Source organism: Gymnogyps californianus, chromosome 10 (genome assembly GCF_018139145.2).
Source record: "Gymnogyps californianus isolate 813 chromosome 10, ASM1813914v2, whole genome shotgun sequence".
Classification (NCBI taxonomy): domain Eukaryota; kingdom Metazoa; phylum Chordata; class Aves; order Accipitriformes; family Cathartidae; genus Gymnogyps; species Gymnogyps californianus.
This window is the reverse complement of record NC_059480.1, coordinates 7,775,894-7,920,072: the sequence shown is the minus strand read 5'-3', so window position 1 is coordinate 7,920,072 and position 144,179 is coordinate 7,775,894. Positions and strand designations below refer to the sequence as shown.

Sequence of the window (144,179 nt, the reverse complement as noted above, 5' to 3'; positions counted from 1 at the left end):
CTTACCCAGTTTTAAGTAATCAGAAAAGGGGTGAAAGTCTCACCAGGTCATTCTAAAGTTCTCAGTAACTGACACTGCTAAGCATAAAAGGCCAGCCCCAGTAAAAGCATGACAGAGAAATATTCAGAAAAGAATTAACAGGAATAAACAATAAGACATCCATCTATCTCTGCCATTTTATTTTGTATAAAATCCTAAACTAGGTCCAACAGATAGTGCTAGCTTCCTCTCTTTGAGAAAAGAAATAGATAATAAGGGTTTGGAGTGTTTGAGTTCATGCTGCTTTTTCCCCCCATCACTTAACTCTGAAGTTCAGCACTGTATTGACTTGTAATTGTGTCAGTGTACCCCTTACAAATCCTTCTCAGTCAACAGATTGGATAAAAACTGAGTGAGGACCTGGGACCATTATTAACCTTGCCAGGACCTTTAATCTTTCATGACCATAGAGGTTTGCATAACTAGTGAAGATGTATAGATTATTAATCAGAGTGCCTCTACCATCTTCCCCCCCATCAGATCAGCAAGGACAACTACTCAGCATTGATTTTTTTCTAATCTATTTCAGCTATTCTGACACTTTTCAGAAGTCACAGAAGGTGTGACAACACCAGTCTTTTTTTAAGTTGGAAAGAAGTCTTAGAGTTTATTAAAATAAAATTTCTATACTTTCTACTTAGAATTTAACTTAGTATTAAGAACTGTGCCAAAACAAATCACCTTCACTAACATATCTCATGTGTGACCTCTACAGCACTTCCATAATTCAAGTCATGCATCTCCCTGGAGCACAATTTGTTCACCATGCTTATTCTGAACCAAGACCATACATTTGTTGATTGCCAGCTTCAGTTCCTAGGTGAAATGATCAAAGCCTATTTAACATCCTGACAGTGAGCAAAGTTTAATAAAATAGCATGGAGTTTCATTTGTGCTTCTTTTTTACACAGATTCTTTTGAAGACTATTAGTACAGGAAAATTAAAATAGACTAAAATATCATCTCACTCCATAGAAAATAAAGCCCAGAAAGCTTCACAGAGTCCTCAGTAGAGACATTGAACAGCTTATTCTGTCTCCTAGTAGTGCATATATGGATGTGTGTACTCATGCACAAGTGAAGAGGAAGCAGTTCTGTTTCACAAAGCTCTTAGCAGACCATACAGATACTAAGTACATGTAATAGGGATAACCAGAATTTTTAGGAATGTATTTTGAAAACCATTTTCTTAGAATTCTTATAGTAGGGTTTGAATTTATTGCTGTTTTAATAGTCACACCCCAAAGTTTGCTTTAAAAATGCAACAACCTTTACAGCTCTGCTGCCTACCAGAACAATACCTGCACGAAATAGGCCTTTATGAATGATCACTGTCGTATGTTCATGTTTTTCGTGATATTGATTCGTTTCAGCAATCAGATAGGATGGCTTCAGAACTCAGAAAAGATCATTTACTCTGGCAAAACAACGCTCATGAATTATAAAGAGAAATAAATGTGCATTGATTGCAAATCTTAATGTATTATGGATGCATTGTGTTACAATGAATTTGCTCCATGTTGAGTTAATACAGTAACATTCTCCCTTTGGAGATCAAATAGTAAGAATGAGTTACATCCTGCACCTACCATGCAGTGGAAGATAATGAAGCCAGCCAGTAGTCACTCACCAGCATATATCCCTTGTCCTTGCTGTTTTATACTGTCACATAGGACATGCTGCATGACAGCAGTCCAAGAAGAGTCTACCCTCCTTCCTTCCTCCAGTAGTGAACTGTTACAACATCAGTTAAAAAAAAATAATAATTAAAAAAAAAAAATCACTATAAGTAAGGAGAGTCTTTGGCTATAGATTCACACACACTTTAAAGGCAGCACTGCCCTCACGAAAAGCAGTCTTACTTGACAGCTGCTTCTTCCTGTCCTTCACCACCCCATTTCTCATCCCAGCAAAAGCACTTGTACAGCACCATGGCAAAATAAGACTGGGTAACAGATGCAGAATAAAAACTGACCAATCAAAAATAGCACTTAATTTTAACCCAGACTAGTTTCCACTAGTAAATTCCAGCTAAGAGCGCATATGAAATGACAGCCTTAGTCTCCTCCTAGCCAAAACATATAAAGAAGACATCGACAGTTCTTACAAACATTTCTCATGAGCTAAGGCTTTCTAAGGGAAGCAAGTAGACAAGGAACAGAGAAAAAACTATGCTGATTCTCACTGTTCATTAGAGTGGTCCCAGTCCCCTGTACTGAATTTAAGTAATCTCCCTAAAGCTGTACAGAAGAGATCACTTCCAGCTCTACGCTCTGAGGATGCTGCATCTCATGACGTGGGGAGTTTACACTGTCTAATTTAAGGTAACTGATTTCAGTGCCAGAATTAAGAGCTTAACCCCCCCAAGCTGTTCATGAAGCCTCCAAAGTTATTTCAGGAAACACGAATACATGAGTATACAATGAGCTCTGGAGATTGTGTACCTATATAGAATAGGTAAACTCCCAACTCAGGCCCCAAAGTGAGAGTTACAAGGAATATGCACACACATCCATCCAAGCTAACATGCACAGAACAGAGACAATATATGGTCTGAAAAACCACCCTGGACAATCCCAGAAGAAAAGCCAGCTTCTCTAGAGGGCGATTCAAAGCTCTATTAGGAGATTTGCCCTGCCGCACTGGTGTCACTTAGAAGTTTCCTTCAAGCCTTTCCATATAAGCCATTGCTGTCTTTCTCCTTTCCTTAATTGCTCTGTAAAGTTCTCCCGGCAAGGGTCTTCTCACTGTAATGTTTACCAGCCTAGTTGTGAATGCCTTTGTCTTTTGAGCCCTTTAATCTTTATATCCCCTCACTCTCTTTCCCTCTTTATAGCACTTTGGAACGTTTATTAATACCCTAAATGCACTTGGTTCTGCTGTTTGCTTGCCCAATCTCCCATCTATCAGCTCACACATTCTTTAATTCAGCTGCACATTCTCTCATCATTCATCAGTCCATTTACACGTTCTTCTATCCGTCCTCACGTTCTCTCTCTCTCTTCTTCTCACTTGCTGTTCTTTCACCCCTCTCATTTTTACAGAGCTCTACTGCCTGTCTCCTGTGGGCTCTGCAATCCTGGCTCTCCCAGAGTATCAAACAGTGTGTCATTGTATACCATCTTGCACTCAAAATTACCATGAAACATTTCACAGCTAATCATACCTGCAAATCCAAGTTTGTTTTATACATTCAGTGGTCCTGATTCTGATTTCATTCACATCACAGTAAATTAAAGCAATGCTAGTGGGAATATACAGGTGTAAAATCAGTTTAAGTAAGATGAAAAAGAGCTCATATTTTCTATCAATAACATCAGTATTAAAGGGCTAAAAAGGAAGCTGGATAAGTCAAACTCCAGCAACTGATCTTTTGAGGAGAATGAAAGACCCTGCAAAATTGGAGGATCGTTGTTTTCTTAGCAGAAGTGTCATAAAGAAACACTCCCTGAGCTCATGTTATTTAGTCCCAGAGACTGTAATACAATGGAATATGTCTTGCTGAGTGCAAAAGACATGAGAAAAACACATTAAAAATTTGTACAAAATCCAGTACAAATACAATTGACTCCACAGAGATCCCTCTCAAGGTTAACACACGAGCACCCTAACTAATGGAACTAACAGGCAGAAACGGTGCTTGTAACAAACACGAGAATCCATGGAAACAATGAAAAAACAGAAGCAACATGGACAACTTCAGTTATCTGCACTGGCCTTGCTCTGTTACCAGTCGGGCAAAGTATGAAAAGGTGAGGCAGATTCTCTCCACCTACAAACACAGATAAGAGCTCTCGAAACTGAGTTGACGGACTAGGCATCCACAAGACCTAAGAGACCAGATGAAGACTTAATGTGGACCTAAGGAATCAGATCTGAAATGGGCTGATCTAATAGTCTTCAGCATAGAGATAGTCACTGAATTCTGTTTGTACCACTAAAATTAACCAGGGACAAGATTATTCCCTGAAAAGGTGCAAAGAAAAGACAGCGTTCTGCGTGCCACCCTCAGACAGAAAGGAGGAAGAAAGATCTTTTGAAGGGGCAGCTAGAGAAGTAGCTGGAGTGCAAGAAAAGGACAGTCATCAGACAATATGGCACAAATGGGACTGATGGCAAATGAAAATTCAAGGAGGAAGAGAATGCAATGTCTACACTCAGAATAACAAGACATAGGAGGAAGACCGAGAGATGAAAAACACAACACAGTCTTAGTCTAAGAAGAATGACCAAGGAACAATGCAAGAGAAAGACATTGAGAAACTATTCGGTTCCAATTCCCAAATGTAGGAAAGAAGAAAATCCCTCAAACTACCAGGAAATAAGAATTTCTCATTAAAAAAACATGGAAAGTGCCACGTGGTCATGGAAAAAAGGAGACAGATCTAGAGGTAACATCAACACTACATAAACACTTATCATCAGGTTAAGAGAAGAGTATGATGAATGGACATTGCAGATCAAACTCCAAACACTGACCATAACATCATGCAGAAGTTGTTTCTTCTTCTGTTTTACTCATGTCAATAGTTTCACTGAATTGAACAGAATTTGGTGAAACAGAAGAGTGAAATTAAAGTGGTTTTTTCGTATAAAGAATAGAAAAAAGAAACCCATCAATACCAGGAAAATTGAATGAGGAAAATCAAGACCACAGACAGACTAAAAGACTGACAGAAAACACTCAAGAAGCCAGCCATTATCACAAAAGAAGAAATAGCATGATTTTGCTTCCACAAATAGCTACCACATCTTGGACAGCTTGAAATGCATTGAAGTGGAACCCAGTGGAGGCCACAGAGAGGAAGAGAGGGCAGTGGAGGTTATTTGAACCCAGGAATATGCATCTTAACTGAGATACAGTCATGCTGAGCAAATGTTTTGGAGGTAATGGAATGCAGATTTAAAGATCATGGAAGAAGTAAGGGGCAAATGAGTTCAAAGAGACCTCATTGACTCTGCCATTCATTCTTGACCTCTGAAATACTTGCAGCTTATGATGAAAGCAGTGACACAGGCTTTGCCATAGCCTTGTTAATTAACTAATTATCTAAGGCCACAATCATAATGAGAGCTACACAAACAGCATTCAGAACGTATTATTCACCAGATCAAGTTACAGTCAAGAAAAACTATTTTTGTGCTTTATTTTCTCCCTTTCAGACTCCTACAGAATTATGATGATGTGTTTATGGCTTAAAAGGACCTTTAGCAAGTTGGTACAAGGCTCAGCTTTCACTGATAATCAGCAGTTCGAATGAGCCCATAATGATGTTTTAGATTCAGTTCTGAGTGGCTCAGTGCCTTTCTCCTCTCCAGAGCATTCATATGGTTTTGATCTTGTTGTCTTCTCCAGAGGAGACTACCAATAGTTTGCAGAGATGGGGGAGAAGGGGTTTAAGAATGTCATTTACATTTCTGGGGGGTAGTTTTCTGGACTGAATGTTTTAGAAGCCTGCACTTGCCTAATGCGGTTCAACATTTGAACAACAGAAATGACCGGGTTTTAAAGTAACTGTAACCACTCAGGAAGGGGAAAAAAAAAAAACAAACAAAATCAAAAAAACCCCAGCAAAACCAAATACCTATGTATCAATGGATACCTCTGTTCAATGTGCATGAGTGTTAAAGAAAGCAAACTTGAGGCTGGCTAAGGGATGGCAGGGATATGAATACTAAAAATGTTGCAAATGGCATGAGTTGCCAGTAACTTTTACTGTGGAATACTCAGTTATGTTCTGATTACGCTATGGAATAAACAGAAATAAAAGTATTCCAAAGACAGTGATAGGCATAACCACAGATATGAACAGGTTTCTAAAGAAAGATCAAAACAACCGGAGCTACCCACATCCATCCCTTCAGTGCAGCTGCTCCCTACCACATTGCCAGGCAAAAGCTGTACAGGGGCCCATGGGGTGTGAATCATTTCTCCATGAGCAACCTACTAGCTCAGAGTCACCACATAGACAGCACAACAGCCGCTTAGCCACGTCCTTGTGGACTTCTGAACGAAAGAGTCACAGCATAGAGCTGGAAAGCTTAAACTCAAACAGGGAGCAAACAAATGCACACTGAAAGAAATAGAGAAATAATTAGTAAACCTTCTGAGAGACCAAGGGGGACTGGTAGAGGTTTTTTGCAGTCCACAAAACAACTGAAATGAATTAAACCAGCATTGAAGGAAGGATCTACCTTCCACCACCATGGCAGAAGTGGGAAAGGGTGGGGAGTGGGGAACATGACTGTTTAACTCCTTTATTTACATCCTGGTTGACTTGGACATTATGAATTTTGTTTATTTAAAAAGTTAAGTATCCTAGCTTATGTTGTAATAGAACTTGTCTGTTGTTAGCTTAAAGCCTTTGTTTTTCTTTGGGAAGAGGAGATTATGAGAGAAGGTCCTGGCATGTTTCTCTCAAAGCTTTTGCCAACTTGGGGTCTTCTCACTTCCCTTTACAACAGTAACAGATGTCTGCAAGCCCACTCCATAAGGTCTATGGCATTTCATTATTTGCACATATTCTATAATTGATGTCTCATTTAAAAAGTTCTTTTGTGCTGTATTTCATGGCAGAGGCTAAAGGGGGGGGAACACTTTCCTAGAATTATGTTTGAAAACCAGTCTCAGATTTCTATTGCTGCATGTGACAGATAGAATAACAGAGATGAAAGGAAGCCATGGAAATTTTGACTAATGAGGAGAACATGAAATGTAGTTAGCCTTTGGAAATACCTTAAAGCAGCAAGTCCATGTTACCCTGTGTTCTCTCCTAGTTACACATACAGTTTTTATATAGGATTTACCACTGCATTACCTAAGCATTTCAAATACATCATTTCCACAGCATTTTTCTGGGGCACATCTCACTTTGTTTGTCCATGCACACCTTGGACATGGAATTGTTCTAGAAACAGAGTTTGGCCAGTGTTTCTGAAGAGAAACCCACAACTATTCCATTGGTTCCCACTGGAACATCATCAGGGTGCTGCAGAGCATTGCTTACAACGCCTCTCTCCAATAGACCCAGGTACTTGCTTTGGTACACATGGCAAGTACAAAGCAATGCTAGAAATAAAACTCCAACAGATTTAATTGGAGGCTGATGTTTTAACCCTCCTTTTTCCTATAATCTTCCTTGACCAATGGCTGAAATCAGGCATTGACAAAAAGAGCTTGAAACGGGTTCCAGGAGACAATTAACAAACTATCACACTGCTATCTCTCTGCATGGCTAAGCAGGCATATCAGCAACACGAATCTATCCAGATCTCAGGCTCTGTTTATCAAACAACTTGTTTGAAGCTACTCAAATCTCCTTGGGAAGAAGGCATGTCAAAAAAAAAAAAAAGCAAGCATGGGTATTTTGAGAGCTGCACCTTCTGTGGATGATCAAAAGAATTTGGTCTCTTACAAGTTGTCAATACAGCATTTTAAAATATATGTTTATGTTATTTAATTCACATATTAGGCTAAAATTGCTGGACTGAGATCCTAAATTTAAACGTGAAGTGGTACACATACTGTTCACTGTACTTCTGATGTCTCATTTTCAGCGATTGTTAACAAACTCATTTTTTGTTCTCTCTGAAAGTCAGACCTCTCAAAAGTGCGAGAACATCTTGGCCAGCCAAAATCCTCCGTTGCTTTCCACACTCTACATCCTACAACATTAATACTAAATTTCACATTTCTCCTCACACAGACCACTGTTTACATAACTATCAGCATGACAAATAAAACACGGAGTAATTTAACAAAGTACGCTTCTGAAAAGAAGGAAAACTTTCATCAGTTTTTCCTCACACTGCTGGTAGAGACTTAATGGAATAGCTAGAATTTTCTCTCCAAGATGGGAACTCCTTCAGGAGAACCAGCAAAAACATGGACTGTTTGAGGGGAACAAGTAGTTTCTCACTCAATTGCTTTACCCTTCTAATTGACTTCCAGAATCTATCTCATAGTGATTGTTCTTCTAGGCTACCAAAAGGTGCATTTCACTTCTGTCACACACTTCTTTCATTTCTGAAAGAGAGCACTGTAGTATGTCCACCCTGTACTGCCACGATCAGACATGAATCTTTCACATCTGGACACCTGTGCTGTGACATCGAATCCTTGCCACACCAGCAGAGAATACAGAGCCAAAATTACACAGAAGTACTAAGCATGCAGACAATGACAGAGGACAGTCACGATGTGGGTATAGTACAACACCAGCTGGTCTCTATGAACATTTTTTTTCATTTGTTCTGTTGTGAAATTTGTATTTTTGTCACTCAACTTCCTTTGCAGACTTGGGGACTGCGTGTCAGTTGTACTGAATTTCCAGCTGCCACAGCTCAACCCAGGGCTGTTGCATGCCAGAGTTTAGAATTAAACATGCAGAATGCAGAGAACAGTTAGAATACATCCCTTATGATGAGAATGAAAACATAAATAAGGAAATTAAAAAGCCCATGTCTAAAATAAAAATAGCAGTCACCACCATAGAGACCGTATGAGCCAAAATGAGAACTACATTTCAGCAAAACTGCACACACTCCTGTAGCCAGACAAGAAAAACCTTCTTTGCTCAGTGGGATATTAAAGTTTATAGCTGTACTTCTTATTTTTAGATAGTTCTTTGAATGCATAGCTTCTGGCTTCCTTAATTTCTTTTGTAAGTAATATGTTTTGATTTTTTTCTTCTTAAAAAAAAAAAAAAAAAAAAAAGAGCTGAACAGCTGTAAATCAGTCCAGGCTCTGGAGGTCTTAAAAAAATGTAACAGTTAAAACTGTAACATTCATAAATACTTTTATTATCCTTTCTAGGCTTGGGGAATGGCTTGACATTCATGTCTCTAACTTGGCACAATAACCAGCATAATTTTGGACATGAGCAAGCTCACTAACACTGTCTCATTTCAGGCTGTTTAAGCAAGTAGAAGAGCCTATGCACACTCCTTATGTGCAGCAAGTGTTGTTAGTGCTATAAAGTGTGTGTGACATAAAGCAGTAAAGGAATCTCATACTCATTTTTCACAGAGAAGAATCACAATTGTTAAAGACTGATTCATGTTGCTGACAGACACATACTACACACCTACACGCAATCTGGTTGCTACTTCCAAAGAGCACAGGCATGCTGGGGAACCTTGCTGAGTGAGTGCTAATGAACCTCTGGAAGAGACATCATCACGGTTCTCATAATGAGTTGGCTGATGATCTTTCAGTTCCACCAACCACAGAAATTAAATAGAGTCCAAGTAAAGGAGCTGTGATCCATATCCAAAGAGCCAAGCAGGGGGCAGAAGGAATGACCAGTTGTCTTAAGACGTAGCATTATAATTGATGGGTCTGTTTTAGCTGTGAATGAAGATCTGAATCATTGTAACACACAGGATTTGCAAGTCGTTCTCAGAAAACTGGTACTAAGCCCCCTTAGGAAATTTCAGTGAATGCAGCCACGCATTGGTTTTCCTCAAACATCATCTTTTCCATTGAACACGTGAAGCATAGGAATGTGTTTGATACCACAGCAAGGTGAGTCTCTCAGCCATGCATTCTATTAAATGTTAAGCTTCAGATGTAAAACAGGCTTACGCCACAAACCCACATCTAGTTCTAATCCTTATTTTAGGTTAGACAATTACCTTTTTATTGCTTCTAAACTAAACATCTCCCTAGTTTTCGATCAAGTTCATTTGGTTCAAATGAATGCTCTGCAGTTGTGGGAAATATCTGAAAGAATTAGTGGTTGTTTTGTAGGAATCTCAGAAGAAACATTCTGCACGTGGTCCTTTGAGACTGTCACACAGCAAAGGCTGGGAAAAAAAAACAACCACAAAAGAAAAGCCCATGAGGAGCTACGTTCATGCTCATACATGATGCAAGGTGTGTTGGCTATTTGAAGACACAGGGAGGGCAAAGATCAGGTCTAGCAAACAGAGCTAGAATTAGCTGGAGAAAAACCCAAACACTACATACAACATTTGGAGAAACAACTGAAACACAATTGCCAAGTACACAATGTAGAAATTAAACACAACACATACACTGCCATCAGCTATCTCTTTAAATTAAAAGAGTTGAAGATCTGAGTCTGGATTTGACTGCAGCTACAATTCATGAGCCAAGTCAGGGCTAGTGCTTTGATTCAGTTCTAATAACACCAATTTAAGTTACTTCTGTGACATCTGAGCACCAAAGAACAGAAGTCTTGAGATTATCTATTCTTATGAAGTGACTCAATCAAGTACAGAAGACTTCCTTGATTTACAACTTATGCAGATTACCCCAAAATTAACATTTACTACTGCAAAAATTAATTGCAAATGCCACTGAGGAGGCATGAAACACGTCTAACTATCCTGAGACTGCTCTTGCAATATAGTATCGATTATATTAAGGCTCCTATGACACAAATGGTGTTAGTACATATAAGACATTCTATAAAAGAATGATATAGAATCAGGAAAAAAACAAATCAGATTATGGTTCCCAGTCTTCGCTGCATTTGCAATTCATGCCAAATATGTTCACTGTCAAGCTGTCATTTTATATTATAAGTTAATTTGCTGGCTATCGATCCTCTGCTTATTCTTCTTGTCATTCTTCAGCTGCCAGGATTTTGGAAGAGCAATAACAACCGAAACTGTAACAAAGAACTTGAAGTCCCAAATAAATTTTGCACACATTCATTCCATAACCCTCAGCTAGACTGACTTCTACAGCCTCATGCAAATTTTCATTAAAGTTGCCATGCATTTGAATAATGAGTCACTGTTCAAAGAGAAAAGAGTAAAAAGGGCATCTTGCTTTCGTGTTGAAGAGGAAGCTAAACTCAAATAAAGGTACTTCACAGCATAGGTGTATATAGTATAGCAGTTGCTATACAGAACACACCTTGTTTCTGAAAAGAAAATCAGACAAGGACAGAAATACGGCCCACAAATCAGGTGTTAGATTTCGGTATGGAATTAACAAAATACACCATATAGGATAGATTGTTACATAAACAGAAAAGGAAAAAGAATTGTGATAGGTACAATTGCCCCCAGTGCATTCAAGCTACATTCTATGCTCATTAACAGGTCTTGTCAGTATGGATATTCCTGAAAGTTAAGTGAAAGAGCCATACATACAGTCTTTCCATCAACCTTTTCAAACACATTATTCTTTCACTAAGATTTACTGTCTTTGCACTTCTCCAAGCTGTTTTTGGCTGAGAGATAGCATGGGAAAAAGTAGACCAAAGTATGTGTAAGCCCTGAGCATGTAAGATCTTTCTGGCCTGCAGTGATGGGACACCCTCTCCTGGAGAAACGGACACACTTTCCCTGCTGCATCAGTTTAAGAGGAAACTAGTGATATTCCTGCGGTCTGGAGCCAAACACTCACAACAACTCTTGATATAATGACAATAACTAGGAACGCTTCGCTTTGATATACACAAGATTCTTCCCAGGACTGGCAAAGACACTGTTAGCTACAGTAGTCTTCAGAAAAATCACTCATTCACATTTAAACAATTAACAGTGTCAGGCTATATTAGAATCACAGTAGAAGAGAAGAATCTCTATATGAAATCGGTCATGAAATGAATTGACTCAAATTCACATCTTCCACAAGAGGGATCCCATTGGTTCACCGACTCCTCATATTTCAAAATATGTCACTTTGAACCTGGCAGCATATCACCCTTCAGGTGGCTAGCTCCTAAAGTTAAAAATTAAAATAGCTCAGACTGAAACACAGGGTCATTTTGTTTGGCCAGAAGTCTGAGTCCTAAACATTTCCTCTTCCACTTCTTTAAGATAACATGGTTTCACATCTTTATGGATTATGGTAATTCTCACTGATGCATTTATATTTGCTTAGAATGTCATCTGCAAAATTTATAAAAGGTAAGGCTGTGAAACTTCTTAAAGGGATGCCTGCAAGAGGCAACCTGAAAATAATAATCAATATGCTACTGCCTGTGGATGAATTGCCTTTTAAAAGAAGGCGAATAGAGCAGGGATTTGTGGTGCCAGTAACCAGGACTAAGTGTGACAGAACATAAGTTCCTGACTGATTGCAGCCTTCGAAAATGAAAGAACTCTACAAGTACAGGGCTCCCAGATGAGCAGCCTGGCCTCCAGCATGGCATATTTCCATTGGCAGCAATATCTTTTATGCTACTGTGGAACAAACACCTAGGGGATTCATTTTTACACCCCGAGGTGGCTGGCTGCTATGCTGTATGCAGAAAGTGGGACAGCTCTCTCAGTGAAGTTTCTGACCTGGACACTGCTGATTTCTATCTTAATGAGATGCAAAAAAGAATGGGAGGAGGAAGACAAGAAGTCACACCTCAGTGTGGTCACTGATGTGAATTCTGAATTTCATTTGTCATTGGTAACACTTCTTTCATTTGGAGAGCTTCTAACCACAGCCTCCTGTGCTATGACAAGTTTTTAATAAAATACAAATGATCAAACTCCAGGTACCTCTCTCAGTTTGCAGCCCAATTTAGAAACAGTCAGCAGAAGAACAGAGCGGTAGCACACTGCTCAGGCTATGTTTCATCAAAGGGGAATTATTCCTCACAGCTTAAGGAGCGTTCAGTCACTGTTTACCTCAACACAGGAATGAATAGCAAGGGTAAGGCATTGCAGCCCCTAGGAAGTCCTTGCAGCCCTTAGAAAGTCTGCAGAGAAAATTTCTAAGATGCATTAAGCACAAAGGTTCCCAGCGCCCAAGGCAAACTGGAAAGTATTCCCTCCCTCAAGTTACTTGAACACTAAATCATTACCTGCAGGCTGAAGCTGTCATTTCACACTGAGTAGCATCTTACAGTGTCAGGAGTTCTACTCAAGTTATTTACTCTCTCCCTCGCCACCCCAACACACAGTGGTTTCTTACACAAGCATTAACAGAATACTGAATTACTTTAAGGAAGAAGTGAAATTTACATTAATATATAATATATGAGTCCTGATTAAATTCAGCTGCTGCCTTCCAGTCACTTCAAACAGTTCTACATTCAATTACAGTTTGGAGTTTATAAAAAAAAATAATAAAGTTCTCAGCATTTCCTTGTGTAAGTGCTAGCCTAAGAATGAGTGGTTTGGTCTATAAGACCAAAGAAGAAGAGCCTTATAGACCATTGGTCTATAACATCAATGTAAGAATGGAGCTTAATGATATGATACTGCTGGTGTAAGAATCAGAGAGGCAAGACACAAATTAAATACAACCACTTCAAAGATGCTCCTGTACTGTAGGCTTTACAGCATCAGACTGGCACTAGGGGAAATAGCTGAGGTTCTGGTGAGGATCAGGCAGACAAGACTTTTTTCTTTCACTGTCTAGTCAAAGCACTTTGTCCAGTTCACTTTGGTAAAACGGTCATCTCCCAGAGTATACACACTGGCATTACGGCAGTGGGATCTAATCTCATCTGGCAGTCTTATGACTAAAAATACAAATACTTATATTAAAAAAGACCATCATAAGCAGGGACTTCAAATTATCGTTCTTATCATCATGCGAGTTGGATTAATCGAGAAGAACCAACAGAGCAAACCACTATCAGTCTAGGGCAACAGGAAATGTTTTGAGTTACACACAAGAATTTAATGCAATCTCTAATGTTTCACACCCAGTATAAAGCCAAAACTCAGGCTACAGATGTTAGAAGTCCTGTGTATTGCTGTGTTAGGAGTAGTGTTCAATTTGTAAATCCCCATCCACAGAACAGTGAACACTTACTTAAAAAGAAAGTAATGCAAATCTCTTAACTATGCTGCACCATAAATTACAAACTTGCTCCTTGAAGAAATATCCTCCAAAAAACCTGTAAAAATCTGGTAAAGCCAAACAGCCTGTCGTGGTTTAACCCCAGTCAGAAGCCAAGCACCACACAGCTGCTCCCTCGCTCCCCATCCCCCTCCCCCTGCTCCCGGTGGGATGGGGAGGAGAATCGGGAAAGAAGGCAGAACTTGTGGGTTGAGATAAGAACAGTTTAATAACCAAAGTAAAATATAAAATTAACAATAATAATAATGAAATATAATAATACTAACACTAATACTACTACTACTAATAGTAATGAAAAGGAATATAACAAAAAAAGGGGGGGGGGGGGAGGAGGAAAAATAAAAAAAAACCAAACCAGTGATGCACAATGCAGTTGCTCACCACCCACTGACCGATGCCCAAGCAGCGATCCGCCCCTCCCGGCCAACTCCCCCCTGTTTATATACTGGGCATGACGTTCCATGGTATGGAATACCCCTTTGGCTAGTTTGGGTCAGCTGCCCCGGCTCTGCTCCCTCCCAGCTTCTTGCACACCTGCTTGCTGGCAGAGCATGGGAGACTGAAAAGTTCTTGGCTTAAGATAAGTGCTACTTAGCAACAACTAAAACCTCAGCGTGTTATCAACAGTATTCTCACACTAAATCCAAAACACCGCACTGTACCAGCTACTAAGAAGAAAATTAACTCTATCTCAGCCGAAACCAGGACACAGCCTTTCAGCAATCCACCATGCAGACCAGCCCTCTTACACCACGACCTACAGAATACCGGGTAATGCCTGCATTTACAAATATACTAACGAGAGATGGCACAGGCTTGACGTCATCCAACTGCAGATTACCTCTTTTTTCACTGCCTTTTCTCAAAATAGAGGATTAACGCCTTTCTATTCAAGATAATTGTGCAATGGGAGCACATTCTTTCAGAGCTCATACACACCTGACCAGCAAACAGAACTCAGCAATCTGTGCTCCTAAATGAGTAGCACAGATTCTCTATGCAATCAATAAGATCTTTTTGCTGATCTACTTTTACAAGGAGAGTTGACCTAACTTCCAGGACACTGGATTGATGTATGCATATACATATACATACGTAGAGTGTATTTATGTTTTAAGTATTAGCAAAATACACAATTAAACATAAAAATTTAGCATCCCCAAAAAGTTAACTCATCAACCAGGTTGACAAGAAGTCTCTCTTCAAGTAGCATCTCATTTCTGCTGTGTATTTTATCCTGAGAAATCCTGAAGGGGCTTTGAAAAACGCAACAAAGCACTTATATACATTATATCATCATTTACCTCTCAGATGAACTCTAGCACCTGTTTGACATTGAGCAGGCATAGCTGCACAGCAGGCTACAGCTTGAAGCAGAACAACTTTTTATATTAAAACTGCAGGTGGAGTTCAGAGCCAACGTAATTACAGGGTCTGGAATGTCATCAGAACACTAATGTTAAAAGTCCTTTCACTACTTCTTGTAAAAGTCTGTAGAACTTGAATTAATAAAAAGGTTTCCCTCTAGCCACTCTTATTTTGAATTGACACTTCTTCACTCAACTGGCAATTTCAGTGGTCAGTAAAATCACAGAGGAATCTTATTCTCAGTTAGAGCTTCCCAACAGACATTGCATGTTGGAATGAGTTCAGGATTTTCCATCGGGGTGCAGGTGAGCCTTTTCAAAGTTTGGTTCACAGCTGTGAAGGGGGCACGCTCATTTGCCTGTACTGTTACCGTCCATCAGGTGGATGGCATGTATCATTTTTTAATGCAAATACCATGCTAACACTTCCAGCAAGATTCATTTGAAATTACTTCTTCTCTTGACACCAAGAAAGCAGACTGCCACCTCAAAAAAAAAATTTGGAACTTACCCACCTGCTCTCCCTACAGACACTCTTCAGAGCAGATCAGCTATCTGAGACTACAGGCACGAACCTGGAAATGCTTAGTTGCACTACCTTTATGGACAAATGTCTATTGATGGAGAACAATGAAGAAAAAAGTAGGTCAGGATTTAAGAAGCCTGGTGTCTGTGCATTTTTATCTCATCTCTGATCAACTTCAGTGTCTTCAGAACACGCTTTAACTTTCCTTACAGATGGGGCAATTGGAGGACCTCTTTCCTCTGCCTGGTCATATATTGTCACAAAATCTGTAGAACTTGGCAACTTCTACATTCCTGTCAAATGTTGTTGAAATCAACTCAGGTTCAAAAGTTAGCAAGGGGAGACCTCTCCCCAAACCAATGCCAAGTGTGATTACAAAAACCTCTCACTTCTGTGTGAAAATGCTACCAATAGACCAGATTCAGTCAAGTACCAGATTAAAGTACCAAAGCTTTATGCTCTTTTCTTCCATACATCCAACAAATAGGTGATTTACGGAGCTGGCCTACCAGGGTGACTGTAGCATACTGGCATTCTGTCAGACTGAGGAAAACTCTTCAATAGAAAGGACAGCTGCTAAAAGTGTTTGGTAAGAGGCACCAAACTCTCCTCTACTGGCAAAAGCAATTTTCTGTTCCTAACATCTCAAGAAGGTAGCGACCAGTATCTTTGCCTAGCTTTGTGCAAATAAACTATACACGTCCCAGTAGTTCTGGTAGGAACTGAATTGATAAATGCTCTAACAGCTTGAAAATTTAGATCAGTATTTATCAGGACAGACTGTAATCTCCTCTTGCAGGGAAGCGTTTTCATTACAAAAACTACTTTCCCTACAGGGAATATTGCTGGAAAAATCACATAAAGAAATTTTGAAAATTCACATTTAGGAGGGCCTGAGGAAAGAAAACAGTACATACAGAGTAAAGTGTGCCATTCAAGCCTGATTCTGACTTGACAGATTTGGGAGCCAGAGATAAAGCTTTTTCCCCCATGTACTTATTTATGATAATCCCCTATAAAAATTTGTATTTATATGCAGACACACAAACAAATGCACATGAACTCACAGGCACCATTTGGATTCTGGAAAAGCCAAACTTTGCAACAAGTTTAAATAAGAAGTTTAAAATAAGAAGTTTAAAAATTTCTAGAAATAGTGGATCAGAGACGCAATAAGCCCTTCTAAATCCTGTGTCTGGAAAAGAAGTCCCCATACACACGCCAATACTTTGAAGTTGCCTGAGCTGTCACTGATTTAACAGAAAAATATTTCAACTTCTTTGGAAAGAGAGAAAATGGGGGGAAAAAAGGAAGTAATGAAAGGTAACAGATTAAGACGATACAGATTTTTCCCTGAGGAGGTTTTTGGCAGGAACCCAGGAAGGAAATCTACATTTGCACACTCCGGTGGGAACTGAGAGAAACCCCAGCCCTGCCAAATTCTGTGGCTTCATTTTCATCATACAGCTAGCTGTACATGACTTGAAGACTTTGAAGAAGTGTACAACTTCCAAATATCCGAAGGCACAAGTAGTTCGCCAGGAGACTACCATGAATACATGCCAGCAGTATTTTATGTGGTGGACGTTAGGAACATATTTCCATAGAATCAAAGAAAAATGAAGGATGAAAGAGACTTGGAAGACACCTATTCATCTCCTAGTTGCAAAAGAAAATCAACAAATGCTCCCAGGGACATGTTTGTATCTCCTGTTCCTAAAGACACTGAAGGCCTATGACTTCAGTCCCCCTCCCACCAGTTCATTCCACCATTCCACTAGGCTTACTCCTGCAATTTTTTTCTTAAATGTCCAACCTCAGTCTTTTTTACTACAATTACTTCTTCTCCTAGCCATAAGGAAGAAGAGATTATTTCCTTCCTTTTCATAGTAACCATATTTGTATTTGATCAAATCCTTCTCACCTTTCAGTCTTCTCTTCTGGAGTCTACCTCACTCTACATTGTTCAACCATATTTTTGAGCTTTCTCATTGTTCTTGAGGTTCTGTGTCCAAAAGTGAACATGCCACTTGAGGTAAGTCCTTCACCAGTGCTGAGAAAGTGGAAGGATTACTCCATGCATTTTGTAGGCCATACTGCTTCTTTAGTATACCATCCTTTTCTCCCTTTGACTCTCCCTCATGCAGTCCACAGACAGTAACATCACTTGACTCTGGTTCTTTCTCTCACACAACTCTCAGGGTCAAGAACGCAGCCCCATTCCCACTCTGCTAAAGACCCCCCCTTCCTCCCAAACTGCCCTTCCTTGTCAATTTTACTCCCAAATATTTGTATTTTGTCTTAATTAGTATCATCTGCAGAGCACTTAGTCTTTAAGTTATCCTTAGAGTTATTTTTAATAAATATAGATGAGAGAAATCTTCAAGGATTACACCAGTTATTTTAACATCATTTCATACTGATAAAATAATACATTTAAACATGCTCAAGATCTTAAAGAGAAAAGAGGAATTGTGACTGTTTCCATGATAAATTGAAAGCTTAAGAGAATGAGCATAAAACTACAGCCATGTTTCATCCTATCTATATTCATTATTTAAAAGCATACAGGACTGAGAAAACATGACCTGGATTCTGTACTGATGAAACAGAATGTCATTTTAAAAAGAAACCAAAGCAACACTACATCTCCTATTCCAGAGCAGTAAGTAAATTGCTCATAGTATATTTTGGAAGTATTCGCAATGAACCATTTATTAATCATCATCTTTCCATCCACAAATTAACCACAATTAAACTTCATATTTTAATTTGAAGTGCAACATCCAGAAGTATTCAAAGGGATTCCATGACATATTTCACTTTTGAGCTTTCATGCAAACTGTTCCCTGCACCTGCTGTTTCCAGTTCTTAATATTTGACATTCTGTAGCTTTCTCATTTAATTCACATGCTATTGATATTTCTGTTCCCTGATCAGACAGGTTCCAAGCCCTCTATACAACTACCAAAATACCTTCATGATGGCCACAGTTGGAGGAATCTATACCTGTATTTATAGGGAAATACACACTTGTACAAAAGCTGATGACTTTCTGTCAAAGTGTGCCAGTACTGGTTTACTCCCTCTACGGATACAGCATAAATACTCTTGGGCAATAAAAAAAAAAAATCATTTGAAGTTGGGATACAACATCAGCACAGGACACAAACTCAACCTGCATCTGGATTTTTTGGGTGAAGCAAAAGGTTGATTGAGGTGGCATCCAAGTTACTTGGAGGAAATACCTTCATACCTTCTGGGCATTTCCTGTTAGGGAGAGGAGATCCTCTCTCTCCAGATAAATCCCTGCTTTGTACATTTCGTCACAATTTATTGCTGCTAAGATTTTGCTCGCACAGTCAATGAGCAAACACAAATACACAGGACTGCAAATACAACTGAAAGGAACAAGCATCTTAGTCCATCTTTCACTGACACAATCACGTTCCACGATTTCTTTAGTCACACCTTAAATGCTAGCAACTTTTTAACGTGCTCTATTAAGACATTATTTCACTACCATTTTCATACCTAAAAATTAAACCCTGGTTGAACTTAGTTTTTTTGCCGATTATGTTTTTTGGCAAAGCTGTGCCAATCTCTGCCGTGGTACCCAAAGTCCTGTGCCAATCTCAGAGCGATGCTCAACGCCCTGGAGGTGAGGTGGGAGCAGACCGCCGGGCACAGCGAGGACTCACAGGTCTGCCCAGGCCCAGCTCCCACTTCGCACTCTCACATTTTGGCGACAACTTTCCACGTTCTCCGTGGCTTCGCCTTTTGGGTGACCATCGTCCTATTATTATATGTCCTTACCAAAACGGTAGCAGGAGGAAGGACTCCATTTTTTCCTCGTGTTTACTTTCTCGACACGTTCTCCACATCAAGTAACCGCCGTCTCCTCGCGGAGGGAGCGCCCGGGCCGTTGGACACGGCGGGGCGGTGGCGGGCCCGCGCCGGCGGCCGTTGGTCACCCGGGCGAGGCGCAGGCCCGGCTGGCGCGGCTGAGGAGGGGGCTGCCGCCTTCCTCCTCGCTCCTCGCCAGCGTCGCCTCAGGACTTTCAAGGCGGCTCCTGCAGGGCCAGAGGCACCGGCCGGGAGAGGTGGTCACAGCCAGCGGCGGGGCCGGGCGGGCGCCGCGAGGGCCCCGCATTCAAACGGCCTCTTCCCGGCCCTGCCCCAGCGGCGCCCGCCATCGCCCCTCACAGCCCTGTCGGTAAGCTGTCCCGTGAGGCAAAAATCCCTCTCCCCTGCCAGCGGAGAGGCACAGGGCAAAGCCTCGCAGCCAAACAGCTCCGGGGCTGCCTTTGCTTGAACGGAAAACTGCAGAAAGCAAAGCCGCAGTTTTAAAGGACAGAAGCAGCCAGCGTATGGTGCCATTACAAGGTCCATAGGTAGCATTTTTCAAGCGCCCACACAAACATCAGAGAATGACAGAAATGGAGAACAGCTACAAATTAAGCAGGAGCAAATAAGCTGGGTTTTAACTGTGTCACCAGCAGAAGCGTGGCAACAGGAACACAGTGACGCAGCTGGTGAAGATGCAGGGCTAGATCCCCAGCACCTGCTGCAAATCACAACTCCAACGGCTACAGCAGAGGGTCAGACCGGCGGCATGGAAAACCGCCTTGCCAAGGAGCTATCAAGGACAGAGGAATGGTGTTTTCCCTCCTGCCACGTGCTTCCAGGATTTGCAGCAATTTTTCCTCCTAGCAGGCTGCTGGCCCAACAGACGTAAGTTAAGGTCTGCATCCTGACAGAGTGCTTTACAAAAATTAAGGATGGCAAGCAGTCAGTCCTTCGTGAAAAGGTAAGATTCAATCAAATCCTGCAGTTTCACATGGATATCAGGACACATGGATACTGCCGTGACAATTAACTCCCGTTCTATGCCAGTCAGAATAAGCACTGTCAAATAGCACAGATGCACAACAAGCCCTTACAGTTAATGAGACCCTGTCTATCTTTATGTGTTTAAGCTGGCTGCCTTCCTCCACTTCAGAGCACGACTGACTGGTTCCAGTCCCCTATTAAAAGCAAAAATATTTTTATCACTCTTCTGCAAGCTGATGCATTTCAGTGTTCTTTCTTACCAAAAACGCAATTACCATATCACAGACTGAAGGAGAAGTTAATAATTAACAGGTAAAACTTTCCATAAACCTACTTAACTGTGGGTTCACATCTAAAGGGTTAGGAACACAGCTGAGAGCACAGTAATTGCTGACAATTGTCATCTTACACCAGCTCTATTACATACTAATGGACATAATTTAAACCCCTATGGAAGAGGTTTAAGCAAAAAGATACCTCTCTGGCACTTGAGATAGGAATACCACCACACTCAAGACATTGTTATTGCCTACTTGACAGCTAGTAATGTCAGTAGCCATTAATTATCCTTCTGATGCCTGAACTATGCATGTATGAATGTAGCAGAAAAGCACTATAGCCTGTTACTTACAAAGGTTTGTTGTTTGAGGTTTTTTAAATGGAAGAGGCACTGAATTGGCCAAAAGCATGTTATAACTAGCATTGGTCAAAGGAGAACATTAAGTATGTGACCAGTTCAAAAAGGAGAATGAAATTAGCAACCAGTCGGCCAATATCAGTTCATCAGAAACTAGGTTCGGTTCCCTCTGTTGTTCACTGCTTTTGGGGCGGACAGACTTTTTTAAGGAAGAAACAGTTTTATCAATATTACAGTCATCCCTCCCATCATCTAAATCTGCAGAATCCCTTTTTAGATCACTCAATTTCTGATGACAAAATTGTTTGGAGCTGCCAAATCCAGTAGCCCCACAGAAGCAAAACTGCTGCAGCTCTGCCTACCCAGGTCCAGCCAGTAGCAAGACAGCACTCAATCTGTCCAGTAGCTGGCCCTGGACCCTTTAATCTTCCAGTTACCTCACACATTCATACATACATGCCAGCACTCACACATACACACTACGGATACCCCTGTAACTGGCCTTAGACATTCGTTCTGCCCTGTAGCTGGTCCTGGATCCTCAGTCTCCTGGCTAGTATACTTAAAACAGCTGCCTGTTTGTACCTGCTCCAGGGAAGATGCATGCAAGAATTTGCAACAGAGGCCACATTTTCTATTTCTGTTACCTATTTTTCTTGTTCTATCTTGTGTGTCTGGTTTTGCAAGGACCTTCAACAGCAACTACTTCAGCTCATAAACTTTTCCTCCCCACATTCTCCAATGACCACTTTTCAATGGCATCTTAAAGACTGACACACAGATGTATTTTTTTTTCCTCTACCATAGACTATTCTTAGAATGAGATTTGGACTGCTTTACATTTCAAATGCCATCACTCTTTTTTAACCCTTCTTTTTTACTTTCAATAGAAGAAAAACTTTTAATGATGATTTTTGCCAGGGGATCCTAAAGGAATAGCTTAAGAATAGTTCTAAATCACTGTTGAAAATGGCTGTCCAGGACTTCCGGAAACAAAGGGCTTAATGGTATTTGTTTTCAGTTTGAAGGAACTTTGCAAAGTTCAGAGCCTGTCATATCTCAACTACTTGAATAACGACATAGTACACACATGTGGCATAGCTCCTTTCATGTGGAAAAGGGGAAGGTACCAAACCACAAGGCAAGCAAACCACCTGAGACCAAACCAGCAAGCTGACAGGGAAATAAATACTCTGCTTTATAATTCCATGTACTATAGGCTTTACTAACTTCAAAAATTGCTCAGCTGGAAAGAGTAGGACTGAATTCAGTACAGAGGATAGCAAAGCTGTAGTTACCTGGAGAATACACCTGTGTTCAGCAATATGAACGACTTGCTTCAAAATAACCATCACATTTGTCATCATCATTCCTACTTCACCCTACAAGGTTTTGAGCATCTTCTATAAATAAACAACCATGCACTTAAACCATGAAGAAGGAGGGCTCTTTTTCAGACTGCAGGATGAAATCCATCTACAACTTACCTGGTTTTAACTCTACTTTTCTACAGTGCTGCAATTTCAGAGCAAAGGCATATTTTTTTCCCAGTTTAATTCACACAAACCTGTTTTTGTACAACAGAAAACCGCCACGAGAGGGCATCCTATTTCTTTCTTTCTTCAAATCTCTCACTCCCAGCATTTTCAAGAGAGAACCTTCTTTCTGTACTACTTTGCACCTGAATATTTTGCATTTAGATACCTTCTCAGCCACTCCCAAATACAAAAATAGAATATGACAGCTCAAAGCAAGCCATTTGGCATTCATAATGTTCAAGGAGCATTTGAAACTACAGCTATTATACCTATCAGAACTGAAACAAATCGGGGGGGGGGAAGACTGCACGTCAGCACTGCACTGAAAAATAAGCTGAATTTTATGAGGAAACATTTCACTCACACTACAAGTACTCAAAATGTTTAAACATCAGTTTCTAAATATTGTGTTTAGCACACAAACAAAACATCCCACTCCTACATCAATTTCAAGGCAACAACAAGATCTCAAACAGCATTCCTTAAAGCAGTAGCTTTTATTTCTGCTCTATCATTTGATTAAACTGTGCAACTGCACAAGTCAATGTTTCCCAGTTGGTAGGTCTAATTCATCAATGCATCGCTACGGAAAGAGTATTCATCAATTCCAGGATAAATAAATTCCCACCAATTCCTCTTTCCATTGTTCAGGTACCTAAATTTATTACTGTAGTCCAAATATAAATCCACTCACAATTGCAAATTCAATCATAAATTAGGTCAAACTTTAAAATCTAATAATTAATCAAGTTTGATAATGCAGTTTGCTTATCATTTTGTCTCCATAGCAAAGTCAGAGGTTTGCGAGAAGGATCTCAGCCCTGCAGCTCTTTCTTTTACCTCTTCCAGTGGCACTAGAGATGTATCAAGTCTTTCATTGCTGCAGATCCTCTAAGTATGTAGCTTAGAAGAGATGAGCATATCTTAATGAACTATGCATATACAGAAGAATAATAAGGGGGTTTTTTGGGTTTGGGGTTTTTTTTTACCTTAGAGATTTGGTAATGCCCAATCCACTGACCCTCAGACACACAGGTAAGCAGGTGCTAGCAACATGGTAATTTAGTTCTTGTTCACCCTGACTGCTACAGGAAAAAAGGAAAATGATTTATGACATTAGCACAAAAATATGAAAAGACAGGAAAAGACACCTTTTGCTGTAACTGATCTGCATCTTCAGCCATCTAAATGATATGAAGAATCTGACCCTTCTGTACCTTTCAAAATTTTGCTCCAGATTTTCCTTAAATTCCCCAATCCAAGTTTCTTACCACTGCCCTGACCATAGTGGAAGGCCATTTTGGCTGAAATGGCTATCATACTCTTTATCATGCCCAGTACAAGAGAGACGGAGCTCCTGGAGAGTCCCCACTGAAGGGCCATGACGATTAAGGGACTGGAGCATCTCTTATATGAGGGTAGGCTGAGAGAACTGGGACTGCTTAGCCCAGAGAAGAGAAGGCTCAGGGGGAATCTCATCAATGCGTATAAATATCTGAAGGAAGGGTGTAAATAAGAGGGATCTTTTCAGTGCTGTCCAGTGACAGGACAAGAGGCAGTGGGCACAAACTGAAACACAGGAGGTTCTACCTGAACATAAAGGAAACTTTTTTTTTTTTTTTTTTTTAAAAAACACCATGAGGGTGACTGAGTACTGGCACAGGTTTGCCAAGGGAGGTTGCGGAGTCTCTGCCCTTGGAGATACTCAAAAGCTGTCTGGACAGCAGAGATACTGCAATTTTATGAAGGTATTAATTCTTGTTGGAGTTCTGGAGAGGTTTCATTAACAGCAAATTATACATATGTTTAAAGTAAGCAAACCGTAAGAATACACCGCAATGATCTGCATTCCCCCTAGAAACAGGAAAAGTTACTTACCTGTTAATTTTCATGTAAACTTGTTTCTTTCTTCAAAGGAAGGACAAAAGCACGGAGGAAGAGCAACAACTAGAAACAGTCAAAATAAGGTAGGTGCCTTTTCACTATACTGCACACACATGGCCCTGATTGTACAAACTGCTATAGACTGGATGCCACAGGAAAAACTGACAAGACATGAACAGTTGTTAAGTGCACCCCTCCTTTCACTTTGTTACATTCTGTTATGGCCACACACCTCTCTTCTTACACATTTCTCTATGCAAAAGCGTTACATTCAGCCTGTGCTCCTCCATTTATATAGTGTATACTTGTTTGTTCTTTCTAAGTCACTCAGCACCACACCGACTTTCTTAAAAACATTATGCTAAGGATCATTCCTTTATTCAGAGGCCATGCAGTAAAGAGTGACAGCAGGGGGAGTGCTTGGCACGAACAATGCTGGAAAGAGCATGAAGTATTCCTACACCCACTTTTCCACCCTCCTTAAACACAACAGAAGTTTACAGGTAACAGTGAAGCAAAGGCTGAGGAAGAGAGAACAGAAATGAGGAATGAAATACCAGTTCCCATACCTCTCTAAGCATAAAGAGAACTCTGGCTAGAGCGTAGCAATACTTCATATTCACCGTTATCACCATGACTAGGGACACCCTTCAACATAGCAGCATTGAGATTAGCCATCCAAAAAGGACAAACATTTGACATCTGGGGCAATCGGAGGAATTGCAGCTACTAATAGAATCCGATCTTTCTGTGTCTGTCTCACTTTCTTCTTGATGTACAACTGTACAGATGAACACATTTTCTGGCACCCAACTTAACTGATTTACCTAGGGGGATTAACCCCAAAGTCTACTTGAGACTTCAAGCAGAATGCTTATTAGTTGACCGGCAATCAAAGGTCCATAAAATCAGTGCATTTTTGCTGCTCTAAAGTTAAGCGAGAAGTTTGGAAAACAGCTGCAATATCCATTAATATCTGGGGTCTCAGTGCTTCTTTGAGCCCAAATGAGAAATTCATCCAAATTCACATCTCCTCCAATTCATGGCTGCATCTGAAAAGCCCTACAACAGACAAAGGGGATCTTTCTGCACAAGGAAATCAAAACAAAACACTTCTATGGTCTGTCTTCAGAAGAAGATGCAAGGCTAGATGCTATTCCTAGGACAGGCTTTTGAAGACACCAAGACTGGCATTTGCAGAAGCTGTTAAGGGTTCAAAGTTTCTAAATAACACACTTGAAACACCAATGATATGCCCATGGTAATGTTTTCTGCACTTCAGCATCATTCCTGCCAATGGTCACCAAACAGCATCAAAGCTCTAACAGATAACACTCTGAAGAGCTATAGCTGCCTTTTGCTGATAGCTCAACAGCTCTTTGGAGTATCTGGTACCTATATTGGACAAATGGTCCAGTTCACATAATTTATACAAAGCGAGCTCAACTTTCAGATTCTCTCTTCCTGTTTGCCCTCCAGCACACAAACATATATGATGACTAACAGAGCTAATCTCTTAGACAGAAAGACAACGTTTCCAGAAGTTATACATTCTAATGTGGTACAAAAGCCCCAAATTTTCTATCATGATTTCTATTTCAGTATTCATGAAATGTTTACCTGGCTCCTTCTCAGACTGGGAACCAGAACACATTAAGTGCAGAAGCTACTAATGCAACAAGCAGCTTCACAACACACACTTATCTCGTTACTGCAAGCAACTAAGGAAGTCAGAATAAACGTAACACACAAGTATACAAAGAGTCCCTAAAATTTTATTTAAAGAAACATGTTCAAATGCAGCATTGAAAACAGAGAGAGTGGAATGCCAATAGTCAGAGAACTTATGCTGAATTGTGTTTTCTTTGATAAACTAGCACCATTGAATCACAAGTCACAGGCTAAATTATTTCTACAGGTGTAAAAAACCTCCACTATTATAAAATTTCTATGAATTCTATTAAAAATTGGTTCTCAATTTACTACTCCTAAAGAGATGAAAGCAGTTTGAAGTACACGTTTTCGTATCTACTCATTACGAGTGATGATCTATCATTCAAGTTACCCATAAAAGGCAGTTTATTCTTAAGTCTAAACATCCTGATCAAGGGCAAAAAAAAGTCTAAAAGAAGTGAGCTTCACAAGTCTTTACAAACTAAACAAGTAAGAAAGATCTACTGTGTTATAAATATGCACAGTACAATATGTACAAGTCTGATCTCAGAAAATAAGAGCTTCCTAGTCCATAAGAGTACTAACTCAACTACAAAATTTTTGTAGTGTTTAGCCAAGCTGTCTCAAGCAGTCACTATATCAAATTCCTAAAACACTGATTTGTTCCATAGCACAGCAGCTTGAACATGTTCACAATGGGAAAAAGCCCAACACTTCACCATAAAACTGATCTCTAATCCTAATTTCCCACTCAGGTTTAGTGGTAATGTTAGCATTTGCTATCTATTTTAATGTCACAAGACCTTTACATATTTCTAGAGTGTGTTTGAACTATTCAAAGTGCTGAAAGTGCGATCAAAGAATAGAGTTTTGTATCCATTTTCCAGTACACCCTTCTCTGGCACTGGCAACAATAGCCAAGTATTTGTAGGTCTGTGAGGTCAAAAAGGCACACGCTCATTTGTACATGCTCAGGTAAGTATGCACAGATACACACATGCTCTTTGCTTTAAAGACCTGCCCCTAAACCTTAAAAGGCTTCTTTTTGAGTAGGGAGCTTCAAGAATTCCTTACAAATGGTTTAATGCAGATGCCTGGAATTCATAAAGACCTTGATACAAACTGCTTAAAATGACTGTGAGATGGTGGTGAAAAAAAAGAATGGTTTTGGTTTTAAACTTATGGTATCCAAGTATTGCTCTGGAATACAGAGAAACAAAGTCTATGCTCTCTCACTCTTTATCAAGCGACATCCAGGTTACAGCAGCCCATGTGATTTATCATTACAGTTAACACAGCATATGTGAACACACCACATACATAGCACTCCCTCAGTATTTGTTCTTCTATTGGAGACCATCTGCAGTCTGAATGAAAACTATTTGAAGAATGTTTCACGCAATATCCTTTCGTACTTACACATCCAAGTACAAGAAATAACAAAACTGAACTGCGCCTCAACCAGAATACAGACTTTCACTGATATGCAAGTTAACATTGCTTTCTTTTCACTTTCCTTCCCTACAGTGGTCTTCTACGACATGCATCATAATAACTAGTGCTGTTAAAAATTAGGAACATATCCCTCTTGACAAAGTTGACAAATTTTTCTAGTGGGCACATCGGCTTGCTGGAACGTTTATAATAATCCTTGCAAAACGAGGTCTGGAATGTGACATCAGCACCATTATACAGGATGCGGATAAAGTGTTCTTTGGGTCTCTTCCCATCCTGCCACAGCTCAAAAACTAATCTGGCAGCAAATCTAGGAAATCTGGCCTCTGTAATGCCCAAGGCACTAAGAACAGGTGACAACGTGACATCATGTGCAGAGTAAAGAACAAATACTTCTTCTTTCTTGCCTTCTGCAATACGCTGCAGCCGATTAACAGTCTGGTTGAGGAGAGGATGAGTAGCCAATAGTGCATACAAGAAATAAAGTTTCTTCTCCTGTCTCTCTCTCTCATCCTCCAACTGATGTCTTTTGATTACTTTGAAGTGTTCCATACCAATGCAGCCAGTTTTGGTACACGGAAAACTGACATTGTGGCAAAAATAGCACAACAGAGAATCTATGGGGTTAGAAGCTCTCAACTGCCTGGTGGGAATGCCTACAATCTTTGCCATATCCACATATATTTTCTCCAAATCACCGTTTTTCACCCGTAAACTGTACTGTCTGCGCTGTTCCTCTTCTAGGTAGTGGTTTCGCATAGGACAGTCGCAGCTTCCAGAGCAAAAAATGGTGCTCCACTGATGCCTCATGTTAATTTTCTTCCAGTCAAAATCTGGCAAAAAAGTGTAGAGCAGTGCCAACGCACTCTGCAGGGTTCGACTTTTTCCTGTTGTCTCCAAGTAGAGCTGTTTTGCTGTCCAGTCACTCAGAAGCAGTTTATGTTTGTTTATATAAATTTCTCGTAATAGTTGTCCATTTCGCAAGTGTTGTACAACCCCTGAAAGAGAATTTTTTAAGAAATTACAACACATGATTAGAATCATCTTAGTTTTGGAGGAAAAAAAAAAATAGAGCTAGCAGTCTTACTGATAAATGAATAATTAGTTAAAAGGTTATGAACTTCAAAACTGAACTTCACCCATGCTTGACTGTTAGGAAAATTGCATGAAATATGAGGTAACTGCTGTTCTTCAGTACCTCTCAGATTCTAGGAGCTAAACTAAGATATGGATAGAAAAAGCTGGTTCCATAAAATCTGTTTAAAACTTCAGTGGTTTAATATTTGTTCTTTGGACTAGAGACACAGACTGAATGAGTCTAACATGACTATAAAAGGAAGACGGTTATGAAGATGGATCCAGACTGCACCTGAGTCAGGTTTTCAGACAGGCAGTGAATGGTGAGCTCCCTGCAAATTTACGGCAGCCAGTAAAACTACCAGCAGTCAGGAAATGAATACACAGAATGTGAACTAGTGTGTAAACTCACAAGACAGAGTGGTGAGGTGTGGCAATCGCATCAAACTTCCTTCTCCATCTTCCTTCAGAAAGTACTCAAACTGCTTGATAATTCTTACACTAATACTCTGCCTTTATCCAACTGGAAAGGAAAAGGGTGTGTATCCTTCTCACATGCCAAAACCTTTACTCCAGAATCCACCTTGCTTGTGTTATCCTGCCACAGCAGCAAAGCAACAGGCAGGAACCCTATATGCACGAGAACATCTATACGACTTGCTACAGGCAATAGGAGTCCCAAATACTCAGTTACAAGCTCTGTGCAATGATGAATCCAGTTTCACACACAACGTGCTGTGTGAGGAAGAGCTCCTTGGTAAGCAGACTAGATTTCTCCTGATGTCACTTTGCAAGACTTGACACTGGCCTAACATAAATATTTCTCCTGATGGGATCCCAAAACATATGAGGATTTGACAGGCAAGGTTTGGACTAAAAAATACAGCAGATTCCTTGAAAAACAGTTGGCAAGAGGAAAATGGAGCTAACTCCCCAAATCTTCAACACTCTTTTCATTCTCTCTAGTGAGTCTCCAAACCCATTGACTACCCAGATCCACTGTGATACGCTCTTTGAGTCATTGCTATTTAAGATAAAAAGAGCAACACAGTTAAAAGCAAGGTGTGGGAATAAAATGGAATGGATCAATGTTAAAATTTGAAAAGACACAGGAGAACAGAGAAGTATTATTAATGTGAATTTTCAAATTAAATTAATGAATGTTGAAGAGAAAAATCCACATGTGACTAACCCTTTTCACAATCACATTTCTACCCAGGTGCAACAGTATGTTTCCACATGTTTGTGGGAAAGCACTTCTGTATTTTCGTTTTGGACGCACTGATATGAATACATGCAGAAAAATAAGTGCAGCAAAGAAACACAGGGACTTCAGTTCATACCAGTTCAGCTGGCTATTCTGGGTGGAGAACACAAACAATTCCAAGAGCTTGGAACAATTCTGTGAAAATCTGTTTCTTACAAATTGGCAACTTGTTTCTATACTTCTGTCATCTTACCTTTTGTTCCCCTCATATTTTCTATCGCCTGCTGACAGCAGTCCCAGATCTTTTCCAAATGGCCCTTTTATCACTGCTCTGATCCAGCACTACCTCCAGTTTCCCTCTCCCATCCCAAACCGCGTCTCCTTCTAATATTCCCAATGCCCCCAGCACCACAATACTCCCAGCTCTCCACATACTTTCTTCTACATAGTCAAATGCCTGACTGCAACACTTCCAGTTACCTCCCATCTCCCCTACCTTTTTGGTACAGATAAACTAAACTATATGTTCACTAGCAGAGTTCGGCAGCCTTTCTCTCAGTGGTAGTATTGATGAGCTCTCAAAACTTCATTCTTTAAAAAAGTTGTTTGGAATTTAATTGCTGATATTTCCACCTTTTGTCCCAATAACTAGCTCAGCAGAACTGACAGATGGCATAAGAAAATAAGCTTCATTTTCCTGTGGTGAAAATATACATAAATAAATACGCCAGAAAGCCCGCTCTTGCAACTTCATTACAAAGCTGGGGGAGGCGGGGAGGAGGAAAAAAGCACCAGATGCATACAGTTTTTCTATTTCCATAACAGGAGCATCAAATGTGTCTGTTACATCTGAATCTCTTGCAGGGGACACAGCAGTGACATCACAGGTAAAAACTGGCAGCTAAGTGTTTTTCAGTTCCAGGGCCATTCTGAATTACAAACCAATCAGTAATCGAGTACCACATCTTCCTCAGGGGGGATTGAGCAATGCCATTTTTCACAAGGGTGACAAAGCAATCTTGTGGTGTGGAGCAACATCAAGGAAAGGTGCTCTGACTTGTTACAAATAAAGTTAAAAGAGATGCCAAGCGTGATCAATCTGTAACAGAATTGGCAAGCATGGTTTCTAGAACTGTTACCACTTTTACGGTAGAGAGTCTAACACTTACATCCCAGCATAACCTAGGCTATGACCAACAGTATAAGCTTCCCATAAAAAAGCATTTATTTCAATATAAAGAAAAACAGAAGATCCCTTTTCATGCAGACTGTATTTAACAGAGCAGAAGAAGAGATAAAGCTGCTATGGAAACTTACCTGTCTGTGTAAGCTCTCCCATTTCACACAAAGAATGACTAGGGTAACGAGGCAGGCTGCTTAGGGAACCATCCATTTGCACTGCAGACCCTTTGGACATATGTTTAATGAAAGCTTCAAGCTGAGGATGAGAAGGTTTCCTAGAGAGGTAAAGCAAAATGTGAAAACTTCTAAAAGCATATGGGAAAACAGCTCAAGAGAGTCAAGTATTCTAAGTATGTCACCTCAGAAATTTCATGCTGTGAGGTTATTTCCCACTGAGACAACATCTGCTCTTATTCAGGACTTTTGCAAGTATGCAAAAGAAATCTAACTACTTACCAACTACCAAAGAGCTATAGGGAAACCAATGTCTTGTCATATTAAACTTATGATACCTTTCAATAAGTAATTTGGAAAGATTTTTTTGGTTTTTCTGAACACAGTCACTAATACTGTTGTGAATTAAAAAAAAAAAAATTCCTTACCAAAAAAATACTCTCTCCAGTTTCTGAAGTACCATTGCACTTTAACACCACAGCCAAAGGCCCTAACAATCTAAAGGGGTTCAAATAACCAGTATTTTAGGTAGATGATCTTGAAGGAATTCTCAAGTTTTGTAATGTATAATGCTGACTACAACCTCAGCCTTTATTTCTAATTACTTCAGGCTTCAAATCAAATAGCACATGCAGCCTCAATTAAGTGCTACCCAGAAAGTAGTATCCTGTGGCCCCATTAAAATTGGAAGTCACTGTTTTGGGTATTGTACTATTCCCCAGGAAGAAAGAGTCCAACAGTGCTGGACACTTAAACAGATAAGATAACCCCACAATGCAAGTAATGAACACAACTGGAAAAGAGATACACGCAAAAAAGTCTAGGTTAACTCACTGAAACAGCATTCAAGTCAGTGAAAGAATGCTTAGGTCTCCTAAATTGGTCTGCAAATTTCAAATACACTATAGACTCAGTTCACTGTTTTATTACTGCACTGAAAACTACATACACAAAAAAGTCCACAAACAATGTAATCAAAAGGGATTTAAACCTTCTTAAAAAAAAAAAAAAAAGAGACCACACTTCTACAATAGAAATACATTACATAAGTAGGGATTTCTTTGTTAAATGTCAATGTTCAACAAATGTCACACAGTCACCTCTCTACTTTTGTGCAGAACTAAATCAGAAACTGTTTGGCAACCCAACTCTGCCCCAGATGGTTCTCATTTTAATAGGACTTTCAGCCTGAATACGGTAAATATTTTTTTTACGTTGCTCACAAAAATATATATATGTAAAAAAGAAGATAAATCTGCTCAGAGAACTTTTACAGAAGTCCGAGTTTTGTGTTTTATTGTTCATATTTACACTTTGCTAGAATGACAAACTGTTTTGATAGAAAAACCTCAGGTCTAAAAAAAAACTTCCAGAGTTGCAGGAACCGCAAGAGGGAGCGATAACACTACTAAAGTATGAATAAGTGTCAGGAATCAAAGTTTTCTAGGACAAAGACATTCATGCTTACATAGAACAGCCAACTGAGAAACTCTCTTAAATGAGAAAGCACCTCTTGCAGAGCTATGCTCACAGCATGCATATACAGGAGGTCTCATAAGAATCAGTGCCTCTGTCAATAGAAAGGTAGCTCATTGTCATATCGTTTTATAAAACTTGAATTTTCTAGTATTTAATTTACCTTGGGGGGGGGGGGGGGGGGGGGGAAATCTTGGAGGAAAATGTTATGATAAATTATGGTACAACTGCCAGTAAGAAAAAATGCAAAATGAGACAAAAAGCAAAATGAGAGAAAAATATCAAAAGAATTTTTTCATTTTTACTTCAAATTGAAAGGAAAACCAGTCAATTTATGACATTCTAAATCCACAGCTTCTTCTGTATATTATAGTTTTAACAATGCAAACAAAGATTAATATCTGAGAAGCAGAGGTACATAAAAGATGCTTTGCTCCTTTCCAAAGCAGTGGAGGCTTCCTGTTGCACTAAGCATACATTAGAAAGCTTAATCCAGCTCCAGACGTGAATTTCAAACAGAACTTTTTGTACATTTCACTATTTTCATAGCCCAGCAGTGCAATCTAAAAAATGGAAGAATTAATTTGAGAAAATTAAATTAAACCCAGTAGCAAATAACTTTTTAAGCTTATTACAGACATAGCAGGCTGAACTACCAATTTTCTAAACTTTGCACTTTAAAAAACTCTGAACATGAATAAACTGCCAATCATAATTTTCCTTAAACCCTGTTTACTTAATTAGCAAGTTCTGCAAATACATGTGCAAGAAAACTAAAAGAACTGCATTATCCGTTCTGCTTCTTTTGCTGCTTTGCTTACAAAAACCTGAATTCTAACAGAATCAAACCTGTACTGATAAAACTGTCAGCAATCACTTGTGGGAAGGAAGAAGGGAAAGAAGAAAGAAAAGTATTTACCAGTGCTTTGCAAAAAGATTTATCTAAAAAATGGCAGGCAAGATAAACTAACATCCAAGATAAAATAATAACATGTATGATAATCGATAAAATTATATTCCAATGTATGAATATAGCTTTTCATATACATATGTAGATGCAAGTTACTTAACTTTGGATCACATTATTTTTAATGTGAGCACAACTTAAGCACATGCTTGCAGAAGTAAATTATGAAATATGACTGTTAGACATATTTCTGAATATAAATTCAAAGCTTACTACTTGCTAAATATATTCCAGGCGAAACAAAAAAATAAAAATCAAACAGTAGAAATAAGAGCCATTCTGCCTGAAGGGGACAGACATCTCAGGCTACAATATACTTTTATCCTGAATGTAATCCTCATGTATGTAACCAAATTCTGAACATACCAGCAATTCTCCTGATTAACCCCATACAACTGAGCAAATAAACCCTTCTTTTTCTCAACAGCAAAATTTATAGCACCACTCAGGCTACTAGCTACAAATGATTCCCGCTCCCCGCCCCAAGATTTCTCTTTTATTTAGAATATGAATCCTCCTGTTGAATTGGCCAATTTACAGATGCCGCAGGAGATGGAGTATCTAGGCAACACAGCTAAGACTGCTGGGACTGTTTGAGCAGGAAGCAAAGAAAATTACTCAGTTGCACAGTAGAAAAGACTGAAATATCCTTAAAATTTTATTTCCATAAAAGTAACCAGAAAATAAAAATGGGCTAAAGAGTTATCCTTCTGTAATTTGCTGGACATTACAATGGTAAGCTACCACATTTGCAAAACGCATTAATACAATAGATATTTCAAATTTTGTCTGAACATGGAATGGCTTTTCACCTAAACACCACTAGTAATAGCCATATTTTTTCCTAATTTTGAACATTTATTTCCCATTTTTAAGGTCTGTTAATTTGCCTTTTAGTGATTTTATCTATAAGAAAACTGAGGGTGCTTCTTTTCCCTCAAATAATGAATTCAGCTTTATCTTCTTGTTATTTGCAAACTAAACACTGGGATAATAGATCCCAGATTTAATAGTGTAGTTTTCATGCACTAGCATTAAAATGGACGAACATTTAGATCCTCATTCAACATTTAAGTATCTTATTTATAAAGGTCTTAAAAAGCTTTAATACCGAAATGTCATCTCTTTATTGCTACACTGTAACCAGCGTACATGGAAAGAAATCATACTGTGCAACTATCTGAACTATATGTGCATTTCTGCCAGCAACTGACCTGACATCCTTCAATAAAAATTTCCTTTCTCCTTGAGGAGTTTAAATACAAAAATGTAGAGGTATTTTTTTTTTTTATGAGAAGCAAACACTAACTTGCTGGTTTGTTCTGAATTAGCTCAGCAAAGTGAGAAATATAGTACCAGAGTGAGCATATGCACATGACACCTCAGAAAATCTGCTGATAGATTTTGGATGGCTTAGCTATAATGGCACAAAATATCGTGTCAGAAACATGCATGAAAACACAGTGATTGCATCTATTATATGTGTGCAAAGGTATGAAATATTAACTCATGCAGCTCAACACTAAGTTCAAACATACTATACAGCAAAGCCTCAAATCTTGCATAGCAGCACAGAAACTTTGTTATAGGACATTTTTGCAGCCCACCCCCATGAGACTAACTGAATTCAAAACTTCAAAGTCAGTATTTCGGAACCGCTATGGGAGACAGTGGGGCTTTCTGCCCCTGCATAAAGTGATGCTCAGGCTGTTTGAGTGCATGGAAGCCTCTTTTGGTAAGAGGTTAGTTCTTTGAGCTAATTGCCTCTGTTTAAAATATAAAATAATAATAAAGAATCACAGCATGAAGACCATTGCTAGACTTGATAGTTAATTCACAGAGCAAGAAGAAAATCATCCCTGCTTCTCAGGGTTACTTGTCTCAGGACCACTCAGGAAAATATTGCTATTGATTTATATTGTCTGCTTGTGAAACATTTTCTTCCCTAGTGATCCTTGGGAGCAGAAACTGTTTTTATTAAAGAATTACAACATAAATAGAAATCAGATCTAGAGCAGAGTTTTGTTCCTCCATTAGACCCAAGCTGCAAATCAGATCCAACAAGGTCAATTTTGGTAAAAATTCCCCACCCTTCAATCCTTACGTTTATTAATTTTAGGACTAATTTTGATCAAAATTAATTCCTCAATAGGAAAAGGCTGAGATTCCTTTAACATTCTTTCCTATCAAAGCTATTGGACCGCTGAACTATTGCCTTATTTCTACTATGTATACTGTAAAATGAAGTACAGTGTAAGCCTTGTTTCTTCAACAAACATGATAGTCAACAAACCACAGCATTTAATCTGTCCTCCGACTCATTAAACTGAATACTCTTTCGAACCACCTACAAGTTTGAGACTACATATCTATAAAAATTGCAAAGTTAATCTAATTAAGATGAAGTACAGAATTTAAGAAACAGATGTGCAAAGACATCATCTTGACAAGACTACATGCATCTACAGTTTATTTAATAATTTACATGTTCATAAAAACTCAAGAGTGGCATAAATAATGTACCTTCACCACCATATAAGATGCTACAGACAAAAAAATATGTCGCTCAAGGTTATGATTAAAAGAGAAACTGCGATAGAAGAAATAATTTAATTATTGAGATCAATTACTAAGAGTCATTTATTTAAAAGCTAAAACTGAATAGTTAATCAAGTAGAAAACTAACAGCAAATTATGGATGCTTCGCAGAATTGAGGAGGGGTAAACTTTTTATTCATCTTACCTCTGTTACTGCACAGTGCTGTCCTCTCACAGCACTACACTCTAGAGTTCTGCAGGAGATCTATATGCCTCAGGAAAGAACTTGTGGAGGTGGACATTGATACAAATGAGATATTGATTTTTTTTTTTTTCCCTTCCCAAATGGCATTTATCTATGCAAATGTCACTTTTGTTAGTAAATGCAGAATTTGCAAAAGCCAAGAGGACCAAACGTCTCACAAGGAGCTGCAGAACCCTCAGCGTGTCACTCAGTAAGTAAACGTGACCATGCCACGCACACAACCAAGCTTCTGACAGATGAACATTACCTTTTTGTAATCGTATAATATCAGATTCTGTCTGCTAACTGTACCAAAAGCAAGCCTCTTTTCTCCTTCCTTAAAATGCAAAAAATGATTTTATAACTTCAAGTAAAAATAACATGTGTTTTCTGTGAAGTTCAAGTAGACAAAAAAAGTGTTAGATCAAAGGGCTATACTGTTTCCCTTTCAGAAGGCAAATGAATGGAAAGAGCCACTAAAAACAACAACAGATTATTGTAGTCTACAAAAGAGCTCCTTAAGACAGCATTAGTACTGTTGGGGCTTATTTATTCATAAAGGTCTTACACCTTTTACATTTTTATAACAAACTCTAGACCCAGTCTACTTCACTGCTCTTCTGAGTCTTTAGAGAAGTCAAAAGAGGCCTCAGGAGACCTTTCTTTGCCTAATTCTGGTCTGGATCATGCTTTGACCTCGCTCCAAGTCAAATCCGCACCTCCTTTAGCTCACAGTATGATACTTGCCTCTCCCACACTTTTCTCTCTCATTTTTCTGGTAGTTTCAAGATGTGCATATTGAACCTAAAATTCAAATATTTGTTACTAAGCTTCTTACGATTAACATCAACACCTCTCAAAATGCCTTAAAGCATATGCTAATTAACCCAGCATACTATCAAATTATAGCAGTCTTCTGAAATCATTTTAGCACCTTCCAAAAAGCACTGCTTCTCTATCTCACATACAAACTCAATGAAGAAACATTGCACTTTTTTTTTTTTTTTTTTACTTTTGACGCTATAAATGTAAGATACAAAGGGAAAAACAAGTGGGAGATTAATTTATTCCCCCCATAAGCAAACACTACAATGAAAGGATTTTCATAACATCATTCAATTAATTTTCTTGAGGAAAAAAGTATACATTATTCAGTTCCCTTTGGAAATTTGCATCCAGAACAATGAAAATAAAATTATAATAACAATAATAATAATAGAGGTTTTAGATGGAAGAAATCTCCAAAGCATTTAATCCATTTGCTTATATTCATTCCACACTTAGATGTCACAATCCATAATTCGCAAAACTGAAGCGTGACCTCAAGGCTATTCTGCATACTCATTAGAAGTCCATGAGGCTGTAGCATAATCTGCTTAATTAATGAATTCCATCAGCTGAATGCCAAGTCAAATAAAGAACAGACTGAATATGAGCAGCATACTTATCTGAAACTAAAGTCCAGAAAGCTGAAACAAGCCAGACTTTCAATCAGACATCTCAACTTAATTATACAGCATCAAGAAACCTTCAGTTCAAAGGTAGCAATTATATACCTTGTAATACTCTCAATATAAATACGTTTACAATCAAGCACCAAATTTACATCACAAAGGAATATAAGCCTGACAGCCAAATGCGGCAAATAGTTTCCTGATGTTGAAGTAATAAATGTTCCATTCAAAACAATGGCAGAAACAGTAACAATTCTAGCTTTATTCAGAAAGATCAGCTTTAACACATCTGGACAGAACGGTACAGAGCCAACTCCTTTAATCCTTCCGCTGCCCTTTCAAAGTCAGCCAGGAGATTCTATTTTACATAAACTTTGTTCTCAAGGAGACAAGGTCTTTTTGGTTCTCCACTCATTTTTAATGGCTGTGAATGGTAGCGGATGTATCATCTATACATTGATGTTCTAATGCTTCATAAATCCGTAACAGCCAAGGGTATCTACACAGCTGGCCTCCTCACATCCTGACACTATGCCCTCTTAACTGCTTGACTTGGTCATTCTGTCGGCAGTGTCAAAAGCTGCACTACTTCCTTGCCTTTTATGGATAGTTTTCCTCACTCCAGGGCCTTCACGTTGTATTCCTTGCCTGAAACTGAAGTGGAAATAGCTATAAAAGCTTCTCTGACAAATACAAAACTAAGGTCTTGTGTGGCACTGTAATATTGAAAAATACAGCTACTCATCCAACATTGTCACTTGCAGTTAACATCTTTGCAATAAAGTTCTCTCACATACACTCTAACATGACAGATATTGAGCAAGATCAGAAGATCAGAGCCTTTAAGAACTCCAAAAGGAATCTGGATCATATTTCTTTACTTAGTATTTCATGCTGAAAATAATCTCAGCCCTTAAAGGCAGGTCATTAAAAATGTTATCATAGCTATTAGCAAATTATTAATTTTTCATCTTGTTAAAGAAATTAATTACCCACTCAACTCTATGGCAGAGATATCTGGAGTTTGGTCTCCTATCTGCAACCTCAGGGCTGCATATCTAATTTCAGAAAGCCAGTCGGCTTGCAGAGGGCACAGAACGCTGTTGGGGTTGGGCACCTCTCAAAGAATTCAAATTTCTCTTGGAGGATGTTAGATAAGACCACTGAATGCCACTTCTTGATGAAACAAGCATTTTGGTGGATGTTGAAGTATGAATAAAGAAAAGCAGCAGCCAACATGATAGCAAAGTTTTTTTTAAAAAAATTGCACTATGTAAAAGGTCCCAGACCACTATCACTAACAAAACTTTTTCAGTATAGTCAGAAAATCGGGTATTTTGGTTTGTATTCATAGACAGGCATTCCAAAAGAGTAGTCTCCTTTCAAAAAAGGAGGATATGGTTTTGCCCAATTTCTGATTTTGATACATGCACCAAGCAGCTAAGAAAGATGTAAGTACATATATACACTCTAAAAACAGTGAAATTAGAAGCTATCTGAATCTTCTGAATTCCAATGCCATGTTAGCTATAAAAAGCAGATTCCTCGAGTCTATTTTTCTTCCTGTTTTACTCTTAAAAATGCATACATACATTTTTGTAAGTATACTTGTCTATATCGTAGACAAAAGTGTATATATGTGGAATATTGTATTTTTCCTCTGTTTAGATCTTCATACAAAATGTAGGCAGATAGATAGGGTAGCCTGAATGTAACTTAGGAGCCCCTAAATCTGTTTCCTATGAACAGGCAGACACAAAGATGGGCTAAAATTGATGATGGTTTCAAACTTTCGTAGGGTTACCCCAACCACCATAACAGCAGCTTGATTCAGCAATAACGGTTACTTTTCACTTACTCACACCAGAATAGCATTACAACACTGACTACAACTGAAGACAGCATCGCAACCTTTGCAAATTTCAGGACACCTACTAATAACAAGGGCAATTTCTTTTATGCTGCCAGATAGCTGAAAAGAAAAGCAATATATTTCAGCTTTCTTCACAGAAAGATCCAATTTGCTGATCATTTTCTGCCAGCCTTTGCGTCCACTATTGTATCTATCTAGTTAGCAAGCCTCTTTAATCAAGCTTCCCATCACCTTTACAAATATGAGATGAAGCTATACTTAATAATTAGTTTCAGGTTTTCTTTCATGTCACTTTAGCATATTTTAGCAACATTCCTACTGTGCACTATTACTACTGTGTTTGGGTTTCAATATACTTGAGCCAGAAACGGACACAGGACCAGATACGAAAATTGGTTCGTTTTTTCAAATGGAACTGCCGTAACTAGCTAATCACAAACCTAGAAGTTTGCCATAATCCATCTTCTCCTTCAGAGAGATTATTTTATTAAAAGCCCACTGAGGAAAAGCTGAAAGGACAGAGTATTTCAGATATAAAAGATAAAATCATAAATGCTGCTGATGACAGGAAGCTACTAAAATTTTTAAGGAACACAGCCCTTGAATCTATCAAAACAAGAAACACGCATTTGATATTTCTAAGTCAGAAATGCACTTCCAGTGTGCCGTTAACACTTTCAGCATGACAGAGTAAAGCCAGTTCTGAATAATTCTACACCAGAAAAGCAAGAACATTACTTCTTTAAAGACAGAGGAGATTCCATGCTATTCTGGAAAAAGGTATTTATGGTATATCTACACTGCTTTGTATACCAGTAGATCAGAAGACCTACTATGCCTCTTCTCCCGAGTAATGGATGCAGGCACACAAAGCAGATGCAGCCCTCAGTCACTGAAATCTCCACACTTGACACTGCTGAGCGGGCAGCAGCAGAAAGGTGCAGATTTGCCCAGAGGTTTTGCTAACACATCTGATAGTTTTTCCTGATATTTTTCTTTTAACTGTAAGTATTCAGTAGGTTCACTGGAAAGTCCTCAGTTGGAAAAAAAAAATAAATAATACCATAGATCCTACTTAAAAGGAGGAAAAAAGCATGTAGTCAAGCAAGCTAGGACAAGGGTTGGTGATTTACGTTATCACTGTTTATTTCTACTGCTCTACACTATAATTCATCTTTATCAATGAGTAAACTCTTAACAAGAAAGAAAGGTTCTTCCACAGGGAAGAGAAGCAATTCAGTTCATATCTACAGCTCAAACTGGTTCAGGTATGAAGACAAGCATCAGCGAGCTACAAAGACATGATGTTAGACAGAAGCACACTATACTGAAACAGAAAGGTAAATGAGGTTTTAATGGCAGTCAGACACAAAAATCGGATGTGTGACAGTTCTAAACAGTCAGTGGTGACTACAGGAAAAGGGTAGTCTTCAAGTAGCAAACAGTGCACTTTCTGTTTAACTTGTATTTTAATAGTTAAATGTACAACTCCCATTTTTTTTCCTGAACTTTGACACAAATCATTAATTTAGGGGAACTCTGATAACCTGTATTTCTGAAAAATGAAAGAAAAAATAATAATCTAAAACACATATATCAATCTTCCTATGGTAGTGATGAACTGAGACCTTTTTGTATTCACACAAAAGTAAACATGCTTAGCTGAAATGGAAGAGATTCTCAAACACTGCACTTAGATTTTGAAAATGTGTAGAAGCTTATCTAAGAGGAATGGTAACCTAAATATTCAATTAAATAGCTTTTGCTTTTTAAAGAAATACCAAGATTTTCTTCTGGTCTGAACTGGTAACAGGTAATAGTTCCTGTTTCAAAGGAAATATTGTACACCACTGATACGGGGCGGGGGGTTAATCCACAACAATACACAAAGATCAGAAGTCACAATGCACTTCAAGCTGCACAAATTGTTTCCTGAAGAGGAATAAAATAATTATCAAGCAAAACACGCACTTAGTAATGATAAAAGCCAAGAATTTTACCTGCTAGGCAGCAACATACAGTCAATGTCAGGTCTTTTTGTCTTGGGAATGGCATATAGCGGATACCTATCGCCATGTCGAATCAACACTTGAACTGACACTAGCTTAAAATAATGAGGTGCATGACCTAAAGTGAAGGGAAAAAAAAAAAGAGGAAAAAAAAACCGTAAAAAGTTAAGTAAATGTTACCTAAATCTTTCCCTTGCACACGTTTTCTTTAAGAAAAAAAAACAGGTATAATTAGCTTGATAGCTTTGGTATTGCAATGAAAGAAAACCCCCATAAGAAATGATAACTTACCATCCCAAGAAAGATTTCACTTTAAATTGCAAGACAACTTATACAAGTGTCATGGTTTAACCCCAGCCAGCAGCTAAGCACCACGCAGATGCTCACCCCTCCCCCCTCCCACTGGGATGAGGAGGAAGATCAAAAACAAGAAGTAAAACTCATGGGTTAAGACAAGAACAGTTTAATAACTAAATAAAATATAATACTAACAATAAGAATAATAAAATATAATAATTGTAATGAAAAGGAACATAAAACCAAAAGAAGAGAGAAATAAAACCCAAGAAAAGACAAGTGATGCACAATGCAATTGCTCACCACCCGCTGACCGATGCCCAAGCAGCGATCTGCCCCTCCCAGCCAACTCCCCCCAGTTTATATACTGGGCATTACGTTCCATGGTATGGCATAGCCCTTTGGCTAGTTCGGGTCAGCTGCCCCGGCTCTGCTCCCTCCCAGCTTCTTGCACACCTGCTTGCTGGCAGAGCATGGGAAACTGAAAAATCCTTGACTTAGGATAAGCACTACTTAGCAACAACTAAAACATCAGCGTGTTATCAACATTATTCTCACACTAAATCCAAAACACCCTTTACCAGCTACTAAGAAGAGAGTTAACTCTATCCCAGCCAAAACCAGGACAAGACTCAGGTTCTTAGCACATTTTCCATAGTACATCTAAAGTCTAACAATCATACAAGACATTATTCAAGCACTGAACTCTGCCAACACGATAAGGTTACACCACTTTTATGATGCCTCTCTTCCAGACCCTTATCATAATGATGGATTTTGCAGCATGCCTGCTTTGGAGCTTTTTGATATACTAGTTTGTAATGTATTTTATATGCATTAGTGGGATATGCTAATGAGGGAATGCATTCCGACTAAATTGCTGCTGCAGCCACTATAGGGTGAAGAACGCAAATGTGCCTTCTAGCTGACTATGTCTAATTGTTTGGCGTTCCAAAATTAATTACTTCTGGTTTTTTTTTCAGAATTCCAAGTCAACTGTTTGCAATGCAGCTCACTTGTAACAAGAATTACAAGTCAGATATTAAATATCTATATCTCTCCCACCCCTTTCAATTTCAGACCTCCAGTTGACCATTGACTGGAAACAGAATCACTTCCAAAAATCAAGACAACAGAGACGATACAAAGGGAAGGAAAGAAGAACAGCACATTTTGAATGATTTAACATAATTCAGCAACCAGCTGGCGTTTGCTGTACCTTCTCCAAGCACCAAAGAACTGACAATGCACAAAGTTATTGTTTCCAATGACAGCACGTAGAAACAAGCAAATAAACTGTCATTTGCATTCACAAAGCTTACCTTCCATGCTGCGTTCAGCAATGGTGGGAATATTGCAGTAAACATGAGCTTCATAAACAGGATCTATTGCAGGAGGCTCAGTCAGCAAATCGGGCATTATTCTCTTTCGGCTCTTAGGATTCAACCCATCTTCCCTGATGGGGTTTACTGGGATTAAATGCACTGAAAGACACAAAACATACACCACATACCTTTAGGAGGGTTTAAGGACGCATAGGACTATGACTTTTTTTTTTTTTTAAAAGTAATTATGCACAAAGACTATCGTTTCCATGAAAGGATGCCACTCTACAGTATAGATCTTTGTTGTGAATTTTTCATGATTTACATAGTCAAGAAGGCAAACCCAGAGAGCCCTTCAGAAAAGTCAATACCTGGCTAAGACTACAGAAATACATGTGGATGTAGAACAACTCTGCCTTTTGCACTCTTCTTGAAGCTGCTTTTTGTCTCTCATGAAGCTCCAAGAGCACGAATAGGAAGAAAAGGGCCATAACAGGCCCAGCTGACTGTCATTATTTTAACTTAAAAATTGAGGTTGAAGGACATCAGCAAAAGACACAGCATAGTTATGATGATGGCACTACGAACCATTGGGAAAACAAAGCAGTCAAGATTGAAGGGGCTGGATTGTCCACCATGTTCCTTACTAACCCCCGCCCTTACATGGCTACCTTGCCAGCCTTAAATAGTCTGGCTTACCTGAAGAAAACACACACAAAATATATTCGTTGAAATGTAAATAGGACTACCACAAAAAATGTTAAATCCAAAGAAATGCAGTTAACACACACAGCAGAGAAATTAACAGAAATACCACCACTAAGTCTTCTGACATATAGAAGCATGCCAAAGCATATCTGAATTTAAGGCCAGAGTTGTACTGACAATGTCTCTTTACCTTGTCTTGATGTGAAAGCACTAGATAATTTATGAGCCTTACAAGACTACACTTGTAATAACAAATGCCCATATTTTTTTTTCTGTTAGTATTTTCCAGTATTTGAACAAGGGCAGATTTAGAGGTGAAAATGAGGAGGAAAAGTGTTTATATTTTTATCCCTATTAGTCTTCTGCGGTGAGAGGAAAAAAAGAAAAAAAGAAAGAAAGAAAAGATGAGAGAACACATTTCAAAGCAGAATTTTACTAGTTCTTCTGGGTCAGTTCCTCAGTCGCATCTTGACTCCCAGTCCTAATTTTACAGGTGAATTTGTTCTGCAATACAGCATTGTGTGGGCAAAGAAAACCATGAAGAAAACAATGAAGACAGCAAACTGAAGTAAAACACTGTGGTGGGCTAACCCTGGCTGGATGCCAGGTGCCCACCAAAGCCACTCTATCACTCCCCTCCTCAGCTGGACAGGGGAGAGAAAATATAACAAAAGGCTCACGGGTTGAGATAAGGACAGGGAGAGATCACTCACCAATTCCCGTCACAGGCAAAACAGACTCGACTTGGGGAAAAAATTAATTTAACTTACTACCAGTCAAATCAGAGTAGGATAATGAGGAATAAAACTAAATCTTAAAAAACACCTTCCCCCCACCCCTCCCTTCTTCACAGGCTCAACTTTACTCCCCATTTTCTCTACCTCCTCCCCCCCGAGCGGCGCAGGGGGACAGGAATGGGGGTTGTGGTCAGTTCATCACACGCTGTTTCTGCCGCTCCTTCCTCCTCAGGGGGAGGACTCCTCACACTCTTCCCCTGCTCCAGCGTGGGGTCCCTCCCACGGGAGACAGTCCTCCATGAACTTCTCCAATGTGAGTCCTTCCCACGGGCTACAGTTCTTCATGAACTGCTCCAGCGTGGGTCCCTTCCACGGGGTGCAGTCCTTCAGGAACAGACTGCTCCAGCGTGGGTCCCCTGCGGGGTCACAAGCCCTGCCAGCAAACCTGCTCCAGCCTGGGCTCCTCTCTCCACAGAGCCACAGGTCCTGCCAGGAGCCTGCTCCAGCATGGGCTTCCCACAGGGTCACAGCGTCCTTCGGCTATTCACCTGCTCTGGCGTGGGGTCCTCCACGGGCTGCAGGTGGATATCTGCTCCACCGTGGACCTCCATGGGCTGCAGGGGGACAGCCTGCCTCACCATGGTCTTCACCACGGGCTGCAGGGGAATCTCTGCTCCGGTGCCTGGAGCACCTCCTCCCCCTCCTTCTTCACTGACCTTGGGGTCTGCAGAGTTCTTTCTCTCACATATTCTCACTCCTCTCTCCAGCTGCAATTGCTGCTGCGCAGTAACTTTTTCCCTTTCTTAAATCTGTTATCCCAGAGGTGCTACCACTGTCGCTGATGGGCTCAGCCTTGGCCAGCAGCGGGTCTGTCTTGGAGCCGGCTGGCATTGGCTGTCAGACACAGGGGAAGCTTCTAGCAGCTTCTCACAGAAGCCACCCCTGTAGCCCCCCCCCGCTACCAAAACCTTGCCACGCAAACCCAATACAAACACATAAAGCTTTTAAGAGTACGCAGCCATTAACATAACACAGACTCTTCATTCTTACACTACAATACACTACACTTTAAATATTTTTATGTGGTTTCTCTTTGCCTGCCAAAACCAGAATTCAAGCATTTTCCATACCCTTGCTAGTGCTGTTGACGTGGCTAAGACCCGCAAAGTGCAGTGACTTTAAACTTTTTCTTAAACTGTTTCAGATTTTGCATATGACTTCCCACAGGACTGTGCTTGGCGAGAATATTAAACTGCAATTTTGACTTTGGCCACTGAAACTGCAGAGCTCAGCTGCCATTCCAGCATTTATTTATTAGATTCATTTTTTAGCTTCTTCCATGCTAAGACTCACATTATTGTGAGACATTGCAAACCACTGACCAAGAAACTCTAGCAGTAACACAGAGCCTTGGCAATATCTATCAGAGGTTGATAACTGGCTTGAAGGGGGCTTGCAGCAAATTTGTATTTGGGCTATAAATCCCAAACCTAAGAATGTGTTAGAACAGTTGCTGGACTCTGTAAATAAACAGCATTACAACACAGTAGTTGCCTAAAGAGTATAAATGGGAAATTACAGCAGTTATGTTACATTGATCAAGTTTCCTAGCCAGAATAGGTTAGGAGCAACAACTCCCAGCTTTCTGTTAACAGTCTTCTCTAGAGCAACCCACAACATTGCTACTGCTCACTTAATGTCACAAAAACATACAGAGTTGGCCTAAGTACTCACAGAGGTAATGTAACTCAATTCAGCTTTGACCCATGAGTGTTCCAGAAGACAAGGGAAACCATACCCCAGTAGCAACAGCTACGACCTCCAGTGCTAAAACTTGGTTGGGAGATTTAAAAGCAAAATAGGGAACCTAATTTTTTATCTAAGGCAGTTTTAACTACAAAAAACTGAACAGACTACATTTTTGCACTGAGACTATTAACTACAGCAGTCAACACATGCATACATTATCTTATTAAGATCAAGTGCCTATGATTCATGGGGCCAAATATTTTGTTTGCAGATAGCAAGTCTCATTTCTAATCAAACCAGTTGAATAAATACTTTAACACTGCTAGATAAATTTAAGAATAAGGAAAAGCACTAAATCTTAAAGAGAAGAATCTACTCTATTTAAAATTTTAAAAATGAAATGGAATATTAAAAATACCACCTACAGGATTATCAGATTACATGTCTGAAGTTTAAAAAGCCACTGACAGAACACCCTTAAAGGAGACTCTTAAGTCAACACAGCAGTTACGAGTGCAACATAAGACTATTTTGTGGACTGGAAATGGACTCAGAGATTAGGAATAACAACAGTTCATGTCATTAATTTTTAAAAAAAGTTTACTAAAAACTATCCTATTCTAAATGCTGCTGCTAACTACATTTATTAATTACTTAGTAATAGCTGGTAAATATTGCCCTTACTGTATAGCAAATGAGCTTGGCCTATACCAAGGAAGAAGGGCGGACACAGCATTTCCCCACTAAACTACTACCACCCTGTCCACACCCAAGCATCTCAGATAGGGACTGGGCTAAAGGAGCTTCTAACTTTGAACCCACCTGGGGCATAACCATGTTGTCCAGATGTCTGCACATATTTGAACAGCCTGATCGAGCAAAAAATGTCCCTGTTCATGGCAGGGGAATTGGACTAGATGATCTTTAAAAGGTCCCTTTCAATACAAACCATTCTATGATTCAACTTAAATGTTTCAAATTGTTTCTAGGTTTGACAAAGAAAATTATCAAGAAGGTCAAAAAACTCCAGTCACCTAAATAGGCGCTGTCATAACAAGTAGTATTTACTTTTAGCACACTTGAAATAACACATATTGGGGAAAAAAAAATAATAAGAAAATCAACCAAACTACCTATGCAAATACCTGGGTCTTCTATTTAACTATGTTAAATAGATAAAGAAAAAAATCATACGATCTGGGCACCAGTCTAGGCAGTCTACTGGAAATTTCCACCAAATGCATACACATAAAAATAGCAATAGTATTTCAGAATGAGGGGGAAAACAAGACGAAGGAGAGATGAATTCCAGTTGGAAAGCTGCCTTCTCTTTGCTCAGCCATATCAGCACAGGGAACCTGAAGAGCCCACCCAGCAAGGCTGGTCCTCCTCTCCCCTTGTTAAAGCTCCTCACAAGCTGTAACTAACCTGCAGTTTCAGTGCTTTGGGATGAGGACCCCAAGTAACGCAGCCCCTCTTTGTACTTCTGCCTGGTCCAAACAATGACAGAGGTATTTTCCATACCGACAGCTAAAGTCTCAGTTCTCTCTCAACTGTTTTCTCATCTTCTGCCACTCCCTGGACATTGTTAGTGCCTCATGTATTTATTTTTTCTCCTTTCTCCCTCCCTTTTCATTTCAAGTACTTGGGCTTCATGCTCCCTTGCTGTCTTCATTTATCCTGCTTCCTAGCTGTCAAGTCCTTTTTTGCACGCCTCATCCTCTCCAGCTCCCTACTGCATGCAAGGCTCAATTTGTTCCTCCATTTTGGTACTCCTTATACCACATAGAGCAGTTACTTAAAGCTCTTTAAAGAGCTGACTGTCTCTCAGTATCCAAGTATTTCATTACTGAAAGTCCTCCTCTGCAGTGTCAATCCCACCTCTGTCTCCCAAGTGGGTTTTCTGGTCCATATGTAACCAGCAAACCTACAAATAGTATTGGACTGACACAGCCCAGAGGAGGAAAGGAAAAATAAAAACAAGAAAAAATTTTTTTTAAAGAAAAAAAAGAAAAAAAGAAAGAAAAAAAAAGATAAAAGGAAAAAGAAAAAAAAAAAAGTCCCTCATATGGAGTTGAAATTCATCTTTTTTCCAAACTCTGTTCTGCTCTTTCAGCTGTAAATCATTATAAGATCAGAATTCTATTATGTAGTTTTCACACGACTTTTTATAGCTTAGCACTATTTTATATGAGTTACTCTATTAGTTCACAGTAACGTGCACTTGCCCAAAACAGAAGTCTGCCAATGTGTATATAGTCATACTTAAATCTTCGACTAAGGGAGTTTTTGAACTGGATTTTTACACTGCTGTGCCTTTCAAAGCTCGTTTTACTATGACAGGAATACAACAATGTAAAACAGAAATGAAACAGATGATTTTGATGTGCATTTCCCACAGCCAGGGCAGTTAAAATATATCTGAAACATATTTGGTGATCTAACTGGAAACTTTGCCAACACTGAAACTATAAAGAATACGTACATATTATTATAGAGGTAGTTTGACAACAAAAAGAGAAAGAAAATATATTTCCCAATATTCATAAACTTATTTTTAAAACTAAAGCAGCTACATAGAAACATTAATTTTGAAAAAGTTATATCTAGGGAAAAAAGTAGAAGGCTTACAGAAACAATAAAATTAGAGAGACCTCAATGCAACTCTGCTCAGTGTCCCACCAAGTTAAAATTGTTTGAAACTTGAAGTAAAACTAAACATATGGGCTGGTATCAGACAAAAGTAAGACCTGATCAAACAGTCAAACAGCAAATGCTGTCCTGTGAGAGACAGAGGGGCACTGGTCACATGGCAGAACACCTAAATACTGCTGTAGAATCACTCCTTCAAGAATTTTTGCAGCTCCGAACTGAGATATGATTTTTTTTTTTAAGTTGACAAAATTCAGAGGAAATAAAATCCAAACTGATACTAAGTTTAATTAAACAAAAAACTTTCAGTAATTTTTATTTTAAATCAAACCACAGAACCTGAAGACCAAATTTTAAAATGAAGTTAACAGTCTAAGAAATGTCTTTATGAACAAGATCAATGGTGTCTGAAATATTATGACGTATGGTTTTATCCTCAGTGTACATTACATATGACCTATTTAAAGAGCAAGAAACTAATTTATCTGACTTCCATACCCTCCCAGTTCCTGAATGCCACAAAATATACCAAAAAAGACAAATATTAGACAAGTAGTTTCTAAGCGAGAGAGAGAGAATCATTCAGAAGTGCTTTCAGTATAATGACTGTAACAATTACTACATAGCAACTAATCCCCTCTGGGAGAATGTCAAGTTTATAAAATCAACTATTGGAGTCGGAAGCCCAAGCAGGGAGCCAGGCTGATATGAATTAGGGCTACAAAACTGACATGAATTTGACAGAATTAATGCAGAAAAACAAACACAAAGCAAAGTGCAGTTCATGTAGAAGAAACACCAAAACTAAATGCCAAATCACTCCATTACCAGTTTCTCTCCCTCCTGCAGTTCTCGTTTCAGCTTGAAAAACAAGTATCACCACTGTTTACCAAGAAGAGATTTATCCATGAAAAAAATTTACCTAAAACCAGAAAGATAGGCAATAAAACCATTTTCCATTTCTGTTTTCCCTTGTAGCTCCAACCAGCCTGAGAAGCAGCAGCGCAAGTAGCCATGTTAGTCTCAATTTTCTGACTAAACAGAGACCTGAAGTTTTCATCTTTTATAAAACAGAAGGTTCTTTCAGCCCCATGCAAACATACTATTTAAAACAGTCACATGGAAATGAAGCCACACAGCAGAAATAAAAAAAAAAACCACAACCCCACCCACTGTAGGTAACCTTATGCTAATGGGTAAAGAAAAGCAAATGCGCATGTCAGACAGCACAAAAAGTTATTTATCCCTCTTCCACCTTTTTCCCCCCCCTCCCCTTTCTGCTCCTAGCAGGACACTAACAAGGCTGCCTAGCACAGCGAACACTCAGGCTTCTGACACTCTGATGATGAATGTAGACTTCTCTTCTAGTTGCTCTCTCTCTGAAAAAAGTGGAAGCTAGAGAAGAAGTGTAGGGAAGAACAACCAGGAAGAGGCAGGAATGCTTCCAAACAACTGAGATGAGGGAAAAAGGCCAAGATGTGTGCAGCAAGAAAAACAATCTGGAAAAAGTAGATAAGGCGCACGCGGGCTGAAGAGCATGCAGCGCAACGCCGAAGGTACGCAGTGTCAGCCTGGAAGGGAGGCGGCCTGGGCACAGCACTGCAGGAGCTCCGACGTCCTGCCACCCCGGGCCTGAGCCCTGCCACCCTGCGCTCACGCCTGAGGAGCGCATCCCTAGGGTCACGCTGAGAGCTCTGCTGGGATTACAAATGCATACTTGGACATCAGTGAAGTTCAAATACGGCTGTGTGACACACAATCCACCTTTCTCACTTCATTCTTTTGTACAGCTAAATAAAGGCTTTGCAGGTCTCAAAGGTAAGATCTGTATTAACAGTGAGGGCCTTCATCCATAATGCACAATGCCACAATCACTAATATGCTGTATTTGAATGCCGAGTAATCACACAAACAAAAAAGGCTTACTAGCCTCACATTGGTCAAACTATCCAGCAATATTAAGAAAACAACCATAAAAATCTTTAAAAGGGTTTCTAAGCCTGTGAACATAAGCTTCTAAGCTTCAGATTTTATATTTATATAAAATATAAATGGAGCTACTAAACTTTTACGTTTGTCTTAAATTTTCACTGTCTTTTAATTTGTTAAGAAGGTGCAGTTTAATTAAACAAAAAACCTCCAGCAATTTTTATTTTAAATCAAACCACTTGCCCTACAGAACCTGATGACAAATTTTATATTTATATAAAATGTGTCCACACTGAACTGACGAAGAAGTGACGGTCCTCAGTATCTCTGCAGTCTCTATCCCTTAACCACCCACATCTGCACCTACTTCTTTCACCACATCCTTGCTTCCCCTAGCATTTGCCTTTCCATTTTCTCCACTTCTGCTGTGTCTTCTGCCTGTTCAGGAGCACGTGGAGCAGGGGGCCCCTGAGGCACAGATGTATTCTCCACAGACAGCTCCCTATGCAACTGCTGCCCTTTCTACTGTAGAGCAGGCTCCAAGCTTCAAGGTTTTCTTCCACAGTGCTGCTAACTTCTCTGAGCACCACTCCAAAGCAAAAAAGAGTGAAGGGAGCTATGGGGGAGGTGGGTAACAGAAAGAAGAACAGCGGGGGGGCTGGGGGGAAACACACCTAAATTTAACCTAGAACAGCAACACCAAAAAACTCTGCCTTGACAAATCCCTGACAAGCTGAAGAAGGTTCCTGGGAGTGTAATTTCTCCACAATACTTCAACCTAGCAATAGTATGTGTTTCAAGGTCACATAGGTACAGCTTTCAGATTGCAGCCGTAGCTGGGCAGCAGAGGTAAGCACGTCCCTTCTTAGACACTTAAAAATGTTATCAAACCAAAGGCCTGAAAATGGATGACCCGAAGTACAAATTCATCAACCTCATTACAAAAGCGGGCAGGAATTTCCAACCTCATGGTATTCACTGAGCAGTCAAATGGGAGCAAACAGTGAACAGAGACTACAGATCCCTTCCTCTGAGTTTCCAAGAATTTGCAAACGTTCAGCACTAGTGGTGTGTTATGGACCAAGATGTGCCCAGACACATACACCTATGACATACATTCAGTTTCTGGATTGCTGCTGCTGTTCTTCCTTCTATAAGAGAGATCACAGTAATTCAGAGAATTTTCAAGGAGTCTGTTAACTTACAGCACAATCCTATTGCCAGCACTCTGTGTTTCAAGTTCTAAGTCAGACTTTGAAAAATATTCATGAAAAGTATTTATAAGTGTAGTAACCAAGTAGCAGATATTGAATAAATGTTCTTTTCAAGCCAGTGCTTCTAATCAAAAGCACCAAAAAATGCTTGCTATGGCAGCCTTGAATACAGGCACTTCATACTGCAGAACCACAGATTTCTGCAATAGCCTTCATTACAGCATATTTTGACACCAGAAGTTAAAGCCCACTAGAATAGTTCTATTGATCCTATCAGGTAAACATAGACATCTCCCTTCCTACGGCAAAAATATCAATTACTTTTGAAGACAATGAGGAATGCTGCAGCAGACTTGTGGAACAGAACATCGTATTTTGAATCCTTACGTATATTAGAAAAGTGTTGCTTTTAAAATTCTGTTCTTTAGTGCTATGTTTGTATTTCCTCATGCTCTTTGAACTACATCTTCTGTTTCAAAGTGACGACACAGAAGTTATAGTCCCATTTCCTTCCCAAATTACTTCTTGTGATTTAATAAAGACAAGAGGTGGATTTCCCTTTTCTTTTACTGTTGCAGACCCAGTCACCACAGAGCCTGAAGCACCAGTTCCCTCACTGCCCTCCCTCCACCTGGAGAACTCGGCTACAGTCAGTTTTCAACCCCAAACATGGTGGGGATGGGAGGAGGGCAGGCAACGTGAGCAACCGCTCTCCTCCAACTGGAAAAATACTCATAGGAAATTTGAATTAAGATTTAGGATAAACAGATACTGGTTTTTCATGGCCAAAGAGAGCAGCTCAGCATTGCCTCAACTGTTCTTCAGCAAAAAAGCGTTCTGCAGCCCCCAGCAAGGAAGCTCAGCCCACTGTCACACGTGCTGCATGACACAGTTTTTACAACTGTCATATATTGGTATACATTTTGTCTATGAGAGGAGCAGTCTCATTCAAGTTAAGGTACATAGGTAATGACTGTTCCCCAAAACTTCACCTGAAGCCTCGCTTCTTATTTTAATTACCCAAGACACGAGCAGCAGTCAATCACAGTCCCCACTTGGGCAGAGTCTCACTAAGGAAGCACAGGACGCACCCCAGGAACGGCAAAACCGAGACGGCAGCTTGCACAATTCTGCATCGCCCGCTGGAGTGAGCGCATTATTACTGTGCTAACGTTACTCAACTTCAGCATTAAGTTATCAACATCAAGCTGACCGCTAGAAAACATCAGCCCAAGCCACATTTGCTGTCAATAAATACTTAAAAGATAGCTGAAACGCCTTTAAAGACTGTCAAAGACATCATTAGAGGAAAAATTGCAGCAGACAATACAACTAACAAGACCAACAGCTATAGCAACTCGCTATTATTCAGCTCACAGTGAAAATAAAACAAACGCTCTTTTTGGTTCGCCTGGTACATGTTCCTTTGTAACCCGAGGAAAATCACCTGCCCAAGGCAGAGATGGACATATCTACTGGAAATAAGAAATTTAAAGAAAATGTTACCTGAAGTTTTCTGTTTTTCTAGTTCCTTAAGCTTTGATTAATTTTTTTTTTTTTGCAATAACTTCTCTGTACTACAGGGCAATTTTCCCCCTAGAAGTCTGAGCCACTTTTCATTATTTAAGTAAATAAAAATGCTGTTTCTCTGTTTAAAGTGTAGAAAAAATAAGTTTTCAGAAGCATCCTGTATATCACAGGTTTATTGACAGAAAATGGAAACTCAGGAAGGCTAGGAGGTTGCAGATGTACCTCAGCTAATCTAGCGGAAGTCAGAGCTGATGGAGGGGGAATGAGTGTGAGCACTAAAGTGTTTTTTTCACGTGCCTATTTTTAAGAAAACCTCATTTGTACTAGGTTATGAGGAAAAAAACTAAAGACTTCACAATGGTCTCCTGCCATGCACAAGCTCAAATCCAAGATAAGCTAAATCTTAGTTGAACAAAATGGAAGTCTACACATCCACCCTAGTATGAGCTTTCACAACACAGTCCCTTCTTTTTCCCTGGAACAATCATAATATGATTGTAGCTGCAACTTGTAAGTGCATCTTAACGTTACTAATCAACATTGATGTAATTTTACTGCAAGAAATGCAACCAAAAGCTTATTCTTCAGTCTAACGCTAGCTGAGTTTTCAGCCTTCTTCATCTTCAGATCCCTAAAGTTTTCTACTGGAGATGCAAGTCTCCCTATGGACAACTGAGAACTACTATAAATTGGCTGCTTTTCTCAGCTTTTTCTATAGGCCTATTTGTCTGCCCGTTTTCTGGATCACAAGTTGGGAACTTCTTTACAGCTTTTCTTCATCTTGGGGCAATTGCCAAAAGTAGCCTTCTGCCCACGGAGCCATAGCTCGCAGGTATTGACCCAGGGCCTTAATCCTTATCAGACTCAGGTGAAAAGGCCAGATTGCCTTGCCTGTGTATTCATGTTCAAAAATAGACAGAACAACTACACATGACCACCGCGCACAGTAGCTCTACCAGCTTTAAACAACTCACACCAGGATTTCTGAGAACAAGTTTCTGATTTCCAGCTGCATTGGCTGCATGCTTTGCTGATTTTTTACAGGATCCCAATCTGACTTACACAAGGAAAATAAATATGTTAAGAAAATCTTTTTTGCACCAAAGCACAACATGGCAGGCCTTACAGTATTACGATTTTGAAACCAAATTTAATCACACACGTTAAATTATACAATGGGTGCTTGCATTTATTGAGTCCAGATGTAGGTCTGAAAAGAGCTTTGTAGTTTCAGGGATTCCCCCCCCAATTGTTTTTCAATTGACAATTCAGAAGGACATATGGCACTGCTTAAATAGCTTCCAGGATTTTCAGCTTGACAGCAACAACACAGCAATGCTGACTGCAAGTCCGAGCCTTTTCAAGTTCTAGAGAAGACAGTCATTTTCCACTTCTCCTCCCAAAGTGAAAAATTACTCTCTACATTTTATTCTATTCTCCTACTACACTGAAACTCTACATTGTTTGACATGGAAAAGATTTATATTTCCATCAATTAAATGCACTCCTTTCTCTAAATTAAATATATATGTATAATAAAGCTTTTCCTTACCAGCTTCTCACTGATTACCTCACTGCTTGGCTCTCCGGTTGATTTGAAAGGGGGTGGAGGAGGTTCCTACTAGACATCCAGACAAGCAGACAGATTTTCTGCTCTATAAACACATTACTCAAGCCAGATATTGCTCATGCTCCAGGTTATTTAGTGACAAGATGCACAAAAAGCCCCACCACTGCTTATGATGAAGCAGTTATGTTGGTCCCTTGCCTACCACAGGCTCGTCAGGAATCACAAATGAGAAGTATTACGTAAACTGCACCATGATGCTATAAATGAAGTCATTCCTACCGATGTATCTGCATAGCTGCCGTGTCTCATCAGGCTGTGAGATGACTTCAACTATATCAAATCAGTGTCCTGAGGGCCACCAAACAAGGCTTAAGTATACAAAGACTAAGTAGGGGTTTTTTATGGCCTGAAAGCATGATTTTTATAAATACAGTAGATCCAGCCATTGTTACTTATCTAACAAGATTCATGAGCACTACAATAAGATTTTAAAGCTCTGTCCTGCTTCCGTCTACAGAACTCAGCAACTGGTAAATGAACTAATCCAGCTGAGTTGTCCTGGAATAGATTTTCAAAACAGCTTTTATCAACTGTGTTCAGAAACTGTTGGCAACTCTTCCCATTTCCATAGTATTGCCTCAAAATAAAGGTCAACATGAAAAGGTAGCTGCAGGACACAATATACTGAATGCTACTGCCATAATTTGCCTGTTGGCGGCGACCTTTGTTTTTTCTTTTTGTCCTGTATATTTTTTGGATCTCACAAATACTGGAGTGGGAAGCTGTGCAGCAGTGATCACGTCATGACTGAAAAGAACACGCTTGGCAGGTTTTACACGTGAACTGAACACAAACATAGAGGCCAACTACACCAAGCGTTCAACATAACAGAAGAAAACATGGCAAAAAGTATTTTCTCAGGAACACGGACTGCAAATCCTCTGGCTTCAGTGGTCTTTTCATCTACAGCAGCTGAGAATGATACAAAAATATGCCCCATACAGTAGAGTTCAAGATAGTTCAACAGCTGCTCCTGTTCTGTTATCTAGCAATCTGTCACTAACACTTTACATCTTTGACACGGGCTCTCTGCTGCTGAAACATGCATGCTCCCCTGCGCTTATTCTTTAAGGAATTCACTAACTCTTGCTACTAAGCTCTCGCTCCTCAAATGGATATGAAGAGGAAGTGTGGACAATTGTTCTCTATCATCCTAGATAAAATGGTTTTTTCCTCTCTTTAAAAGCCCAAATAATAGGAGCATATAGTCATCTAAGGCTTCAAATGCATGTCGTTGCCTCTTTTCCTTAGGGCTTTCCTTAGACAGCATCCCAAAATACTCGGAATGGCTTTTGAAATTCAAGTCAACTTTCATTAGGGCGTGTACTAGAACCTCCAGCTACTGAAACAGAAATCGCAAAATACATAGGTAAAAACAAAGAAATAAAAGGACTTAAAAGCACACCTTTGCTCTGCCCACTACGTCTTTACAAGCGTTGCTCCTCTGGTTTCAGAACACCAAGTCAGCAGCTTTTTGGGCTGCAACAAATTCCGAACATCCACTCACTGGTAAAAGCATCTTTCTGTGACCTCTCAACAGAGCTGCTTTCTGCACTTCTCAGCAGTATCTCTGTGTCTGCACACTTGGGTCAGATACAGTAATCTCTCTTTCTCTCAAAGGGCTACCACCCAAAAGTCAGGAAAACCCACCATGTCTACAGTTCAGCCATAGCCTCTGCAAAGGCACAGGACGCAAACTGTTTAATATGTTAATGTCATCAGCCAAACACAATCCACAGACATCTGGCACTTCTCTACATCAGTGTCCTTCCAAGATAAAAAGCCTTACAAATTCAAATCAATATTTTAACTACTGCATTAAATTAGCACCTTTCTGTTTCACATCTAATCCCAACTGTTTTCTGTCCACGAACTGACCTGCTCGGGGAAGCGAGCTCACCACCACATGCCACTGCTTGCCCAAGCCAAGCCAGCTCACTTGTCAACACCAGGGCACAGAAAGCTGACATGGATTTGCTAGCAGCAAACCCCAAACCAACATATTTAATACAGTAGAGCCTGACAGATTTTTGTGCTGGGGAAGCCTGTAATGACAGACGTAGTCATTAATCTCAGAAACTCAGAACAGCGTTCTCTGGATCAGAGAATTATTGATCTCTTTAGGACACTTGCCGTAAATAAGCTTAGAGGAAGATTGTGAAACTCATTTCTTGTCTTCCTCCAGTATTAATGTGCACAGTTGGTAAACCCAAAATTACACCACATATCTAGGGTTTCCAGCTCTTTTAATCCAACCATCTCACAAAAATCATAAAGGGAGATCACTGCCACTTTCCAAGACTTCATATTTCACTGCAGCAGGTCCACAAAAGCCTCAGTCTTTTAAATACAAACTACTTAGACCCTACCTCATTAACAAATAAACCACAATGCCATTTAGTATGTGCAAGCACTGCTTTTCTCTCAGTGAGTGAAAATTTAAAAGGGAAGTAACTTTGGGAACAGAAATTACTCTTATTTAAAAAGAAGCAATAAAAAACTGCCTGCAGGCATTAAAATCTTCAAAATCAGTACAGCTTAAGAAACCTGATTAATCACAGAAGATACACAAGCCCAAGAACACACAACAAATTTTTCAAAAATCTTCACAGTCAAATGACGAGACACTTTGGACTGAGTAAGTTGCTGTATCATTTCAGCAATGAAAGCCCAGCAAAAGCACAGATAAAAGAACAAAACTGCCTGGAGGATAAATTGCAAGAGGAAAATTAAGAAGACTAAGAAGAAACATGAACAACAACTATCTGAAGAATATTAAGTATATCTGAAACAGATACATACAGGAGAAATAGCACATCCATAAAACCGATGGTTTTCAACTCAAGTTGAAGCAGCACAGTGGGGATTCAGGCAGGCAGCACAGACAAGCAGCACAGCTCAGAAAAACAAACCTATCATCAAATCTAAAGTTTAAGTAGTTGTCCATGCTTTCCTGAAGACTGCACACAAGCAGGGGGAACATGACTGCATTATACCCACTGATGTTAAGATAGTTTTCCCGGTTGAGACTTTGTGTCTGCACTCTGCACAAGGAGGGGAGGGAGATCTGGGTCAGGACATTCCTCTGATGAAGATGCAGAACACACATCTCAAAGGACAGCAAACAATTAATGTATGAGGAATCCATTTGCAATTAATAGATAGCATTGTCCTAAAAGCTCTGATAAAAGTAAAGTAAGAGGGATAAAGCTAATACAGTGTGAATCGATTGTGAATTCTCAAAAAACTGGTCTAACATCAGAGTGGTGGCAAGGCTGTCTTTACCTTCCTAGCTTAAGACACGTAGGCTTTGTTTTGATGCCATCATCTCTGTAATGAAACATGAAAAACACAAAGGTACAAAGGAAGGCAGCCTATAGCAAGGGGATGAGCAGCTGAGAAACTGCATATGGAAAAGAAAAAACCTTCAGGGGCGAGAATCACTTCCCACTGCCCAGCCAGCGAGAACAGGAAAGCTCAGCAGGGAGGGCAGAAGAGAGTGGCAGAATCAGACACAGGCAATCTCTGCCTTCGCCGGCTTGCCCACAGGTGAGCAAAGACCAAAGCTGCCCAAAGCACATCTCCCAGACAGCCCTGGCAGCCAGCGGCTGTGGGCACTGGATCCACACAGCTGCCACTACAACACTGAAGGCTGTTATCCTGAAAAGCCCAAGCAAGAGCTAGAATGCAAACCCCGCGCAGAGGGGCCGTATTCTTGGGAGAATTGAGGGCTTCTATTGTGCAGACTTCACCTGCTTGAACTAACCCTGAATCACCAAACCAAATTTAACATTTATAAAGAATGTAACAGCTGCACATTAGAAACAAAACTATCTCTCTTTACTATTTCTACAAACAAAATAAGGTGAATTTCAGAATTTAAAAACAATGTTACAGGTGTTAAAACACAGTTCAGGTCAGTACACAGCTAACCCATGGAAAAATCCTAAGAACAATTTTTTTGGCTTTAAAAGACAGACATGACAATCCAAACACATCTGCAGTTATCTGTGAGGCAGCTTGACTCAGCATTAGAGAGCTATGAAAAAGGAACAGCAGAGCGCTGGATTAATGAGCTCTTGTTGAGCTGATAAGGGTAACACTCCTGAAATTTTAAACAACAAAAAAGAATTTGCTAATAAATAAATAATTCACCTGATCTACTGCTACAGAATAAACTAATCATTTACGTTGGAAGGGACCTCCGCAGGTCATCTGCTCCAACCCAGCACTCAAAGCAGGGCTAACTCAAATCAGGTTGCTCAAGGCATTGTCCAGTCAACTATAAATGGTTTAAAAGTAACACACATTGGCTAAAACCACCGACAACTTAGAATGATAGTAGACAGACCAAAGCTTGGTTATGACTAAGCAACTCTTAAACGAAGAAAAAAAAAAGTCCAAATTTCTTCACTGTCCCACGTCTTAACTGAAATTGGCCATCATCAAGTTGATACACATTAAAGTACAAACCACCCTTTTCTGAGGTGAGATTCAATTGACATATAAAGGCAAGCAACTACTGGCTCATAGAAGGAAAAAAAGAAGGAAGAAAAAGTGGCATAGGAACAAGAGGTATACTCCATATTAAAAAAAAAAAAAATCAAAGCATTTCTTAAATCTCTACAGAAAATCTGAGATACTTATTCTATGTACTATATCTCAAATTGTCTGCAACTGCAATGCCAGACAGTCCCAAAAAACCCACTACTGAATTCACAATAGACTAATACAACATAAACAAGCTCACAGGACTGTAAAATGACTGCAATATCTGAAGAGGCAGGAAAAAAACCTACAAAAAATTCTGAGTCACCAGAAGAAAACACTGCGCAATCATCTTCCATGAGCTCCGCCAAAAGCCTACTACACTTCCACAGACTTTCATGCAAGAAAACTAGCTGTGCACATGACTATAAGAGTTCAACTGCAATAGAGCTTCTAGCAGTTACATTGGCACATCATTGATTTGCAAAAACCTGAGTAGTCCAGGTCACTAAGGAATACACCCACTCCTCGGGGAACCTCTTGGTCTAGAGATAATTCCACCTTTTGGGCCTCCACAAGAACAAGAGGAGGGCGGCTGTCTGAATAGCGCTTTAGGAGAAGCAAAGGCCTGACTCACGTCTTCACAGAACAAACCTATAGGTCTCTCACACAGTCACAATGAACAACATGTATATCCTTCCTCATTTCATCTTTTACCCTCGTTTACTTTTACAGCCCCATTCTGGTGATAAACCCAAGTATCTAGAGATAGCAGGACTCCATGGTATGTAGAAAGACAAAGGTATTACCCACATCCTTGAAAGAAATGTAGGTCAAATTTGTTTAAATAACATACAACTACATATAACACACAAGTCATCTTCTGGTGGAACCTATTTGTGGCATTATTTGCAATTAGTGCAAGAGCCCAGTTTGACAGGAAGCAGGACCAGGAAGGGTCTAACTACAGCACAGGTATTCCAACAAAGATAGCTTAACTATTAGCAACAAAGCAGAGTTCGCTCTCAGGTGAAATATACAGAGAGGGAATTCAGATCAATGCATCAGTCTAGGTAAAGACTGACAGAAATATTACTGTAAGCATAACATTTTTTTCTCCTACTGAGAATATTCATTTTCCTTTGTTGTTTACTATCCATTCAAAACTCAAACAGTTAAGGACAGGTACGTATCTATGAGACTGTCCCTACAAAAAGTCACTGACCCTTTCACATGTTGAAAATAATCGCAATATGTATCACTAGTTATTAAGACTGAAGCACAAATTTCAACACTTTCAAACTTTCTTGCAGGTATTAGGACCAAGATTTTAGTTGGATTTTGAGAGAAATGATGTTAAAATGCTTATTATTTTCCAGTCTTGTTTCCTTCCCTCTAGAAGTTAACCCAACACTGTAGTAAGGATTTGCAGAAGCCTAACTAATAACCTGCTATTAGTTTTTGTGAAGTATTAGGCTTTATTTACAGTAGCCTTCAACCATATGTTTTAACAGCTCATATTAATCTCTGCTTAAATACAATTCAACTAACCATCATGGATGAAGCCAAAATATATATTTAAAGAAGATTTATGAAGTTCTGTAGCCTGCCAAGTAACTTCTACTGGTCAAATCCTGTCTGAAGCAACTTAACCTGACCTATATTTAAAGCAGATGTTTAAAAATGATTGCTCTATTTTTGTGGGAGAAAATAAGACTGTCCCATAGTATCATTCTCAAGTATTCACCATATCTCCTCCCCCTTCAAGGCTTAATTTCTGGACTAGTACAATATACCACCACTTTCGAGAATCACAAAAAAGTTATTTAAATCTCCAGTTACAACATAAAAAGCATCTTTAACAAAAATCTGTATACTTACAGTTAGTTTTCTTCGTTCACTACTAAAATGTACACAGCCTTGGATATATTATTTGTGGGTTGTTTTTCCCTTTAATCTTAAATTCAGATTAAATTAGTACTTTCAAAAAATCCAGAGAGATTTCTCATTAGTGGAAAATCTGCCATGGTTATGAGCTTGAAGGCAAAATTCAGGAAGGGAGATATCTGGTCTCCTTTTAATTTCATATGCTGGTAACACATGACAAAAACAAGTTCTCTGCATCAAGAATTCTAAAGTTGCAGCTTTTTAAATATAGTTAGTTGTATAAATCAGCAAAATGCAATACTCTGATTTTTTTTTTTCCTTCCACTGAAGAAATTATGTTCTTAAAATACAAAACATAAGTAGTTACTGTTTGTTGGTAAGGAACAGTAAGAGACAGTAGGGAATTCACCTTAGAGAGATGGTAAGGATATGTATTCTGTCCAGAAACAGCCAGAAGCTTATACTACCTTTTTACTGAAGACCTTGGGGTTTTTTTCCCCCTTCTCCTTCAGAAATGAATTCTGGAAAAACCCAACTCACCCATTTTTTCCACAGACTTCACATATCCCAGCTCCTCTCCACATCCCACTGGCAGTCTGTGGGCAAGGGGCTGCGGGTGCAGCTCACAGCCCCATTCTGGTTCAGGGTGGAGACAGGGGGACGGTGGCAGCTCTGCAGTGCCACAGCTACAGCTTCACAAGTTGAGGAAGCACATCCTGCTTTGCAAATGGAAAGGCTGAACAGGGATGCTACGCCCTCGCGGCTTCCACCTCTGTTCCCACCTGCAAGTCCCAGCTGAGCGTCTGGCACTGGCACACGCTCCCCCAGAGCCTCCTCCCCAGACCATCCGAGCACCCACCGCGCCACGGCTTGTCTGGAGCGAGGAGCTGAAGCAAGCAGTGGCGAGGATACCGAGGTAAGCCCCAAATGCTTCAGTGTTGCTCTTGTACAGCTGTATTGGGCCACCGAGCAGGGATGCAAACAGCAGCAATCACACCAGAGGCGCTGGGATTATTAAAGCAAACAGGCTTCCAAGAGGGGCTGTGCAGCAACACAGCAATTGCCTCCTGCAGGCAACGTCCTGGCGGGGTTGCATATGGTGCTCTCACCATCCCCGTAAAATAAGAGCTGCCCGCAGCACTCAAGCCAATAAAAGAAAACTCTACTGTTTTTCCTTGTGGAGAATCCTGATTTCTGTTTCCTATGACTCATCTGTAAAACCAAAACCTCCAGAGGAAAACAAGATGACAGAAAGTAGAGGGAAATTATTATTGGAAAGGCAAAATGTCATCTCCAGACATGCTGAAACACCAACACCAAGCCTGAACCATCAAGGCAGAGAAAGTATTTAAAAGAAAAAAAAAACAAAACCAAACACTCCCCAAACTTTGCACGGAAACCAGCACCCTGCCAGGGTAGCAGCCGACATCCTAAAAAGCAGTGGCAGATACCAAAATTCTTTTTATCAAAAGACAAGCCTGAGGCACTGACCAAAGTATCACAGTATTTAGGGAAACTAACTTCAAATCAGAAGAGAAGCTCCACATGCAGGATCTGCTTGAGAGCCAGGGACTTCACAATTCTGCAAGTGCCTGAAACAAGCAGGCTCAAAAGGAAAGTCTGTAATTTATGCTCGCCACAGGGTTAAATAGCTAGTAGAAAGAGCTGCTTTCCCACTCTAGTTTTAGTCCTCTTCTGTTGACTGATTCTTTCCTTAGGCTTTCAGTAAACAGAAACAAAAATAAAAAACAGAGTAAACAAAGGTGTTTACTTTGTTGAAAAAAATTTATTTACATGCATTTGATTAAAAAATAAAAATCCACAGTCATTGTCAAGTAAACTTCACAGAGATTACATATGGCATCTTAACAGCTAACTTTCAAAGTTTCCTTTCAGTTTGGTTTATTCAAGGTAGTTTCAAAGATAAATAGTTGAGACATCCTGAGGAGACCCACCTTCAGGCTTCCGCATTCAGTCACAGATGTTCTAATATACTGGAAGGCCTGTGCTTGCCCACTAATTGGGTTCTCATGTATTACACCAATCTTACGGGGAAAAAAGAAAGCAGCTCTTCAGGCATACTTGCAATCTCCTGTTCCTGAGCTGACCTAAGGGCTAACCAACATAATTAACTTTGACAGGGTCCTAAATTATGCCTTTTCCCCTCAGTGTGAGGCTGCAGGACCACAGCCGGATTCTGACACATCCCTTACAACACACTTGAATCTAACTGCACTGCCGTCCTCCATCTCTGTACTATAGGAACTCCCCCAACCACCGCATTTACAATCCCTCTGCACTGCTCTGGGCATATTACATACAGCACAGAGTAGGAAGGAAGACCCCAACCACTGCAATCTTTTCCTCTGTCAAAAAAGAATAAAGTATCCCAACTGGCATTCACTCTGTTTGTACAGAAGTAAACTACCCAGTTTTAGTCAACAGCATTACAGTAATATTTACAGAGACAAAAATACAGTGCACAATTTAGCGCAGGTCATTTTTCTATTCTGCAGTTTTTCTGACAAAGCAAAACACTGAAGTCTTTCAAGAGAAAAACAACATCATTCCATTTTAGAACAGTCTAACTGAAAAATCTATCAAAACCAGTTCTCCTTTTGTCTCTAGTACTGAAGTTTTAAATCGTTTTAGAATCATGACCATTTACATAAACAGACAAAGAGGAAGAAAATAAAAACATGTGTGGAGTGATAAATACCATAAGGAAAACACTTCTCCACTCTTTTCCATAGATCTGGCCCCAAACATAAAACAAGAGGGAAACAATGACAATTCTCAATAAAACTTTAAGCAGCCAGTCATATTTGGTTTGGAAGTCAACCAGTCACCCTATCCTATGGGTTTCCCAAACAAAAACTCTCATCACTATGATTATCCACCAGACACATCATAGTATGCACAGTGGAACAGTTTTGGAGTTTTAACTTTTAACACTGTCATTTTTCTATACTATTTAAAAATTAAAACACATACAAAATTTGGAGGCATTTGCCATTGAAGAGAGTTTCCCTCTATTGCTGATCTGGTCCAGGTTTCACACTGTACAATTTATTAACAGCCAAACTGAATTTGAGAACTGTGCTGGTTTTGGCTGGGATAGAGTTAATTTTCTTCATGGTAGCTAGAATGGGGCTGTGTTTTGGATTTGTGCTGGAAACAGTGTTGATAACACAGGGATGTTTTCGTTATTGCTGAGCAGTGCTTACACAGAGTCAAGGCCTTTTCTGCTTCTCACCCCACCCCACCAGCGAGGAGGCTGGGGGTGCACAAGAAGCTGGGAGGGGACACAGCCGGGACAGCTGACCCCAACTGACCAAAGGGATATTCCAGACCATAGGACATCATGCTCAGCATATAAAGCTGGGGGAAGAAGGGGGGACGTTCGGAGTGATGGTGTTTGTCTTCCCAAGTAACAGTTATGCGTGATGGAGCCCTGCTTTCCTGGAGATGGCTGAACACCTGCCTGCCGATGGGAAGTGGTGAATGAATTCCTTGTTTTGCGTTGCTTGTGCGTGTGGCTTTATGCTTTACCTATTAAACTGTCAACCCACGAGTTTTCTCACTTTTACCCTTCTGATTCTCTCGCCCATCCCACTAGGGGAGGAGTGAGCGAGCGGCTGTGTGGTGCTTGGTTGCTGGCTGGGGTTAAACCATGACAAGAACACATCTGGCTCCCAGTCTTTTGCTTCAAAGTCCAGGCCACACAATTATATAAAAGATGCCTAGAACTGTTAAGACTTGCACTTTTTCATCAAGTATAAACTTCTTTTTAAAAGTCTTCTACGTGCCTACTAGAAATGGTAACCAACCCTCGCAAAACTATGAATAGGTTTTGGAATATTCTAGTAAATTTTCAAACATGTCTCAAATCTCATTCTCCTATCACCCACCAGATAAGTTCAGAAACAAAACCTGAGGCATTACTTATGTAAATGAATACCCATAGCTTAAAAACAGTGGGACTTCTTGAAGAAAGTTCTCTTACCCTACTGCTCCAAGTGAAATACCCAGGGAGCTGGCTAGCACCCCAGGCAGATAAGCCTGGCACCTGATGCAGTGGGAAGCAGCATACGAAAAGACTGTACTCAGACCCCGTGCCTTTTGCTCCTGTACGAGGGCATAAAGAGCAGAACTGGTCACATCCCCCATTGCCCAAAACCTACATGACAGGGAACTCTGGCAGCAGGAAGGAAGGTATCTTATAGGATCCACAGCAACTACATCACCTTGAAGAATGACTATTACAGTTAAAAAAAGTCCTTTCTCCAACTGTTTGGCAAAGTGCAGTCTGCTTATATGTCTCCCTCTTCTCAGGATAAGGAAATGAAGAAGATTCAGCTGGCATTTGAGCCAGCAAGCCAATCCAGCACACAACGTTTGACAAACGTGAACTGACTGCTCCACAGAGCTGCCTTCTCTATCTCTGGTACCATAGCACTGCAGACGCACGGCAGAGGGTAGCTTCTGCTCTGGTAAAAGTGATCCTTGCCAACTGATCCACGTCCATCCACTGCAACTGCTGGTGGGACAGAATACTTTTAGCACTCAGAGCTGTTGGTTGCTGTCAAGAGAGATTTTGGGGGAGCTTTCTCAATGATTTACCCTGTAATTTAAACAGTGTTAGTATTCCTGTAAAGCACCAGCCTTGGAGGGAAAAAACAACACAGGAAAGCAGACTAGTTTAGATTGGAACTCAGAAACCACAACAGAAGAGAAAGAGACCAAGGACAAACATCCAAACAGGACACAAAGTTTTCTGTCAATCCTGGGTCCATCCCCAGCCTACCAATACTGAAGAATCTGAGGTCCAATACTGGTTGTTTTCCCCAGCGTTTCTCTGCTTGTGTCTAAATCCAAGATGTGACAACTATTAGCTGTGAAACAATTGCCTTGGGACCTTGTCTTACAAGGAAGGACAGACTTACATTAGGACTGCTGACACGACACCCATCACCTCCACTTCATCGTGGCTGCAGAAATCACTGCTCATAAAGCAGTTCCAGACCCTTCACAGCACAGTCTATTAAAAGTAAAGCAGCATCGATTTCTGCTTGACTGGGCTGCAAACTGCTGCAAGCAATTCCTGAACCTTCACAGCTCAAGCACGGGACAGACTGTAATCTTGTCAGCCATCCCAGCGTGCGCTGTTTGTAATATTGAGTCAGAACCTACAGAAAACCAGCTGAACTTGGCCTTCACTACTTCCTTCGCTTCAGAGTCAGCTACAACTCACAAGTCTGGCTTCAAATTGCCACAGTTCCACATGCGGATAAGAAGGGACAAAAAAAAAAAAAAATCAAGCATTTATGGGAGTGATGCTCTGCCCTAAAGCAGAAGTTTAAAAAAGGAAGACATGTACCATTTACATAATTATGCATTTAATGTTACTGTTTCACTTTTCTGAACAAATTTAGCACAGAAAGGAAGAGACATTTTCAACATTCACTGCTTAGAAAAGCAGTAGTATGTTTTAAAATGACCAGCCCTCCTCCACAAAGCTGTGCGCTGCTGGCTAACGGAGAATCAATCTCACAATAGCATAAAACATTCAGTTCCACTCCAAATACTTCAGGAGGTAAGTCCCTTAAAAAAAAAAAAAACCAAAAAAAAACCCCCAAACAACCGGGGGGGGTGGAGGAAATCAGTGGCTTGGGCATTTTCCTGAGTCTAAATGTATAAACTCTCATTTTCATTCCATGATCTGACACAAATTATAAAGCAGTATAACCAAAATTTTTCTCCAGGCAGCTCAGAAGGGATCAAATTTCGGACACCAAATTTTACACTCTGAAGAAAAAGAAAAGCAGCATATTGGTTTCAGAAAAAAGCTTTATACATGAAACATGACTACATTACTACCACTTTGTGCAACAGTGAGAATCAAATAGTGAGGGATGCATACCTCTGAACTATGTCACGTGTTAAGAGGAACAGATTCAGTGCAAGGAAGGATCTTCAACATGGCAATAGGAAACAAATAGTAAATATAGATGTACTAAGTACGTAGTGTCTATGTCCTGTGGAGCTGAACACTTAAATTTTCTGTCCTTCAATGCTCTATCGCAGTAAAGTGCTCCATATCATGCAGTATCAGAGGGGCTGTTTTCTGAAGGATGTTCGGAAATTTCTCAGGTGGGGGTTACTGTCTTATTGAGTCAGCTTGTGAGTCACCATGTGCTAATACTTGGCCCACTTTTATCAAAACAGCAATTTTATGTATTTATATTAGTCATGAACACTGACCAAAGATTCTGCTCTAAGACAGTACTGAAACTACGCTTCTATTAACATCGCATTGCAAGTATTTCCTTAAATATTTGCATGCCCATTTCATTAAAAGCTCAAGTTCAGAATCAAGTGTTTTCGTAGTTTAATATTAAACTAGTCAGGAACTATAATTTGGAGAAGACTAAAAATTTACAGCTATGTTTAATTTGAAAGCAGCTCATCAAGCACTTGTAGACTCTAATACAATTTTGCAGGTAGCGGATTGTTTTGCAGTTGGAGGGGAAAAATTGGTTTTGGCTTTAAGACTTTGGTTTGGTTTTTACATTCTCCAAACTCCAGCTGGTTTCCGTAATAGTTTTATACGGTGACAGAAGAAGAGAGTTTTGTCTTTGCTTTGGAGATGGTCTTTGGTCTGAGTTTGAACTAGTCTCTCCACAAGCTGAAGCTGGTAGAAGTTAAAATATCAGGCTACCTGTATGTCATAAACTACTTGGTTCCTGCTAGCCTGTATTGCAGTTCTCATTATGTAAAATTTTCTATATTTATTTTAGTATTGGCACTAAGTTTCATGATGGCTGCTTGCTGTAGCTTAAGTGCTTTTTAAAGCACCCCTCAAACATCTTTATCTCTTGGAATGCCTCTTGCACAAATGTCATCTTCTAATTAAGTGGAAAATAACTTCCTCTTTTGATGAAATGTGATTCAATCTCCTATATGCCTACCTCCTCATCACTACATCAAGCTCTTTTTTGTTAACAATTCAGTTTCATATTTCAGCTGAAGTTCCTCTAGGACCTTCACCCTACACACAATTCATAACCAACCACATAACTTCAAGGGCAGAGCCATAAAGTGCCTAACGGGCAAAACAAGCTGCAGTCAGACCCACTGGCACGTACCCATAGGAGGCTGAAAAAGCAATTCGGAGCCACAGGTCCCTGTATTAAATGCAGATGAGTTTAACACAAAAAATAATAACAAAAACCCACAAAGTTTCTTTCCCCTTCCCCCTCTGCCCCCTCCCCCCACCCTTTTTTTTTTTTAAAGTTGTCCATCATACACAAAAGACACATTCTAAATCTGAAGTAATCCCGTGGTGTCGGGGTGGCGTGGGTTTTTTTTTTTGTTGTTGGGTTGTTTGGTTTTTTTTTTAAACACTATGCAAAGAAAGCATAGACCAGAAAGACCGCACTCTTACATTAAAACATGATGCAAGACAACAACAACAAAAAAGAATGTTATCCTATACTATGGACATGTGTTTTTCCTTGCCTTCTAACAGCAACTAATAACATCGGCGTTGTCATGGTTTAACCCCAGCCAGCAACCAAGCACCACACAGCTGCTCGCTCACTCCTCCCCTAGTGGGATGGGGGAGAGAATCAGAAGGGTAAAAGTGAGAAAACTCGTGGGTTGAGATGAAGACAGCTTAATAGGTAAAGCAAAAGCCGTGCATGCAAGCAAAGCAAAACAAGGAATTCATTCACCACTTCCCATCGGCAGGCAGGTGTTCAGCCATCTCCAGGAACACGGGGCTCCATCATGCGTAATGGTTACTTGGGAAGACAAATGCCATCACTCCAAACGTCCCCCCTTCCTCCTTCTTCCCCCAGCTTTACATGCTGAGCATGACGTCCTATGGTCTGGAATATCCCTGTGGTCAGTTGGGGTCAGCTGTCCCGGCTGTGTCCCCTCCCAGCTCCTTGTGCACCCCCAGCCTCCTCGCTGGTGGGGTGGGGTGAGAAGCAGAAAAGGCCTTGACTCTGTGTAAGCACTGCTCAGCAGTAACAAAAACATCTCTGTGTTATCAAGGTGTACCACCTCATGCACAGCCACTGATGCTTCAAGGTGTACCTGCTGCAGCATGGACTTAACCCACAGCCACAGATGCTTCAAGGTGTACCTTCTCCAGCATGGATTTATCCTCGGGCCACAATCCCTTCAGAGGTATACCTGCTGTGGCACAGACATAACCAGGGCCACAGACGCTTTGAGAGGTACCTGCTCTGGCGTGGACTTATTCACAGCCACAGACGCTTCGGGGTGTCCTGCTCCCACGTAGACTCATTCACAGGTCACAGTCCCTTTGACTTGAGTTCACACTGGAGTTCCAGCCTGTCCAGTAGAGCAGCACAGAAACAGCAGCGATGCCCCGGCCATCTGCTAGCCCATGCGCACTGCCATTGCTGTTATCAAAATGTTTCCAGGCACAGCAGAGTAAGATGATAAGCAGTACAGCAGGCAGCGAAAGCAAAAAGCAGCCACTAATGAGCACTAGACTAATATACAGTAAGGCAAGCAAGCCCCATGGCAAGCACAGCAGCCTGCCAATTAATAGCTAAACAGCAATAACAGCTATAAATTCGATCTAGCACATTCCAATCAAATCTGTCATTATCTCAAACCCTTTGATTCCCACATTGGGTGCCAAAGCTCCAAAGGAACCCAAGCTTCTATGCAGGAGTGAAGAACATGCTGGTTTTGGCTGGGGTAGAGGTTATTTTCTTCATGGTAGCTAGAATGGGGCTGTCTTTTGGCTTTGTGCTGGAAACAGTGTTGATAACACAGGGATGTTTTTGTTACTGCTGAGCAGTGCTTACACAGAGCCAAGGCCTTTTCTGCTTCTCACCCCACCCCACCAGCGAGGAGGCTGGGGGTGCACAAGGAGCTGGGAGGGGACACAGCCGGGACAGCTGACCCCAACTGACCAAAGGGATATTCCAGACCATAGGACGTCATGCTCAGCATATAAAGCTGGGGGAAGAAGGGGGGACGTTCGGAGTGATGGCATTTGTCTTCCCAAGTAACCATTAACGCGTGATGGAGCCCTGCTTTCCTGGAGATGGCTGAACACCTGCCTGCCGATGGGAAGTGGTGAATGAATGCCTTGTTTTGCTTTGCTTGTGCGCGTGGCTTTATGCTTTACCTATTAAACTGTCTTTATCTCAACCCACGAGTTTTCTCACTTTTACCCTTCCGATTCTCTCTCCCTCATCCCACCAGGGGGGGAGACAGCAAGCAGCTGTATGGAGCTTGGTTGCTGGCTGGGGTTAAACCATGACAGGCGTCTATTAGTACATACTAGATTTACACACAACATCACTTTACCTAGCAAATGTTATCATTCTTGAACTAGGTGATAAGCAGTCATATGGCACAATGCTCATTTGTCAACATATACTAACCTGCATTCAGCACCACCTTCCTGCTTAGTCATCAGTAAATGATGGCTCTCTGCATTGACCCATGATTAACTGATCTGAAGCACAACATAATTTATCTTTTCTTAAACAAACCGGCCACTTGTGATGAGCCAATTCAACTGTTTTAAGTTTCCTAATTTGAGGGTACAAGCAATGAGAAGTTCCAACACTCAACCCCCTCACAGCAATTTTCTCTATCCTATCTGGTCTGATGCAATGTAATATAGGAATTGCAGCAGGTTTTACTCAAATATGTTTTGTCTACTTTCATGGAAGGATTCAATCACATTCAATTACTGAATTGCACTACAAAATCAAGATTTTTTTCTGAGGCCGCCTGATTTGAAAAGTCTCTAGATTATATAGATTCCTATATGGCACACAAAACTATTTTTATTCTTACATTTATTTTCCTATTTTTGGGAAAAAAGAAAAACCAAAAAACAAAACCCCAACAAATATTTAAATACAGAAAGAACGCTTAAACAACATGTAGGCATGGCCATTTTTAAACACACCTACAGACCACTATATACAGAAAACAAAAGGGAAGGACACTTACAGAATTGTAGACTGAGGCTCAAAAAGGCTAATAAGGCTGCCAAAGCCAGCAAGAACAGAAAACGGTTTCGGAAAAGCATTATTATTCGTTCTGCTTTCTCTTCATGGTTTCATCTTCATATATCAATGGTTCCTGCAAACAACAAAACATTGGCAAATATATTTCAGATGTGGAAGCACCAGCTAATAGCAAAGAAAATTCAAATATCCTTTTGACAGTATCAAGTTATTTCTTAAAGGCAAGCACGAGGCAATTCAAATTGGCAATGACAGTATCAATAAATTGTCTTCACCCTAGTTATGAGATTAACTATATTTCCAGAAGACAGAACTTTCAAGTAAATAAAAAAAATTGCCGTTTTCCATAAAATTAAGTTTTCCTCTGCTAACATAGGGTTAATGCTCATGTCATAACATGGTCAACAGTTCTTTAACAAAAGTCTCTTGCCCTTGTGCAAAGAGTATCACAACAAGATTATTATTACCTTAAGGGCTCTCAAGAGCAATTTGGTAAATGATCCCTAGAAACAAAATAATCCTGTAACGCGCTAAAAAGGTACACACACACACACTTCTAAACACAGGTTGAAAATTAGTTTCTCTAACTGGTAGCCCTTTTACTGATACGAAGTTCACAGTTCTTATTTAAGAGAATAAAGAGTAAGAAAAATTACCAATATCACTACGCAGAGAATGGAAAAGTATATTGACTTAAGATTAACACCCGGAATAATTTTATGTAACAATATTTTTAAACAACTGTTTTGACAAGGATCAGAACAATATATTTCAAATCAATAGTATTTAACAAAACTTCAAAACTCAAATAACTCATTGCAAAAGTTTAAAAAAAAAAAAAAGAAAAAGACAAAAAAAACCCAGCCCTCTCCTGAAAATATCCAAACAAGAAGCATGCACTGTTAGTAAAAACCACACTTTGCCTTGCAAAATGACATCCCGAAGTGCACAGAATTTGCTGAAGTGCCCTGTTTTCACAGATGTCCATTTTCCATTGGAAAATAGCTGTATATAAGGGATGGAGGGGGGGTTGTTCTCACACACACATTTTTCTTTTTTTTAAACAACCAGCTGCTCTCACGTGCAAGAGGTGCCTTTTCGTAGTACTGATAGCGCGTTGCAGGCAATTGGTTAGTCTTGAAAGAAATCTTCTGAGATTCCCATATCCTTTGAACTGAGCTCTTTTTATGATGGCACACTCAAACATGTTGACAGCAAATAACTTTTTCCCCCCACCACTGTTTCTTTTTGCCCCAGCACTTATTTGCTCATGGAAAGCTCTCTCTCTTGCTTCTTTCCTGCTTTTGAGAATGAAAAGGCTTACAATTACATGTAATTAATACATATTTATCAAAACTCTTCTGCGCTCCAAAACCTAATCACCTTAGCAAGGTTTTAATCTCCATCTCTGAGTGCTGATAAACCATGTAAAATCACAATCTCAAAATTCAGATTTCCCCCCCCCAATTAATTTTCTCATTAGTATTTGAAAATGTCTCATGAATCACTGAAGTTATTTTATCTATTGTGGTTAGTCTTAAGAAGAGTTGTGGGATCTACAAGTTGGCCCAAGGTGACCTCTATAGTATGAAGCAATGGGAACCAGAGCATAAGTGGTGATCTTCCAGAAATGAAGGCAGTGGGGTCTGCAGTAAGTGAAATGTATTATGCATGTACATTTTGCAGGATTGAGGTCTTTCCATCTCATTTTACTTGGAGAACTACCTTTACAGCTTTTGGAAACTGTGGGAAAATGGAAAGAATTTGAGATTCTGAGAAGCAAGAAACCAGAGCTATTACAGTATTTTTCCAAAATGCCAACAGCACCATAAATGGCATGTGGAAGCAGTAATAAAAATAAAGTTTAAAAAAGAGACAGAAGGAACGATTTTAACAGTCTCAATTTCACAAAATCTTAGGTCATCCTGGAACATCTTAGTGAAAGGTATGCTGAAACTACACTGAACTAAACCACTGAAACTAAACAAAGCTGCGAAGGGTAGAAGGTATAAGGATTAGTGTATACAAAACACCAGGAGAGAATAAAGCAGTTAAACCAAACAGATGGAAGAACAGAAGGGGAACCACAGGAAAAAACAAAATTAGACTTAGCAGGGAGGAGAAGGTAAAATCTATTAAAAAGCTCTCAGGAACAAGAGGTCTTGTGCACAGTCTACACTCATTAATACTGTTGCTGCACAAAAAAACATTGCCACAAAAAAGGAAAAATGGTAAGACTGGAAAAAAGGAGATCATACACACCTCATTAGCAAAATGTTTTAAAAAAAAGCTTAATTAGCTTTAAACCTTAATTGCAAGATCAGAAGTTTCAAAATTTAGTTTTAAATGCAATATTCAAGAAATTATAAACAGGGTGGAAAGATTTTTCTTTTAAATATACTTTGGCCTGTTAACAAATTAAAAGTTGCTGTGTTACAACTTATGAGGAATAGGAACAGCTCCTGTTGAGTAGCTGTTAAATAAGAGCCTGTCAATACAATTTGTCATCAGCTCCTACTTGATATCAAGCTGCTGGGCATCAGGTGAACGTATGTAAGACCAAGTACTGAAGCCTCTGCTCCTCTGTGTTGGCACACAAGGTACTCCCAGGGAAAAGCAGCACTTAGCCAGCACGTATTAAGTGAAGGCAGTACAATAAGCATTGTGTGCACTCACTGAAGTGAGCATTTGTAAGCTGAAAAAGATAAAACTGAGCCTGAGAGGGGGGAAATAAAAAGCTAACCAACCTTATCTCCCCACAAAACTATTTTTATATGCAGACGGATCAAAAATCAAACCACACAGCAAAACACATTTCGAGTCTTCAGAATATACTACCACATAGCAAGAGGCTGCAGCGTTGCAGAGCATCTGCTGCTAACATGACATTTAGAGAATATTGATCTTCATCTATTTACTCTGTACACAGGCCAGAGTGCAGGTCATGTCCCAGCCTCGCTATCTCCACCTCCGAAGGGCAACTCTATCAACAACTGACAACGCTGCCTCACCAATCTGCAGGTATGGACCTTGGTTCTTTGCTTCGGAGATAAGTAGTTATTGCTTTTAAAGGTGAGTAAGCACCATACTGCTGCAGAAGAGGCACAACTCAGCACTGGGAGCAGCAGCATTCTGGCAGCAGCTTCTGACATGTGCCAGAAAAAAAGTGATTTATGCTCATCCCTGAGAACAGGTCTCTTGCTCAAGACCGAAACAGCCTCAAGTTGCACCAGGGGAGGTTTAGACTGGATTGTTAGGAAAAATTTCTTCACTGAAAGGGTTGTCAAGCATTGGAACAAGCTGCCCAGGGAAGTGGTTGAGTCACCATCCCTGGAGGTATTTAAAAGACATGTAGACATAGTGCTTAGGGACATGGTTTAGTGTTGGACTTGACAGTGTTAGGTTAACGGTTGGACTCGATGATCTTAAAGGTCTTTTCCAACCTAAACGATTCTATGATTCTGTTTCTATGAATACAGGACTTGATAAAGACGACCTACAGAACCCCCAACTTATTTCGGCAACGCTAATTATAAGCATGTCACACATAAGCAGTCTAGATATTCCAAAGTATAGCTGTTAATAAAGCATCCTATATCGAAATGCAGATAATTAAAAGGCTAATTCTGAGCCACCTTTTGCAGCATACCTACCTACCCACCCACAGAATTTACCTTTTTCTTGTAAACGTGATCCAAAAGTCTCAACTCATCAAAACATGCTAGAATGACTCACAGCATTTAGAGCACCCTCAGCTGTTACCTAATCTCACAAGACAGTGCCAACACGTGCTCGTGTAAGGTGCTAGGCTACTGCATGCTCACACTAGGGTAAAAACAGTCTTACAATTGAAGGCCAGGCCAGGGAGTCAGGAGACTAGCCAAGCCTCTGCTAGGCTCTTGGAAAAATCTGGTCAAGTCACATTCTCTGTTTGAGGCCACTTCACTGGAAAAGTTAGTAACTACCTAGAAAAGCTGGGAGAGCAGCATGTCTGCTAAGAGCCTAGGGTAAGCACGTAGCTCCCAGCAGACCAGCTGGCATGGCTAACCTACTTTTTGTTCAGCACTAGCTGGGTATTGCTAGCTAGTACTCCACATGGAACCTCCTCCCCAGCATCCTCTCCTCCTGTGCAAAATATATTTTTTGCAGGGTTGACTAGCTAAACTATTTCTTTTGATTATTTTCAATCAGGCCCTGAAAATAACTTGACATCAATGCTTTCAAAGTGCTTGTGAGGTTAGACATGACACTAAACCACCACTGCCAAACTTCTGTGCCAATTGACTGATACTGTCACATCCTCTAAATCACTCGTATCCATCTAGAATACAAACCTACTATCTAGCATGAAGCGTAAGCACATTATTACACTGACTCACCATGACAGTTTAAATGAATTTACTTGATTAAAATAGTGCGTCTCCATAAATAATCAATAGTACTCTTCAAAGTCTGCCTCGATAAAATTACTGTGTTTATCTGATGTGCTACATCAAAATGACATTGTCTACTGAAATACAAGCAAGCAAAAGCGGTCGCAGTGAAACAGCAAAGAGAAATGGCGACTTTGCCCAAAAAGGACGGTAGCATTAAGTCTGTACCTAACTATATGCCAAAGACAGACAGAGGTGTATTTTGTAGCAAGCTTATAGAGCCTAGGAGGGAGAGCAAAAAGCCTACAGACAATGTAAGGTTGATTTGGAGTAACATTCATAGACAGTTTTAGAAAAACTCACGGAAGAACACAGGGACCCACTTCTAGTCTGATGTCTCCACAATGCAGAAGAGAGTTTTTAATTGTAATTGCTTTTTGATGCATCTTTTATCTTTCATCTACATCTGCAGGCTTATTTTCTGGCAAAACCTGTTTTGAAGACATCTGAAATTAAGGTGACAGCTCCTGACACAATTACAACGAAGACTTCTGCCTTTACTTTCACTTTAACTCATGATGCTCCATCAATTATTCCCCAGCCATTTGGCAGCAGACTACCAGGCAGGACATTTTTCATCTACTAAAACCCACAAGTCCAGCAACCAGACATTCTCAGACAGCTGAAGAACTTCATACTCTTGAATTGGCAACTGCAGAAAATAGTTGTGTCAGCAAGTGGTGCAAGCCAAACCTTTTCTTTGGTGGTTCTAAGGATTTGCTTTTTTCCCTGCAGGAACGAAAAATAGGGGCTGGGATCTTGTGGTTATGACCAAATCAACCAGTGCTACAAAGACCTATGGCAAGCACCAGAACAGATAGGAAACAGCAACACTCAGCAGAACCAATTCTCCGGTCAGCACAAGTTATTAATAGCTTGTAATTGTCACGTTTAGGAAACCCTCACAAAACCCCTGCAGCTGACTGTAATGTCAGCCATTTAAACTGGACATATGATTCCTGCAACACTGAAGTTGCATTTTGCATCCCATCATGAAGTAACAAAGCTAGCATCTGCGATATTGTTAATCATAATTCTTCATTTTCCCCATCAGAAAGAAACAAGCGCTCCATTTTTTTAAAAACATTTACAAGAAATAGGTCACATCACTTGGCGTAAAAAAATGCATTTCTAAAAAAGTAAAACCACCTCATCATTGAAAAAATTAAATAAAACCTGCTCGGTAATGTTACTCATGTTAGCCCACCCCATGACTTAAGCTGGAAGTTAGTAATCACAGGAAACACAGAACTTGACTGAAAGCACAAACAGGTCAGCAGCCTCATTAAAAAAAAAAAAAAAGTGAAGATAAGGAAAGCCATGGTAAAAAAAGGCAACATGTACCACTCCATGGTAATCATGCACAGAAACAGAAGGAAGCAGCGCCTATCCAACAGAGCACAACTACACGTTGATATGTAAAAATTAACAGCTACTTATAAGATAATTTTATTTTCAAATTACTTAACATTTTAGCAGCAAGCATCTGTTTTAAAAAACACAACTAACAGCTAAGTTGCTAAAGTTCAATATATTTTAGTATTTAGAACATTAAAATATCTACATCTAAGTTTCTTTTTTCTCCTGTTCCAAGTTTCTTCCTTATCTAGTCAGTTCTAAAATCCTCATACTGGCACAGCTGGTCTTGAGATGTGCAAAAGCTATTGAAAATGGCATAGCAGTATTGCCCAGTCTGTCAAAGCGACAAACACAAGCTCTCACTTCATTAAAGCTAAGGGATCAAACACAGCTCTTACTCAAACAATTCCGTCCCTCTCTATAGCACTCATTATTTTCACTGTTCAGCAAATTTACCACTGGATTTAATAAGTAAAGGCGAAGACTTGCTTAGCATTCAGAAGTGATAGGAACCATTAGCCATACTGAAATTTGAGCACACCTTGAAGATAATCCGCTGTTCTCAAAATAAAAGGTCCACTTGACTCTGAGATCTTAGCTTTTAAACCTCAAGGTGCACAAGCAGATAACATGGTGAACATTTTAAACACCTTTTTCTCCAAACCAGCTTTCAGGTTTGAGCAGGACTGTCATACAGTTTTATGCTGGAAATTCTGGGAAAGCAGTCTTCAGCTTACAACTTCAGCTTACATCCTTCAAAGGACAGTTTCCAGCTTTTCAATTCTGTCCTACTCAAACCACCATTATGAGTTGCCTCTGTCAGAGATCAGCAGCTAAGAGACGCAAGCAGAACAAGTTTTTACATAGTTCAGGTTTGCATTTGATTTTTGTCAGTCCAAGTCCTTTAAAATATATTTCTTTTATTTAAATTAGAACCTACAAGTCTACGTCTATCTTGAATCTCTTAAAATCGGGCAATAAGCACAGTCACGCAGAGACATCTATATTCAAGTTATGTTTAGTGCATTAATGTTGTAGTTAATGTAATGCAACGTTACAACATTACAACTACCCTTTATGGGTTTCCCAGCATTGGACGTTGACTTATTTTGCAGCCAGAGATCCCCCGGTTTCTGGAATTTCCTTGGACTTACATTAGTTTTCTGATGAAATTATGCCCGTGTTTTCGTGAACAAAGATAACTGGGGGGGTAAAAAGTGTGGAAACTGTTAAAAAGCATGAAAAGATCATTAAGTGTTTGATTCTTTTATCTTTTTCACACTTCCACAGAATAACATTTAGGTCTATCAGCTTACCTCCTCTGTACTCTGATCACTAATCACCTTGCAAGGAACCACTTCTAAAACCAAATGTTTCTGACAATTCAAACAAGAATTGGAAGAAATACCATAATTGTGACCTGTAAATATCCTTTTATTCAGTAACATTTCAAAATCACACTTAAAAACACTTGAGCACCAAAACAGTATTTTTTTTAAGACCAAGCACAATAATTTTTGACATGTAATCGCTAAAGGGTATCAGTACTGCAGTTATTTCTACATAATCTATAGTTCCTAGGACTATTAATAAGAAAAAAATAAGTAAATGCATGAACTAACTTAGAGATGAAGGAAACTAAAGTGCCAAAATATAAGATACTGTAAACATCTAATTCCTTTGGGATGATGCCATTGCCCTAGACCACTCTTTTCCTTCTCCAGTCTGTCTGCTATTCCTAAAATTACCAGTATACGAGGGAAGTTCTGAACAGCTGCAATTCAAATATAATCTCTATGTCCTGCCTTTATTTTTTCCCTTAAAAATAAATAAATAAATAAAAACTTAAATTTAGTCTCCTTTCCCCCTCTTCCCAGAACACTTACCCCTTTAGAGATTCAACTTGGAGACAGTTTGCTGCCTTCGCGCCCAGGCTCTGGCAGCATCCTGACGGCAGGGACATTTTTCCTCCTACCAGCTTCACTGGTCTATTTATATAGAACATCAAGTGCTCCTGTCAGCCAGGACACAGAGATGACATGCCCCTGCCTGGAGGAACTTACAAGTCTACATTAGCTCTGACTGTAAACAAAGAGGAAAAGCAGGATTGCACATAGAAACAATTATGGAACATTTATTGCAACCTGCCTGTAGTTTCCTTTATGTTCTACTTTGTGCCGGATTTAGACACCTGTTTAGATCAGAGGACAAAGTGGTGGTCAGCATCAAAATTCATGCTTGCCAGCTCATGCATTCTTTCTCTTTTGATTAGTACTTTTAGTCATACTTGTTAAGTCACTGGTGCTCTGCCATATCACTTCACTCCGGCGGGCTCAGAGCCGAGACAAGAACCTCTTCTGCTGAGTTCTGCTCCTCGTCAAGGGAAACACAAGGTAAAGCTCCACACGGCACCCGCAGGAACCTATGAACTCCAGTCCTTCAGTAGAGATGTATGTTGGCAACGACTGTCTGAGTACTGACTTCGCCAATTACGAATGTCTGCCCTTCTACGAGGCTTCTGGGTTCCAAATTACAGGTGTCATGCCGATCCTGCTTTCCATCAGCTGTAGAAAGTATTACTTTACTTCTAATAGGTGCCACACAGTTCTTCCCCTCGTTGCTGTTTTCCAGAGGAAAACAGGATGCCTTCTTCTGTCATCTACCACTGTAAACTATCTCCACCCTTTAATCTGGTCCCTTTTACAGAGTCTGTACCTGTACATATTTTCAAGTCCCACCTACCCAACTGATTACTTTTTCTCACCCTTCCTAGTAGGTTTTGGATGATCTTAATTCTGTCAGTACTTGTATATTTACCCCCCCCCAACACCCCAAAAACCTACGTAATCATATATACAACATGTCTTTATACCAAAGGTATATATAAACACACACAGTATTTCTCTTCACTTGGTTATTCGCCAAAATTGCTGTAGGTGCATGAGTTTGAAACAAATCTTAATCTCTTTTAGTCAGCAAAATCTTTTTATTTAATTCTGTATTTATGTCACTGCTTGCAAGCACTAAATATGACCCAAGTTTTAATTTTGCTATTACTGGTTGCATCCAGCATAGGATCCATAGGATTGCATTCGTAGGACGCATCCAGGGAAGGAATGATGACAGACGCTGTGATGCCACATGATGTATCTGGGTTATCTTGCTGGGCATGTTTCTAAACCAGTACACTGCCAAGCAAGCCTCCAAAACATAGGAATGAAAACACGTTAGAGCAGATTTCCATTGGGTTTTCCTGCTTCAGAGTTGTCCTGGTTTCAGCTGGGATAGAGTGAATTTTCTTCTTAGTAGCTGGTACAGTGCTGTGTTGTGGATTTAGTGTGAGAATGCTGTTGATAACACGCTGAGGTTTTAGTTGTTGCTAAGTAGCACTTAAGCCAAGGACTTTTCAGTTTCCCATGCTCTGCCAGCAAGCAGGTGTGCAAGAAGCTGGGAGGGAGCAGAGCCGGGGCAGCTGAGCCGAACTAGCCACAGGGCTATGCCATACCATGGAACGTAATGCCCAGTATATAAACTGGGGGGAGTTGGCCAGGAGGGGCGGATCGCTGCTCAGGCATCGGTCAGCGGGTGGTGAGCAATTGCACTGTGCATCACTTGTCTTTTCTTCAGTTTTAATTCTCTCTTTTTTTGTTATATTCCTTTTCACTACAATTATTATTATATTATTAGTATTAGTATTATATTTTATTTTACTTTAGTTATTAAACTGTTCTTATCTTAATCCACGAGTTTTACCATCTTTCCTGATTCTCCTCCCCATCCCACTGGGGGGGGGGGCGGCTGCATGGTGCTTAGTTGCTGGCTGGGGTTAAACCACAAGTTTACAGAGATCAGGTGCTAAGCCCAAATACGCCCTCACTACAGCTTTTGTTACAATCAATTTACACTGCTGCTGTTACTTTTTAAGTTGTAATGGATCTATAATCAATTTCTACAAACATGGGAGCAAAACATGGGCCTTCATACACCCTTCGGTTTCACACCTATGCACTTTAACAGAAACAAAAATCTAAACTCAATATGCAGTACCTTTCAGTTTTTCTAATTATGAATAAATAATAAAGATTTGCTATACTCCTATTAGGTAAAAGAAAGAACATAAAGCCTATCAAATAACAGGAAAAAGCATCATTGAAAGCTGATTAACAGCATCCCCTTCTGTAGCAAACAAAAAAGTCTGGAAACAAATTGGAGTATTTTGAACAAATATTTTTGTTTTCTGTCTGACAGTTCAGAGAAACTGCATGTAAATATAAAACTTTACATTTTCTAGGTCACACACTAGCCTGCCTTTGACCACCGCTTTGAGGACAGGGTTTATACAGAAACATATTTGCTGCAGATTGATTCTCTGCTACAGATAAAAGATTTTAGAACGTGTCCTTGCACCTCACTAAGATAAGAAAAAGCGCCCCATGAAAGTTCTGCTACCAATATCATTAAAAACAAGCACATGCTGCTGCCATGTGCATTTTTGTAACATTTCAAAGAATCAAAGTTTCTCTTGCTGTTCCCTTCCCAAACCTCCTTTCCCTCATCTCAGCCTATCAGGACTATTCATTTTACACTACGCCTGCTACAAACCTGCTCAAATGAATCAAAAAGCTAAAAAAAGTCCCCAGCTCTAAGGAACCTACACATTCTAGATTACCAAAATGAAGACTGAGAAAGACCACTTCATTCAACAGGAAGAAACCCGCAGATCTACTTCTCTGTAAGGTCTCTTGGAGTGCAGCAGATACTCTGAAGATAGATGCGGTTTTGAATCTGAAGCTGCATTTTGAACAGAACATGATATAGCATGGACTACTTCCTTTCAAACCACAGAGAAGCTTCACTGTTGTGTTAAGTCTATCAATAAAATCCAGTCTATAATAAAATCTGTCAAATTACAAAGCTTTAAACAGTCTTTAAATAACTGCAGATCACAAGCCATTCCCCTTTGTAAAAAGTCAGACCTCATGGTATACCCAAATCGTAAGTACTGAAAAGACTACTGCAATTCCTTTGCTAGCTTAATACCTCTTCTCTCATTTTCATACTCCTTTTAGGAATTGTTGAAAGTTTCCATGCTTTGGACTTTGGTTTTCCAACTATGATGATTTTATAGGTCACATTTGGTTTACTTGTTTGAGCAGCAAATACATGAGAGCATGAAATATTTCAAGGAGTAGGCATCCTTAACTTTGGTTTCTTTTGGTCCATTTAAACCCTTAGTTCAAGAGATCCTTCCATTCAGACAAACTTCTCAATAAGTGCTTTGATCTGGCCTTGACTACCTCTTTTTGGTGGGAAGTAAGGTCAGCGTCCTACAGCTGTATATGTTACTCTGTAGAAATCTGAAAAAAGTCAAAGTCAGTAACAACCCACCAGTCCAGCACGTCACTTTGGAGGCCCTGTGGAAACAAAATTTTAGTATCTAGGAAAATCTGTCACGAGCCCAACCGTTCGTCATCCACTTCAGGAATGTCACCATATTCCTACTCCTTTTCCTGTGCAATGATAGGTCATACACATCTCTGAACTGCAGGGAAAGTAAAAACAAAGGAAGTGCTTTTACTTCCTTAAAGGAAACTGAGCAACTCTTTTTTAACATTACTACGAAACTTGAAAGAAATCTTATGATTTTGATGGCTCCAGGCCAGAATTGAATCTTAACTGGCAGCAAAACCATTCCAGAACATACAATTAAATAATTCTTAAAAAACTGCACCAGAATGTAATTATTTTAAACTTACAATTTTAAAATGGTATACCATATGCTCGTAATTGTATGAGCATAGATCCTAATCACACACAGATCACAGCCATTGGCTGATCAGATAACATCACAGACCAAAAAAGCAGGCAAAGGCAAAGCAGTTAACGTGCTTGAACTGCTACACTTTTTTTTTTTAGTTAAGCTTTTACTTTTTACAGTTTTTAATTGTTTGAACAACTACCTCTCCTACTATAACACTCCCCTCTGCATACATTTCCAATATAGACCTTTGAAAATGCCTTTGAACAGGAACTTGCCTCCCTCTGCTCCAGTGTCAGGGGTCGTATTCGGCTTGCAAATACCTTCTGCTGCTGCTAACTTTGAAAGCAAACATTGCAGGGATGCACTCAAAGCTAGTTGCGATCAACCAGTGAAGTCAAGTTGAATAAACAAATCAGTGAGGAAAGCTCATAAATGTAGGAAAATGTTTATTTTCCCACACCAGGTCAAAGTTATCCTATCAGTGTTTGAGATTACGTTAGTATGAAGGACAGTATTTTCCTCTGCATGTCTGCCCTTCCACTCAGGTTAGATGGAATTGAGAATAGGACCTGAGCTCCCAAATCTGTCATTATTCTTTTAATTCCAGATGATCTTATACTGGGTCTGTTTATAACCTGCCTGCACACGTATATATTCTAATGCTGAAAGGTCACATGCCCACAGTTCTGAGGGGTTCACACAGGTTGATTTGCTTGCAGTATTCAAATTGAATGGATTTGGGGAGATTCTAGTTAAGTCATAAGAGCTCACTGACTTAATTACTCCAAGCTCTTCAACCTACTCGCCATCCCACCTTGTATCCCCTCTTCACCTGGTCCTTTATCCCTCACCCTCTGGAAAACTGCTAGAATCTGAATCCACTAAGTTCCCCTGGCAACTCACCCACAACTCCACCTGTAACCATTAGCTCGCCATGCCTTCAGCTGACCCTAAAACGTAGCATTTTACATCTGGCGATTTGGCCATTACTGAGAACTTTCCATGAAATACAACACAATTTTACTAAATTATCTAAATTATACGTGTGAAAAATGGCAGTGCAACAACCTGATGTTAGAAGAGTTTGTGCAAGAGGGATGGAAGGACTGACATTTATTTCATTACCAATTACATTTCTATTCTATCCTTGTGCTAAAGCTGTATTTTGACCCTCATCCCAAAATATTTTTTCTTCTGACTATTCCCCTGCTATGAGACCTGTTCCATCCTATCATCATATGCCAGGTGACCCAACACTTCCATATTCAACCACCTCTATACAGTCACAAGGATTCAAAATTACGGGGTAGATATACACTTCTGTTTCCTGTCTTCCAAATGGAAAACTTCTGTTTCTCTCCACAGGTTATACTATTACCCGTTGCAACACCAACAGCTGGCAGCTCATACTGGAAAGAAAAAAAAAAAAGGAAAAAAGAAAATAAAAAAAGGACTAAACAGATTTTATTCAGCAATTTTGTTGTCTTCCTGCAATCTAACCCCAGAATGGTGATTACACAGATGCATTAGACAGTCAGCATTTTCTGCTGCCCTTTCTTCCCCACAACACTTCGTACAACTGCCAACTTGCCTGGCTGCTGGATAGCTGAATAGGGAATAACACAGGCAACAACTGGGAAAAGTGCCGTGCTGCTGGCAAAAGGGCATGCCTGGTTTTTATCCTGATCCTCATGGCAGCAGCACAAGCTAACCTCTAGAAACACACCATCTTGCAGTCAGAGACAACCTGAACACAAAGGTGCAAGCAAACGAGTCGTTTCTTCAAAAGAAAAAATAAAAATGGGTTTAGGAAACAGCACTGGCTTTAAACACTATGTCCTAGCATTTCATTTGAAAGGCCCATTGCCCACATTTTTGTAGCTTAGTTCCACAAAGCTGTTTTCACAATTTATTGGCCCAACAGAAGCTCCTCATGAAGGTACCCAAAAGTCTTCGCAGACAGAAATGCAAGCCTGCATTCAGACTTCTGCTTCAGTGGCAATCAGTAAACCAACATCATAACCATAGATGTGAGGAAGATGAACAAAGCATGAAAAATACGGCAAAGTGCAAGATGCAGTGTCAGCACCGCTTTGTCCTTTTAAAATAATCATTAACAACAGAGAGTACCAGGTATTCACAGGGTGCTCCTTTTTATCACCAGAGATTATCAGCATTAGGAAAACATAGTATGGTATCTTCCACTACGTAAGTAATTGTGGAATATATCATAGCGGACATTGACACAAAGTTATGGTGTTTATTTTTTTATTTTCACAAGGGAAGCCATGAACTTCATTCTTGGTGCATGAAAAAGTTTAAGGTGGCTGCAGAAACTATGGATGAAACAGCTGGAAAGCAGTCACTGACTAGTATTTCCAAACAGCATTTCTGAACAATGTCTTTACCGTGTGGCACAAACAAGTCTAATTATTTTAGCTTCCAAAAATCAGTTATTTTTAAGAAATATGCCAGCTATCTAGCTTTTCAATGCCCAGTTTACCTCTCTAATCAATACGAAATAGCCTGTCAATCTTGCTCTGAATCCTTTGCCTGTCATCAGAACCACTTAGTGTATAAACACACACTTACCATCCACCTTTGTAGCCCTCCTGGCAAATGTTCCTATTACCATCTTGCACAATGAAAAAAATGCTCTTTTTTGCTGCTTAGGATGAACCATTACATTTATGATTCAGGCATTATCTGAACATAGTAAAACGACGTTATCTGATTTTTTTAAAAGAATCATAAACACTGATTCTCACAGTACACCTTCCCACTCTCTCCTTCACTGAGCAAGAAAATGTCTCATCCAGCTGTAATCAGAGACCGCCTAATACTTTCAAAACAAACTAGAACATTAATTTTGAATTCTAACCTAAACCCGATGCCACAAAGCAAGCCACATGGGCAAAGCTCACATGCTCCTGTGTAGACATAAGTCAAGACTCATGTATCCGCCACAATTTTTAGACAACAGAATTTCCAAAACTTACTGCCCTAAATGGTTTGCAAAACCAAGTGCTTGCTTAAGGGGACTCCATTTGGTTTTCACCAAAGTGTAGCCTGATTTTAACAGAACATGAAGCACGTCATGGTCGGTATGACATTTCTAGTACCCTTCTGGAAAGCTGCTACATAAACCTTCAGTCATCATCATCCTATATGTAGCTTTAAGATCAACTGTTTCCATTTCTATTTCTGTGTAATTTATACCATACACTGGCCTGCATTCGTTATGGAAAGCGTTCCGGAAAGCATTTCAAAGAAGAAAAAAAAAAAAAAGATGTATTTTAAAGCACAATCTTTTTATCAGTACTGCAATATTTTAGTACAATTCCAGTAAAATTACCACGACGCTAAAACCCATGCAAGTAGAAATCTTGCATGAAATCTACATTTAAAGTCTCCTCCCAGGCATTTGGCATTTCTTCCCTTTTTGCTACTCAATTTAAGTTTTCATTTTTACACATAATTTACCACCCAAGCTAGAGTATTTTTAAATACAACCTTCTGAATGTGAATCAATGCATAGCTCGCTTACTGACTCCCTCTCCCAGCGAGTCAAGATTAAAGGCTATGTTCAAACACTTCCCAAATGCAACGCACTGCTTGAACAGTTTTGACCCAAACCACGCTGTTTGTCCAACATTTGGACCACTGAGGTTCTTTTCAAGCAAATCTTTCCTCACCCTTGAGGCTGCTGTCTAGGAGCATTTGTGTGTGCTAGTCAAGTGCTTGCCAGCGCAGCTGAGCTGCCATGCTGTCTTTTAGGACATTTTATCAGTAACTATCTTGTGCATCTACCAGTAACCCCCCAAACCTTCCTGTATTACCTATAACAAACTCCATTTTCTTTAATCCTCTCACGCTTCCTTCACTAAATGACTCCTTTGACACCTAAAGCAACAGCTGCATGTTTTGTGTGCGCTTCCCAACGCTCCTTGAGAGCGCACCTTCATCATTTTGGTAGGGGCAGACTTGAAGACTCCACCCTCTTGAACGATTAAGGTACCACCACCTCCTTTGTAGCATCCATCACAAACCATAAATCTAATCATATCTAAATCATAAAGCATATGTTAGTAGGTGGTTCAACATTTAATTTCTACACTCATTTGATGCATGTTTGTGAGCAACATGCATCTCACGGTGGTTTTTTACATATTAATTGCCAATACTTTTTTTATTAGTTAAAAGAGAATAAAAGCCTTTGGGAGAGGAAGAGAATATGCAACTAGAACTGACCATAAATCCAGATAAAAGCCACACTTAGAACCACATGAATTCATCATTTATCTTTCAGGCAATAATATACAGATACACTGAAGATATAAGCCTTTTATAACTAAAATAAATAAAATAATCTGCAACTTCAGCAGAAAAAACATCCAGAAAAATTCAACTGAAGTCTAGTTTCAAAGGTCTCCTATGAGATTATGAAAATGAACAAAGACCTACATAAGAAACCTCACAGGACACTTAAGGTTTCTTTCATCTAAGGAGGTCGTGAGGGAAGATAAGTATGTAAAAATATACACCCCATTGTAAAACCACTAGAGAAAGCAAACTTCATGGGGGACAGTCGTTTTGCACACCCTGAAGCATTGCTTTTTGTGTGCTTTCATTCCAAGATGCCCACTTTTTAAACTAAAAAAAGCCCAAAAGACAAATGAAGGCTGTTAGAGAAAAGCAATTTCACAATGATAAAACTGAAGCAATATAACTAAATGCTTGAAGTCTAACCAGAGGTACACCTCTGTTTAGGTACATGGGTACAGATACATGGGTATAGTTACACCAATGCAGTTTTATAGCTCTGTTGTTATCAGATCTTCACATGAGACCCTGCTATTCCTCAATATTTCCTTTTTTGCAGAACAGGGAGCTCGTTTAGTACATATTGAATCTTATAAAAATTAATGTTTCAGCACTACTGAGTTTACATAAATACTTCAGAGACTACAATTAAAAGCCATTAGAGAGAGCAGCATATGTGTTTTAACCATGTGCACTACTTTTAGTTACCTTTTTGAGAAGATTAAAATTAAGTAGCTTTTGCTTTTCATCCCACTCACACTCACCCACTACAAATCCTGTCTGAGCTAATCCTCCTTCTACAGACGTCAAAACAGGGCATAAGTATTACAACTACTTACTGCCAGAATGTGTTGGTTTAATATCCCATTACTATTGTAATGCTGGCACAATAACTTACTATATGTGACAGCTTTTGCAGTTAGTCAAGGATAGAGCCACTTACTCTGTAGTTTTTTCATCCACATGAAACTAGATTTGTAAAATTTGTAAAAGAGAAAATCTAAGGTCTGAACTGGATGCTCATCTCAGACTACAATGCCAGACAAAATAAAAGGCTTATAAGGCCATCACACACACTCTTTCCACCCTGCCATTCCCATTGTCCCAGCCTTCATGTAAAGTGATCTCTCCAGAAATTCAGGTTACAGCATTTACAAATATATTGTTTAACCTCTTACTTCCTAGCATTTTAAAAAATACTTTCATAGATTTTTTTTTTTTTTTATTATTATTGAAGTGCAACATTCTGCATGAAGGCCAAGGCGATCTCCTTGTCAGACCACACTTCCGATGAAAACTCCATACTCGTCAAAAGGTTCAGGATTATTCTTCAGGAACCTGCAGCGCAGAAATACACTAAGAAGTCTGTTCAAGGCTCTAAAAATATTTAGGTTAAAGTATATACAATGAAAGGGACTACTATCAGATACACTGAAGACAACAGGCATCAAAAAAAAAAAGACAAATTCAACTAAGTTACTCCACTCCAGCCACAGCACATCAACCAACAACAGATGACAACGTATCAGTCCACAGGAGAGGCACAGCAGCTCTGCAACAGCACCGTTTTATTTGCCAGCCAAGGCTGGTAAATACGAAGTCACCCATCACAGAGCCTCTGAGAGACTGACGAGCCCATTTCAGGCTCTTGCCTTGCCCGAGGGATGCACGCACGCACGCTCGCTCTGAAGCCGCTGAACTGCGCGGAGCGCTCACGCACATCGAATTAAGCCCGCGAGTACCGAGGCCTGGGTGCCCGCCTGCGGGTACCATCCCGGAGGCGAAGTTGATCCCGCCGAGGCCTCGCGGCGGCGGCCAGGCTGGGTGCGGGGGCAGCTCGCCGCCGGCCGAGCCCCCCTCCGGCCCGCCGGGCCGGTTCGGCCAGCCCGGCCGAGACTGGCGCTGCCCGCGGCACTTCTGCTGCCCCGGGTCTCCCCGCCGCGCGGGGCAGGCGGGACCGCAGCGCGCCCTTCCCGGCCCGCGCAGCCGGGCGCGGGGCAGCCGCTCCCGCCGCGCCGTAAACGCCCGGGCCGCACCCCCTCTCTCCCCGGGCGTCGGCAGCCACCGCCCGCCGGAGCCGCCGAGTACTTAGCGGGAGGAGGGAAGCACCGCAGATACAGCCGGGTCGTACCGGGGCACCAGCCCGAGCGCTCCTCGGCAGCGCACCCAGGGCGCCGTCCCACCTGCCGGGCCGGGGGGGGACGGGACACCCCCGCCCGCAGCGCCCCCTTACCTGCCCTGCCGCGCTCCGCGCCGCCTCCGGGGCCGGGGCCGGAGCCGGAGCCGCTGCCCGCCGCCACGCCACCGCTCCGGCTCGGCAGCCCGCCGAGCGCCCCGACTCGTGCGAGCGCCGCCCCCGAGCGGCCGCGCCGCCCGCCGGCGCCCCCTGCCGCCCGCCGCCCGCTCCGGAGCGGGGGGGTGGGGGCCCGCCCCACCCCGCCGTGACTCCCCGCGGGGCGGTGCTGCCCGCGCCACGAGGGCGCGCCGGTGAACCCGGCCCGGAGCCTGCCCGGCCCGCGCCGCCCCCGCGCCCCGCCCTCGGCTTCCGCCCCGCGGGACGGGACGGGACGGGACGGGACGGGACGGCGCCCAGCGCGGCAGGGACGGCCCGTCCGCGGTTCCCACAGGCGGGCGTGGGGGGGGAGAAGGGGGCGCCCGCTGCTGCCCGCGGCACATGCGGTCCCCGGGCCGCCCGCCAAGGGGCCGGGCGGTTTCAGCCCTTTGAAGACGGCTTCTTTCATGGCCACAGTCGCGGAAGGCCAGCGAGGGGCTCCGGGACCAACAGCGGGCATCTAGTCCGAGTTCCCCCACATCACAGCCCTGTTTTTCAACTTCCTGCTGCTTCCAGCGTTTGAGTAGATGGCCATCAGTTCCCTGGAGACACAGCACAAACATCTCACGCGGCTAAGCGAAACGGTTCCTGCTAGTGACTCTGCTCGCAAATTCTTCTCATACTTAACTTACCGGGAAGCACAGCTGGAAGTTGTCATGGCCCTTTGTAAGAAAGGCCAATTTCAAGTCCTTGTCAAAGGAGAATTGCACGAATTTCAATAAAAAGATAAACAATATTCCCTTGTATAGCTGATGCCAGTGAAGTCATTTCATAACTTGCAAAGTATTCGCCAGAATTTGTTGCCAACAAAGAAGCTCCCAGCTAAGCCTTTCTCCTCATAGGGGCTCATTCTGCTCTACCAGCAGGAGCGCTTGTTTAATCCTACAAGCCGATCATCTTTCCAATACACCAATTTTTCATGTGTCCCTAAAACAGATTCTCAAATTAATTCTGCAGATTTGGGGAATGCCTTGATTCCCTTTACACACCTCCTTTGACATGTCTGTGCAGAACCTATGCAAATACTGGGTGATCAAAGTAGAAGCACTGACACTAAACATTTGGCACCAGTGTTTATGGCAACACACTGGTGCAGGGTTTTTTTGTTGCCGTCTGCAGTCACCTCAAAGAGCATGTGTGGTTCACATACTCCTGCGGCTCCACTCGCAACCCTGGATACTTCTGCCAGCTTCCAACTGCATTGTCACGCTGCTCTGCCAGCCAAGCTACTTATCTGCGTGGCCTCTACTCTTGGGTCATGGTGACCGGTGGTCACTGCCCCATAAATACCAGCATGCAGCCAAATTTGCTTGCTTTGATACTGCACATCCACAGAGTCAACATACCTAGCAAAAAGATTGGGCAGGTTTTTCTAGCTAGACTAGTACTTTTGCCTGACTGGTATGATTTCACCTGGAAATGTGCCGAGGTTCTCCATCTTCTTTCCTTTCGGGATAAGAAGTAGGAATTCATCTAGTTTTAACTGCCAGACTGCACAGTGGTGTGAGAAGTGGTCGTCCAGCTGCAGATCAGAAGACCGGAGCCTTTACCAACTGCTGTTCTTTAAAAGCCATACCCAGAGATGCTCAGCAGCACGGTGGTTGGCCTGCCAGCTGACAGCTATGTATCAAATACACAGAAGCTGCTGTTCTTCCCAGCTACCAGCATCACATCACATAAGAAAATCATTATGATTGATTAGCTCTAATTTTTTAGAAAACCGGTGCCAACCATCTGAAAAAGAATGGTTTGCAGAAGAGTAGAAGGCAAATTATGGGACCCTAGATGTGGAACAGTGAGACTTCTGACTGCCGTTCACTAGATCACTTCAGGGCATGTCAGGATTGCATAATGCCCGACATCAGCACAAGGACACCTGGCCTTTCCCTATCCAGAAAACAGAATACATACTTTGCAGAAAAATCATCTCCATATGGAAACAATGATTTACCGCGATAGCAAATGCTTGCCAGGGCAGTTACATTTCCACCTCCATCCAGAACAAGGTGCAATTCACAAAGGATTTGGGATTCAGGAACTGTCAATCTGTTCTCCATGTAATAAAAGGATTTAATTTTCTTCACAGAATGTTCTTGCTTTGGAGAATAAAATACGGTTGTCTATACACACAAAAGAAATCAGCTTCGTTAGAGATAAAGTCATTACGATAGTTATAATACAAAAGACTACGTACTCAAAAGTTGTTAATAGCCTGAAAATTTCTCTACAGAAATTCCATACACTTGGATTTTAAAGATGAAATTAGAGGAGACAAACTGAATACTTGCAGGACAGACCAACTGCAACTACTGTCTTTGGAGGAGACTTGGAGTTACGCACAGTCCCACCATATCATCTCACTTGACATTCTTGTCAATTGGATCTACTTCCTCCTATACATACCATTATGCATCCAATGAACTTCTCGTAGTGCAAATACTACTTCGTATCATTAGAATTTGCTCTTCCAGCAAGTATTGTAAGCATGTCCTTACACTAGAGGGAATTAGCTATGAACTAACAAAAATTCTGTTGCATTAACCAAACAGTAGCTGTGAGCATGTATGGACACTAAAACTGTGAGCTCGCTCACTAACATCCACCAGCTGCTACTGAGAGAATCCACAATGATATGTGGTCAAAACACTGCAGTGTTCCTCTGTCTGACCTCAATCCCAAGAGGTAAACTGACAACCTGAATTACAGAGCATAGGTCATGGTGAAACGCAGCCCTATCACCCAGGGAGGACAGTTCTAGTTTTAGAGTTTCCTTAGATTTCCAAGCTCCTGATCCTAATCCTGGCTTTTCTTTTTTTCTCCTCCCCATTTTTGTTTGCTTGTTTTTATTTGTTTGTTTTAAGGAAAAAAACAGTTTCCAACTGGGTGGTGGGGTTTTTTTTCCTCCCTCTCCTTCATTTCTAGTCACAGAGTCAGAGCAACTATGCATCCTTCTGTTTGCCAGAGTTTTGGAACAGGAGATTCTCAGGAGAAGGTAAGGGTTGGATCTGAGCTCTCCTCCAGACAAATTCTAACACACATAGTACACAATCGGTTACATTTTACAGTATAAATTAATTTGATTTTCTGTTTAATCCAACAGCTAATATTTTTGCAAGAAATAAGAGTCAGGAAGTAAGCCCAAAGAGTTTACCCAAAATACCAGCTAGATCCCAGCTACTGCTCCTGAAAGCCATGACAGCAACGGAGTGTAGTACATAAGCACAAGTGAGTGGGAAGAGAGAGAAGCAAGTCACTGCTCTACAGACAAGTTTGCAGTCAGTTTTGCTCACAAAGGAGGGTTTCAGGCACTTCTAAGCTACTTTACATTTTATACGAGTTGATATTTGAATAAGGTATTTCAGTTCTAGGGTTACTTCTTCACTCAGTTTCAGGCCCTACACATTTGTAGGGTTTTTTTTTTTCTTCTTTTAACAACACAAGAGTTTCAGCGGTCTGAATCATTCTTTCAGTTCCACTGTTTGACTTTGGCTGGATTTCTCAGCTACATGCCTGAATGCTTTAGAGAGTCCTTACTCTCTGTCTAGCAAAAGGTCGTTTCTGACAATACCCCATTCTTAGCAAGCACTGTTTTCAGTTTGCTAATTACTGACTGAGATGCTTTGTGTCCCAGTCCTACTACTTTTAAGTATTTAAAGAAACTGCTGACAGTTCTGGAAGGAAACCCTTTGAAAACAGTTATTTATGCCTGCTTTTTGCCACCACATACCTGAAGTCTGATGTCACCTCTTTTGGTTGCTTTGTGCATGTTCCTGCGTCATTCCAAGTGTCACGTGGCATATCTATGCAATGCCTGACAAAGTTAGCCCTGGCTATATAGCTTTGAGTGCCTTGATGACTCGTGTATATTTCAACATTATATTCCTATAAACTTCCTAGGATGCCAATATTGTTACCCATTAAACTACCTCACTCTGAGTCCCACTGGATCTTTTGGAATCTTTTAATAACGTCGTAACCATTGGTCTGGATATGGTGCCACAGCCATTCGCCCAGATTTCTGTAACTCTTCTATTGCATTACAGCAGCTTCTGTTTTCTTCAGAGGCTGCCTATTATCTTATTCGTCAGCATTTCTACATATATGGCTTTACAGCATTTAAATTATCTCTGCAGGGAGTCACTCAATTCAATCCTCAAACACACTATTTTGCAGTGGATCGTGTTCATGTTAAACGTTATGTTTTCATCTCTTGCTCTCAGGCTTAACTTCCTGATAAGTATCAATCACACTCAGCCTCATCAGTTTAATCAGTAATCAAGCAGTCAGCAATTAAAGTACATACTAGGAATATTACCACATATTTCATTATTTTTCCTCCACTCTTTCACTCGTTGATTAAACCCCAAATAATAATTACAAATTCTACATTGTTTCTAGGTGGTATTAAACAGACCAGCAGAAGGTGCCTTATCTGGCTGTACTTGCCAATATTCCCCTTCCTTCTGGATAGCATCATAAAAAAACCTGTTTATTTTTCAGAGTGAACAGGAGAGTGCTGTTTGCACATGACTATGTCCTGGAGTATAAACAGGTATATAATACTCCTTCATTTGGAAAATCATCTGATTTAGTTGCAGGATTTTCAAAAATAAATTCGGACCTCTGAACAAATAACTTGACCAATTAGTTTGGCCCATTACTTCCTCCTCCTTCCTTTTCCAAGCCTCACTGTCATGCAGCTGGATGTGTACCAACCATGGGATTAAAATACAGGCATCTCATCCCAGCAGGTCCACATTTTATCCCAGCAGGACCCTGCACGGTCACAAGAGGACTGCCAGTACATGTCAGAATAACAAAGACCAGTTAATCAAGTCATTCAAAAACAATGCAGTCAGCTATCTACAAAGGTAGTTTCAGTATTCATGGGATAGGTATCACCAAATGGCAATATTGCACATCACATTCCAATTGTGCTTTTTCTAAATGTGTAAACAAGGTGTCATATTTTGAAGAAAAGAGCTTGTTGTCACTTCTTTATGGAGAAATTACTGCAAGCAGCAGAAACCACAAACTAAATTTGGGGCTGAAGTTTTTGAAAGAGGAAGTCTGTGTGGGACCACACTCATGGAGGAATGTGTGCAATATAAATAGACTTCATAAGTATGCTAAGAAAATACCCATATCATGCATTGCTGATTTCTCCCCAACAGAAAACCAAACACCTGTTTCCACTTTGCAGAGGTCCGGCAGTAGTCTTTGTAGCCAAATTTCTTCAGCATGGACACGCTAGCATAAGATACAGTATGGGAACCATAGCTCTCATTTCGCTCAATGCCACTGGAAAGGAAGATTAAGTGGCTTCTTTTTTTTGGCATAATGCCTTATGACGCATCATACATCAGTTCTGATCAAAGAGCTCCTGTTCATAATTCACACTTCAAAGCAGTTTTAAATAAGATCCTATACTCATTTGAGAGCATAAACAAGTGACTCAAACTCTAGCTTTTGTTACCATCTAAGATCTCTTTTAATGAGTATTGGTTACATTGGTAATTAGTTATTCTATTCATAGATTTTTATCCAGGTGTTATTCTGAACACCTATCTAAGTTTGAATAGCACATATAGTGAGATGTGACAGACAACTTCTTGAACAACAGCCTTAAACCAAAATTAAATGTTAAGGAACTTTACTCTTAAATCACCCCACTCTGCCTCTCCAAATAGTAGTCAGCAGTGTAGAGCTATGAGATGGAAACCGACTTGGAGAGAGCACCCACCTTTGCCACTCTAATAGGTGCGCTATTTGGCTAGCTTATTATTTCACCTATTTAAAGCTCCATTTGGTAATTTTCCAGTAGGATTAGCTTCTGAAAAGAAACTCCACAAAGGGTTTAGCATAGTCCTCTGAAACACAGGTCTCAGATTGTCTGAATATGTATCATTGCTTTTATTTGCATTTCAAACAACTCAGATGAAAGTACAAATGCCCCAAAAGGCAGCAGGTGCTTAGAAAAAGCCTCAAAAACAACCCTTAAAATAACTGCATACATACACAACTACTCTCCAGTGTCATTTATGATCCCAAACAGCTCCTTCTGTCTCCCCAGAATAAGGCAAACCATTCTTACAGCACTTAATTGGTTCTAGGGGTAACCAAGTCCAGCTGCTCTGTCTAGCAAAGCAGCACAGCTGCCTTCTCTCTAGTCCAGAGGAGCTGAGGAGAGGGAAAAAAATGGAAAGTACCCACCACTTCAAGAGCTCCATTCCCAGGGTCTCACAAACCTGACTAGAATCTGGATTGGAATTTTAAACAGATCCCTTAGGAGCAGCAATCGGCTTCCTAGGCAACCAGGGTGGCCGCATTGCTGTGCTGCTTACATGGAGATGGGAGGAAGGGGGGGGGGGGAATATATATATATATATATATATATAAAATTACCCTTATACAGGAGGGTTTCCTAGTTCATAAATATTCTTGCTGCAAGCTGTGATTTTAGTTAAATTCAGACTCGACTTGCCAAAGTGGTAGGCAGTAAAGTTATTCAGAGTAACAGCTTTAGCCCTTCTGTTGCTGGGTGAGTTGGGACCAGATGGTTAGATGCCAGCAAAACTGGGTTTAGAGTATCTGAATGCTTCCCAGTGCCTGAGGAACACCCAGGTACCTTGCTGGGGAAGATTTCTGACCCTTCTGGTGGGCGGAACTAAAGAGTTGTCCATGAAGCTAGGTGAATTTTAAGCACATTATATTATTTCCCTGTTGTATTTAGTTCTCAGGGAAACTGCCAACTTTAAAAGTCTGATTAGGGAAACCTACCTAGAAAAAAAGCCCTTAGCACTGACATTATCACTGCCAGCTTCCTTATTACCCCATTCTCTGATATGCTTCAAACCTGCTCATGAGGGACCCCAGCCAGACATGAAAAAGGATGACTGTTCCTCCTTAGTCATTGTCCATCTGTTAAAACCAATACCAAGGGTGCCCATATAGCAGATGTACGTCCCACACTGCTGTCCAAGATCTGAAGATGGGAAAAGCCTTGGAATACTTAATGGAGACATACACAGAAGCTCGTGTTGACATACAAATATTATTCATACTGTACCCTTTCTCACCAGAGAGGCAAAAAATTCATATGGAACAGGACATGTCAGTCTCCTTAGCCTATAGTCAGAAACACTGGTTTGCATTAAAGCCAGCAGGTACAGCTGCATTTGGCATCCTGACCTGATGTTTCATCAGGAAAGAATGTATACATGAATACAGATAACATGGGTGGGTGTAGCAGAAACAACATTCAAATAAGAATATTAAGTCACTGCTACTTGAAATACAACTAACACCAAACAATTTAAGTATCTGAGTATCTTAGCTTCCTATTTCTGTGAACAAATTCATTGGCTGAGAATGCAAGACATGTATAGTCTGGAGCCACGTCCTAGCTTAAGTAAAGATAAATAGTACTGCAAGACCCACCTTCCCAAACTTTTAATCCTTACTACTTAAAATTAACACTGACGGATATTGAGAATCAGCAGAAGGCTTCTTCTACACACGTACATGCACATACTGCTGTATCAGATGAACTTCCAGTATGAACACATATAACTGCTCCAAGGCAGTAATAGTAAAGTACTAAGCAGATATAAAGCCAGACACTTCAATATAATTTATTTCTAACCGTATTTAATATTCATGTCAGGAACACACCTCATTTTTTAGGGTTCAATTCTGCATTAACATACAGAAGGCACTTCCCCAGTGTTGTAGGAGTAAATAAGAAAGTGGGTAGAACGTAGAGAGTGAATGAGTTATGTAGTGTTTTCTCAGCATGACCGAGGAAAAGCAGTCAATGTGGCTAAGCCGGGCTTCTCTGTTTCTACGCCCACACACGGTGAGTATTTCAAGTATTCGTTTCCTCCTCACTACTTTAAGGTTTGTCAAATAAACAAATCCAGTAACCTTAAGAGTAGCTCCAACCCTAGGAGAATTTGCTTTCAGACAAGGAAGAGAAAAAGGCATATTTTAACATTGAATTCAGCTTGAATGAGCCCACTGTGAACACCAGTGATGAGCAGGCAAAAGACGGTATTCTGAGAAGATCTAGATAAGGAAACTGCAATTGTAGCACTGCCCGATTCCTTTCAGGTCATTTAAGCTTCTCCTATTCTTACAGATCTTTGCCTAGTACATTCTAGGGAGAAAAAAAAAAAAGCCCCATTCTACTCTATACCTATGGACTCTTTAGCCAGTTAATTCTTAATCCTTCCCTTGCCTTTTTTGAGGGACTAGAATACTTTGCTTTTCCACTTATAGTTTTCAGATACTGCACAGCTGAAGCTTCAGGGATCAAAGCCAGAGCTTCATCAGAATTAGGTTTTGACAACGTAACTGAAATAGAACAGAAACTGGGAAATAAATAGCAGCTGAAAATAAACATGCACACAGTCAGATGCATGGACTTTTAGGAAAGAATTTCTAGATCACAATAAGGTTACTTAAATACTGAGGTGATGGGCCAGAGTGTTCTGCACTGCTTAGGCAGCTCAGAACAGCTGAGAAACTATCAAAACTATCACTCTTCCAGATGTGAATTCCTAAGCCCATTTCTAACATCGTTTTTCCTAGCAGGAAAAGAAAAAGCAAATTAGGTCCAATGCTGGCTAGTAAAGCCCTAGACAGATCTTTATTTTTGCTAGAATATGGAGCAGAATTGGCAGGTCCAAGAATCATGATTTGGAAACGTGTTTACAGTTTCTTGCCATTCAAGTTTTGTTAATGAATTAATAATACATTATTACAGCCTCATAGGTTGTAAGTGTCCTTACTTTCCTGAACTCTAGGGCTGTTTCTTAAAGTTGTCTCCATGCTCCTTTTTTAAGGCTCTCCTCCTTTCCTCTGAAAATACAATTTAGTAGCACTTCTTACATAGGGGGATAGTTCCACTGCTTTCAGTAGAGTTACTGCTGATTTAAAGCCATATAAGTGATATCAGAAAAAGACCTACTTACCTCAGGCTTTTGAAATCCTAGAGTCAAGTACCTTTGATACTGATGACTTCGTTTGGTGCACACCCCATTCACACTGCTTCTAAACTGCAGCTGCATACTGGGGGAGTGAAAGGGCCTGCTGCTCCCCGTGGGGCAGGGAGCAGTAACACAGCCAGCAGGCAGGGCCCTCGCCCCCCGGGGCCAGCCCCACGGTACCCGAGCAAGGGGAGCAGGGCAGACCCGGAGGTGGGGGCCAGGTTCAAGCAAGAGCCCAGATCCTCAGGCGAGTTCATGGTGAAGAAGCAGGTCCCAGGTCAAGTCAGGAAGTAAATCTACAAGTCAGAACCAGAGCAAGTGATTGAGAGGCAGGTCCACAGTGACAAGACATGCCCAAAGTCAAGCCAGGGTCCAGATCAATGCGGTCCAGAGCTACAGCTGAACTAGAGACCAGTACCCCAACAGCATAGTTCACACCAGGACTGAAGGTCCCAGACAGAGCTTAAATGGGCTCCTGTGCCCACAGGCAAGGGTTTGGATGGGGGCACCGGGCGAGGCTGGTCAGGACCATTAAGGCCCGTTAGCGCCCTCAGGGCCATAACACGTATTTCCTTCCCATATGAGCCTCTGGCAAAGTTTCTTGTTTACAGCCATGCCCAATGACACCTTCCTCAGTGAATTGTGTTGTGTACTAATCAGTTCTTTTAATATTCTACAAATAGCATCACTGGCTCTCAACAATTGGCTCTTAGGAGATTTCCACTATCAGTTCAGATAGGTGTGAAGTGTGGCAAACACAAACAAAAGAGGCAAAGAGCCAGGATAGGAAGCTGAAATGTGATAGTAGGTCAGGAGACTGACACCTTCCCACAGCTGAAGATCCAGTACATGCAATGGGATGGCAACAAAATCTACTTCAGTGGGTCTGACAATTGCTTGAATAAAACTGTAACTTTTGAAGTGCTCTGTAAAATGATAGATGTTAAAAAGGCTACTTGGAGATTGCCCTTTATTCCATATGTCATAAGGGGAAATGTAATACTTTTATTTTTAGTATGTTAAAAACAGCATAATTTTTTTAGGTTAAATGAACAAATAACAGGCCAAATGATGGCCCTAGAGGTCACCCCTATTTAGCATGAATACAGACTGTCAGCATTCAGTGTTCATGAAGAGTGCCTGCCAGTATAAATCATTTGTCATTGTCACTCTGAGAACTCATGGTGGGTTGGTTTTTTTTCCCCAGAAAAACTGTGACTTCTTTGTCTTGTTAGCTTTTGCATGCAGCTAACTAGCATGTTTCAAGGGCAGGACAAGATCAAGAAAAGATGGGAGGGCATTGAGTCAGGAATGTGAGAGAGACAAATGAGTTGTGCACTGTGTGATGATAAAAAAAGACCATTTGATAATAGTCACTGCAGAGAATAGCTAAATAACACAAATTGTATGCATGAGCATCATATTGCCCATAATGAAAAGAATCAACCAAGCAACGGCTCAAATGCTTATTAGCTCAAGTAAGTGTCTGAAAACAAACATATTCATATAAATGGAGCTGTCAGTAAGAAACTGATTAATTCCACAATCCCAAATGAAGAGTGACCCAGCTGCAGCAGTCTTAAGAGCTTCATTTTCAGATATAGGAGATACAGGAAGAATTTTACTACTGCTACCCAGAAAAAGCTGCAGGTCCCCTTAAATATGAATTAGGGATCATACCTGAGGGATCACAGGTCCTACCTAGGGATCAAGGCCTGAGGGATCCACCAAACTACTTATTTATGTATAGCACGGTAAGGAATACATGCCATGGACCTTACCAACCAGACAGACAAGCAGAGCATGAATACTCTCAGTCTGTCACTTGTTCAAAGGTCTACAAACATCTCCCAGTTTGGAACCTCCTCTCCACGTCTGTGCTGTGGGAGGACTGGGGTTCGGATCTGTATCCCAGCACCAAACATCTATACACATTGTGAGCTGTAGCCCAAGTGTGGAGAAAATAGAGCAACTTGCCTCTCTCTCACTGACAGTCATTAAAGTGAGCTCTCGCTGCTTTCACAGCTGCAGGAAACCAGGGGGCTATTTTCCTGACAGCCTTCAAGTGAAGAGAGTTTTCTATTTTGAGACTTTCATTACCCTTCCCCACTTCCAATAGTTTGATATTCCTTTCCAGGAGCTTGAAAATAATACTAGCCACTGAAACCTGTCCTTTTTTCCTCAAAAACTGATGTTCTAAAATCGAATTTGAAATTGAAACAGCATTTAAGTGGTTTTTTTTCTTCTATGCGATGGCAGTCTTAGTAGATTCTTAGAGCTTTTAAAGTAGCCTATGTTGGTTGTGCTTATTTTGTAGGCTGATTTCAGATACACAAAGAGGAGTCTGCCATCTCCCCAGTGACCTCAGTGAGGTTATTTCAGGTTTACATCAGCATGACTAAGAGGGGGAGAATTAGCCCTTTTTAAAAGTCAGATAGCAATGAATGCCTCTTGCCCACAGTCAAGTGCAAGTTCTGAATGAGGAAAGCATTCGTACATTTAATACATATTTGAGTTGCACTGAACTGCTGCTAATATTAGGAACATGTTTAAAGACTATTTAAAAAAACAAATTTCCTTCAAATTGTCACAGATACAAAGCAAGCTGCCTCTTAGATTCTGCTCTCAGCTACGCTGGTGTCAGATTTACTTGACCTCCCTGCATGAGAAGTAAAACCAAGCCAGATGGGAATTATGAAGATGAGCTGAGGTGTCTCAAAGGAACAATCAAAAACAGACAGGCCAACCATGCCAGGTAACTCAGATAAATCCTTTTAAGGCTTTATGACCCTTTAGGGGGGACCATGTGCAATTGGGAAGAAGGACAACTAAAACCAGGCCTACACAGGGCGTGGTATGAAACTTAAATGTCTTTTTCTGGCTGCCTGTACTTAAAAAAGTAAAACCACTGTGTAAGTCTCAGTCAGGTTTATGGGTTAAACCTTCTGTGAGTAAAGTGAGATTGTACTGTTTGTATGTGTGTGTTTGATATCTTGCACATGAGGAGCAAATCCTTGTTTCTTAACAGATTATACAACAGCCTGTGTTCCTCTAAGGGTACTGTCTAACATTTAGAGGCCCCTATTTATAATGCACTGAAAGTATGTTTTCTTTTGGATTTTTCTATTCTGGCAAATTAGAAATCCCTTGCAGAGGGGAAAATATTTAACTGTAGACTTTCAGTAAGCCTTCAAACTCCTACACTACATAATTTGTTGATTAAATGTAGTAGCCTTCAGCCTCTTAACAGCTTTCTCATTGAAAATGGTAAGTAGGCAGCAGAATTGGTAAAAGATATCTTTTCCCAAAAAATCTAGCACCAGCAGTCTTGGGCATATTTTTTCCCCTCTCTCATGTACATAATTACTTACTCTTACAACAAATGTGCAGTTCATAGTCCAGTCAGTATACAGTTTGATAGACTTTAGGCCCTTGTGATACTGGCTCTCATAATACGATCTTTTAAGATCTAATTCATCACAGCAGTTGTCACAGCAGGCAATACTGTATTAAGGCCTGTTTTGTTCTCAGCTGATAGATGGATGGGGTATTAAACCACATATAGATGAGAAAGCTAATTTAACACCCTGGATGCTTAAACAAATAAGCATATTAAAAGAGACAGTGATTTCGTGTGGCTTTCCTACCACTGATAAATAAAAAATGACAGTTTTCCTCTCCGGTTTTAACGCTAAACATTTCAGTTCTGAACAAAGGAGGTGGGTAAACAAGTGGCTTTGAGGACAGGAGGAAAACATTGCCATTCTTTGCAATGAATGCCCTAAAGCATGAAAGATACAATACTGTGCATTGTATCTATGATACTGCTGTCTCCCTAATGCACAAAGGGATGGCACATGGGCTCACACAACTTTGACTGCAGCAAAGTAGCAGCGATCACAATGATGTTCCCATGGAGCTTTCATTAGAAATTGAGACTCATGGTGTGTTTAATCTCATCCCCTGAAAGACTTTGCTATGTGTCAGTCGGCAGTAGCGCATAAAGATTAGAATAGCAGTCTGGCAAAGCGGGTTTAAAGTTGCACAGTTTAGTGTAAACCAGCACCCCCCCCAAAAAAAAAAAATCCTAAGAGAAATGGAAGAAGGATCAGACTTCAGTCCACCAAATACAGAGTCTGAATTATGATGCCTCTGCCTTTCATCAGCATATCATTGCTATTACAGGAAAAACTCCTGTTGGAGTTGCAGCGCGTAAGTCACATGGGATTATGTACCATTCTCACCCTCAAAGTCAACAGAACACAGGCACAAAGGCATTCATTAGTGAGCACCCTGATAAAACACAGATGAAACTTCAGACTCGAATGAGCTGAAACAGTAGTTGTATATTGAGGAATTTCTTGCCTGAAGAGACAACTTCATTGTCTATCTTCTCTAAAAAGCTGAAAATGATCAGGTCAGACAGATCTGCCCACAAGGTTATTGTTTTATCTTATATGATCCCAGGTAGTGCCTCTGAAACAGCTGTTCTACAAATTTTCTCTCCAAAAAGGCAGTGTAACAGAAGACTGCACTTAGTATCTCAGCCTTGCCTCTAATTATTTCAGTTTCTCTTTGTATGTTTCTCTCTTCTGATACAGGTTACAGGTATAGCTGAGAAATTATTTTGTTAACCCAGAATCCTACAGGGTTAGCAAACTCCCCGTACCTATGTCATCTTGCAGAGTTTTATCTTCAGGTAATTTGTGAATGGATGAAGAGCAGAAATATTACTTAACATCAAATATGGATTAGTTTGACTACTTCTTGAAGTTAAAGAGTATTATAAGAAAAGAATTGAACTCAGTCTTTATTCCTGTACATTTTAAACATCTTTTAACACATTACGCAGTCTGGTGCCATATAGACTTTTAACTTGAAGGCTTTTCAAATACAAGTGACGGCAAACATGTTTCAGCTCTATAATTGCTTTCTCTTCTTTGTCAAAACTAGTAACAAAACAGAAGTCCCATATCCAATAATGCCGATATTAAAATGTGCTGTAAAGAAATTTTTTTTAGGCTAGTGATTCTTGTTACTCTGGCAAGCAAATATTTCAGCATCAGTCAGTTATTCTGGCTGTGGGAATAACTCTCAAAAGTTCCCTAAGTGTCCACAATCGTATAATACTCTCTGTTTTCAGTTTTGCTTCTTGCTTTTTATCTTTTGGTTTTCCTTCATGAGACAATGGTAAAAAGGATCATTTAGTATTACCAATTACAAAAATATTTTGTTTTCACTCCACTGCTGTATTTTATGTTGATGGCCTTTTCAGTTATCTCCAGATGGATTCTGTTAAAATGCTTTTAATTGTACATATTTTGTTTGAAAAAAACATCAATATGTGGAATATGAGAAATCATTATTGGAAAGAGTTCTTCAGTCTTGAGTTAAGTTCTTCAGTTTTAGCCAATGTTTTATATTTCCAACATACTTAAATTGTACAACCTGAATGGTGTTTCCAGAACTTTGTACTCAAACTAAGCTCCACTGGGAAACTGCTAGTAATCAGTACTTTTTGTAGACTGTATCTGTCTTGTCCACTGGTGATCTCATTACAAGTCTGAATAAGATACACGAATGTCTCTCAGATCTGCTGGCTTCTGGCATGTTGAGAGAGAAATCATAAGAGCTGAGTAACACCTGAGGTAATAAAATGGACTGTTCTGTGATGTCAATAAGCCAGGTTTATGACAGAAGTTCTGCTCACAACTTGAAGCAAGCAGATCAAAACCACAACCACGCCAAAGATCTTTTCCACTGCTTCAATCAGTTGATTTTGTTTGGTTTATGCTGATTGATTTAAACATCTTGTACTATCAGTCTTTATCCATTATGGATATAATACGTATTAAAAGAAATTGGTAACTTGATCAGCAGCTGTCAGGTTTCAGCAGCCCTTATGTTTACTGTTTTACTTCTGGGAAAAATAGAGGAACTTCTGTGTCCTACTTCCCAAAAGTGGCAAAAGACAAGGTAAAGCTCCTTAATATCAGGCGTGTGTAGGCTGGCTGCAGTTGAACAGTTTAATAGCAACAGACAGAAGCAGCCAAGATACATCTATACAGCAAAATAGGGATATCATTACATTGGCACTTACCTTGCTGGCTCTGCTAATGTCTGCCGTAACGATGTGGCTGCCAGTTCTGACAATAGCAAGCTCTAATATGGCTGCTATTCTGTGCTGGAGAGCATGCCACCAAATCTCTGCTGCACTCTTACTGCTGCTAGCTAAATTAAAGTTATCACGGATACAGCAATCATGCTGTGACCACTGTAATATGTTTTATTACACTCTGAGAGTATGTGCAGAGAGAAATAACCCATACAAACAGCCCTTATGCACAGAATACTGCCCTAGACTTGATTTGCCAAAAACCAGAGTGCTTTGAATATTATCTGAAAAAACACATGAATATTGCCTCAGCTTTCAGTAATGCCTGTAATAAAGGACACAGGAAAAGGTAGGATCAATTAGAAGTCCTCTCTGGTAGCTGCCAGTTTACACATTTGTGGCGGAATCAAAACTTAAATTGCTTTAATGCTTAAATATACAGGGCTTCGATAACACCTATTTATGCAAAATCTGCCTCGCAGTCAGCAACTACTGGTGTCCCTCAGGGATCAGTGCTGGGATCAGTACTGTCTAATGTCTTCATTAATGATTTGGATGATGGGACAGAGTGCACTCTCAGCAAGTTTGCAGACAACACAAAATTGGGAGGAGCTGTCAACATGCTGGATGGCAGGGCTGCTTGTCAGAGGGACCTGAACAGGCTAGAGAAATGGACTGACAGGAACTTTGGGGAGTACAACAAAAGCAAATGCAGATTCCTGCATCTGGGATGGAACGACCCCTTGCAACCCAGACAGGCTGGGGCCAACTGTCTGGGAAGCAGCTCTGCAGAAAAAGACCTGAAGGTCCAGGTAGACAAGTTCACATGAATCAGCAGTGTGCCCTTGGATCAAAGAAGGCTAGCTTCAACCTGGGCTGTATTAGTGTAGCCAGCAGGTCAAGGGAAATGATCATTCCCTCTGTTTGGCACTTGTGAGACTTCTCTGGGATATAATGTCCAGTACTGGGCTCTCCAGTACAAGAAAGACATTGACATACTGGAGTGAGTCCAGGGGGTGGCCACCAAGATGGTTAGGGGGCTGGAGAACGTGATGTAAGAGGAGAGGCAGAGAGAAGTGGGCCTGTTCAGCCTAGAAAAGCAAACACTTGCAGGGAGTCCTTACTGCTGTCTGCAGCTACCTGCTCAGAGGGTACAGAGAAGATGCAGCCAGATTCTTCTTGGAGGTGCACAATGGTAGGACAATAAGCAACAGACACAAGTTGGAACATGGGAAAGTGATTACATATAAAGCAAATATTTTTACCATGAAAGTGGTCAAATGCTGGTGCAGGCTGCCCAGGAAGTTGTGGAATCTCCCTCCCTCCTTGGAGGTGTTTAAGACTCAGCTGGACACGTGCCGGCACAACCCGATCTCATTAGACCTGCTTTGAGCACGGAGTTGGACTAGATGACCTCTGGAGGTCCCATCCAATGCACATTATTCTATGACCCTATGATTCCTAGATATAGAAAGAAATGCTACAGGGACCTGTTGACAGCTAACCTGCACATGGCTGGAAAATAACAGGAAGAAAAGCAGTCTAAGCAACTATGAGCCTGTTGGTCTATCTTCAACAGGTTTTAAGACTTTAGGATACATTTTAAAGGCAAGAAATACTGAAGACCAAGTGATGAATGGACTGAGATAATATCCCATATCTGATTACCAGCAGCACATCGTTCAGATCATCCTAGTATCTTCTTTGGTAAGAAATTCCAGGTAGTTTAGACCGGCTGTGTTTAAATACCACTTTATGTTTAAGTTTTTCAGTCTGAGGAAAACATTTAGTGCAGTAAGTATAAACCAACAAATGATCTGATTAAACTAAGGAACTGATAATTTGTACCAAAAAGAGAAGGCTGAAAATTGGTTCCTAGCTGGTCTTTTCAAGGTCTGAAATTGGGACTACCTCTCTAATATGTAATTTTGCCATTAAAAAGATGCAGGAGGAAATATTTGTCAATGTCAAAGATGGGCGACGTTATCAATATCAGAGAGGACTGAAATAACCTACAGAATGAAATTAAAGATCTTGGGGATGACAGCATAGGAACTGGATGATATTTAATTGCACAGCATGCAAAGCCATGTATTTAAGGACTTGCAGCCAGCTGGAAATGACTAAGGAAAAAGATCTGGACATGCTGGCAAATCACCCGCACTCTGTGTGGTGAGTCAAAGGGGTATGATGCAGCTGCATAAGAAATACAGCTCAACAAAAGGCTGTAATTTTTACTGTTTTGATGCTTCTAGATTTCCTACCAGAGAGCGACCCTGAATATTGTACAGTTTTTCAGAACCAGCTTTTGAATTTTTAGAAACCTTTTGGTTTCCCATACAGAGAACAGCAAATGAAAAGTACATGTGTGTGCAGAGAGGGAGAGCGATGGAAAAAAGAGGAAGGACAAGGGAAACACTGAAGCAAAAATATAATTTTTAGGGGTTGTGATTTTCTGTTTGAATAAACAGCCATTAATTCCAGAAATATGCCCAAAGACTGCTTTTGAAAGCTTTTGGCAACATCAGTTCCACTAAGTAAAGTAGTACAGTAAGTGATTTTAGAGGGTATGAATGCAGGGATAGCAGGTGGTGTCTTACCAGCTTCTCTTTCGCCAATGTTGTTATTTCTATGCTAGATATAGCAAATATTCTGCATGCTTGAAGTATTCGGACAATGTTGTTCATAGACTGTGAAAGCCAGAAGTAACAATTTTCTTAAATTGAATCATATTAATAAGTTCTCTTATTCTGCTCTGATAGTTTCTTATTTTATTATTATATACATTATTAACTATGCTAGCAGCAGGACATAACAAATGCAAAATACTTGTTCAAGAACACTACTGTTTTCAGCAGGGAATAATTAAGAATACATTTCAATAACATTTAGGATTCTAATGAATAAAAGATAACTCATGCAGGCAACTCAGAGGCCTGCATAATTTTCTCCAAGGAGGTTAAAATGCACGATGAGTGCCTAACTCATAAGGAAGCACTTTTGGGTCCTATATTTCAATAGCAGACGAGATGTGATCAAGGTTCAGGTAACATATAGGTTTGAAATGTCATCTTTCCTGCAGGAAGCCTTCAAAAGGATGTCAGAACTCTTCAGTGTAATTCACCTGAAAAGCAGAAAATACCTCCGAGAGGTGGAATTTTAGAGCTTCAGCGCTTTGCAAACAGGATGTGTATCAAAACCAGAAACTTTACCTCTCATTCATGGAAGCACTGATTGCATTTTCCCAGCTGGATCTGAGTTGGTAAACAAGCGCTAAGCACAACTGTGCTCCCACCTCCATAACAGCAACATAATGAAAGCAGTAAATATGACCATCAAACTGGCTTTCCTTCAGACCCTCCACCATTCCTCTAATTCTCCTAATTGCCAGATGCAGCTATTTAGTTTTCTATCCCAGAATTGCCTTGATTTTGCTTTTTCTAGCAAAATAACAAAGAAGGACAAAATGTGTTGATGTGGCTCAGTCCATTCAGACTGCCTAATTTGGTTTAAACTTTGCTGTCTACAGCAAGTGTAGGCTGTAGCAGCATCATCTTAATCCTCTTGGATTCCACACCACGATACTGTAACAGCCCGACTAGAAATGACTCCTACCTCTTTATTACTCTTCATTTCAACTGGCATTCTGCATGCATTTTGGGGGCAGGGGGCGAGATGGGGATTGCGGGGAGAGAAAATAACAAAGAAAGCAAGTGCAAGGGCTGTGATTGTACAGAACAGAGGCTTTAGATAACCAGGACTGAAAAGACAGGCATTTGTACATGGATCCACACACAATGCTGCCCTTACAACAGCAGATCTGAAAATTATCAGAAACTTCTAACAAACAAAGCACAAACAAGATTAGTTTGCTGGTTTGGGATTTTTAGATGTCTGTCTCTCAGTCACTTTGATAAAAGCAAATGGTGAAGTTCAGTTGCTGTCTTTGTACTCTCTTGGCATAGGCTCCTCCCTTACGCAACTCCAGCTAAACGGTTTTTCCAAATTTTCAAAAATTCCTCTTAAAGCTTGAACCAAACGTAGAGAATATTGGTTTTTTTGGACAGGTTACAACTGCCCATCCCTACCAAGTGAGCAGACAGTAGCTAGGACTCCCTACGAGGCACTCTGGGGTTTTCAGACTGACATTAGCATCTGGGAGGTAACCAGGTACAGCCAGGCCTCTGGTGCAGACTGACACTGTTCAGGGCTGGTGCAAGGCACGCAGAGGACATAAGAGGCTTTGTGTGGCCCATTTTATTGCCTATAGAATGAGAACAAGGATTTTTCTGCCACTTTTTGTCAGTGTTGTTCAAAATGCTTTTCAACTCATAAATCTGCCCGCCTGGCAGCCTGCTTTGTCTGTATACATGCAGAGATTGCAACTAACTAGTTTAATTCCTATTCCAAGTTGGGATAAGCTACAACAGAGCTAGATTTAAGGCAGCTTTATCCTTCTACCTCTGTGCTGTTGCCAGGACTACAGAAGACAGACTGGGTTTTGGCTAGGTTGGTTCCTATGATGGATGGGCGCAATGAAAGCTCTTCTGCCCCTCTGGGTACTTCTTTCCCCTTCAGCGCAGCTCCCTTCCTAAAGCAAGCCCTTTCCCTTAGCCCACGACCATGTCATATGTAAATAGCTTGTTTTCCTTTGCTTTATTCTTGCCACCCCATTTCTTTCTCTTTCAACCCAATTTCTTCTTCCTGTTATGAGGGAGACTAAATTTCTGTGTCTGATTCTGCAAGCTGTATTTTTCTAAAAGATGATGACTATTTCATCCATGGGCAGTGATGTGAATTTAAGCTGCTGATCTCCTGGTTCCAGGGGCCTCCAGATTTCTAGAGCTAGGTGATGCATTTCTAAACTTTTCAAGCTTTCATGGATTTAGAGCAAAACTTGGAAACATTATCAGAGCAAACCCTATGCTTAAAAGCCAGAAAGCAAGCCAAAATGGACCTACAAGCATTAGTTTTAAACCCTCAATTGACATGTTTGTTTAAAGTCAGTATTCTAGGTGCTGCTTGGCCACAGGAGATGTAATTAAAATGGTTTTTGTGACAAGGAAAACAAAACCCTAGCAGTTGGTCTCCCTTACCCATGCTCACTAACTGCAATGATTTAGCCCAAGGAATATGTGGTGATGCTTTTATATCAGAGCGTTTGAGGGTATTTTTTAAAGAGCAAGCATGTGGTGGAGGCATATCAGGCAATTCGACGTTGTAATATTGTCTGATCTCCACCAGCCAGACTCTGCAACCAGCAGCGGGAAACGGGGCATCAGCTGGCAGCTCTAAGTTCATATTCAAAAGGCTGAGGTACATCTTGCAAGCCATCTGTGGCCTGGTCTTGGGGGGACAGAAAACACACAGGAGTGCTTTGAATTCTAATGTGTGCATTGACTTCTCAGTGCCCTCTGCACTGGCACCCTATTTCTCTTCGCACTCAATGTCATTTACCTCATACTTGCAAATGCAGCTAAGGATCTATGCTAAATCATCACAGTTCAGCTGCGGCACAGTGCTTTGTAATATCCTGACCATATATCTGCAACTCTCCCTTTTCCTCCCATTCTCTGAGCAGACGGTTTCTTGCTTGGAAATAAGAATCTAATGAGGATGAGGAAAAAGCCTCTTTGCTAAAAATGGAGTTAGGTAGGTGCCAGATAATATTTCTCTAGTTTCTGAGAAATGCTATACAGCACAGATCTTTGAGACATCGGGTACCAGAGGCCAAGCAATAACTTACTTGATGTATCTGTCTTTTCATTGACCAATCTAGGGAAATCATGTGAGATTTGCCACTCACTGACCATTTCCTGGAGATGTTTTCATGGGAAATTGTTACTACTCCTGATAAATATTCTGCAAATCCCGAACAGGGAGAGGATGACAAGAGAGAAGGGTTCCACTACAAGCAGAATAATTACGTTAGACTTACTGTGATGCACATGAAGTCAGTATTTGGCCCTAAGCCTCTGTTTTAAGGATGTAAGTCTAAATGTCTTTCTGAAAACAGCAGTTACAGTACTTTCCAGCAAATTAGGCAACATTCCAGGGGTATACTTGGGTTTACTGGAAATGATCCTTTAATTCATGGTAAATGAAGGACTGAAAATTATGATCAGGTCAAGAGACAGAAGGTCTGAGGTGCACTTCAGAATGTAGATCAATAGTCAGAAAAATTCAAAATAGACTCCCAGCTAAGTGTCAGTGCAGATTTTCCTCATGAAATGAATAAAGTGCTGCTCTATTGGCAACCTCATTATTCACTACTTAGCAGATGCAGTAATGACTTTAGGCAAATGCGAATATTGAACCTGAAAGGTCCTAGTAGCATAAGCAGGAAATGAGCATAAATGACAGTTGTGTTATGTCGTGGCCCCTCAGAGGGCCGACAGAGCAGAAAACAGGAACTCAGAATTTGAGCAAATAGTTCTTCTAAAGCAGAGCTGCTCTGAGAGTAGGGGGGTGGAAAGTGAAGCAGAAAAAACCCTGTGAAGTTCCTTTCCTTGTTTACCATATCTGTCTGTCTTTCTTTGAGAGAGTAGGGGCCCTGTGAACCTGACACATTTCTAGTAATGTGCAGGGGTGGATGGATCGCATAGACTCCTACTTCCCTACTACAACATCGATGGGGAAAAACATGAACCATAGCCTCCTCCATAGGAGTGCCAAGCTAAGCAAGGAGTAGAGTATGGGAAAAAACCATTGGAAGTCTGCATGAAACATGCTACTGTATATAACTGCAAATTGTATTTCATCAGCTGATGACCCCTATTTTGTTTAACAGCCTGAATAGCTATCTAGGCAGAGCTGGGTTATTCCAAGAGACACTGTAGTGCCCACTCTGGTTCTCACAGGTCAGAGCTGATTCAAAGCTCCCCAGAAGAACAGATCAGACTAAATTTTGCTGGCCCAAAACCCCTTTGAGCAGCAAAACTTCAGTGCTGTGATAAAGCAGGTTTGAGGCGGCAGTGAGACAAGGCCAATGGTGTCTTGTGGAACAGAAATGGTCAATAGGGCTTAAGAGGAAAGGGAAAATGACAAGGAGTCATTTGGGATCTCGGGATAAGCCTGAGGACAACTGAGGTCAGGAGTAGTAACAATTTCCCAATGGCAAGGAGTCATTTGGGATCTCGGGATAAGCCTGAGAACAGCTGTAAACTGCAGAGTCAGTCAGTGAGGTTTCGGACAAGAGCTTTCACATCAGCAAGCTTTGGGGGCTTTGTAGAAGGCTTTGAAAGACTTGAGTAAGATAACTGCTTCTCCTAGAGATCCAGCTCCTTGCTCTTCATTGCCAGTTCTGCAAGGAACAACAACTGCTCCTCCACCAGCAATGCCCTGAGAGGAGCTGGGGCTTGCTCTGTAGGCTGAGAAAGAAATGGGGCTAGGAGGAAGATATCTGCCCATTTCCCAAAGTACCCTCTCCCTCAGCAGGGCAAGGATTGTCTGTCTGGTTTGTGCTAATCCCAGTCTCCTTCAGTACAGGTACAGAAGACAATCTCCCATCACCCTACACTGCCAGCTTCTTTGCCAGTACTTTAAACTGTTGAAGTGGTAAAATACTCAGTCTGAGAACCTCTCCCCAAAAGTGGAAGCCACTCTGCTGTGTTTCAACCAAGAAAAACATTTCTCAGGAAGATGAGAATGTAAGGAACAGTTATTCTTTTTCAAGACTAGACGAAGGAGGGAGCAGGGCCTTTGTGAGGAAGCTGGCTCTGGAAGACATATAAAAATGTCCTATTGCACTATGGATATTTTAATGAGCTGTATCACGTGTATAAAAGAGACGTCAGAATAAATTAGATGGGGCATACTGGTACTTTTTTAAAGAAAACAAAGGCACAATTGTCCTTTTCCTTCGAGGAAAAAGAATAGACAAAGTGATAACTTGCACTTATTTGAGGCAGGGAATGATTGTCTCACCATAACAAGGTGAAGTCTGTTTAAAAGATTATGTACACGGTGCTTTTTCCTGCTCCCAAAAGCTTAGAAAAAGCTGATAAAATTACAGGATGTTATGAAGTTTAAGAATAGCTATGGCTATGGTTAAGGATACTGCTGCTATTTAAAGTGCATGTGTATGATTAAAAACATTTTACAGGTCCCAGATTCTCAGATCTCTCTGCAGGGTAAATGCCACCTTTATAGTGATGAAGCGGTAGTTTGCCATCTCAAACAATTGTCTTAAGCAGTTACTCAGGAAGCATTTCAATCAATTGGCTCTAACATTTCAATCACTACCTAAACTTTGAATAAAATTGTCCTTAAAAATTTCCCATAAAAGTGGTAATTTACAAAGAATTCATAGCTTTTTGAATGTGGTGCCTAGTGTAGGCTGCACTGTAACAAGACAGCAGGCTTCAATTAATTGGTGTTTCTTGTGGTTCCTTGGACCCTAATAAGACTCGACATGATTCTTTTAGAAGACCATCTGGGGGTCCTTACAGCTCTAATACTATCTAGGTTTCTTAAACCCCTCTGGCACTTTTGAAATGAATGTGATTGGAATAAACTGAGATCTGTCTCACTATTTGTTATACTTAATTGTTGTCTGTCCTCTGAATACTCCACAAAGGGCTGGATGAAAGAGGAATGTAGTAGGCAAATCTCTTCCTTAATGAGATCAGTTTGCATAGATAGGAACCCAGAAAAGGAAGTGAGAACTGGAATTCTGTCCATTTTCCTTACTATTTCTCTTCTCTGAAGTAGAAATAAAACCATTTTTTTTTTTAGGAGTTGGCAAATCTATGGACACCTAATGGAATTCATAGTCATCAGACAAGGAAAGGTGAGGAAAACAGTGTTTTCCAAGGCCCTCTGTAATACACTGTGATTTCATTGTAAAATAAATGTTATTCACAAAACAACTCTATTTGATGTTCAATGCTGTAAGCAAAAGTAGCTGTGAAGAAGCATTTCTAGAATTAAATGATGCAGCATGGAAACGCTTAAAATTACTATTTACTGTAAACATATATTGAAAAATCTACCAGTCAGTGTTTGTAAGAAGTTTTTCAGCTTCTGACAGGTGAATTTTTTTTCACAGCAGTAAATAGTCATCTTCAAAGACAGTAGGTTTGAAGCAGTAGAGTTTTTTATTTGTTCTTGGTTAGGTTGGGTTTTGTTGGGTTTTTTTTTCCTAACATGGTTAGGATTCTTGCTTCTTCCAAGGTAGTTAAAGTTTGTGAATGAAGGTCAGTTGCCAGCTTGGGGAAAAGGATCTAGAAAAAGTGAAATTACTTTGATTTAAAACCAATCCTAGTACCTAAGTCATTCAACGTGGACCTCTGACATGAAACTTCTTACCAGATTGGAAAGAACTGAGGCTGTGGGTCCAAACACTTTAAGTTTAAAGAATTGTACTCTAATTAGGATCCAGACATTGTGGAGAGCTCCCTTAATGCTGCAGTTCAATACAACACCAGACTTGGAGGACAGTGCTACTGCATAACAGCAATCTTTATGTAACACCTCCCTTGTCCATTGCGTCTGAGACAAGTTAAGATGTTAGTTAGTGCTCCTATAGAAAAACATTGAACATTAAGGAATACATAAGGAAAACTTAACTGAGCAATTTCTTTAGTCCTCTGGTACAACAAAACTGCCTTTCTAGTTGTGCAACACATCCTGCCCTGTTGCTTGCAGTTGCATTGGATTCTCTCATGTGAACAGTTCATTATTTCCCTCCCATTACTCAGTGTGAGTAAAATTAAATTGGAAGTATAACATTAACTGGCTAGTGAGATAAAAATCTCAGTTCTTCGAAGTGCCACATCTTGAGCCTGTTGTATTTCAAGCCTGGCAAAAAAGCGAACAATGAATTTCAATGGCATTAACATAGGCAGAAGGACCTGTCACAACCACCAGCACTGATTCTCAAAAGCAACTTCCCTCTGCCAAACACGTACGTATTCTCAGACCAACAAACAAATTAAAGGGGAAACTGAAGCAGCTGAAGACCACTTCAAATTCTGTCCAATTCTTATTTGGTTGCAAGTGAAAACCCTTGTCACAATATGGCACAGAAATGTCCTCAGAAATGTTAGATGGGGGTCTCATTTCACAATAGATTGAGGGAGGCTGCTCTGGAAGAAGCTGTTGGTTTTATGGCATCTGATTTAGTGTCATGAGAGGAATGTGTTGCAGATCTTGCCCTGTGTTCAATTTAAAATTGGAAGTACAAGGACTATAATTTAGCTACAGGGAAGCTATAGTAAACTGTAACTTCTAAAAGTAGTTGTTTGTATGATGTGTGAGGGGGAACCTTGCTGTTTGCTTCAACCTTACTGAGCAGAGAGTTTCAAAAATGAAAAAAGTGCACGGGGAGGAACTCCCCCCAGCCTCCAGCTCCCTTTGTAACTGCCTATCCTTGCATGTAAATTTTAAATGCCTTTTGAAGGTCATAGCATGGAAATTACTAAATGGGGCTGCTTATGTGGTCTCCTAAAACCCACAGTTTACATCACCATTGTATCATCTGTGTCATTTCCTTTGCACACCAGCTACTGTTCAGCTATGCTTAAAAAAAAAAAATCAAACAACCCCACCCCATCTCTCACTGTTTCAGTGGACATCTGATCACTTTTTTATATCCTTTTTCTGTGTCTTTCTTAAATGCACAAGCAAAATATGCCGTTAATAGGAACAGGGGCAACCTTTTGCCTTTTTATGATGTGGTAAGTCGAGAAACACTTGGCATTTTCAAAATTTTCCCCGATAACTAAAGATTGCCTGCCCTGCCTCCCTGTGGTTAGTGCCCTCCATAGCACATCACAGGGCTGAAGAGCACGACATGTCCTGCGAACTCCTGCCAGGTTCAAAGCAAGACCCCTCCTGTAAGCGTTGCCCGACCAGCTTTTTTAAAAGGTTGCAGTTTTATCTGCTCTGCTCTGTGCAGATGGCCCATGATTTTTTTGTAGATTCTCTTTAGGGACGGCTGGCTTAGCAGGATCCGGTGCTGGATAGAGAGAACTCGTACTGAACTAATAGCCTGTACACCTCTTGAAAAGGCAGACAGACACCTAGCACAGCAAACAAGCTGCCAGGCCTGTAACTGGAAATTATTTATGTGACCGCATATGTGGTCCCCTGCAACCACTCCATGCATTGTCAGTGCTCCATCTGCGCCTTTTCCTTTACACACTAGCTAGTGCTCAGCTGTGCGTGAAAGAAACAACCCCCTCAATCTGTAAAGAGCTCTCTAGACATAGCTCCTCTCTCTATGCTGGCATGGCCCTGCCACGGGGTTGGGTAGCGGACAGCTCGCCAGCAGCTCTGCAACTCATTTCTCCGACTCGTTTGAGCCTGCAAATATTTTGGAATAAGCAAAAGGGAACTCTATGTGCTGTGAAAGCCAAGAGCATCGTCAACGGCAAACCAGCATGTCAGTAATCCTGGAGCATCTCTAATGCCTCTCTGATTATGAGGAGATATTAAAAAATACCAAGTAAAGACACATTCAGTGTAAATTAGCTGAACTCTGAGCTCGACTAACTGAATTAAAATTATTCTAAATTAACATATTACTCTCAGAGTGAGGCTTTTCAAAGGAAGCTTTTATAAATCTCTTGGCTAGAATTTGGTTAAACTTCTCTTTTTCCAGTCTAAAGCCTAATTGTAACACTTGTGTTGTATGCTTGTTTGCTTTCTGGAATAGGTTAAATGGCATTTGTTATTATTAGCCTTTCCCTCTTTTACAGCAAAGAACACTTTAACGAAGTTACTATGAGTACTGAAACACTTCGCTTGGACACTTTAGAACAATTTTCATTATTTGCATAAAATAATCACTTACTTAGAACATTTTCAAAACTCATTAATTCTGTTGGCTCACTGGCCCTTGAAGTGTAGCTCACAGGGTGATGATCTATGCAGCTGATTTTTCAGTGTTCAAATACTGCAGATCACTTTTAATATTTTTAACAGCTCTTGCAAGGTCTGAGCCTAGTCTTACTTCTCTTCACCACTAGAGGGCAAGATGTTCTCATATAACTGCTTAACACAAGACTAACAAAAAATGTATACGTTAATTTTAAAAGTACATAAACTTTCCTGAAAACAAAAGGATTACACAAATAAGAAAAGGAAAGAATATGGTCCCCAAAATTTAGACAATACTAAATAGTTAATAGTGGTACAGAAAAGAAAAACAAACAAACAAAGGTAATGGATCTTGGGAAATCATAAAATCTCTTCTTTAGCCTGAGATCCTATGTCTGCATCTTTCAATTATTCTAGAGTTATCAAACTAGAACAAAATTCTTCTATATCTACAAATAAATAACAATGCCCTGTGGGATGTATATCTGTGTCTGAACTTCAGGAAAATATTTTTAGTATACTATTTTTTTGTTCTTTGCTAATGAATTAATGCTCAAAATATCAATAGGTCATGAATAAACAGATCATCTACGCACATTCTCCTACCTGTTACTGCAGGGTAATGAGTCTAAATCAGATTTGCACAGATGTAAGAAGATTTTTTTCCCCCATGTTTTTATTAAGTATTTGCTTAAAGGCCACGATAATTGAAGAAAGGGTTTTTCCTCCCTCCAGATTCCTCCCCCCCCGCATTTGGACAACCTGACTTTCACCAAGCATCACCTTCAAGGGTTCTCTCACCACTGCAATCTGAGAACAACTGTACAACTGTCCTCTGAATAAGCACTTTAAAGTTCTAACACTTTGTGAATGTCATATTGGTTTTGATATTTGGGCCCATTTTGATGGACCCGTGCTGGCACCAGCTTGCTTATTCTACAGTGCAGTCTTTTCTGGGTAGGAGCTATCAGCCAGCTACTTGCTGTGAGATACAGATGTCACTAGGATCACCATTTTCAGGTCTTTCCCAGAGGCCATTTTCCAGTGGATTGCCATTTTAAACGGCAGTTAAAGCACAACTCTTCCAGCAGACCCCCAGAGGAAAGGCAAGCAGGAGGACTGTGTCACACATAGGTCTAAAGCCCCCTCAGGCCCAAAGTGCAACATGGAGCCAGGAGGTACGCTCAGCACTGGGGGATGCATTCCGTTACTGGTCATGTCTTTCTCTTGCATTGACGATCCCTCCCAGATAGAACTTTTTTAAAGGACTATTATCGCACTTCCAGAGAGATAATTTAATATTAATTTCTGGAACTAATCATATATACAGTTCCTGGGGAAAACTGTTCTCTGCTTTCATAACATTGTAGATAAATACCAGATGGCACTCAAAATTGCTGCAAAAAGTAACAAGTTGCAGAAACTTTTTAAAACCAAAGAAGCATTAGTTCACACAGTAATATACTTACTGAACAGCTCTTCTACAATTTAATAGGAAATGAGCGAAACATGGCATTTTTACACTACATTACCTCCAGCACTGACTAGTTTTAAGTTTGTTTTTGATTAAAAAACAAACATAAAATGATGATATTTCTTTCTAGGACTTTATAATAATTTCCTAGAAACTGACTGATTGCCACAGAATAACAGGGCTTAGACATCATAGCAGGGAGCACAGTCTGAGAGCTGCAATGGAACAGGGAGATCCAAAACACTTAACAATCCTGACAAGTGTCAGTGGCAAATCTACTTTCTAGCTAGAGTAAGAGTCTGCTTTACCTAAAAGCAAAGCAGCTGGTTCCTACCATTTGTTTACATAAATTTTCATGTGTTAACCTGAACTCTGAAGCAGAAAACGTGAATGAAGACTGAGAAGTGAAGAATAAGCATCTAAGGATGTATTTTCAAATAACACAATTCAAAATAAATGACAACAGTTAGAAGTGCCACCCTCAAACAGTTCATAATCTGAGTCTATCTAGTAACCAAGTAAGATCAAGAGACTGCTTCAGTGTTTTGTATAAGTGCTTGAGGACCCAGTAAAGATATTAAAATATCTATATATGCTCCTTACCCCGTTCACGTAACTAGTAGAAAAATAAAACTGTTTTATTCGTTTATGACTTTCTGTGTAGGACCAGCTATACCATTAGTATAGATGGTGCAACTGGGAGCAGACACTGGCTTAGAGGAATGACAGGGAAAGACATAAATAGAAACAAGGAGTGGAAAGAATGTTCTTTCCTGCCTTGACATTCAGTGACCTGTGACAGCATGTTGTTGAAATCAACAACGGGGCTGAGAGCTTGACAATGTGGTGTGAAGATAAGTGATAAATGGATGAGGAACAAGGCATAAGAATACCACAGCCAAAACACTTGTGAGCTTGGTTATCTCTCTCTTCCATCAAGGTGATAAAAGCATTCATGATTTCTAACTCATCCACAAGTCATCCAGGATCCTGAGTATTTTTAACAGAGGTACCTACCATGTTGTAGAGTAAGAAAGATTATTTTATTTGTTCAGTGATAACCCCTGAAGGCAGAAGATGAAATTCATGCAAACTTACCATCTATTTTTCAAACAGGTTTGCTTTTTAAATTCATGTAACAGAAGCTTTAAATACACACCCATATTTATAGATACAGATATGGCAAAATCTTGTAAACCTTTTATAACTAAAACATCTGGCTATCCTAATTAAAATAAATTGATACAGTAAAGGAGCCAAACAATTAGCTGTTGGGATTCCACGTGGAACTGGGAACACAGAGTAGTGATTCAAATGTTTCCTCTGCAAATGTGTCTCTACAAAATAAATTGCCCTTTTTTAAAACTCTCTTCTTCCCATGCACACACCACTGGCAATGAAGAAAGATAACTTGCTTTCTAGTCTTGGTTTATTTCTGGCTGTGGTTTACTGGCCTTGGTTTAACTTGTCATGCTTCAGTTCACCAGTCTGTAAAGCAGGTTTTTAAAATGCATCACAGCGAGGTAGTGGGCCTTTTCAGGGTTTGGTAACCGCTCAGCTACTTCAAGAAAAGGTTGCTGTGTTAACTAAAAGTAGTGTTCTCATGCACATCTTACTTGGGATATTTAAAGGGTCCATTCTTTCATGGAGTTTCTACCACTGTAAGAGGAAGGAGGGAACTGAAACCACTAAAATAACAGTTTCAAATAATATTGAAAATCAGAGTTACAAAATTTGGTGCTGATGTTGAAACCTGGATAAACTTGTTCATGTTCCAAATCCAATTTTCAAGAGACAAATTACCTCCACTGCAATTACCATTTTGGCAGTATCAAAAGGTGGACAAATACTTGAGTGAAAATGTGAATTCACCTATATTTTCACCTCAAAAAGAGCTCTTCCCAGATGAAGATAGGCCAATAAATACTTATGGATAGAAGTGAAGTAGTAAGAAAGCAGTGGCACAATTGGTAACTCAATACATATCACCTATCCTGGAAATTTTTCCTCCAGTGCTACCTAAAAATATTTTTCATGATCTTAAGGCTTGAGTCCTCATTGAATAGTTTCTTCATTCCTTTTCTACAATCAATATAAAAACAATACAGGGATTTTAGTCATTAGTCTGAATTTCCTTTCTTAAACTTTTAGTTTCTCTGTGTCCACACATGAAGTTCTACATAGACTTCGGACATGTAAAAGTAAATCCAGAGCTGCAGATTAAGTGCAGTCTTTCTCCTTTCTCTATCCTAAGAACTGGGGAAAAAAGCAGGAAGAATTCTAACAAATAAATGTATAGCATCTGAAAAAATGAGAGAAGAATTGTAAATACATAACAGTAAAAAAACTGTGTAGTAGTCATTGGAAGGACTATCTTTGGGCCAAAGATAAGGAAAGATCTACCAGTTTTTACTCAGTCAAACTGTACCATCAGTTTTCCAAGTAAAACTTCCAATATCCTTTCAGAGGAAACATTGCTGCAGAAAAGTCTCTCAGTAAATCACTGGTCTGTAATTGTGGAATCCTTACTGGAATCTGTGTAGACAGAGTGGAGATGTAGCTCAAACCCTGAAAGATTAAGTTAGCCATGATTAATGTCATCATATGGAACAAGTATCTTTGGAAAGTAGGAAGGGAAGCAATGATTGATCTTCCAGATTTGTATCAAGAATTCAGACATGAAGCAAGACTTTATTCAACAGAGATATGCATTGATCTCTGTTCAATGGAAAGTGGCCTGGAACTGATACAGATGCTCCCTCATGTCTTCACTGGGCAGTCAACTTGTGTAAAAGAGTGAGTTGGAATGATGAGTTAGAATGAAGTTTTAGGTGTGGGCAATATAGGTAGGAGGAGGACTGGATTGAGATGAAGTCCTATTTAGTCCAACTTAGTAAAGTTTTCAATTTAAATTGTTTTCCTGTAGTAATGGTAAAGGAAAAATAAAATACATTTGTGACAATAAGATATATGTTACTCCCATGAAAGGGTCAAACAGTTTTCAGAAGTTGCTAAACAACAGGCCCTGCATTGATAAGAACAAATGGGATTTCTTTACAAAGCAGTGTTGCTAAAATAATTCCCCTACCAATGCTTTTGAGCGGTGCTGTGAACAAACTGGTCTTAACGGGTTCTCGCTCATTCAGATGGCCATGAGTTTGAATGAATCTTTTAATTAAACACTTGTTTTTATAATTCACTGACAGATTTCTCAGGAACTGCTGGTACTAAGCTCCTTTCTAGTGTATTACTTATACCTAGATCAGAGAGATAATTGATCCACAGCTCCATCAAGACAGAATGTGCAAACAGAGATGACTTGCAGCTTTAGTTGTCCAGGGTCCGGTTCTTTACACTAAGAATGCTGGATGCTACTTCAACACCACAAAACAGCCATAAACCTAGACGTCCTGTTTATGTGGGATACTTTCACCAAAACCCATCTATTATCTTCCAGATACCTCATCAGATGGAGTGTCCTGCAGGGAAATAGTGGGACAGAAAATGCATCTCACCAGTGGCACTCATAAGGAACCAGTCACTTCAAGTACAGCAACAATGCAGCTGCTATTTCATCTCCTCCTGCCAATTACTGATGTAAGAGCCTGCAATACACAAGGCATAACTGCTGCCTAATTCAATGTGAGTAAATCTTTAGATGCTTTTTTGCTTCCTATATCTGAATCAGAGAAAATAAAGTTGAGTGAACAACTGCTTTTCTAGGACTCTGATTTCTGAGTGGAAAATAAAGAGAAATAAGGTGCAAAATATTTTGTTTAAAAAAACCCCAACATTTTGAAAGTATCATTTTTCTGCCATATAAATCCTTGCTTTGCCTACATCTTAAGTACAGCATGCAGTTATGGTCTCTGCATCCCAAAAACATAGATGAATTAAGAGAAGGTAAATAAAAGGGAAACTAAACAGATCAGAAGGATGTGTGGTACTGTTTCCTAGATGTGTATAATTTCGTAGAGCTACATTGTTCACATACAGTTTTTACGAGTACCTCAGCCCTCTGTTCATTAACAAGGCAGAGAGGATTGTTTACTACTTTACTTGATAAAAGGAAAGTATTCCCACAAGCATAAGACTGACTTTATATTTTAACCTTGCTAATTCCTTCCTTTCCTCTGTCCTATTTGTTTTTATGTGGTTTTCCTAATGTAGTGTATCTTCAGGAGTGATGACTGACAAATGTCTGCCTGTGAGTGACTCAAACTAGTGCGGTTGCTTCGTGAAAATGAGATCATCTTATTAGCTTAAATCAATTAGAAAGAGCAGGGGGTTCTAAAACTCTTCCCATTCAGTCTCCCTGAGAGTATTTTCTCTTCTGGGGAAGTTGAGGAGTACATGCCTCAAACTTTACTTCCTCCATGTTTCTTTGTGGAGAAATCCAAGCAAAATGAATGGAAGTTGTCTATACACAATTCTTCCAAACATGCAAAATCAACAGAAATCTTAGATTGTTTGTTCTAATCCATATAATCTACTCTACCTTCATAGAGGGGGTAATGAAAATGTTGGAGTAAAGTGATTTTTTTCGCCTGAACCAGTGTGCCTTTTGTTTCTATTTCCAAATAAATTACAGTATTTAATATTAATGACAGATCAAAAAAGGACAGAAGTATACAACTGGTTGGACTGAGAGCCGCTCCCTTGGAAGTGATACTGTCACTGATTTCATTTTGAATAGACTTGCTCTCACTTTCTCTAGAACATGCATTTTGCATATTTCCGCATATTTGAGGAAATCTGACTCTGCTTTCAAGAAGCTGAATATAAGAAATCAAAGATTCACCTACACAGAAGTGGATACTGTCTAGATAACTGTGCGGTCCAGTTCCAAGAATTTCTCAATGCCTTGCACTTGCAGCACTACCAGCTGCTGTTTCCATTTTTCCATACTGCACCCAAATGTATGGCTTTCCTCAGAGCTGGCATGAACCGTTGTCGTGGTTTAACCCCAGCCAGCAACTAAGCACCACGCAGCCGCTTCCCCCTTCCCCCTCCCAGTGGGGTGAGGAGGAGGAAAGAGGGGAAAAAAAAGTAAAACTCGTGGGTTGAGATAAGAACAGTTTAATAACTAAAGTAAAATATAATACTAACAATAGTAGTAATGAAATATAATAATAATAATAATAGTAATGAAAAGGAATATAACAAAAAAGGAAGGGGGGGAAGGAAAAAAAAACCAGTGATGCACAATGCAATTGCTCACCACCCGCTGACCGATGCCCAGTTAGTTCCCGAGCCACGATCCGCCCCGCCCGGCCAGCTCCCCCCCGTTTATATATGGGCATGACGTTCCATGGTATGGAATAGCCCTTTGGCTAGTTCGGGTCAGCTGCCCCGGCTCTGCTCCCTCCCAGCTTCTTGCACACCTGCTTGCTGGCAGAGCATGGGAAACTGAAAAATCCTTGACTTAGGATAAGCACTACTTAGCAACAACTAAAACATCAGCGTGTTATCAACATCATTCTCACACTAAATCCAAAACCCAGCACTGTACCAGCTACTAAGAAGAGAGTTAACTCTGTCCCAGCCGAAACCAGGACAACCGTTCACTGATGAATGTTTTTCACAGAAAGGAACTGTTCTGCCAAAGTTATAACCTTTCTTAAAGACGCATCTATTTTACTTTAAGGAAAAAAAAAATTACAGGAAAGTTTCTGAGATCCAAGATAGGCTTGCTTACTTCTGAAGGTCACATAACAGATTTTCTTGATCCAAAAGTGGTGGCTACAATAAATTACAATATCTGTAAGGTTTTAGGGTCTGTACCAATGAAGCAGGAAAACAAAATGCTGGAAAGTTGTCAAGTGAATTGTCCAGAGATTCTCCAGCCAGGACTGCATTTATGAACACTAGAGGAAATTCTGCTGTCCCTTAGGCAACAGCTCAGGTGCAAGAAGTGAAGCATGAAATCTAATTACCCTGAGCTTGCAGGGCCCATAGCATCAGTCATCAAATTATCCTGCCTTTTTGAATAATCATCCTCCTAACTGGATTGATTAATTCCAGTGACTTCATTTTTAAGCCCCTCTTCAACAGTACCCAAATTCATATGCACAACTATGTGTTATACGAGTAGGCCAAATTCACCACTGTGAACAGGGCATAACTTCCAAAGTTAGTAGAGATCCACAACAGCCAAGAATGTGGCTCACTAACTGTCCTCCATTAATTTAAAGTACTGTTACAAAACAGATATGACAATATTGAAAAAGGAACTTCATTTTGGGGGTTTGTTTGGTTTGGGGGTTTTTTTTCCTAATGTGTTAGCTTTCTCTACCTCATGGGAAGAGGATCAGCACTGTTCCTACTCTGAGATGAAAGTGTTTCAACACAAAGAACTGGGCATCACACCTGAATTAAGCAAGTCTCTTAAATGAGCATCACTGCACAAAGTACTAAATGCACACTGGCTACTCTGGTGTGGTATTGCAACTGGAAGGCCAACTTCAGGAACACAGTAGCTGAACATCACAACCTCAGCATCTGGGGACACGGGAAACTATTGCAAAGGAAGTTAGGAAGGTTCAGGGGTTGCACACACACCTTGTTTATTTCAAAGTCCAAAGTCTGGTAGTTGTTTTCATTTATACCATTTATGCCCCTGTATATACTCTGGAATGAGACTTGTTGATCAAAGCAAGTGAAAACAGAACCTATCCCAAAACTAAACATACCTTCTGATTTCTAGCAGAACAGAGCAGGGAACTAGAGTGGAAAAAATTCTCTTTAAAATGTAACTGAAATAATACCATTCTTCCCATACCTACTTTCTATCAAGGGTTGCTTTCTTTCCCAAGCTGGTGGCCAGGTAATGCCATCGCAGCAGCACATTTTGTACACAAAGTACCTTTGTGACATAAATAAAACCAGGTATCAGTGAGAGTAGATTATACCAGAAAGCAGAACTGCTGTTGTCAGAGCAACTTCAGTGTGCTCTCGGGATCAGTGAAGCATGGGTCTTATTTTGTTAACACTTTGAGAACCAGCTACACTACTACGTTTCCGTCCCTTTTTGGTCAAACAGCACCATCATATACACTGTCTACATACATCAACATTACCAACCTATTCCTCTCTAGAGGAACTATTCCCCATAGAACTGAAGGGAAATAGCACAAGCTGCTAATCTTTGAATCACCAAAATGAATATTTTTCCTTGCCTTGCTATTAACTCATTCCAAGAACTGAGCAAGTCAGATCTCAGGCTGAGTCAAGGGAAGTTTTCAATAAGCAGTTGCATCTGCCTTAGTTCATATGCCTCTAGTTAAACACCTGCAATAACACCTGTCTTGTAAATGCTGGTGTTAATCCAAGTGAAGGCAAACTATTTATGTAGTTTTGCTTCATGTTTTTAGACATTTGGAGACTCATGCTGTGAGGCATGTTTTGAGACAGAAATTGGTCAATGTAAGCTCTGTGAATATGAATGCCTGATTTCAAACGTCTCTTCTAGACTATTCTGTTTTGCAGAAAGGAGAGGGTCAAAGCTAAGTTGTGAGCAGCTGAAAGTAATTCCATTTATACACTTGCAAATATTTATTCATCCTCTATGACAGGATAAGTAGGTTGAGCCTACTTAGTCTTTCCAATTACATTTGTGCTAAGTATTCTTGGTCCATTTAACTGTGACCATGTCTGATCTGCTTAGATATAGTAGTATCATATAGAGTCGCATAAAGCTGCACCATGAGGTCGCCCAGGATGTGGGCACACATATGTCTCTACTTCATCTAGTCCTACCCAGTGTATGCAGCCCCCTCTGGTGATGGAGCCACATAAGCTTCAATCCTATCTCCTCCTGAGGTGCAGCAAACATCTACATTAATGTTGGCATTCTCCTAAATGCTGGCAAAGTGATTTTTGCTCAGTCTACACTTTCCAGAGACCAGGGACTCTTCTGCATCCCAAATTGTATTGTAAAATGATTCTGTTCTCCATGACCAGTGTAATCCTGTTTTGAAACAGATTATGAACTTCCATCTCTGATGCAAATGCTTCATGTTTGATGTTGATAACCCTTGGACAGCGCTCTTAGCTGCAATAAGTAAAAGTGCATCTAACTGGAAAGCTCTCTTGACCAACTGAGCACTATCACATTGGGATCTGAATGCAAGACATAGCCCATTTCAGCTATGTTGCACATTCAAACAGGTTTGTTCATTTGTCCTGTCTCTCTGAGGAAGCAGAATCCCTCCCTGCCCACAGAGTTATCCTACAGACTTTTCAAATGGGATGAGGTGATAAAGGAAGAGATCAGAATAACCACTGAAGTTACACCCAGCATTACCGGTCAACTGCTGCCTGTATGCCCCATGTCATGAGGGGCTATTTGAGACATTTCACCTGTACAGGCAAAAGAACCAGGCAAAGAGGAAGCCTTGTACACACCTCACATAAAATCTATATTTGTCTGAAGTATTGCTAGCTTATGAACTGCCTTTTTATCTTCCTTCCTAATGACTCAAATAAGCTTGGTCAGCAGAAGTGACACGGTCTTTTTTTCCCGTGCTGCCATGCACATTTTTAACTCTTCCATTTGAGAAACACTTGAGAAACTGAGCTCTGTGGCTTAGTTGAACAGAATGTGAGCAACTACAACTGCTTGGGTGCGTGTGGATTTGGCACCCTGGCAGACAGTATTACAAACAGCTATCCCAGACATCTGTGCCAACACACCTCATTATTAGAATGCAGTAATCCTGCTGCTGTTGTCCTGCTCGCTGCTGTGCTGGGGCAAAGACAAGCCAAACAGTGCGATAGTTGGTTGGGACTAGAGTAGGTGAAGCACTTCAGCCCCTGGGAATGCAAAACAGCCCTAGGCTTCAGAAAAGCATCCATAAAGCTACACATCATTCCTTTGTCCTTTTTTTTTTCCTTGCTAAAAGATAAGTTTCATCTCACCTCAGCCACTACTAAATCTATTTGATATTTGAACCTCTATGTGACATCTGATTATTCTGATACTGTTTACATTGTTTGAGCCAAAATCTGCAGAAAAAAAATGGGTAGCATATGAATGGAAGCTAAGAAGCCTTTATTTGGAAAATGACATCTCTGATCCATATTTCTTTATGACTTACACAACAGGGCTTATATAATTTGTTACTAATATTAGAAATGAACTGTGGGATTATTTAAAAAAGCATGTTTCCATCTTTACATAAAAAATAATCTGTTAGACTAACAGAGGGTCTGTATTTTTTTCAGATTCCTTGTAAAGCTAATTCTGTGTCTAATGCTTATGAAATAGACAAATTCCATTTCATATATACTGTTATATCAAAGCCCCATGAAGTCAGCAGAAACAATCCTGTTGACTACATGGGCTCCAGATGGACTTTGGAGAGCACAGTTTTCAAGCCCTTTCAAAGGGACCTTTTCTGGAACAAAGAAGAAATATAGATGAAACTACTGGTTTTTCCAGATTATAATGTGCATTATGTCTCAGATTTCATAAAATATGCTGTCAAATAGCTCGTGTCTATTGACATATTTAGTCATCAGCAGAAACAAGTAGCAACTTTCGAAAAGCTACACTTGTTAGGCCCTCAAGATAAGATCTGCTTAGTGGTAGTAGTAGTAGCAATAGTATAGTAGTAGTAAATTTTTACTTAGCTGATGCATATTTAGTAGCTAGAAGGTACTGTTACAATGCTTTTGTAGCTGTCTGCCCAATATGTGCCTTACACACCAATCTCAGGGGTGGTGGTGTTTCTGGTTGTTTTACTCACCCCCAGTGCTGAGGAGCCTTGAAATACACCATCTTGTGCTTTTACACTGCCTTCCCCAGCATTGCTGCTAATAACACAACTGGCTGTTTTTCACTAAATGATTTTTAAAGCATTTCTAAAACACATAATTGCATTACTGTTTCTAAAAGGGCTACAGTTTTCAGCTCTGCCTTGCTGGAAGGCAGCATGAAAGCCTAACACTTAATAAAGCACATCCTTGTCTGCTTCTAATCAAATACATCTCTGCTACAACAAATTAGTTTTAGGCCCTTTCTGCAACAGGTTGGGCCTGCTTCCAGCTGAAGCTGGGTTCAAAGGGAGTTGGTAAGTACAGTTCAAAGCTTGGCAGATAGTAACTTGAAAGCAAGATGGAAGACAAGAAAGTGAAATGGGTGAAAGGTGGGAAATGCACATTACAATTAAATAACAGCTAGCATCAACCAAAGCGATTATGTGGGTGTCTATGCTGGTTGGTTTCTAAGCATTCAGGATGAACTACCATGTTCAATACATGTTGTGGATTCGCTTGCTTTGACGGGAAGCTGCAAGGACTTTGATAACTGGCTGAAAAAGAGAACATTTCCAGTACAAATTCTGCTTTGCTTTATCACAAGTTGTCGACACAATAATTTTCTTCAGAGCTGTTGCATGTCAGATAGGAGGCAGAACATAAAGGCCAAATCCAAATCCTGCTACGTGTTAGAAGGAGAGGAAGCCTACATTATGGCTTTAATATTATTTCTGGCCTAAACTAGGACTTATGAATTCCCATATTGCAGTTTTCTGAAGAACTGATTATTCCCCATAACCTGTATGTGCTTTTCCTAGATAAGCTCAAAGATATATCTCCTGCTGGGAAACGTACAATCTAACTTCAGAATGAAATACAAGCTTTACGTAAAGATGCAGTCAAACTTCTAAGGGAACTCACAATACCACAGGGCAATCAAATGCAAGTGCTTAATCTTAATCTTAACTTCACCCATATCAGACTCAGAACACTGCTTCCTTCATCTCTGTTATTTTTCTAGGCAGACCATACAACAACTCTTTTTCTCTCCTCTTTTATTCACAGCAGTGATATTGTCAGCAAATCTTTTGCCAATGCAGATGAAAGCACTGGGCTTGTTTTGCACTGCTACCAAGGATTTTCCTCTCAAGGGTATCAGCAAACTGTTAGTATTAGAAAATCCAAAGTTCAAACAACTGTCTGCATAGCATTATAGTTTTCCATAAATTCCTTTTCGTTCTTCAAATCAAACAAGCTAACCAAAACAAGGCCTCTAGCCACTCATTGCATTGAAAAGTTCTCCATTTTCTCTGAGTTTTACTTGTTCTCAGGATTTCCAGCTAAGGAAAACACTTTAATATATAATTTCTCATATTGGCCATGGCTCCATAAAACAATTTCTCTTTGTTTTAAAATTTTTAAGTTCTCCCACTACTTCCCATAGAACAAAATTTATCTCACATAAAAAGCAAACAATGCAAGAATCATTTGCCAACAAAAAATAAACCACTGAAAGAAAGTGAAAGTACTCAATGCTCATGAACAGAAAACCCAAGCAATAACACAGCATCTTGGGATTCAAGCTGTCTGACTTTCTGTCCATCCACTACTTGACATTTTCTCTCTCCCTGCTTGTGTTATAAAGGTTATAACCAGAGGCTACCGAACTTTAGCCAAACTAGCCTCTTCATTGTCACGTGTTCTGGCGATTCTGTCACTTAGAAATGACTACAGACTATAAAGGTTTGGGGTTCTCAGCAGAGGTAGTACTTGCAGAGAAAAACTGCCTTTTAGAAAAGTGATGCAGCACAGGTAGTACATAACAAATGCGCTGTGACATCATGGCAATGACTGTGTGCAGCTAGGAGAGGAGAAAGTGGCAAGGGTGGGGAAAACAATCCGGAAGCACAAATCAATCTTTTATCAATGTTCTGCTGAAAAACCTACCAAGTTTGGTACCTTCTTTCTCTGAATTAATACAGAGCTGAACTGTAACTACTCCACCTGTCCAGCAGAACAGTGCAGCGACTGTTCCCGTGTTGGTGTGCACTTTTCCCCCAAAGCGAGGAAGTAACTGAGAAGTGTGGGGACAGAGCCTCCAACAACCCACCTGTCCTCTGCTCCCTTCCAGCTCAAATGCTCCCCATGCAGAATGGCTGGTGAGTCAGAGGATGGCCACAGTCAGCAGCCAAGAAGGAGAACAAAAAGACAGGGAGGGGAGAAGTCCTAGCTCATCTGTCTTACCTTCTTGGAAGCGCAAGCTGGGTCCCTGTGTTTAACAGGGTTTTAAATATTTCTTGGGAAAGCAGAACCTTTTAACTGAACCTAAGCCTTATGGATTTTGCTGATTAAAAATAGGTTTTTACATTCTTAATTCTTCAAAGTACATCTCAACATAACTAATGGTACAGCACTAATCCTCCTCTCCATTGGCATTCATACCCATCAGAGATTTATTGACAGTGTATTTACATTCAGTACTGCACTACAACTTAGCCAAACTCGGACTTAGCTCTTTACTACTCCTTACTATCCTGTAAGAATTATAACAAGGATATCTGCTTTTAGATTTAAATTTCCAAATATCAGACTGGCAGTTTTAATAGCACAATTATGGATCACTAAGGCTTTGTTCTGCTAGGTTTATATATATATAAAAAAAATTCAGGCATACTGGATGCAAATGCATGCTTGCAAAAATAAAAGTTTATCACAACCTGGTTGAAAAGCTAGTCTTGGATATTTTGATGAAAGTTTGGAGGCATACCTTTAATGCTGATCAATGTGCATGTCTGGCTATGTAAGTGCCCATAGTATATCTCATTCAAAATGCAAGTTTTATAGAACTTCATAAAAAGGGCATCAAGCAATAGAAGGAAAGGTAGAAACTGGCTGCCTTTGCTCTGAACCTTCAGGAATAACTCACCAAGCCTTCCCCAAAAGCATCTGCATAGTTATGGCTTTGGGGTCAGCAGGTGTGTTTGAACCACTTTCTTAAAGCTTACTAGTAGGAATGTTTTAAAAAGGAAAATGGGAAAAATATCCTATGCACTGAACTATTCTCTTCCAATATAGCCACATATTGATACTGCTTTTGCAATACACAGGTATCTACTTCCACTACAGGCAATAACTTAAGTAAATTAATATTACAATAACAACAAAAGTTCATGCAGTTATTGAACTGTAACAGTAGAGAGCAGCCACCTTGCAATTTCACTGCAGTTTTCTCCACTGTCTGGATTGTGGCTAGCATAGAGTTAAAACAAGGAGTGTGGACAGAGCTCCAAGCACTAAAAAGCCAGTTTGCACTGCTAATTCATTTGGGGACTTTGCAGGAACAGTTCCATCTTCTGCTATAATATGTTAATATAAATGGATGTGTCAGACATTAAACATAATCTGCACACTTGCTGTAGGCAGTTCCACTTGCGGGGCTCTAACAGAAATATTACAATGGGACTCCATTTGCTCCAAACCTTGCCTCCATCACTGACTAGACACAGGAACAAGGAGCCTTCTTGATTTGCATACTTGTCATAAGTTTGGAGGAAGGGACAGACAGGAAGAGAAGAAACATCAGTGCAGAGATAGGAAGGCTTTTATTGGCTTCGCACTTACAAAAATGCAGCCTGTCTCTTTGCTCCTGTCAGGAGGCTGGAACAAAAGCTTCTGCCAATCTCTGTACAATCAGTAAGTTTCCAGTCTCCACCAGCATGAACATGCATTTTTGCCTCCAGGAGGAATGTGAGAGCATCGTGTGAATAGGAGTAGTGCAGAGTCCAAAGGGCTCCAGCAGACAAACAGTCACTGATATTGATGAGAGCAACATACCTAGGCAAGTTGAAAACATCATTGAAAGGAAAAGAATTTTGCTTATCAAGGCAAATATAAGAAAGGGAACTGTTGTCAATTGTAACTGCTCCAGTTCCAGGTCATGGAAGCACTCAGCACTGAACCACTTTTTTTGAATCCAGCTGGTTTTATCTGAGATTAAATGCCAAGGAAGGAGGGCAGGCAGTGTGTCAGGCCTGAGCTTAGCTGTCCCACTTCTCCCTGAATTTTCTGTAAATTTAAAACCTCCTAAAAGCTGTCCTCCTTCTCTTGTATAAGATTTAGTAACTTCTTTGCTCTTCTGGATAGAAAAACTGGAAGTTAACCAGTTAGACTCCCTGCATAACATCTAATTCTCAGTATCATGTTCTCTTTTTTTTGTTACAGCTGAAAGTTATACAAAATGGTTATGGCAGCCACTGCAGTCTGTCTTGAACCAGCTATAGCTTTTTAATTTCCTGTACTGTGGTTCCTGTAGGAGCAAGAAGCTTTCAGCAATACCAGACACAAAGTCTTGTCCAGCAGAACTGGTCTTGTGCTAGATGGCTCAGCTAACCTGCACTACGGCATGGTAAGTATTTCACATACTTTGCCAAATGTATATTTCATATACAAATGCCAAATGCATTTTGGGGTGATAATTTAATTATTCCAAAGGTTACCACTCATTTCCTTCTGAAGTTCATCTTAAATATTTGACAGCAGTAGCAATATCATTCCAACCTGCTAGTATGAAGCACTGCTAGTGAGAAGCAAGCTTTACCTCTATAGGCATATACCATAGTATTGTAAAAAGGCTGTTTTGGCCTTGTTTCTTTAACACCCTCTCATTAACTGAAGATGAATAACTGGGCATTCTGGTGGTGATTTGAAAGCCTCTCATCAGCCTTGAGTATTTCACCCCTAATGGTGTTACTGACTTGACTAGTTGTGGTGAATGTCATCACACTTGACTGGTGACACTCCTGCTTTTAAAGACCCTGGGGTTAAGCTGCTGAGCAAGACTTTTGTGGCAATGCCAACATCAGTTTCATGTAGGTCCCTCTAACTGAATGTAGATGGTTTAGCATCTCAGCAGCACATGTTAGGACAGGCAGACAGGTAGCTAAGGTTCAGCTCAGTTGAGATGGAGGCACATTGTTTGGTATAATGAAAGCTCTAACAAGAATCACAGTGGTGTTCCCTCAGCTACAAGAGGTTAGTAACTATCCACAGTGCCTCTTTCCCTCCGTGTATAACATGAAGACTGCAAGGGCTTGTTTCGGTTCTGGGCCTTGCCCTAGCTATCTGTGATTAAAAACTGAAGAGCTACCTCACACTATGTGGGGTAATAGTGCACATATTGGAAACTGTGGGTGGCCACAACCTAAGCAGCCAGTCTATGGAGAGGTGTTATGCAGGAGCATGCTACATTGGTGTTACTGGCATTCCCTGCTGACAGTGTCTGCACCCTCACAAAAGGACAGAGTAATTTCCAAAGTAAAGAGCTAGTTTCTCCCACTGCCCCTATGAAGTTTGATCACTTAGTTGGCCTTCAGAGTATAGTTCTGTCAAACATATTTCTGTTGAAGCATTCAAAGAGTACTGTAGATGACATAACTGCTGACTGCAAATCTCCAAGCTGCTTGAATTCAACTACATCCTTAAGCACAATTAAAAACTCCCATGACATTGTGGCAAATCTATTGCAATAGATGTAGGTTGAAATATATTGCTCTGTATTTAAGATGTTTCTTACTCTCTATCTAGTAGCTCTAGTTGCTCTGCCTTTCCCATTCCTCTGGGCAGGCTCCAAGCAGGGGGACTTGCTGCTGGTGCTACAGCTACTCAGCTCAGCTACCAGGAAGGCCAAGTGGGAACAAATATGACGGCTTTTCTAGCTCCTACTGTCACCGCATGACCACAGCATGGTGACAAACAAAAAGGAAGCCAAAAGGGTAGAAAGCAAGAATAGAGATAGGTGCCAAAATAGCAGGTGTTCAGTCCCCTATTTTTCTATTACAGGCTGGAGTAATGGGAATTGTATCTTTTGGGTAAGTACCTTTCCACCAGCTCTTCCTGAAGTAAGCAGAACTTCATGTATCTAGAGAACTTACAGTAAAGTGTCTCTCCAGTATTGGGCAATTTAAACAGTACTTGACACATCCTGATTAGAAATCAAGTGAGCTAATCTACCACAGGGGTAATGCAGCATTATATCTGGTCTCTTATCCTCAGAAGTACTTAATAAATTATGTTACAGGATATAGTGAAAAAACCCACAGTCTAGCTGGCTGGTTCTCTAGGACAACACTGCAACAGAAGGAAGGACCCCTACACCTCCCAAATCATCTAGCACACCCAGTGTGTAATGTCACATCACAATCTGTATTCTTGTATCTGTTCACTGGTGGTTGTTTCTAGCAGGGCTGTGGCTGGAAGGAAGTGCACAGTTAGCCTGGGACACCATTACCTAATTCATCTTCCTGAATTGTGCCTCCACTTTTCAACGGTGACTCACTAATAGGCTAGGTATGGTCTAATATTTACAGCCCATCTCAAATAATTTTCAACCTCTTATCAGGCCAGTAAGTTATCTTGAAGGTATTTTACAATACAAGCAGAATCCCTCAGCCTGTAGGATCCCTACTTTCACAAATTACTGTTGTTGATAGCATTAATATCTATCCCTTACAGACTAGTCTTCGCCAAGACAATACGGCCTGCTTTTTAGCGGTGCCAGTTACCTGCAGCTCTTCAATTTCAGCTCGAATTGAAGATCTATTTAGTATTTCTAAAGACTAACATCTCTTCAAGGAAGTGTGTGTGATACATAATAGAGAAATAAAAACAAATTATAGATCATATGCATGTGATTTGTTCTAGGATGAACTAGAAAAGATACAAAATATCTATCCTCAAATGTTATATTCTTTTTAAAAGTCACTTTGGAAATGACTGAATAGCCTAGGAATGGAAGTTTTACAATTATGATTACTGACAACATTTGGCTTTGTAAACTTTACTGCCTTCTCCCTCATCTGAAATCCTCTGTGCTTGCTTTAATCCCAGCAATGATTTTTCCTACTTACAAAAGGAAGAAATAGTATTCCAGTACCTTAGACTGACACTAACAGGGGAGGGGGATTTGTTAGGAAGATCCAGATACCTATCTGCAAATTACTTTTGGTGCATTCACTCAGCCCTCGACAGTTCCTAGCTACATGCACTCTGGGAGCTCAGTTCTCCACAGTACTGTTCCAATTTTATGTTGGCATAAGAAGCTATTAATAAGGCTGAAACAGACAAATCTTTTTAGTCCCATTGTCTCCAAAAAGGCAAAAGATTACAGAAGGAAGTTATAACAGAGAATAACAATCTGAACACTTACTTTAAAAAAAATCTACTTTATCTAACTCACACTGAAGACAGCACTCCTTTTACACATGTTGGCTATGAGATGGCAGGTAGTCTAGCTGTCCTGGGTAATACTGGCACTCCCTGATCTGCCTGCTTATAGGCCTGACCAGTGCCCAAGGGTACTGCTGACTGGAATCAGAGCACTGTTGAATAAACTTTCTTCCCTCTACTTGAGGCTACAGCAAGCAAGCAGGAGCCTGGCTGGTGACTGTTGCTGCTTTCCTGCCTCTGTAACTCTTCTGTGCTCTGATTCATCTAGGGGAGAAAAGAAGGCCCCACAAATAAACAATGAATTCATCTTCACATTCAGCCAATCCTGAAGGCTCAGCACGGCAGCAGCTCTAATCTCATTTTGCACAGCTTTTCAGTGCTGCAGCAAGTGAGAGAGGAAAAGAACATGGCATCTCTTTTCACACTAGACTTTTCTAGGGTGGTGGTAGCAAGGTGCCATTGATTTTGGGGAGGAGGAGGAAGGTGGCACAGCCACCCCCAGTTTGGGAAGGAGACCACATGCACAAGTCATAATATTCTTGAATTCAGACTGCTGACCGGAATAGACTCCAAGTACTTCTTCACTATTTACTGCTTTATAGGCTTCAATGCAAGAAAAACTATTTAGTCAGAAAGTTAACACAAAAACAACCAATCACCCATACAATCCAAGTGAATTTATCTACAAATCCAGACGTCTCTGTATGAATAACCTTTGGTATCGCTCACTCAGCCTTATTCCTGACTGTAGCTCTGTACACAAACCTCCCTCTTGGGTGTAGAAACATATATGGCTCCATCTGTCTCACAGCTGGCTATGCCTTTGTGCTGGTTTTGGCTGGGATAGGGTTAATTCTCTTCACAGTAGCTAGTATGGGGCTGTGTTTTGGATTTGTGCTGGAAACAGTGTTGATAACACAGGGATGTTTTCATTACTGCTGAGCAGTGCTTACACAGAGTCAAGGCCTTTTCTGCTTCTCACCCCACCCCACCAGCGAGGAGGCTGGGGGTGCACAAGGAGTTGGGAGGGGACACAGCCGGGACAGCTGACCCCCACTGACCAAAGGGATATTCCAGACCATAGGACATCATGCTCAGCATATAAAGCTGGGGGAAGAAGAAGGAAAGGGGGACATTGGGAGTGATGGCGTTTGTCTTCCCAAGTGGCCATTGCGCGTGATGGAGCCCTGCTTTCCTGGAGATGGCTGAACACCTGCCTGCCGATGGGAAGTAGTGAATGAATTCCTTGTTTTGCTTTGCTTGCGTGCACAGCTTTTGCTTTACCTATTAAACTGTCTTTATCTCAACCCATGAGTTTTCTCGCTTTTACCCTTCCGATTCTCTCCCCCATCCCACCAGGGGGGAGAGCATGAGTGGCTGTGTGGTGCTTGGTTGCCGGCTGGGGTTAAACCATGACAGTGTTCTTGCATAATAATTGTGCGTTTTCAAAAACAATGTAAGAAATCACCATCAGCTACCAGGGAGTGTTGCATTTTGGCTCACTTTTCTAATAAGATGCCTGTAAATTTTCTGAGCTACAGCCAAGTGACAGCATCTGTTGTGGAGCAGAACACAACCCCATAAAGCCCCTCATGTACTTCACTCTCCTCGGCAAGCCCAAGACTACAGGCCCTTAGAATCAGAACAGCCAACCTGCTTTCTAGTTTTGAGGATGAGGACAAACTCACTGCCAAGCCACTTCTCAGACATTCTGATTCAGCATATACTTTACCTGTTAAACAACAGCCTCAGTGATGGCACCTCTGACTACTGGAGGCATTATTGTTTGGGGCCTATAAAACAAGGCTGGGAACCAAAATATCCCCTTTGCCCTGAAAAAAGATACACACAACAAAACCACATCTGAGGAAGATGAAACCATGGTATTTACCAAGTCTATTGGATTACAAGGCAGTGGAGGAAGACAGAATATTTACATCAAACAGCCTGGATAAAGGTCTATGGCTAAATATTGTAGTTTCACCCCACAGAAGAAATTATCATTGTTGACAAAGACACTTAGAAGATAGCACACTTAGGTTCCATTTAGAGCCTGAGGAACTGGAAGTGGCACGTTGTTTGAGGTTTGCTCAGTTTTATTCAAACGGAAGTATTTCCTTCACACATATGTGCATCACAACCAACTTTCATTCTGAATGTTGAAGTCATGCTGATATAATTGGAACAAACACTGGAAAGTGAATGAGGTTGAAAAAACCACTGCTTTCTGTAAAGCAGGTTTGAACACTGATGTTTTCACTCAAAATCTACACTCTGCTTTCTATAAAACAAGTTTGAACACTGAAGTTTTCACTGGCCATGTCTGTGATACATTGGATGTAAACATAACCAATGATTTGGCAGCTTGCTCTAAAGCTAAATTCACATTCCCATTTAAGAAAGGAAAAGGCTATTCCACTGGAAGAAGCCTGATGTTTATCCTGCTTTTAATTGATGTCTCCATTATCTGACCTATCAAAAAGACTACAAAAGCAAACATCACAGTACATGTTTCTGACTTACCTAATCTCTCCCTGTCCTGGCTGATTTATTGATTTCAGTTGAAGATTAGCCAACACTGAACTGTAACTGATTTCATTCAGTGTGAATTAGGTTCCATGTAGAGTGTCTGAGGAACTGAAAGCGTCACAGTGAATAAAACTGAGCAATCCTCAAACTGAAGTATTTCCTTCACACACACGTGCATCACCTCCAATTCAGTGTGAGAAGTCACTTGGTATAGCCAAAATCTGTGGTGTTTAGTGCGTGGCCAAAGATCGTTAAAGTCAATTAAGTCAAGCCTCTATTGAGATTGCAACCCAAATTCCGACTATTGAATTTCTCGGAAACTATAGTCAAAATAGTGGATATGCTTACACGACCTGGTGAAACATAAGCCTGTCTTCTGATCACCTAATAGTTTTTTGGTTTTTGTTTTTTTTTTAACAGACTGCTGCCTAATTGCATATTGTTGACATCATGGTACATGCTCCTTTGCAGCATTATACACTAGTGTTGTTTAAATATATATAAGCAACATACTGCTTAAGCAATAATTTTGTTTCTTCTAAGCAGTGACAAAAATGAGGGAAAAATTGGATCTATATTTAAGTATTCTTCTATCTATTTCTTTCCAGAACTAGGCTAAGATTGAAAATTAACTTCCACAGCAATGCATTCTGATACCACAAGCAAAACTAAGTATGTTTCTGAAATGACATCAGCAGCTGGCAGTGCTGGAAAATTCTTCATATATAAAGGTTTCAGGATATATTTGTCATCTGATTTTGAAAACACAGTTCCTCCTTTTAGAAAATCTCACTAATAACTACAAACAGGAGAATGCAAAAAGTGCAGAAGAGAACAGTTTTCAACGTGTATATGTTAATATTTGCCACGATGCATCAATAACCCTTTGTTAGTTCCTCTATATGCTGTCTTTTAAAAGAAACAGAAAAAGTCAAGTCTATCATCTTCATTCACTGGCAATCCAGCAGTTTTCATGATTTATTTTCTATAGTTTTTCATTATGTTTATAGAAGAAAGTTGCACTTGCATAGCACAATTTATTTGCTGTTCTATGAAATTCTTAAAGGAAGAGAAAAGTATCAGCATATCCTCGGATCTCCAGTCCTTTCTAATATGTGACTAAGTCACAGAAAAAAAAAAGTGTCTTGGACTCACTCTAGGATGGAATTCTTAAAGGCAACTCACAGAATTAGGAATCAAAAATCCCATCTGTTCACACTAAATAAAAGTTAGGTGAAATTGAAAGTCTCACTTCTAACATTTAACATATGTTTTGATTTCAGGATTCCCACCCTCCACCCCCCCTAACAATTTAAATATATCACTGCAATTAGTTTCAGTAACTCTCTTGCATAATATGGAATGACTGTTTCCTGTAAATGGCACATACATTTTTTCTTGTAGTGCTCACCAGTATATTTTGAACTGCTATTCACACGTATTTCAAAGGTGGTTTGGACACACTCTTTATGAGGGTTACATCAGCAGCTCTTTTATAGGGTCTCAACCTGATAATCGTAGGGGAGTTGGATTATAACCTAGTAGGTTTGTTTCGTTGTTTTTTTTAAACAGGCAATCAGCGTTCTTACTGTGATAAATCCTTGTTACTTGCCAAGCTCTGAGAATAATACATTCTTAATTTAAGTGTACGTTTACCTTAAGGAAGCAGCAGATATCATAATCTTAAATCCAACTCACCATTAGCTTACTGTTCTGGAAATAATTGTTGCAGAATGGACAGTAACTTTTCCTCTAAACACTATGAATTCAGTTTTGTAAGAACAAAGCCAACTACCTGAGTACTGTTGTTCAGTGCTTGTTCCTTAAAAAATCACTAGAAGATAAAGCCATTCAAAAGAGATCTTTACACATTGCTAAACTACAAACTGCCATTTTGTTATTAACATTTATCTCAGACCAAAGCCAAAATGAGAATCTGCTGTTAATATCTCCACCATCATCCAGCAGATGCAGGGTCTACATATAAATTTGACAGTTATTTGAACAAAGTTGTATGCTTCCCCTCTCCATCCTTCTTTACATATCAGAATGGACCATATCCATTTCTGATGATGATTCTAACATCCAGAATGATGACTTTCATCATTTGAGTATTCTTGACACCATAAAAATCAGTAAAAGACTGTGAAGGACAGTGGGATGGAGCAGTAAGAGCTGGGCTGCTCCCTAAGGGAAGGCTAGGGGGGAGCCGAGGACAGCCACAACACTGGCTGTGCAGCGAGCTCACCCACAGGGCACAGTCCCACAGTACCCAAGGTGGGTGACAACAACAGGTCCTGTCAATGGTCCAGTGATCATCAGGCAAAAGCAAGGTAACAAGTCAGATCCAAGGTCAAACTGGGAAATACAAACAGTAATTCATGAACAGAATTGGGAATAGGTACAACATCTGTGATATAGCTCAGGCTAGGATTGAAGGCTCAGATCTAAGCTTAAATAAGGCTTTTGGACCCATGGGTAGGTGGTGGGTATGCCCTATAGCTGGATCCATGCCATCTCTTCTAGGACCTCCTGATGAAAACTCAAACTTATACTGGGTTCTCCAAACTGCAGCCTTTTCTCTCTGATGTTCTTTCCCACCTCTAAAGAAAATAAAGTTGCAATACAGAGGCTCCTCTCACCCACTCTCTTAATTAAGTCTGTACCACCATTAAGGTGGGGCTGTCCCTTCCTTTCTTTACAATGACAGGTGGTGGTTAGTAACTGGAGCTTGATTTATAGTAACTGTAACTTATAAGAAATAATTCAAAACATCTACTCTAACAGAAGACAGACATAAGCCTCAAGCTACACAGCAAACCTCCCATCAGACTCCACTTCATGTAAAAATGTGGCCAAATATCTCAGAACTTCAACCTTGCGCTCTAGTCTGGATAAAACACAGAAACAGACAAGGAATCAAACTTCTACTGATCTATCCTCAGAACTCGAAGGGCAACAGGAAACAAACTCAGTACTATACTACACAGCTGGATTTAGGAACAACTGAATTCTGTTTGGAGATACTTGAAGCACATGTGTATTACATAATCACACACAGACTTGGCTTTGTGAACACATAACAGACTGCTGCTTTGCTCACATGGCAAACTAAAATTAAGATAAGATTCATTAAGATAAGATTCAAATATAACTGGAAGAACATTGTGGGAAAGAATAAAGAGTATATTCTTAGCCAGAAATTCTTGTCTTTGAGATGGAAATTGAAAAGATTCTTTTTAAAGAGAGATGGAAAAATTCATTGTATGATTAAAAATAGGGGTTTTGAAATGTAGGTCACCAATCATGCCGGGTTATACAGAATTTCTATTTCATTTATGAGGAGAAATACATCCTGTTAGACATATGTTTTATCATGAAATCAAGATAATCAATGAAATTTCCTCATCACTTTATGTCATAGATAAAAATTAAATATAGTTCTTCCCACCACAGTTACTAACAACCTAACTGCAAATCCAGTCAAGACTTGAAAGATGAATTTGTCAAAACCATCTCCATCAGATCTCACTGGTATCGCATCACAAAACCCACTGTTGTTTCCACAAGGCTGATAAGACCAAATTCATCCAAGCTGCAATTTCACCAAGGCGAAGGGACTTACAGCGTGACATGAATGCAACTACTTGAGGTTCATTGTGTCTAAACTCACAAAAAACATGCAAAAGATTTTCCAGAGTATTTTCAAAGAACTAGGGGAAGATAACTCATTTGATTGGATTGTGTTTGATTAGAGAACAGGTTAAAAAAAGTGAGTTTGTGCTCCACAGGAGAGGAAATAACAGCTCTAACAAAGGAAGAGTTACTGGGGCTTTGTATCTGGGGCCATGATGTATCCCCAGAACTTACATGAGCTATGTGTGCTATATAAACTCCAGAACAAGCGAGGATTTCATCTGTTTGACCTGATGCCCTGTCCCAGAACTACCATTAATTGCTCATCATAATCTTGTTAAGATGTTCTCAAAGGTCAAGTAAATCAGTATTCCATAAAGTCTTGAATAAAATGGATCAACTTGTAAGTTTCCTTTTTCGCACTGTTAAACATCTTTTAAACTGGCACTGCTTACACTGTAAGTAGGTTCTCTCCATTTCTTATAAGTGCCTTTTCTAGGCAAAGGAATCGCTCCCACAGGTTGTTCATGGGCAGGAAATCAACTACAATCTGATAATATAATCACCCTTTTTAGAAAAAAAAAACCCAACACAAACTTCCCCCCCCCCTCCATTTCTGGAAGTAAATGAAGAGATTGTCAGAAGAATCTGGAACATGACAAGCCATTTCCATAGCCTACAGAAAATAATGAAGACTTCATATATTGAAAATAAAATTCAAAACAATATTTGCCTCTTTAGGATAAACAACCTATTAACAATGCTCAACATCCTCCATTTGTAGCAGCAGCTAATCTAACAGTTTTCATTTTAGTTATGGTTGCTACACTTCAAAATTGAGGCTCTAACTGAGCTTTGTGTCATATGCATAATATCCAGGCTACAACCCAGGAAACAGAAACTATACTGTACAGCTACGTACCAAAACTTCAAATGCATTATCTCTTGAAAAAAGCAAAGCCTCCTTGCAGTACTTCCTTAATTGGTTCATTAGCAATAATGAAGCTTAGCTCCCTAATGTACACCTGAGTCAGCAAATTCCTTGTCCAGGCTTAGACAAGCTAGAGAAATAACATCTCCTCCAGATGGAAATTAATTATTAAGCCACATTTATAAAGTGAGAGCAGCAAGGTGGCTGACTCTCTAGGCAACTGCTAGTGGCCTGAAAACACTTCTGTAGCCTTCATGCACATCTAAGATGGTTGGATTTGCTCAGGTGTCCAAATCAGGCTGCTTACATTAAACCCTAAAGGCCAACACATCACAGAGACCAACATGTGCTGCTGTGATGCCGCCTCTCCACTTATACCTAGCCTCTTCCAATAAACACAACAGTGAGGTAGGTGCTGTTACTAACTACACTAGTAGGAAGCTCCCTGGTTTTGCTTACTCAAGCTGTGCAAAACCTATGCAGTCACACATTCACCTTTTCTAAATGAGTTGCTCTTCCTTCTGCCTTTTGATGAAAAACTGCAGAGGTTCTGCTTCATTCTATTTAGGAGTAAATTTCTCAAATCTTTGAAAATTTTCACATCAGGAAACTCACTTCCAATCCATGGGTCATTGTTTATGCATCACTCTCAAAGTAAGCTAAGAACAGAAGCCTGTGCTTTAGAGATGGGCTGAAACAGAATTGCATGATGGATTTGCATCTTTCAAAAGAGGGATGCCTTGACAGGGTAACCGACCCATCTTCTCACAATTTGAGACTCATCTGAGCATAGGGTGCATGCAGGACTTTAAATCTTCTATTCTGAACTCCGGGTGCTGTAGAAAACCACATCATGGACTCTCACTTCTTTTTCTCAACCTGAATTTATTCATGACCTCTGGTAACTCTGCTAACATTAACTTTCAGCTTATGTAGTATTTTACTTTTCTGGTCCCTGTAGTTTATTCCCTTGACGTATTTATAGGCAGCAATCATATCTTGTCTTAGCCTTTATTCACCCAGTCTAAACAAACCAAATCTTTTAAGTGTTCTCTGATATGATAAGCCATCCATTTTCCAGATAACCTGAATGTCTCTTCTGTACACCTCATTCAGTTTGAATACACCTGTCTTGAAAACTGACAGCCTAAGTCATGCAAAGTGTTCTCCACAGCTCTTACAAGGGCCAAGTACAATAGCATTAACTATTTCCTTGTCTCTCCAGTAAGTACCTAGATGTTCCCAATTCTAAAATCTAATTTTCAACACATAGGGCTTATACCCTCCCTAACAAGCACCTGCAGGTATTGATATGACCTATCCTGTCTTCACTCTTTGTTTGCAAATGGTCCTGCCTTCTGTTCTTTCTCAGT

The 144,179-nt window shown here is 40.3% G+C and overlaps 1 protein-coding gene across 2 annotated transcripts; it reads right to left on the bottom strand.

Annotated features, from left to right (window-relative positions):
- Positions 1-26,373: 26,373 nt before the first annotated feature.
- On the bottom strand, positions 26,374-90,265 carry PXYLP1 (2-phosphoxylose phosphatase 1). 2 transcript variants are annotated; one of them, XM_050902370.1, is made up of 6 exons: positions 90,227-90,265; positions 72,101-72,232; positions 43,560-43,721; positions 41,932-42,058; positions 31,341-31,480; positions 26,374-28,737 (listed from the first exon to the last, which is right to left on the bottom strand). In XM_050902370.1, the coding sequence occupies exons 2-6, from the start codon at positions 72,177-72,179 to the stop codon at positions 27,806-27,808; spliced, it is 1,440 nt and encodes a 479-aa protein (XP_050758327.1). In that variant the 5' UTR covers positions 72,180-72,232; positions 90,227-90,265; the 3' UTR covers positions 26,374-27,805. The 2 variants fall into 2 exon arrangements, with proteins under 2 accessions (XP_050758327.1, XP_050758328.1); XM_050902371.1 differs by lacking the exons at positions 72,101-72,232; positions 90,227-90,265 and adding an exon at positions 50,331-50,424.
- Between the last annotated feature and the right edge of the window lie 53,914 nt (positions 90,266-144,179).

Coding starts and splice junctions, on each gene's coding strand:
- PXYLP1 (XM_050902371.1), bottom strand. CDS start 50,424: ATGGCTACTTGCGCTGCTGCTTCTCAGGCTGGTTGGAGCTACAAGGGA. Junction 42,059..43,559: donor TGCTGAACGCAGCATGGAAG/GTAAGCTTTGTG, acceptor CCTTCACTTTAG/GTCATGCACCTCATTATTTT. Junction 31,481..41,931: donor TGTATGTTGCTGCCTAGCAG/GTAAAATTCTTG, acceptor TTACCTCTCTAG/GAAACCTTCTCATCCTCAGC.